Source organism: Phragmites australis, chromosome 13 (assembly GCF_958298935.1).
Source record: "Phragmites australis chromosome 13, lpPhrAust1.1, whole genome shotgun sequence".
NCBI lineage: Eukaryota > Viridiplantae > Streptophyta > Magnoliopsida > Poales > Poaceae > Phragmites > Phragmites australis.
Genome location: NC_084933.1, coordinates 11,572,993 through 11,717,171, shown reverse-complemented (window position 1 = coordinate 11,717,171; position 144,179 = coordinate 11,572,993). Strand labels below are relative to the sequence as shown.

The window sequence follows — 144,179 nt, the reverse complement described above, 5'->3', positions numbered from 1 at the left end:
ATTAAATCATGATATCAAGCTGAGATAAATGAGAAAAAAATGACGTTATAGAATATGCTAAATAATTAAGGTCGGAGCAACCTTCACCAATTGTCTTGTTGTAGGAACGGCATTTCATACAGGCATACAATGCCCACAAATGATGCTAGCGTGCCAATATTATGAGTTTGAATTGCCTGCAGTCGATCCTTTTGAGCAACATGTACAATGGAATATCTCGCATCCTAATCTATGACTCTCAAAACTAAATTCAAATACAGTTAAATCAACGATGAGTCCAGAAAAAAGATAACACTAAGCTATCAACAGAGAAATTAAACTTCAACATGAAATTTGACCTACAAAGACATTCTAAATAGTTAAATAGCTATTTTCTTCAAGGTTTCTAGCCAGCACCATAGTGTTTTAACTGTTTGTGTTCAGTTATGGCCTTTACACATAACGATTAGATATTCGTGAGTGTGTAAATGCCTGTCTCAGTGGATTTTCCCATAGATCGAAAGAACATAGTTTGGACTCGCAGTATTTGTAAACTTGTGAGCTAATAGGTTTAGACATGATCAAAACAACTGATAAGCCAAAATCACAAAATGTATAGCTAAGATGAGGCATCAACAATAAAACTCAAAAGAGGCATCAAGAATAAAATTCAAAAGCTTGAATATGGTTTCATGTTTCAGTGAGGTATGCTGTATGAGCATATCATCAGCTTATTATGCTTTCATCAGTCATCACATACAAAAGGAATCAGGTATTCGTGGAAGTAGATGATGGTCCACTGCCATCCACACCAGTTTGCTCATATACGTTAGTGTAAAAATTTGATCCTGATTGGGATGTAGGGACCAAAACTTCAAAGCAACAGTCTTTGGTTTTTGTGTCCCGTAATTTAACAATTTGGCCATTTATTCCTTTGCCAACAGTGTACTTGAGTATTAAAAAAATAAGACGGCACAGCCAATAAAGTGAAGCAAAAGCAAATGCAGCTCATAGATGGTAAACTGTTTTTGCTTCACGTAAACACAATAAACCATTGATGAAAAAAAAGCATCACAAGCTAGCTATCATACCAGAACAAACTAAACACTTTGCTAACTGTTTAGTCTTTTAAATAAATAAGATCTTATACACATAATGCATAAGTGGGAACTGGTATTCTCATTTTTGTTTGAAAGATAACAAAGATGGGCTGAAATATCTAATTGTGTTTCAACGGTTCGATGTTAAAGATCTACTGTAGCCATGTTTCTTGATTCTTTGAGCGCTTTACTTAAGTGGACTAAGACATTTGAATAGCCATCGCAAAATTGAGCCATAAAAAATTCTTTTAGAAACCACTTAAATATTAGCTAACATAATTCTTTTGATATAAAATACATGAGTTATGCCTACTACAATTTGCATCCTAAAGCTGAATGATGAACACCATGAAGAAAGTAAATATGCACTATCCTTATCCGTGACCACAATTGCATTTATCTTTTTGTGACAGCACAACTGCACTATACTTTTTTATACAACATTTCTTAAGGATAAACACAATAGTAATAGAGCAAAGCATCTGTAACATAGGAAAAATAAATGATACTAAAACATACTATCTATTTCAAACCGGGTTCATTGCATTTACCATGAAATAAATGATACTACATTTCACTGATTGTAACATTTAGCATTGTACTGTACCTTCATAATATATGGCACGTAGAAAAGCTCACGCAATAGCAAAACTACCCGTTAGCAGACTCACACGCCGAGATACCAGAGTCTCCCCAGCTATGACTGAATTGGCAAGCCTGAGCGTGCATCTGGTCACAAGCATCACAAGCCCGGGTGTCATGTTCCTCCACATGTCCGCATCATTCAGCAACTTTTGCAAATCAGTAGCCAGGGTAGCTTGATCACTCCACAGCTTCACCGCGTTATTGGCCACCCTCAGATCAACCATCCTCTCGATGAGCCAATACAAGTGCTTCACATTCAAGACCGCAGACTCCAAGTTCAGCCTTTGTATCGCCTCGCGTTCGTCACTGTCCACCGCGACCCTGAAGTTCGGGCTAGCGTACTTCCCCATGAGCTCCTTAACAGTCTCTAGGCACGACAAAAACACCTCATCGAGCACCTTGTGGACGCAATCCCGGGACGGGTAGTCCTTGAGGAGCATCGCGATGAACGCCTTGGGGGCAGCATGGACGGGGTGGCCATGGATGGTGGAGTGGATCAGGTCGTGCAACATCGACTCGGAGGGTGACCTGGCGGCCTCCCCCAAGGTGGAAGAGGGACCAGCAGTGGCGGGGAGAGGGGAGACCCACACGAGCAGGTTGGCAGCCTCATCGGTGGGGAGGAGTGGTGCAAGGTCAACGGCGCGGGCCTCCTCCTTCTCGGACCAAGGCACGGCCTCGAGGAAGCAGACGCAAGCATCAAAGAGGAGCTGGAGAGCGACGGGGATGAGGTTGAGCGTGTCGGGAGGGGAGCGGATGACACCCGGGAAGTCGAGAGTCTAGAGGAGGCGGAGCACCTCGACATGGGCATGGAACGAGTGGGCGCAGTAAGAGGAGGAGGCGGCGAGCATGGTGAGGGAAAGGCGACCAGGAGTGGCTGAGAAGGAGGACCAGCGGTCGGAGAGGAGGGCGACGAAGTAGCGGGAGTGGAGGAAGGAGGTGAAGGAGACGTGTAGGTCGAGAAAGGGGGTCACGGCGGCGCGAAAGTCAGTGTCGAGTTTTGACCTCGGCGTCGTCTGGGGAGGAGGGGTCGAGGTGGAGGCGGAGGAGGAGGTCGGTGTTGGGGAAGGAGAGTGAGGCAGGGGATGAGGCTAAGGAGGCAGGCGGAGGGGAGGACGGCGAGGCGGGATCTGCTTGTCGAGCACTGGCGCTTGCGGAGGGACATCGTCGTCGGTGTCTGGTGTTGGGATTTGGGGATTTTTCCTTTCGGGGAGGGTGGTGAAGCGCTCGAAGAATCAGGAAACATGGCTACAATACATCTTTTATCATCTGACCGTTGAAATGCAATCGAACAGCTCGGTTTCACCAGCCAATCAGAGTGCTCCATCCCTACCAGGATTTAGATATGTAAAGATTATATAAGAACTCAACTCATCAAGCATATCATCTAACCTAGGGATAGGGTGACGATATCTTATAGTAATATTATTGATGGCTCTACAATCAACACACATACGCCAACTAACATCTTTCTTAGGAACCAAAAGAATAGGAACAACATAAGGACTAAGACTTTCTCATACATACCCTCGGTCCAAAAGGTTTTAGAATTATTGCTGAATTTCCTTAGTCTCTTCTAGGTTGGTCCTATATGCAGCACGATTTGGCAAAGTTGCTCTCAAAATTAAATCAATTTGATGTTCAATCCCTCAAATAGGTGGTAATCCTAGGGGTACCTCAGCTGGAAAAACATCCACAAACTCATGCAAAAGGTTAGCAACAGCAGGAGGCAAACTAGATATATTCTCGAGCTAAACTAAAGCATATTTGCATATCAAAGCATAGCATGGTAGCTCATTATCACAAATTTCAGTAAGGTCAGTTTTAGTAGCAAGCATAACACACCCTTTTAGTCTAATTCCATCGGACTTAGAAGTTGTTGTTACTTTCTACTTTTTGAGTGGAAAAACTTTTTCCGCTACTTGTTGATTTTCAAATTCATTCTCAAACTCTTTTCTCTTATTTTCAGCTATCTCTTGTTCACACTTCACAATTTCAGCAGGGGTTAAAGGTTGAAAAGTTATTTTCTTTCCTTTATGCATAAGGGTGTACTCATTACTTCTACCATGATGTGTTGCATCAGTATCAAACTCTCACGGCCGTCCTAACAAATAGAGCATGCTTGCACGAGAACTACATCGAAATCAGCACAATCATGGTATCAACCAATAGAAAAATGTACCATAGCTATTTGCATTACCTTCAACTTACCACTGTTGTTGAACTATTGAATATGATACGGGTAAGGATGGTTTCTTGTCGGTAAGGCAACCGTCTTGATCATATCTGAACTTACCAAGTTGTTGCAGCTTCCTCCATCAATAATGACTCGAACACAATAATCCTTGACTATAAGGAACATCTGAAACAAATTATGGTGTTGTAACTGTTCTGCTTGCTCCATTTGAGTACTTAACACTCGCTGCACAATGAGTGTCCTATAATTCTCCGTAGCAGCTGCACTCAATTCTTCCTAATTGTTGATATCCGTCGCACATTCGTCCTCATCACCTGCATGGTTAGCTGCAAGTGCATATTCATCCTCAACATCACTAGCACTTACATACCCACCATCTTCTGTTGCAATGTACGCTTGCTGACTTGTGCAATCTTTCATGACATGTCCCATTCCCTTGCTTCGGTAGCATACAATCCCGGTCGATCGGCCTGTAGAAGCAACTGAAGAAGAGCTCTTGGTTGGAGCCTGCACACTTGCGAATTTGCTTATCTCGGGAGCGTGTGACGGTGTCGAAGGTACTTGTCAGAGGGTTAACTCCTGTCGCAGGGATCATGAGGGACCCATTTTTAGAGATTCGGCCGGGGGGATGATCCTGAATATGTTCGCCGGAGGAATAAATGGGTATAAATGCGATGGCCGGTGGGGTGGAATGATCTAGTGCGGAGCGAAGTAAATGCACTGGGGTTTAGACAGGTTCGGGCCGCACGGAGGCGTAACACCCTACTCCTGTATGGATACTATAAATGCCTTGAGAATGTCCCTCAAGGATGTTGCTGGTTACAAGAATGTTTGGCTATCCTAGAGCCTGGGGCTCCTTGTTCTTCGGTCTGCGTGTGTCTGTTGGCTTTGGGTGCTCTTGGGCTTCTCTTCTCTTCTCTACCCACTTCCTTTGGGATTTTCCTACTTCTGAGAGATTGTCTAACTTGTCGAGCTTGTTCAGAGATTGTGCCGAGATTCACCTTGTTCTGATATTCTTAGCCTGTGCAAGCTTGTCTTTGTCCGTGCTGCCGGCTGCTTTAAATACCCGCCGGCAGTAGCGTGCCCCGAACGGGAGGGCACGAGTCCCAAGGCACCATAAATGGAAAGGGCATCATCATAGCCTCTGTGCGAAGTGACCAGGGGTGAAAAGGGCACCCCGCGCCCGGTCATCCGTCACCATAAATGCACTGGCAACGGGCGCCGTGGAGAGGGCCCACCGGGCAGCCGCAGAGCGGCCCGGCGTGCCCACCCTGTCTTGTTCTCCTGCCACAGCAGCGCGGCAGACGGAACGCCTTGGCCCTCACGATGTTATCCCGAGACGGGCCGGATGGCACGGGATGGGACCCGTGCATTTAATGACCCCACGCCCTTCTGCCAGAATGTGGCAGGAACTGACACCGAGCGTGGCGGGAGCAGTTGGAGGTGACAGGCCACGCGCGCTCTTAAATGAGGCCTCAGGCCTTTGACTGGCTGACACCTCATCAGTGGGCCCCTGTGGGGGCTACTTGTCAGAGGGGCTTCCTGGGTCGTCGGGGAACCGAGTGCTCGGGGGTCACTGTTCACCTCCCCGAGCACTCTGTCCCGAGAATGCCCTTCCTTGGTCCTCGGGGAACCGAGTGCTCGGGGGCTACTGTTCACCTCCCCGAGCACTCTCTCCCGGGCACGCTTGTACAGACCCTCGGGGGACCGAGTGCTCGAGGGCCGCTGCACGCGGCCCCGAGCACTCTCTCCCGGAACTTCCTTCAGTGGGTCCCCGGGATACTTGGGTGCCCAGAGGGCCACCGCTCGCTGCTCCGGACACACTTCTCCCTGTACTTAGCTTTCTAGGTCGTCGGGGGACTCGGGTGCTCGGGGGTCACCGTATACCTCCCCGAGCACTTTCTTCCCAGCACTTAGACTTCGCAGATCATCGGGGAACTTGGGTACTCGGGGACCACTGACTGTGGCCTCGAGCGCCCTCTCCCAGGACTTAATCTTTTTTGCTTTGCGGAGGTGACTCCGCGGAATGGCGCCACGTGGCGAATTGCTGGCCTGGCCTCGGGATTCGGGGACCCCCGGTTCCTGATTCACCGACAGCAGCCCCTGGGCCCATTGGCAGGCGATGACCCAGAGACTGCGGATGGGCCCTTCGTCGTCAACAAGGCCAAAACCAGCATCGACGCCACGCGGCGCGCTCTTAGACATTGGCCCTTCCAGTCCGGGCTTCTAGACGGCCCAACGGGGAGCCGAATGGACGCATGTCCAGCCGACTCCCGAGACACGCGATAATTGGACGGGCGGCGCGTGATAACGAGGAAGCTGGCACGCGTGGCAACTGCGCAAATCGAGGAAAATACGATTGGCAACTGCTGACAACCGCACGGCCCGAGGGAGATTCGTCTGACGGTTGCGCTGGCCGAGGAAACCGTCCCGCCGAGCACGCCGCGGCAGGCGACGTTTGAATTTCCCCTGAGTATAAAAGGAGGAGGGGAGCGAACCGCCCCCCTCTTTATGCCATCTTTACGAACAAGCCTTCGTCTTCCTTGCGCTCCTGAGCCCTCAACCTCCCTTAGGCGATCAGAGCACCCCTCTTCCTCCACCGTCCAGATCATCCCCCACCCTGACAAGATGTCGAGAGCGGGAGGAAGCCGCCGCGACAAGACACACGACAGCGTGCTGCCGGAGTCCCGGCTCGTGAACGAGGAGGCGACGAACAAGGTGCGGAAGCTGATGGTGCCCGAGCGCCAGCGGGGGGCCTCGGTGGTGACGCCGGTGAGCTTCCCGCCGATGACGAACCGGTCGGAGCGCATCGTCCTCTTCACTTCCTTCGTGGCGACCGGGCTGGTGCCGCCGTTTTCGATATTCTTCCTTCAGATCCTCGACACGTTCGGGATCCAACTGGTGCACCTCAGCCCCAACTCCGTCGTCATCCTGGCGGTCTTCGCCCACCTCTGTGAGATGTTCGTGGGGGTGCCACCGTCGGTGATGCTCTTCCGGCACTTCTTCATGCTGCGGTCGGCCGGGAAGAAGAGGGGCCTCTCCACCGCCGACGTCGTCGGCTGCTGCAACTTCCGGCTGCGGGACAGCCTGGGGGAGCAGTATATTCCCCAGGTGCTGTGGAGCAAGTGGGAGGACTGGCGGCGCGACTGGTTCTACATCGACGTCAGCCCCCACGACCGTCTGACCCTGCCGGAGAGGGCGGCGGAGCCCCAGAAGGTGACCTGGGAGGTGCCGCCACAGGTGAACGCGCGGATGGAGCCGGTCCTGGAGCCCATCAACTTCCTGCGCCAGGCCGGGCTCACTTCGGTGATGGTGGTGGCGGACTACCTGCGCCACCACCTGGCGTCTCTGCGGGAGCGGGCCTGGCCCTGCTGGGTGTACACCGGCCCCCAGGACATCACCAGGACCCAGATTGGCGCGGAGTGGGACCTGGACAGAGCGGCGCTGAGGGGCCTGCTCCGGTGGTGATCGGGATGGACGACCTGAGCCGGGCGGAGCTCCCCTGGAAGGAGCTAGCGCTCTGCGCCAAAACCTAACCGGGTGGCGCTGCAAGCGAAGCTGCCGGAGTTCGACGCCCAGGGGCTGGTCGACCGGCCAAGGCGCCGGAACCCCGGGACTATCCAGATTCCCGGGGTGGACGAGGCGGCCAGCGAGGAGGCCGCAGGCGGTCTGGCACAAACCGGTGGCCCGGGCGCCGCGGGCGGTGGGCCGCGGGCTAGCGGTGGGGCTGCTGCAAGTAGCAGCCGCCAGGGCAGAGGAGGAGGCACCGCCGGCAGCGGGGCGGCGACAGCACCGGGGGACAGAGGGAAGCGCCTCCGGAATTTAATTCCTACGCCGACGTCCCCGCCATCGTCATCGCCTGGCGAGAAGGAGGGAGGCCGGGATGGCCAATCGTCCAGCGTGGGGCCGTCGGCGGGGGCGGCATCTGCGGTTCTGGAACCAGACCTTGATCTGCTTGGGCCTGGTCTGGAGCCCGGAGATCGCGCGGCGGCCCAGCAGAGCCTCCCGCAGAAGAGGAGGGAGGATTCCGGGCCGACGCCGTCGGGCCTGGGGTACAGGATCCCGAAATCAAGATGGCAATAACGGAGACCCAAATCTACGTAAGTTTCCCCCTTTTTTTCCTGAGCATGCCTTGCTCGGAGATTGTTCGGAGACTAACCTCGTTTTTCTTTTGCAGGCCGCCTACAGGCGCCGCTGGAGACCAAGTGATGAGTAATGTTGGCCTGATCTTCCGATAGGTAGCGATAAGTCGGTGGGTGGAGAACTCAACGTTGATGATCCAAAGGCTTCGACCCGAACAGATCGTCTCCCTTGCAATCACTACACCACAGCTTCGATGGTTATCAACCGTGTCGCGCGGTTGACCTCGCCAAGAAGGCTCAATCTCGGCAAGCGTACCGAGAACACAAGCAAGAACGTATAAGATGCAATCTGAAATATTGCGAATTGAATTCAAGCACTCGAAGTCGGGGTTCCACAAACACTTGCGGCGGCCTAGTCGGTCCAGAACAAGAGCGAAAATCTCACAACTGTGTGTAGATCAATATCTAAGCAAAACCCAACCCTAATTAGGGCGGTGGCTACTATATATAAAAGATTAGGGTTGGCCAAGGACCCCTGGACGCGTCCCTAATGGACTCCAACACGTTACACGGCCCAACGGCCCAAAAGATGGTGGCGCAGCACCCTGACAGATTCTGGACATCTACTTGTTTCGATGATTCCTGTTGACTCAGAAAGAATTTGGACATGGGACCAGTACCGTTGGAAAGCTTATCTCCTTAGCTTTCCAACCATGTGTAGAACGTCAAAAACGGAGTCCGTATGCGTCCTGGGCAACGATTTTAGTACAGACTGGTCCTGGACTCCGAAACGGACTCGAACTGGATTGGGCCTCCACCTTGGCTTGGGCGCCCATACTGTTCTTCTCCCGTGTTCCTAAGTAGCAATACATCACAATTATTCAGTAGCATCCCATCCTCATCAAAGTATAAAGGAACACTAAGGAACGAGCTCACCTCATGATTTAGTTGACGTGCACGAGCTCGTGTCAATGGACCTAGTGTTGGGGGAATATTCGGTGTGTGTGTATCCGAAAGAGTGATGTCCTCATCATCCTCCCCCTCTTGAATTGGAGTCGTCCTCGACACATTGTCATCTTCTTCTCCCAAGTAAGGCTTTAAATCTGAAATGTTAAATGTGAGACTAACCCCATAATCTGCAGGCAACTCAAGCTTATATGCATTATCATTGATCTTTGCCACAATTGTAAAAGGACCATCAGCTCGAGGCAGCAATTTAGACTTTCTCAAATCAGGAAACCTATCTTTGCGCAAATGTAACCACACAAGATCACCAATTTCAAAAGTAATATGTTTCCGACCTCAGCTACCATAAGTTCTATACTTCTCATTCATCTTTTCAATATTTTCCTTAGTCAACTCATGCATTTTCAGAATCAAATCAACACGTGTCTTAGCATCAAAATTCAATTTCTCGGATGTTGGTAAAGGAAGTAAATCAATAGGGGCACGGGGCTTAAAACCATACACTACCTGAAACAGACTTACCTTGGTGGTGGAGTGAACTGATCTGTTGTAAGCGAACTCAATATGGGGTAGACACTCTTCCCACATCCTCAAATTTTTCTTCAAAACAGCCCGCAACATGGTGGATAATGTGCGGTTCACAACCTCCGTTTGTCCGTCAGTTTGAGGGTGACATGTCATCGAAAACAGCAGCTTTGTCCCAAGTTTATTCCAAAGTGTCCTCCAAAAGTGGCTCAAAAATTTTGCATCACGATCCGAAACAATGGTGTTAGGCACTCCATGCAAGTGAATGATTTTCTTGAAAAACAAATCAGCTATGTTTGTAGCATCATCGCTCTTGTGACAAGGTATAAAATGTGCCATTTTTGTCAACTCATTGAGTGGGGCAGCAATGGTGCTGAAATCTCTCACAAAACGCCGATAGAACCCTGCAAGGCATGAAAGCTTCTCACCTGTGTGATAGTCCCATGGGTCGGCCAGCTCTTGATGGCTTCAATTTTAGCTTCATCCACTTCAATTCCCTGTGGAGTAACAACATAGCCAAGAAAAGCAACTCTATTCGTGCAAAAGGTGCACTTGTCAAGGTTAGCAAACAAACGTGCCTCTCTCAAAGCAGTAAAAACAGCACGTAGATGATCAATGTGTTCTTCATGTGACTTCCTATAGATCAAAATATCATCAAAGTACACCACCACAAATCTTCCTATGAAAGCACGTAAAACCTCATTAATCAATGTCATGAAAGTGCTAGGTGCATTAGTTAAACCAAAAGGCATCACTAACCACTCATATAGACCGAACTTAGTTTTGAAAGCAGTTTCCCATTCATCTCCCAATTTCATTCTTATTTGGTGGTAACCACTACGCAAGTCAATCTTCGTGAAAATAATAGAACCACTCAACTCATCAAGCATGTCATCTAGCCTAGGAATAGGGTGACGATACCTTATTGTGATATTATTAATGGCTCTACAATCAACACACATGCGCCATGTGCCATCTTTCTTAGGAATCAAAAGAACAGGAATAGCACAAGGACTAAGGCTCTCTCGTACGTACCCACGGTCCAAAAGGTCTTGGACTTGTCGCTGAATTTCCTTAGTCTCCTCCGGATTGGTCCTATAAGCAGCGCGGTTTGGCAAAGTCGCTCCCGGGATCAAATCTATTTGGTGCTCTATCCCTCTCAATGGTGGTAGCCCCGGGGGTATCTCAGCTGGAAAGACATCTTTATACTCCTGCAAAAGGTTAGTGACAGCAGCAGGCAAAGAGCTAGGTATATCATCAATTGAAAATAAAACCTCTTTGCATACCAAAGCATAGCACAAAGTATCATTATCTTGAATTTCAGCAATGTCAGATTTAGTAGCAAGCATAACACCACCCTTTAACTTAATGCCTTCGGACCTAGGTGTGTTCTTCTCTTTCTTAGGTGGAAAAACAAATTGAGCTACTTGCTGATTTTCAGATTCCAAAACACATTCTTTCTTTTCTTTTTCAGCTAAAGCTTTATCACATTGCACAATTTCAGCAGGTGTCAAAGGAAGCAAAGAGATTTTCTTTCCTTTGTGCATGAGAGAGTATTTATTACTTCTACCATGGTGTGTAGCATCGGTATCAAATTCCCAAGGACGGCCTAACAAAAGTGAACATGCTTGCATAGGCACTACATCAAAATTAGCATAATCATGGTAGGAACCAATAGAAAAATGTACTCTCGCAGATTGTGTTACCTTAACCTTACCGCTATTATTGAACCACTGAATATAGTATGGATGAGGATGTGCACGTGTTGGCAAGAAAAGATTCTTCACAAGATCGGAGCTCAAGAGGTTGTTGCAACTCCCGCCATCAATTATGGTACGAACACGTGCATCTTTGACAATGAGGAATATCTGGAACAGATTATGGCGTTGTAGCTGCTCCGCTTGCCCCATTTGAGAACTCAAAACTCGCTTCACAATGAAGGTGCGTGCTGCATAACTCTCCGTGGCAGCGGTACCACTAATCTCCTCCCCCTCACTATCCATGTCATGATCGGCTGCAAGATTAGCTTCAAATGCATATTCTTCCTCGACATCACTATGACTAACATATCCACCATCTGCTGTTGCGGAGTATGCTTGCTGGCTTGGGCAATCCTTCATGACGTGGCCAATACCTTGGCAGCGACGGCACACAATGCCCGTTGTACGACCCGTGGTAGCTGCACCTGAAGAAGAGCGTGGCATTGGATCCTGCGAAACAGTAGATTTACTCACCTCACGTGATGGTTGTGGTGCTCCTGCTGAACGCGCCCGAGTGTTGGAGGAGGGGGCAGCAGATCGTGTAGATGTTGAAGGGAATGTTGTTGCTTGTCCCGGTGGTACTCGTGAAGTAAATGTACTCCCAAAATTGTTCCGCAATTTCTGCACCTGTTGTCGACCCTGCAGTTCTTTTTCTGCCAAGATAGCAAAATGGAACAACCTATTGGTAGTATTGTAATCTTTATAATCAACAAGGTCCTGAATTTCACGTCTCAACCCGGAGTAAAAACGAATCATGGTATCCTCATCATCCTCTTGTATACTACAACGAAGCATAGCAATTTGAAGCTCTTGATAGTAATCATGGACAGATTTAGAACCTTGATTTAAGCGCTGCAATTTCTTTTTCAATTCACGTGTATAATCAGGAGGAATAAATCTATTGCGCATGGCACGCTTTAGTCTAGGCCATGATTCAGGTTCTAAGCCACTAGAAACTAGACCATTCCACCAAATAATAGCATAATTCGTGAACTCACAAGTGGCTAGTCTAACTCTATGTATTTCAGGAACCATATGAGAACTATACTTTTGATCAACCGTCATTTCCCAATTCAAATAAGCATCAGCATCATATGCACCATCAAAAGGAGGCATTGAAAACTTAATCTTAGAATAAGGATCATCGCGACCGTTGCGATTAACATTATTACCTCCATTACCTTGACGACGTTGTTGTTGGCCACGACGTAATTGTTCAGCATGAGGACGTTGCTCAGCACGCACATCTTGCCCAACAAAAACCTCACCATCTTCTTGGTCACCATCATTAGTATCATCATCATCATCATGTGAATGGTCATCATCCTGTGGTGGCTGTCGCAACTCAAGGTCATTGACTCGCGTGACGAGGTTAGCAATGCTTGTTCTAATGTCTGTCAATAGCCTAGTATGATCCTGCAAGGCTTTGTTGAGTTCTTCCTTGGACACACAATCCTTAAAATCCGACGGAGAGCCATCACCTGACATGGTTAGTAGAAAACAAAGGATAACAAATATTATCCCTATCAACTACTAGGTTGTGGAAGGTGGAATCACACACACTCAAGCGTCTTACCACGCTCTTATAAATGTTCTTACCAACGCAGCAAGGAGGAACAACCGGTGACGAGTCTGGAAGCGTGGGATGATTGCAAGAGTGAACCTGTTCGGATCAAAGGAGGTGGAGCTTGGAAGGCACAATATGGTAGCAAGGATTAGCAATAATTGTAATCAGAAGAGCAAAGCTAAATAAGTGTCCAAAGTATGAATCACAGTTGCTGGTCTATCACGTGTCCCTAGTCCTAGCACAACAGCTGAAACAAAGCTAAAAAGGATGATCAGAGAAAGACACAGTAAACAGCACAATTATCTGGGTGTTCTCTATGTGCTCCTCTTTTTTGTATTTTAGCACTAGTAGGAATCACGAAAAAAAAAATTTCGTATTTTTCTGATATTGTTTTATGAACTAGGAGCACACAAGCAACAACCACAGAAATTTTCAGCTCAAACGAATGCAAGATGTGGCCTACAGAAAATCAAGCACGTTCTTTGAAAAGCGTGCGGAAACTTCGCGGCTCGAATACTCAATCTTCCGAGCCCAATTTGGGAAAAAAATTTCGGCGGAACCTGGCAAAACAAGGGAGCAACGGATGTAACTTTTTTTGTAGATGTCCGTGAAAATTTTTTTTGCCTGATTCCGAGTCCGTATGAGAAAGTTATGGCTGTTTTACTGAACCCCTGTCGAGTTAGGGTTTTTTTTCAAGAAACTCTTGCAGAAATTGACCTCTTTAAGGTATTGCAAGCAATAAGATCGCGAGATGAACAAGGATGGCAGCGGTGGCAGGGCAATTGATACAAGGCGGCTTGCGACCTATCTAGGGTTGACGTGGCGGAAAGTAACACAAGGCGGCTCGCGGTGGCAAATCGAGTAATGTGGTGACTCGACTTGTTGGTGGGGATGGTGGCGATGGGATAGCGGCGTGATCAAAATAGCACGGAGCGTTGACTAAAGACCAAGAACACGACTCTAAAACCAGCAACAAGACTCGACCACGGACACAAACTCAACAACGCGCAACTGAAAAAAAAATTGCAAAGGCACAAAGGGTTCTAGGACAGCGGAAATTGACGGAATTTTTGTTTGGCTTTTTCTGGACTCTAGGTAATGAAAAACAGACTAATCTAAAGGGGAAGACGAAATTACCTAACGGGCAACCTGAAAATCTGATACCAGTTGATGAGTAATGTTGGCCTGATCTTCCGATAGGTAGCGATAAGTCGGTGGGTGGAGAACTTGACGTTGATGATCCAAAGGCTTCGACCCGAACAGATCGTCTCCCTTGCAATCACTATACCACAGCTCTGATGGTAATCAACCGTGTCGCGCGGTTGACCTCGCTAAGAAGGCTCAATCCCTGCAAGCGTACCGAGAACACAAGCAAGAACATAGAAGATGCAATCTGAAATATTGCGAATTGAATTCAAGCACTCGAAGTCGGGGTTCCACAAACACCTGCGGCGGCCTAGTCAGTCCGGAACAAGAGCGAAAATCTCACAACTGTGTGCAGATCAATATCTAAGCAAAACCCAACCCTAATTAGGGCAGCGGCTACTGTATATAAAAGACTAGGGTCGGCCAAGGACCCCTGGACGCGTCCCTAATGGACTCCAACACGTTACACGGCCCAACGGCCCAAAAGATGGTGGCGCAGCACCCTGACAGATTCTGGATATCCACTTGTTTCAACGATTCCCGTTGACTCAGAAAGAATTTGGACATGGGACCAGTACCGTTGGAAATCTTATCTCCTTAGCTTTCCAACCATGTGTAGAACGTCAAAAACGGAGTCCGTATACATCCTGGGCAATGATTTTAGTGCGGACTGGTCCTGGACTCCGAAACGAACTCGAACTGGATTGGGCCTCCACCTTGGCTTGGACGCCCATGCTGTTCTTCTCCCGTGTTCCTAAGTAGCAATACATAACAATTATTTAGTAGCATCCCATCCTCATCAAAGTATAAAGGAACACTAAGGAACAAGCTCACCTCATGATTTAGTTGACGTGCACGAGCTCGTGTCAATGGACCTAGTGTTGGGGGAATATTCGGTGTGTGTGTATCCGAAAGAGTGATGTCCTCATCACCAAGGACGGCCGGAGACGCCGAGGCCGGCTCCAGCCCCCGAGCCGAGCGCACCGGTGGAGCCAGAGCGGCCGAGTGCGTCGGCCGAGACAGAGCCACAGGCGTCGCCCTACCCTTAGCCGATGGCGGCGGCCGCTCCCGAGCAACCGGCACCGGCTGAGCCCGCCCCGAGCGCGTCGAGTGTGGGGCGGATGACCTCGTCGTGGGCGGTGCCTGCATGGCAGTTTTCGGGGACCCCGAGCCCCTCGGAGGGGGCTCGCAGGGGACCCAGCGCCCAGCCGTCGCCCAGCTGGCCTGCTGAACCCCTCCCAAACGTGCTAGGGAGCGCCCGGGAGGTGATCGGGCGGCTGAAGGCGGCCGTGGCGGAGGAGAGGACGCAGCTTGAGGTGAGCCGCGTCGCCCTTGCCGTGGAGAGGGAGCGGCTTGCCGAGGGCAGGCGCCTTTTTGAGGCCCGTGTCGCCGCGGCGCGCGCCGCCAACGAGAGCGAGCGGCGCGCGCTAGAGGCGGAGCGAGAGGCCTTAGAAGAGATTCGCACGGAGGCCATGCAGGAGCAGGAGGAAGCCGTCGGCCTGGCCAAGGCATCGCGGCAGCAGGCTGCCGAGGCACTTGCCACGGAGTGGCAGGTGCAGGCACGAGAGGAGGCGGTCCTGGCCCTTGAGAGGACTGTGGAGGCCTCCTAGGCGGACTTGGCCCGCCAGAAAGGCGAGGTTGAGCAGAGCCGCGACGAACTCCAATGGCAGGAGGAGTAGCTCCGGCGCTGGGAGGAGGACGTCGCGATCCGCGAGACCAACGTCAGCATTACGGCGATGAACCTGGACGCCCGGGAGGAGCTGCTGATCCGCCGGGAGACAGAGGCTGCCGAGGCGTTGGTGGCCTCAGCTGCTCGGGAGGAGCGGGCCGCCAAGTGGGAGTCAGAGCTGACCACCCGCGATCAGGCCCTCTCTGCCCTTGCAAAGCGGGTGAAGCAAGTCGAAGCCCAAGCGCCCGGCGCCGCCTTGGCCGGCGCAGCCGGTGGACTGAGCCTCGAGGAGCGGCTGCGGAGCATGACGGAGGAGCTCGAGGCCGCTAAGACCGAACAGGCCAACGTGTAGCTGATGATGGAAGACATCCTTCGGCAAGCACGGAGGTCCGTGAGGGTGGCCGGGCTCGAGCGAGTCCATGTGGAGGCGAAGGGGACGGGCATCGGCCGCATCGCTCTTGGCTTCAAGGATATCAGCCAGCGCCTCAAGGCGCTCCCCCAGGCCGTCCAGGAGCTAGCCGCCCGGGAAGGGCGATGCTTGGCCCAAGCGGTGGCCGAGCATGTCCTGGCCTGCTACCGAAGCCGGGACCCGAACTTCCCGCTGGAACCAGCTCTGGAAGGGGTGGTCGAGGCTGAGGAGGAGGCCGCCCGGGAGGCAGTTCGGGGTGCCGCCACCGAGGTGGCGGCCTGCTTCACGCGAGAGGCACCGCCGATCCCGGACCCGGGGAGCAGCGACGAGGAGGCCCCGCTATCTTCTGAGGGCTCCGACTTAGATTAGGCTTTGTAATTTTCTTTTTCTTTGACTTGATGTAAATATGGGAGTGATCCCTCAGAATTGCTGTCCTTTCTTGTGAATATAATGGAAGCCTTTCTTTGGGGTCGCAACTCCAATGTTCTTCTGAGTGCTTGATGAAGTTTCTGTTCTTTTCACTCGATGTCCTGAGGAGTACTTAGTCAGACTGAGCCTGACCTTTCCCTCCCCGAGAACGAATTCGCCCCGACCACTCGTCGCCCGAGCAGTGAGGCCTTCTCTGGGCGTTCATCCCCCGAGCCCTTGCGAGTCTGCAGCGGCTAAGTCAAAAGCCAAAGGCACGAACTTCCTTGGTCGGGAGATAGATCAATCCAGCATGGAGCATGCCATGACTAGTGAACACTTTCCCACTCTGCGACCACTCAAACAGGCAGACTGGAGACACTTGCGGGCGGAAATGCGACCAAGAGTCCCCACGGTTTGATGGTGCCCGGGCTAGGATGGACCGGACCGAGCACCAACAGCCCGCTCCTAGGGTCTAGGCTCCTGACAGCTCGAGCAGCTCGAGCGGTGAGATGACCCAAGAATCCTAGAGGCTCGGTAGTGCCCGGGGCCTTTTAAGCGGACCAAACACCACGACCACCATGAAATACTTCGGTCAGATATTGCCGTACGTACGGTACACCTTTCTACTGTCCGTTCTGTCATTCCGGGAAAAGCGGACACATGGCAGGGTTTTGTGCGCGAGGAGACCATCTCGCCGAACAGATTAGAGTACGAGGGCCCCGAGGATGACTCGGGAACAATATATTAATGACTGTAAAATTAGTATGAATTTAATCACTCACCAGATAGCTGTCAGCTTTTCGGCCGACCGATCCAGGAGAGGCATGCGCTCCGAGCTCGGGGTGCCCGGGAATTTGGTTCCCACGGCTGGGGCGCCCGAGCACTGGGAGGCGCATGGGGAGCTCGGGATCAGGCGATCCCGATCACTCATGCCCGAGCGGTAGGACCACCCGAGGACCCCTAGGGCCGAACAGCGACCTGGGCACTGAGGCCCTCGCGGTCGAGCTGCTTTTGCTTTTGGTTGTCGATCTGTGACTTGAGAAAAATAGAAAGATTCTTTGCTTGGTGCACTCTGTTAGTGCGGTACTCATTATAGACTGCTCTCATTTTTGACCCGAGACCTCTCGAATACCCAGACCGGCAGACTAAACAGACAAAGGCATAACCCAGAGGTCCTATGGTTTGGTGGTGCCCGGGTATGACAGACCAGACCGAGCACCGACAGCCCGCCCCTGGGGCCTAGGCTCCGAACTACACTTTGCTTGAGCGATAGCATTACCTGAGAACCCCAGGGACTCGGTGATGCCCGGGAGACTGCCACGACACCGAACATCATAGCCTACCATAATAGACGTAAGTCAGTGGCAAGTGCCCGCACGCATACCGATCGGGATTCTTTTATCAACGGGGAAAATGAGAGAGCAAACTTTTTCTCGCACAATCGAGCATCTCACCAGACAGATTAAATATATGGAATCCAGAAAAAATAAAATTTGGCATAAGGACTGCACATTGATATACATATTGTATTAACAATTTTTACAAGACTGGGTGACTTACTCGGTTAGTGGTAGCTCCCGGTCAACTTGGGCGGGGGGGAAGCCCCCAGCCTGGTTGACCTGAGCCTGCATACATGGCCATCTACGGGAAGAACTTGCGCAGGTACTCGATATTCCACGCGTTGGGGAGCGGCTGCCCATCCTCTGCAGCCAACCGGTAGGAGCCTTCTCACGGGACACTGATCACGGTAAAGGGGCCTTCCCACATAGGGGACAGTTTATTCCTTCCTTCGTATGATTGGACGCGTCGGAGAACTAGATCCCCCACCTCGAGAGACCGGGCCCAGATGTGACGCTGATGGTAGCGCCGCAGGCTTTGCTGGTAGCGGGCTGCTCGGATGACGGCATGCCACCGGCACTCTTCCAAATAGTCGACGTCGTCGCGCCTTTGCTGTTCCTGTTCACCTTCAGAGTAGGCATGCACCCGAGGGGAGCCTAGAGTGAGCTCAGAGGGGAGGACCGCCTCAACGCCGTACACAAGGAAGAAAGGAGTCTCCCAGGTAGCGCGACTCGGCGTGGTTCGGTTGGCCCATAGCATGGCAGGCAGCTCGTCGATCCACCCTTTCCCGTGCTTTGCGAGCATATTGTAGGTCCGGATTTTGAGCCCCTTCAGTATCTCCACGTTGGCGCGCTCGACCTGCCCATTGGTCTGAGGATGAGCAACGGAGGCGAAGCAGAGCTTGATGCCGAGGTCCTCGCAGTAGTCCTCGAACAGGGCACTTGTGAACTGAGTGCCATTGTCGGTGATGATCCGGTTCGGGACACCGAAGCGACTGGTGATACCGTGGATAAACTGGAGTGCCATGTTCTTGGTCACCTTGACGACTGGAACCGCCTCCGGCCATTTGGAGAATTTGTCGATGGCGACGTAGAGGTACTCATAGCCCCCGATTGCTTAGGGGAACGGACCCAGAATGTCCAGCCCCCAGACCGCCAAAGGCCATGACAGGGGGATGGTTTGAAGAGCCTAAGCTGGCTGGTGAATCTACTTTGCATGAAACTGGCACGCCCTGCAGCGCCGAACCAGCTCGGAAGCATCCTGGAGGGCTGTAGGCCAACAGAAACCTTGCCAGAAAGCCTTCCCGACCAACGTGCAGAACGATGCATGGCCACCGTACTCGCCCTCATGGACCTTAGCGAGAAGCTCGCCGCCTTCTGCCCAGGTGATGCATTTCAAGAGGACGCCGCCTGCGCCACGCCGGTAGAGATCCCCATCTACTATGGCGTAGCGTTTGGACTGCCGAGCAACTCTTTCAGCAGAGGCATCGTCCCCGGGGAGGAACTTTTCCTTCAAGTACCCTCGGATCTCGTCCATCCACGAGGCATCTTGAGAACTGTTAGTAAGCGCAGCGCACTCACCGGACGGCAGCACCCTGTCAGGGCTTCCCACTGAGGGCGCCGCCGGGGTCCCCTGAATTGAGCTCGAGGTTTCCCCTTCGTCATGTTCAGCAGGCAGGACGGAAGGCCGTGTGAGTCTTTCTTCAAAGACTCCGGCAGGGACGCACGTACGGGAAGAGGCCAGGAGAGAAAGGTCATCGGCCCGAGCATTGTACCGCAGCTCCAGGCCGTCAAAGTGCCTCTCCAGCTTCCTGACTGTCGCCACGTACACCGCCATTTGAGGATCCGTCCACTGGTATTCTTTCGATACCTGGTTGACCACCAGCTGGGAGTCTCCCTTGACCAGGAGGTGACGAATCTCGAGGCCCACCGCGGCTCGGAGGCCGGCGATGAGGCCCTCATATTCCGCCATGTTGATAGATGTGCGGAACTGCAGCTGCACGACGTACCAGAGTTCTTCACCCGTTGGGGAGGTGAGAACCACTCCGACCCCCGCGCCTTTTAGCGTGAGGGAACTGTCGAAATGCATAATCCAGTACCCGGATGCATCGTGCCCAGGATATGTGGAGATTTCTTCTTAGACGACCTCAGGGACGGGTGTCCACTCTGCCACGAAGTTAGAGAGTGCCTGGCTTTTGATCGCCTGGCGGCTAACAAAGTGCAGGTCGAACTCCGCCAGCTCCACCGCCCACTTGACGATGCGCCCGGTGCCTTCTCAGTTCCGGAGGATGGGCCCCAGTGGGTACGTGGTAACCACCGAGACCTTGTGCGCCTAGAAATAGTGGCGCAGCTTTCGGGAAGCAATGAGCACGGCGTAGAGCAGCTTCTGGGCTTGGGGGTATCTTGTCTTGGCCTCCCGGAGGACTTCACTGATGAAGTACACCGGTCGCTATACCTAGCGGGCCCGGACTGCGGCTTCACCCGAGGGCCTGCTGCAGCCCCCGAGCTCGGCGACGTGGTCAGGGCTGGTCGGGTGCTCGGGCTCGACTCCCTGGTCGGGAGGAGCCAAGTGCTCGGGCTCGACCCCCTGCTCGGGGGGAGCCAAGTGCTCGGCCTGGACCCCCTGCTCGGGGGGAGCCGCGAGGACAGGGGAGTGCTCGGGGGCGGGCGGGAGCTGGGACCCAGCACCTAACCCCGTGCACTCATCGCGCTCTACCACCAGTACCATGCTCACGACCTGAGGAGTGGCCGAGACGTAGAGCAGTAGTGGCTCACCCTCGGAGGGGGCCACCAGTACGGGTGGCGAGGTGAGGTACTTCTTCAGATCGCGGAAGGCCTACTCGGCCTCCGGCGTCCAGTCGAAACGACCGGTCTTCTTCAGAAGCTTGAAGAGGGGGAGTCCTCGCTCCCCAAGTTTGGAGATGAAGCGCCCGAGGGCCACCATACAGCCGGCGAGACGCTGCACCTCCTTGAGTCGAGCCGGAGGTCGCATCTGCTCGATGGCCCGAATCTTCTCTGGATTGGCCTCGATCCCTCAGCTGGAGACCAAGAAACCGAGGAGCTTGCCCGCAGGCACCCCGAAGAAGCACTTCTCGGGGTTGAGCTTTAGGCAGGTGGTGCGGAGACTATTGAAAGTCTCGGTAAGATCTTCAAGTAGGGTGGCGCGGTCTCGGGACTTAACCACGACATCGTCGATGTAGGTCTCGACGTTGCGACCAACCTGCGAATCAAGGGTGATGCGGATAGCGCGCTGGAAAGAAGACCCAGCGTTGCGTAAACCAAAAGGCATCGATACATAGCAATAAGTCCCCACCGGAGTGGTAAAAGCAGTTTTTTCTTCATCCTCTATGGCCATGCGAATCTGGTGATAACCAGAGTTTGCATCTAAAAAACACAAAAGATCACATCCCGCAGTTGCATCTACAATCTGATCTATGCAGGGCAAAGGGAAAGAATCTTTGGGGCAAGCCTTGTTTAGATCGGTGTACTCCACGCACATGCGGAGCTTGCCGTTGGCCTTCGGGATGATAACTGGGTTCGCCAGCCACTCGGGGTGGAGGACTTCTCAGATGAATCCGGCGTCAAGGAGCTTGCTGACTTGCTCCCGAATGAACTCCTGGCGCTCGAGCGCCTGCCGCCGGACCTTCTGCTTCACCGGGCGTGCGTCTGGGCGCACAGCCAGGTGGTGCTCGATCACCTCCCTAGGGATCCCGGGCATATCGGATGGTTGCCATGCAAACATATCGATGTTAGCCTGGAGGAAGGTGACGAGCGCGCTTTCCTATTTGCCGCCCAGGTCACCGCCGATTCGGACGACCTGGGAGGCGTCTTCACCCACCACGACCTCCTTCGTAGGAACAGAGGCGTCGGCAGCGAGTCGGGGTTTGGATGAAGAGGGTCCCGAGCCCCCTGGACGACCTTTGACCTCGGCTCGAGCTAAGACCAAGGCCAAGTATAACTGCTCGGCGCAGGAGACGGCGCTGCTGGTCTCGGCGGACACGGAGATGGGGCCTGCTGGGCCCGGCATCTTAGCCGTGAGGTACGCATAGTGCGTGACCACCATGAACCGAGCGAGCGTCAGGCGCCCGAGGATGGCGTTGTAGGGGAGGTGGAGCTCCACGACGTCGAAGATGACGTTCTCCGTCCGGAAGTTGTCCCGGCTCCCGAATGTTACGGGCAACTCGACCTGCCTGAGGGGCAGGGAGTGCCCGGGTGTCACCCCGTAAAAGGGGAGCGACGGCTTTAGGCGCCTGAAGGGCACCTGCAACTTCTCGAAAGCCTCCTTGGAGAGGAGGTTAAGGCCTGCGCCCCCATCGATCAGCACTCTGCTGACCTTCACATTGCAGATGGTGGGGGACACTACCAGGGGTAGTCGCCCCATGCCTGCAGTACTGGCGGGGTGGTCGGCCAAGCTGAAAGTGATCGGGGCGTCCGACCACTTTAGGGGCCTTACGGCCTCTTCGCTCAGGGTCGCCGAGCACACCTCGCACCGCATGGTCTTGACACTGCGGCGGGAGGAGGGCGTGTACGCGCCTCCATCGATGAAGGCGACAGTGTGCTCAGGCTCCTGGAAGCTGAGCTCTGGGTTGTTGGAGGCGGCTCCATTGTCCCCACCCCTGTGGGGCTCCTCGCGGTCCCTTTGGCGCTGCTCGATGAGGCCCTTGACCGTGCGGCACTCCGTGAGGTCATGCCACCTGGTCTGGTGAATCGGGCACCACTTCCCCGGCTCGGGCCCCGCAGGAGCGAGGGCCCTTGCTGGAGCGGGAGCGGGAGCTGGAGCCCTAGGAGGGGCTCGGGTCGAAGCCCTCACGGGTGCAGGCCATCTGTCGGTGGCCGCCCGGCGTGCTTGCCGGCGGTCAGGTTCCTGGGTCGGCCCACGGGCGGGGCCCTGGGCCGGCTCGACGGGGACAGCCCTGCGCCTCCTTCTCTTTTTCTTTTCCCGCCTGTCGGAGCGGGAAGGACCTGGTTGATCTGCGGTGGGGTGCTCAGGGCGCGGAAAAGTTCCGCGGTGGTTTCGACCTCGTGCGTGCCTAGCTTCTCGAGCATCCGCTCGTCGCGAACGCCCTGCCGAAATGCGACAATGATAGTGTGGGGGGTTATCCGCAGGATGGTGTTGCGGACCTGGCTGAAGCGCTGAATAAAGCGCCACAGCGTCTCCCCCTCCTGCTGCTTGACGGCGTGGAGGTCGCACTCCAGACCGGGGCGCGTGAATGTGCCCTGAAAATTAGCCACAAACTGGTGGCAAAGATCATCCCAGGAGCTGATAGACCCTGGTGGTAAGTTCATAAGCCAAGAGCAGGCAGAGCCCCTCAAGGCAACATGAAAGTAGTTAGCCATCACCTTTTCGCTGGCGCCAGCCGCTTGGATAGCGGTGGTATATATCTGGAGGAACTCGACGGGGTCGATGGACCCGTCGTACTTCTTCGGCAGCTCGGGGCGGAACTTGGTGGGCCATTTGACCTGGCGGAGCTCACTGATGAAGGCACGGCAACCGGTGCCGTACCCTGCGGCGTGGGCAGCGCCCTTGGGCGGTGAACGCCAGCGAGCCGGGGAGCCCCGGCGATCATGGGCCGGCAAAGAGGAGGCCTGGTCGTCGGCTTCAGCCTCCTGTTGGGTCTCCCGCTGGCGCTTGAGGATGACGCGTGCATCTTCGATGCCCCTCCGCTCGTTGAGGTGCAAGCGGAGGTCTTGGGCTCCGGTAGTGGCCAAGGGGGCAGCACTCCGCTTGGAAGCCCCCCGGCCAGTGCGACCGCCACCTGACGATGGGCCGGTCTTAGCGGCGCCGCGCTGCGAGGTGGCGCGGGAACTTTCGGCCAGCACCTGGCGGTGGGCCATGCCGACTAGGGTGGCTACTTTCTGGAGCCAGCGGCCCTCCGGGGTTTCCCCCGCCGCCTGGACTGGCGGGTGCGTGAGGAGAGCGTGCGCCGCAAGCAGCGCGCTCCCGGGACTGGCCTCGACAAAGGCGAGCCTACGGCGGAGCGGCGCCCGGCGCTGTCCAGATGCGGACCTGGCGGCAGGAGTTTCGGCCACCTGCTGGGGATTGGATGGTGCACCGGCGACGGTGGCGGCGGCCCTGCTGGGCCCAGTGCCCTGGTTCCCTTGAGAGGGGAACGTCGTGTGTGCAGATCGTGGTTGTTGCTGGGATGCAACAGTGACTGGAGCCTCCTGAGCGAGAGGCCCCATTTCCTCACTCGAGCTGGAGCCGGAGCGCTGGAGACAATGACCACCGGCCATTTTTTCTGCAGAAGAAAACAAACAAACAAATTCAGGGATGCTTCCCCCCTACCTGGCGCGCCAGCTGTCGGAGGGTTAACTCCTATAGCAGGGATCCTGAGGGACCCCTTTTTAGAGATTCGGCCGGGGGGATGATCCTGAATATGTTCACCGGAGAAATAAAGGGGTATAAATGCGATGGCTGGCGGGGTGGAATGATCTAGTGCGGAGCGAAGTAAATGCACTGGGTTTTAGATAGGTTCGGGCCGCACGGAGGCGTAACACCCTACTCCTGTATGGATACTATAAATGCCCTGAGAATATCCCTCAAGAATGTTGCTGGTTACAAGAATGTTTGGCTATCCTAGAGCCTGGGGCTCTTTGTTCTTGGGTCTGCGTGTGTCTGTTGGCTTTGGGTGCTCTTGGGCTTCTCTTCTCTTCTCTACCCACTTCCTTTGGGATTTTCCTACTTCTGAGAGATTGTCTAACTTGTTGAGCTTGTTGAGAGATTGTGCCGAGATTCAGCCTGTTCTGATATTCTTAGCCTGTCCAAGCTTGTCTTTGTCCGTGCTGCCGGCTGCTTTAAATACCCGCCGGCAGTAGCGTGCCCCGAACGGGAGGGCACGAGTCCCAAGGCACCATAAATGGAAAGGGCGTCATCATAGCCTCTGTGCGAAGTGACCAGGGGTGGAAAAGGCGCCCCGCGCCCGCTCATCCGTCACCATAAATGCACTGGTAACGGCCGCCGTGGAGAGGACCCACCGGGCAACCGCAGAGCGTCTCGGCGTGCCCACCCTGTCTTCTTCTCCTGCCACAGCAGCGCGGCAAACAGAACGCCTCGACCCTCACGACGTTATCCCGAGACAAACCGGATGGCACGGGATGGGACCCGTGCATTTAATGACCCCACGCCCTTCTGCCATAATGTGGTAGGAACTGACACCGAGTGTGGCATGAGCAGTTGGAGGTGACAGGCAACGCGCGCTCTTAAATGCGGCCTCAGGCCTTTGACTGCCTGACACCTCATCAGTGGGCACCTGTGGGGGCTACTTGTCAGGGGGCTTCCTGGGTCGTTGGGGAACCGAGTGCTCGGGGGTCACTGTTCACCTCCCCGAGCACTCTCTCCCGAGAATGCCCTTCCTTGGTCCTCGGGTCACCAAGTGCTCGGGAGCTACTGTTCACCTCCCCAAGCACTCTCTCCCGGGCACGCTTGTACGGACCCTCGGGGGACCGTGTGCTCGGGGGCCGCTGCACGCGGCCCCGAGCACTCTCTGCCGGAACTTCCTTTAGTGGGTCCCCGGGATACTTGGGTGCCCAGGAGGCCACCGCTCGCAGCCCCGGGCACACTTCTCCCGGTACTTAGCTTTCCTGGTCGTCGGGGGACTCGGGTGCTCGGGGGTCACCGTATACCTCCCCGAGCACTTTCTTCCCAGCACTTAGACTTCGCAGATCATCAGGGAACTTGGGTACTCGGGGACCACTGACTGTGGCCCCGAGCGCCCTCTCCCAGGACTTAATCTTTTTTGCTTTGCGGAGGCGACCCCGCGGAATGGCGCCACGTGGCGGATTGCTGGCCTGGCCTCGGGATTCGGGGACCCCCGGTTCCTGATTCACCGACAGTACTACTGAATGCACCCTACTCGAGAAGGGGTAGCAGACTGTGTAGCTGAACGTGGGGTTATTTTGACTTGTCCCGGTGTTGATTTTGAAGTGATCGTGCTCCCAAAATTGCTCTTTGGCCTCTGTTGTCGTCCCTACAATTCTTTTTCTGCCAGGCATGCAAATTGGAACAATCTAGGAACACTATTGTATTCTTTGTAATCAACTACATCTTGAATTTCACATCTTAACCCTCCATAAAAGCGTGCCATTGCCGCATCTTCATCCTCAATAATATCACAATGCAACATACTAATTTGTAGCTCATGATAATATTCTTCTACGGATCTATCACCATAGTTTAAGCGCTGCAATTTCTTATGCAAATCACGTTTAAAAGAGGGTGGAACAAATCTGTTACACATAGCAACCTTTAAAGCATTCCATGTGGTAGGCGTTAATCCATCGATACATACCCTATTCCACCAGATGATTGCAAATTTTTTAAATTCACTAGTGGCTTGCCTAACTCTATACACTTCAGGAACTAAATGAGCATTAAATTTCTATTCTACCATCATCTCCTAATCTAAATACCATTCAGCATCATAAGCACCCTCAAAAGATGGTAGGGTAAACTTAACCTTAGCAAATAGATCATTATTAACACGTAGGTTATGTTGCTAAAAATTATTACCTCCCATACCTTGATGGTTGAAATTTAATCAGTCCCGTTGTTGTGCATCAAATGTGTCTTGTCTATGCCTCAAAATTTCATCATCTGCGATGGACTCCTCTTGTTCATGGAATGCGCCACGTGGATCCACAGCCCATGGTTTGGTGGTTGATTAACCAGTCGATCAAATTGTGTATTGAGCATGACAATACTATCATTAAGTCATTGCAATGTAGTGTTTGTCTCCGCAAGCTTCTTATCAATGTCTTCATTGATAGCATGTCGATGATCATTCAACACCATTGTGAGTTCTTCCTTCAAAACACACTCCTGTGCATCCGATGCTTCTCCTGCCATGGTTAGTCGAAGATAGAAAATAACGAAAGATAAATTATTCCTATCGACTACTAGGTGGTAGAGATGGAGTCACACACTCTCAAATGTCTTACCACGCTCTTGTAAGTGTTCTTACTAATCACTGCAGTTGGCACAACCGGTGGCTGGTTCGTGATACCTTATCGGGTTCGAGTGAGGTAGTTGCAAGGGGAGAAACCGTTCTGATCGAGAGAAGGTGTAGCTTTGATAGGCAATATTTAGTAGAAAGGAATGGCAATAATTGAAATCAGATTAGCAAAGCTGGATAAAAGTCCACAGTACTCGTTACAGTTGTTGGCCCGAACACGTTCCTAGAACTAGCTCAAGCAAAACGAAAACTATAACAGACACAAGCACAATGGAACAAAATTCGCAATGCAAATTGATTCTCCTTTTTTTTGCACTCTTTGCTTCTTCTTTTTCGCACTCTTTGCTTCTTGCTTGCTTTTTTCTCTTTTTTTTGGTGAATGTGACACAAACTCAAAAACTCTTCTACTGCCTTTTCTAAGACTAGTGAGGTACATGGGTCACAAATTTTTTTCGGGAGAGCAGGGGTATAAAGGTAATAAAAAGATATTCTCTCTCTCTGAACTTTGGCTACCTCTGTTTGAACTATCGAGTGATACTCAAACTTTGACGGACAATGCTTGATATGAAAGGTGTATGGAGGTATCCGAGAGCAACTAGAAATATATATACTCTGACTAGGTGGTCGAACCCGAAAGGATGGTCGGATCCGAGAATGTCACCGATTTTGACTAGGTGGTCGGAGTGCCTGGTCGAACCCCGAGTGGGTGAACAGAGTGGGTGGTCGGAGTAGCTGGTCGGGACCCTGAGTGGGTGGTCAGAGCAATTAGTGGTCGAACACGAGTTGATGGTCGACTCGACCAGTGGTCGAACCCGAGTAGATGGTCAACTCGACTAGTGGTCGAACTCAACTAGATGGTTGAAGCGACTAGTGGTTGAACACGACTTGTTGGTCAACTCGACTAGTGATCGAACTCGAGTAGATGGTTAAAGCGGCTAGTGGTCGAACACGACTTGATAGTCGACTCAATTGATTAGTGGTCGAACTCGAGTAGATGGTTAAAGCGACTAATCAGCAAGACTCCACTCTAGAAACTAGGTCATGATGACTCGACCAGCAAAAAAACACCGACGATGGATTCAAACTCAACAACGCGAATACTGAAAACAAAATTGCGAAGGCACAAAGTGGTTTGGACAGCGGAAAAACTAAGATCTAAATATTTTTATGGGGCAATTTTCTGGACTCTAGGTAATGGAAAACGACGAAACAAAGGGGATAACTGAGATTACCTAACGGGCAACCGAGGTTCTGATACCGAAAGGTAATATAATAAGTCGATTGGTAGAGCTTCAACGTTGATGATCTAATAAGTCGATTGGTAGAGCTTCAACGTTGATGATCTAAAGGCTCTGAACAGAACAGATCAAGAACTCTCGCAACCACTACACCACTACTCCATGGTTATCAACCGTACCAAGACGCAGTTGACCTCGCCAAGAAGGCTTTTTCTGCAAGTGAATCGAGAACACAAGCAAGAACAGGTAGATGCAATCTGAATATTGTTAATTACCAATGAAGTACTTGAGTTGGGGTTCAACAAACCGATAAACAGCGAAACTGTCTAAAACAGAATAATCTAAGCTAAACCCGAGCCTAAACTATGATGGCTACTGTGTATATATAGGAGGGACATGAGGAGGTCGACCTAGGGTTATGTAGCCATGGAAAGAGGCGTACAAAACCTGGACTCCAACCCCGACACGATTATAAGACCCAATAGGGGCCGATACGGTGGTGTAGCACCTTATTTCTTTGACTCTGACTAAACTATAAGCAATATTTCGTCGAGCTCATATCCATTGGAAAGGATTAGTCGTAAGCTTTCCAGAATGTTCAAGATTGCCAAAAATGGACTTCGTATGAGAGTTATGCCCGTTTTACTAACGTGATGTCCTGAGACTCAACCACAACCACGACTTCGACCACGACTAGAGCTCAGCCTCGAATCCGAGTAGACTTGGCCTTCGAGGGGTGACATCTGGGTAAGGTTGTGGTGCTTCTCCCACATTCCTAAGCAATAAAATATCACAAGAATTTAGTAGTAATCCATCCAAGAAAGCATGAACAGCAAGGAACGAGTTCACCTGGTGGTCTAATTATTTGTATGATTTGAGGATTATTGGCAGTATTGATCGTATTCGAAGGAGCCATGGGCACATCACTAACTATATACCCATTGAACTAACCCCTCATACTAATCGTCCGACCCATCATAGAGCAATTCATCATAATCATCATCATCCGGTATTAGCATAGGCAAATTAGCAACAAGAGCCTTCACTGTCTCCATTTGTACCGCCTTAGCCACTGCCTCTGGACCCTCTATGGCTCTCCTCTTGTGCTGGGGATACATAGCACGGTAAAAATCACGAGTTGCCTTTTTACAGTGCTCCAAATAGCTTGATAGCACCGTCATATGACGCTTACTCCACTATGCAATCTCATGATCCACCTTATCTTTATCAAGGTACTCCTCCCATGAACATCTCCACGTACTTTATTCCAAAAAAAAATCATATGAACTCCCATTAACAAGGTATAAGATATCAAAATAGAAAATATAGATAATATGCATAAAACTAACCATGTTCTTACCAACCATATGCCCGCACACCAAGTCCAAAGGGCACTATCCCGTATCGAGCTTTCACACCACAAGTTCAGCTCCTTGGACGATATGGTTCTATCATCCTATTGCCCTTCACTTGATGCTCTTCCTCCTCTATCCATTCACCATCGCCCACTATCCTCTAGCTTGACTTAGAACATACCTAACCTAATTAAGACATTTACAGAGGACTGTACAATAAATCCTGAAAGTTACAAGTAGCATCATAGCGCCATATTCAAATTCATGATACAAGGTATATGACATCTAATTCTACCTCATTCAAATTGTAAACAAGTAACAATGATCAGTTTTTACCTTTACCATCCATTCACAATGGAAATAAGGTGATCCCCCAGAAGGTTCACAAAGAACGCTTCGCTTCCCACACTTGCACAACGGAGGATCCACTAGACATCTTTTGCTCACTTCTCACTTCTCTTTATCCATCAGTTTTGGTGAGTTTGGTGGAAGAGGAACCCAACAAACAAACTTGTTATATAGCTTCGGATGCTAACTAAATCCGTTTCACCTTCATAATCATATGGGCATACATCTCATGTCCATCAATCCATTGGAAGAAGTAGAACACCTCCCACTCCTGCAAATTATTAAAATATCATATCTGCAAAAGTAATGCCATATGCTTCTACCCTAACCCATAACAAATATGCACTCACACGATAATCCTTGCACAGGTAGTAAGCGCGGCCAGCAATATCTTCATATAGCGACTAAAGGACCATAGTAGGCTTACCATATTCACAAGTCAGGATGGAGAGAGCGGGAGGAACAGGAGCATCCTTGCAACTAATATCGGGATACTTCTTGCCGATGTGTACCTACTTTTGCTTACGTCACAAATTAACCATCATACCATACAACTGCATAAATATCAATCCATTACGAATTTAACATGCACCAAACACTTTTACATTGAACACTACAAATCCTATGCACTAAACTTGGTTAACATCTTGAATGACCAATTTGACAACACAAACTACAATATTAAAATAGTCTACGTACAAGCATAATAAATATGTTACATTAAGCATTGAACAATAAAAAACAATTATTAGCTAATCTAACTGAATTTTAATATTTTCATCACCTAATCTCTAAACCCAAGCTAGCTTAAAACCATCTAAATTTAAGAAAAAAAAATGGAAATTGAATGGTTGTAATGGAGTATTTACCTTCAATGGGCAATTCCATGTGAAATCTTTTTTTATTTAGATCTAAAATCGATGGATTTGATGAAGAATTTAGATTAGTGGGAAGAGAGGTGCAAGCAAGGTCCTACTGTCTAGAAGGAGGAGGAGGAGAGAGAGGAGGGTAGCCGGCATGACGCTCTGGTCACACCAAAAGTATTCACGTGACACTGGTCACCCTAACACCTTTGGAGTAACTCAGGGATGTCATGTTGGCCTCGCGTGTAAAGGCGCCAAGGCTGATACTAGCGTGACCACCTTGATCGTGCCAATTCATATAACGTGACCATATTAATGTGTCATGACATGTACTTTGACGTGACAAAATAAGCTAATTCTTGAAATTTAGTTTCCCACCGGCTAGTTTCTAGAAATTTGGTTTACCACCTACTATTTTTAAAATATTAGTTAAAAAACTAAAATAAAAAATATTCCACCAACTTCCTCCGTCAGGGCCGTCACCGCCCTGCCGCCCGCGCGCGACGCAATGTCGGGCCGATTCCGCTAGTCCCCACGTCGTTTTGCCACGCCGCCGCCGCCCGCAGCCTTTCTTTCCCAGCCCACCCGCGTCCTCGCACGTCTCCTCCTCCGCAAACCTTTCCCCTTTCGCCCGCTCTCTCCCAGCGACCTGAATAAAATCATTCGGCACGGACCGAGTGACTTCCATGCGATGATGGCGCGCTGTCCGGGCGCGGCGGCCGTGCGCGCGCGCTGGACGGTCCGCTCCCTCGCCGGCGCGTTCGTCGACCTCGCGTTCGCCTGGGCCTGCCTCTGCCTCGCCGCCTTCGCCACCGCCGCCGCGCGCCTCCTCGCCCTAGTCGGCCTCCCGCTGCCTTGCACCTGCGCGCGCCCGCACCTCCCCTGCCTCCTCGCGTTCCTCGCGCGCTACCCCGCCCGCGCCATCGACTCCCTCCTCGCCTCCCTCCGCTCCCGCTTCCCCTTCGTCGCCGTCGGCGATGAGGGCCGGCAGGAGGAGGATGTGGAGGAGGAAGACGAAGGTGAGGAGGAGGCCGTCGATGGGAATCTGTGGCGGGGGAGGGAGGAGCGGGAGCGGGAGGCGCAGTGCGCGGAGCTGCAGCGGGAGCTCGAGAAGGAGCGCAGCGCGTCGGCGTCCGCGACCGAGGAGGCCATGGCCATGATCCTGCGCCTGCAGAAGGAGAAGTCCGCGCTCGAGATCGAGGCGCGCCAGCAGCGCCGCACCGCCGACGAGCGCTGCGCCTTCTACGAGGACGAGGTGGAGGAGCTCAGGGACATCGTGCTCCTAAGGGAGCGGGAGGCCCGCGCGCTGCGGAAGGAGGTGGACGCGTACCGCCGGCTGCTTGGTCTCGGCACAGAGGACGACGAGGATGAGGAGGAGATGGTGACGCCGCACAGTATCATCATGTCTGAGGGAGAGCCGAGCTCGTCAAAATCCGTTAATAGGAACGGTGGTAATGACAAGATCGTGCAATTGGGGAATGATTCTGTGTTTAGCTTCAAGATGCCGTTCTTGCGTGAGGAACTGGTGCCACCTGTTCCTGTAGATCATGCCCGAGGGACAGGGGGAAACGACGATATGATAGCTGTTCAGACACCCGGTGAAGTTCCTGTGGTTGGATCAAAACTGAAGCTGGATAGCAGCGAAGATGATGGAACAGAGACGGTGGAAATCCTCCCCCTATATGCCCGGAGTCTAAATCAAGGTGGTGATTTTCATGTTGATGCTGCAGCTGGTACAGAAGTTACAGAGCAACAGACTGCTGATGAATTTCAGGAGGTAGAGTGTGGAGGTGTAGACAAGATTAGTCATGATCATTCAGAAAGTGAGAATGATGCAAATATCTACGACGTGCATGTGGTTGATGACATATTCTTCTCCACAGAAGGTACGATTTTGTGGAAAAATGATGCTCAATTGATGATTTCTATATAGTATAATGTGCCAAAGTATTTTTATAGTGTAATAAATGTAGGCCTACAGTTCCATTCTTGGGAGGTCTTGATATCCCGTGCGTGTGGTGTGATCTTAATTTTGAGCTATAGTTGATTCATTAAAACCATTCCTAGTGTGCATGTTTGATGCTTGTTTTGCTTAATGTTGCGTTCATTGATCGGAACCTCGTTGGAGCATATGGTCCTTGTATTGCTTAGGAAGACCACACTATCTTCTATCATTTCAATTTTTAAGTGAGTTCCTTTTTTTGTACGTGCCATCTTTTTTTCATGGGTTCACATCTCAAACGTTAGAGCTGATTGTGTTGGTCTTACTGATTCTTGTTTGATAAAACTACTTCTATAGCTTTTCAAGTTGAGATTTATGGTATGCCTACATCCTTCCAGCCTTTATTTACTCATAGTTCTGAACACTTCTGCTTGTGTCCACACTCCACAGTACTCCACACCATAGGAGCATTTTCCGTATGCCTATCCATTGGCTGTATTTGCTGCTTCACCAGTATGATATGCTCAATCTCTACTGTGATTGGCACATTCTCTAAACTATTTTTGCAACAGAATCAATTGAAACTGATACTAAAATTCAGCTGTTCATATGCAGTTAAGGGCGTGATTGGTCGAAGCTTCTCAGATGCAACAATACAAGCAGAAAAGTTGCAGACTCGTGCTGCTGCAGATCTCCTGGGGGGAAATCTGCATGCCATTAAAGATGCACAAGACAAGATAAGGCTTGCGGCAAATGAAAGGAGGCAGTCATTACAGTTGCAACTTTTAGAGGACATAGCTAATCAACTTCAAGAAATCAAGGAGGCTGCGGAAGCAGGGCGGCACTTGTACTGTCCTTCTAAAATTTCGAAGAAAAACTAGGTCAGTACGGAATGGAATTTTGTTACTTTCTTGCACATTTTTTTTTTTGTGCTGTGTATAGCATAATATCTTCAATGATTCATTGATCAATATATAAAATGACACCTGTTAGAAGCACAAATCTATATTACAAACTGAGTACATGTGCTTGCGGCCCATCTTGTAGCGTGTTTTGTTAAGCAGCCTTTCAATCCAATAAGTAAGTTTTAGGCATGCTTGAGAATCTATTTGAAGTTGATCGGCTTGTAAGCTCTATTATTGACTCACCCCACAAATGCTTTGATCTGTTCATTCAAACTCTTAAGTTTATCTTGGTCATAATAATACAAGCAAGCCTGATCAAACTAGCATTTTATTTTGTTTTGAATGATTGGATTGGTTTAATAGAGTACAAGTTTTGGTAGTGTAATGTTCAAAAGCATCAATGCGGTTGCTGGTTTGTGTTGTAAGATAAGTATTGAAATGTCAGATTTACAGTAGAACACCTGCCTGATTCTTTATGCTGTGCAACTCTTAGCAGGCAGGTCTGCCTCAGAACTACCTAGTATTCCTAAATCCTAACTGAAGTATCAAACTTTTTTGCAGTCCTTATTTTAACTCTCTGGTCCCACTGGCCATAAATTGCACAGCACCCACTTTCGACCTTATTAGGATACTCTCATAATGCTTATATCATGCAGTATGGACGAATTTAACATATATATTTCCATGAACTTATTAGGTTGCGGACAATGTTATTTCTGAATGGATAAGACACTACCTGTTACATGATAGATTGCATTGTTATTTTTCCCTGCCATCCAAGCTAACCTATTTGACTATCTCGTAGTTCTTGAAACAATATAGCATATCTGACTGAAACTGTAACTTGAGCAGCCATGTGCTTAGTGTACTATTACTATTGTTTCACTAACTTTTCAGCACCCTAGTGAATTTGAGATGCCCTAAACTATCTATGGAACATCATTTCCTACTTTTCGACAAACAGACAATGTTTCTTGAATTCTTCAGCATGACACAATCTGCTATTATGTTCTATGTACACATTCATTTACCTGGAACATGTGATCTCGTTGAAGCCTTTGAACTAAAGCACCAACTGTTTGAACGCCCAATTGAATTACTTTTGGGTTTCTTTTCTTTTTTCTGAAGCATATGAGCACTTCCATCTCATGAAACCTAAAGAAACTGAATAGAACCTATTATAAAGTATGACAATATATATGGACAAATGTATAGCTTCCGGATTCTATAAGAAGCTGTGGTGAAACCGTGAAATATGTTTGAGTGACCAACTATTTCCGGACAACAACAGTAACAAATTAGTGTCTCGTATTGGGTGGAACTTCTGGAACGGCGTTTGCTTCCTTTTTCTTACCTTTGAAAACTAATCTCATGAAGATGGAGTGTTTGACATATCCTTTACTTTCTGCAGGAAAACACGTCACGAAAACACGGTTGTCGCTGTAAATATTTGTTTTGGTCTGTAGTCTAGTTTGTTGATTTTGTTCATCATTAATTTTATTTGTTCTTTTTTTAATAAATATGCATTGTTATTGTGTACATGTACATAAACAACAATCCATTTCATTTTATTTTATTTTTTGGAATCCTGTGATCTTGTCTGCTTCAAAATGATGTTTCGTGTGCTTGTTTGTGTTGGGATATATGGGCCTAGAACATTTATTTTTAAGAATATTTTCCAATAAATCTCAAAGGCCCATCAAGAAAGTGGAGGTGGTGGGTTTAGTCCCACTTTACTAGTGGGGACAGAGGGAGATCAACTTATAAGGAGTTGTTATCCTTCACTTCCTTAGCAAATATGGAAGAGAGGGCTAGAAGGCCACACACATTTAATCTTCTCGCCAGTTAAGGTCGGAGTGTGGGCACATGTAGGTGGGTTGGTATCTCTATTTTGCAGTTTTATTCTTTTGTTGTGCAGAAAAACGATCTACAATTATTTATAGAAAATTGTGTCAATTAAGAGTCCGATCGTGACATATCTCAACCACACGGTTTCTCTATATATATCTATTGTTCGCTATCACAAAGAATATATGCAATTAAGGTTTTGCTTCTTCCTCTTTGGTGCGCCATCATAAGTAATCTACTCTATCCTGCTACGCCAATGTGAACCAGCGGTCGGAAGAGTATATCTCTAGAATTCGTTATCCTTGTGATCCTACACTAGGAGAAGGCGAATAAGGTTTTTGAAATACGTTCTGCACGACTACTCGCGATCTACTTCCACTTCACCATCAACTGCACATGATCTGTTTCCTGTTCACCGACATCTTCTGTATCGACATCACGGGGGCTTCTACATCTCTCGCTGTCAATTGGTACATTTGTTATGATCAATTTTTATTTAATTATGTTTGCCATGTTGAGTAGGACTTTGATGTTCGTGCTAGCGAGTACTTTTGAGAGTTACATATGCAGTTTTTTACAGACATGTCTACTTTGTATTGTTGGTATATCATGATGTTTGTCTACTAGTTTCTACTCATGATTTATTTAGGAATTAAATTAAATTAAATATAAAAGTGCGTATTTTTCCAACCGTTTGTATGTGTATATGTGTACATAAACAATAGGAGATCCATTTGATTGTTTGAATATCGAGAATGAACTCAAAAGTTTTACCGCACTGTTTAGAGGAAACTTGTTGCTTCAGTTGTCGCATATGCATATCATGGTAATTCTCATGGGTAAGCTCACATGTATGAATTGCCCTGTTCACCCTTTTCAAGCGCATCTGAACTTTTAACAAACTTGTGTCGGAGTGCCTGCCCAGCAGCCTGAAAAATGCTTTGCGCGAGGAAGGAAAAGAAGCAAACTGGAAGCTACACGCTCACTGAAGTGTGAACCTGAACCAGATTTGGGAGACTTTCTCATTCTATTACCGTGATTTTTTATATTGCTAGGCATTTTTTTCCTTAAGTCGAAAGATGCAATCTTATTTTTTTTAAGTACAAGACAGATGCAGACGTTGATGCACACTACACTCATATCACTACCAAACACGTACATGTCCACTAAGGAATTTATTGAAGGCACAAAGGTAACGAAGCGTTTGCACATGATTTTTTTTTTTCACTAACGACACGTTTATACTTGTGAAACTGGTGAACACCAGTGCCGAGTCTCGTACTCGAGCTCTCTGGTAAGCTAGTTGCACACCTACACTCTCAGCATAAGAAAGGATGATAATCGGGTATGATAGTTACGAGTAGTGCTTATTTATATATGTATTTGTCAGTTTTTGTTCCACCCACATGTATAATCGTGCACGTCCGTAGCGAAGAGCGGGAACCAAACCCATCTGTCAGAGGGTGAACTCCTGTTGCAGGGATCCTGGGGGACCCTTTTTTAGATATTCGGCCGGGGGATGATCCTGAATATGTTCGCCGGAGAAATAAATGGGTATAAATGCGATGGTCGGTGGGGGTGGAATGATCTAATGTGAAACGGAGTAAATGCACCAGCGGTTAGATAGGTTCGGGCCGCATGGGAGCGTAACACCCTACTTCTGTATGGATACTATAAATACCCTGAGAAAGTCCCTCAAGGATGTTGCTGGTTACAAAAATGTTTATCTATCTTAGAGCCTTGGGCTCTTTTTTTTTAACCTGTGATCTTCTCTTCTCTGTTTATGAGCAATTGTTTCCTTTTCCGAAGTTTGTCTTTTTTTCTTTTCACTACTCTCCTTTCTTCTATGCCGCCGGCCACTTTAAATATCCGCCGGCAGCAGCGTGCCCCGAACGGGAGGGGGTGCACGAGTTCCGAGACACCATAAATGGAAAAGGCGTCATCATTACCTCTGGGTGAAGTGACCGGGGGTGGAAAAAGCATCCCACGCTCGGTCGTCTGTCACCATAAATGCACTGGCAACGGGCGCCGTAGAGAGGGCCCACCGGGCAGCCGCAGAGCTGCTCAGTGTGCCCGCCCTATCTTGTTCTCCTGCCACAGCAGCGCGGCAGACGGAACGCCTTGACCCTTTCGACGTTATCCCGAGACGGGCCGGATGGCACGAGATGGAACCCGTGCATTCAATGACCCCACGCCCCTCTGCCAAAAATGTGGTAGGAACTGACACCGGACGTGGCGGGAGCAGGTGGAGGTGACAGGCCACACACGCTCTTAAATGCGGCCTCAGACCTCTGACTGGCCGACACCTCATCAGCGGACCCCTGTCTGGGCCACTGTCAAGGGGCTTTTTGAGTCATCGGGGAACCGAGTGCTCGGGGGGTACTGTTCACCTCCCCGAGCACTCTCTCCCGAGAATGCCCTTCTTGGTCCTCGGGGAACCGAGTACTCGGGGGTCACTGTTCACCTCCCCGAGCACTCTCTCCCGGCACTTACTTTAGTGGGTCCTCGGGATACTTGGGCGCCCGGGGGGCCACCACTCGCGGCCCCGGGTACACTTCTCCCGGTACTTAGCCTTCCTGACCGTCGGGGGACTCGGGTGCTCGAGGGTCACCGTACACCTTCCCGAGCACTTTCTTTCTGGCACTTAGACTTCGCAGATCATCGGGGAACTGGGGTGCTCGGGGACCACCGACTGTGGCCCTGAGCGCCCTCTCCCGGGACTTAATCTTTTTTTACCTCGCGGAGGAAACTCCGCGGGATGGCGCCACGTGGCGGATTGCTGGCCTGGCCTCGGGATTCGGGGACCCCGGGTTCCTGATACACCGACAGCAGCCCCCGGGCCCATTGGCAGGCAATAGCCCAAAGACTGCGGATGGGCCCTTCGTTGTCAACGAGGCCGAAGCCGGGACTGACGCCACGTGATGAACTTTCAGATGGTGATCCTTCTGGTCCGGGCTTCTGGTACGGCCCAAGGGGAGTCGAACGGACGCGAGTCCAGACGACTCCTGAGGCGTGTGATAACGGGACGGGCAGCGCGTGATAACGAGGCAAGCGGCGTGCGTGGCAAACGCGCAAATCGAGGGAAGTACGCCTGGCAACTGCTGACAACCGCACGGTTTGAGGGAGATTCACCTGTCGGGTGCGTTGGCCGAGGAAACCGCCCCGCAGAGCGCACCGCGACAGGCGACGTTTGAATTTCCCTGGGGTATAAAAGGAGGAGGGGAGCGAACCGCCCCCCTCTTTACGCCATCTTGCGATCAAGCTTTCATCTTCCTTGCGCTCCTGAGCCCTAGACTTTCCTTAGGCGATCAGAGCGCTCGTCTTCCCCCACCGTCCAGATCATCCCCCACCCTGACGAGATGTCGAGAGCAGGAGGAAGCCGCTGCGACCAGGCAACCGACAGCATTCTGCCGGAGTCCCGGCTGGTGAACGAGGAGGCGGCGGACAGGGTTCGGAAGCTGATGGTTCCCGAGGGCCAGCGAGGGGCCTCGGTGGTGGCACCGGTGAGCTTCCCGCCGGTGACGAACCGGCGGGGGCGCATCGTTCTCTTTACTTCCTTCGTGGCGGCCAGGCTGGTGCCGCCATTCTCGACATTCTTTCTCCATATCCTCGACACGTTCGAGATCCAGTTGGTGCACCTCAGCCCCAACTCTGTCGTCATCCTGGCGATCTTCGCTCACTTCTGCGAGATGTTCGTGGGGGTGCCACCGTCGGTGACGCTCTTCTGGCACTTCTTTGTGCTGCGGTCGGTCGGGAAGAAGAGGGGCCTCTCCACCGTGGACGTCACCGGTTGCTACAACTTCCGGCTGCGGGACGGCCTGGGGGAGCAATACATTCCCCAGGTGCTGCGGAGCAAGTGGGAGGACTGGCGGCGTGACTGGTTATACGTCGACGTCAGCCCCCACGACCGTCTGACCCTGCCAGAGATGGCGGCGGAACCCCGGAAGGTGACCTGGGAGGTTCCGCTGCAAGCGGACGAGCGGATTGCGCCGGTCCTGGAGCGCATCGACTTCCTGCGCCAGGCCGGGCTTACTTCGGTGATGGTGGTGGTGAACTTCCTGCGCCGCCACCTGGCGCCACTGCGGGAACAGGCCCAGCCCTGCTGGTTTTACACCGGCCCCCAGGACATCACCCGGACCCAGATCGGCGTGGAGTGGGACCTGGGCAGGCCAGCGCTGAGGGGCCTGCTCCAGGTGGTGATTGGGGTGGACGACCTGAGCCGGGCGGAGCTCCCCCGGGAGGACCTAGCGCTCTGTGCCGATCCAAACCGGGTGGCGCTGCAAGCGACGCTGCCGGAGTTTGACGCCCAGGGGCTGGTCGACCGGACGGGGCGCCGGAACCCCGGGACTATCCAGATTCCCTTGGTGGACGAGGCGGCCAGTGAGGAGGCCGTAGGCAATCTGGCGCAGACCGGTGGCTCGGGCACCGCAGGTGGCGGGCCGCAGGCCAGCGGTGGGGCTGCTGCGGGCAGCAGCCACCAGGCTGGAGAAGGAGGTGCCGCTAGCAGCGGGGCGGGGACAACGCCGGGGGACAGGGGAAGCGCCCCCAGACTTTCGTTCCTATGCCGGCGTCCCCGCCGTCGCTGTCGCCAGGCGAGGAGGGAGGTCGGGGCAATCAGTCGCCCAGCGTGGGGCCGTCGGCGGGGGCGGCATCTGCGGTTCTGGAACCAGACCTTGATCTGCTTGGGCCTGGTCTGGAGCCCGGAGACCGCGCGGCGGCCCCGCAGAGCCCCCCGCGGAAGAGGAGGAGGGAGGACTCCGGGCCAACGCCATCAGGCCCGGGGTACAGGATCCCGACATCGAGGTGGCAATACCGAAGACCCACACCTGTGTAAGCTTCCCTTCCCTTTTTCCTGAGCATGTCTTGCCCAGACTGAGTTCGAAGACTAACCACGTTCTTCTTTTGCAGACCGCCTACGGGCGCCGCCGAGGACCAGGGACGGCCGAAGGCGCCGAGGTCGGCTCCAGCCCCCGAGCCGAGCACGTCAGTGGAGCTGGGGCCGCCGAGCGCGCCGGGAGAGACAGAGCCGCAGGCGCCGCCCTGCCCTGAGCCGACAGCAGCGGCCACGCCCGAGCGACCGGCGCCGGCTGAGTCCACCCCGAGCGCGTCGAGCGTGAGGCGGACGACCTCGTCATGGGCGGTGCCTGCATGGCAATTTTCGGGGACCCCGAGCCCCTCGGAGGAGGCTCGCAGGGGACCCAGCACCCAGCCGTCGCCCAGCCAGCCCGCCGACCACCTTCCAGTCGTACTAGGGAGCGCCCGGGAGGTGATCGGGCGGCTGGAGGCGGCCGTGGTGGGGGAGATGACGCAGCTTGAGGCGAAGCGCGCCGCCCTTGCTGCGGAGAGGTAGCGGCTTGTCATGGGCTGGCGCATTTTTGAGGCCCGCCTTGCCGCGGCGCGCGCCACCAACGAGAGCGAGCGGCGCGCTCTGGAGGAGGAGCGGAAGGCCCTAGAGGGCACTCACACGGAGGCCATGCGGGAGCGGGAAGACGCCGCCGCCTGGCCGAGGCATCGCGACAACAGGCTGCCGAGGCACTCGCCTGGGAGAGGCAGGCGCAGGCGTGGGAGGAGGCAGTCCTGGCCCGCGAGAGGGCAGCGGAGGCCTCCCAGGCTGAATTGGCCCGCCAGAAAGGCGAGGCTGACCGGATCCACGCCGAACTCCACCACCGGGAGGAGGAGCTCCAGCACTAGGAGGAGGAGCTCCAGCGCCGGGAGGAGGACGTCGTGATCCGAGAGATCGACGTCAACATCACGGTGGCTGATTTGGAAGCCTGGGAGGATCAGCTGACCCGTCGGGAGACAGAGGCTGCCGTGGCAGCGGTGGCCGCCGTCGCTCGGGAGGAGCGGGCCGCCAAGTGGGAGTCAGAGTTGACCGCCCGCGAGCAAGCTCTCTCCGTCCTTGCAGAGCGGGTGAAGCTGGCTGAAGCCTAGGCGCCCGGCGCTGCCTCTGCTGGGGCGGCCGGGGGACAGGGCCTCGAGGAGCGGCTGCAGAGCGCGACGGAGGAGCTCGAGGCCGCCACGGCCGAACGGGCCAGCGTGAAGCGGATGATGGAAGACATCCTCCGGCAAGCGCAGAGGTCCGTGGGGGTGGCTGGGCTCGGGCGAGTCCACGTGGAAGCGAAGGGGACGGGCCTCGGCCAGGTTGCCCTTGGCTTTCAGAGAATCAGCCAGCGTCTCGAGGCGCTCCCCCAGGCCGTCCAGGAGCTCGCCGCCCGGGAAGGGCGTGGCTTGGCCCAGGCAGTGGCCGAGCATGTCCTGGCCTGCTACCGAAGCCGGGACCCGAACTTTCCGCTGGAACCAGCTCGGGAAGAGGTGATCGAAGCCGAGGAAGAGGCCGCCCGGGAGGCAGTCCGGGGCGTCGCCGCAGCGGTGGCGGCCTGCTTCAGACGAGAGGCACCACCGACTCCAGACTCGGGGAGCAGCGGCGAGGGCTCCGACTCCGACTAGGCTTTTGTAGTTTTTTTTCTTTTTCTTTGACTTGATGTAAATATGGGAGTGATCCCTCAGAATAGCTGTCCTTTTGTGAATATAATGGAAGCCTTTCTTTGGGGTCACAACTCCAGTGTTCTTCTGAGTGCTTGATGAAGTTTCTGCTATTTTCACTTGATGCCCCGAGGAGTACTCAGTCGGACCGAGCCTGACCTTTCCTTCCCCGAGAATGAAGTCGCCCCGACCACTCATCACCCGAGCAGTGAGGCCTTCTCGGCGTGTTCAGCCCCCGAGCCCTCGCGAGTCCGCAACGGCTAAGTCAAAAGACAAAGACACAAACTTCCTTGCTCGGGAGATGGATCGATCCAGCACGGAGCACGCCATGACCAGTGAACACTTTCCCACTACGCGACCACTCGGCAAGTAGACTGGAGACACGTGCGGGCGGGAATGTGACCAAGAGTCTCCATGGTTTGGTGGTGCCCGGGCTTAGGACGGACCAGACCGAGCACCGACAGCCCGCCCCTAGGCCCTAGGCTCCGGACTACTAAAGCGGCTCGAGCGATAGGATTACCCGAGAACCCCAGGGACTCGGTAGTGCTCAGGCCCCTTTAAGCGGACCAAACACCACGACCACCATGAAAGACTTCGGTCAGACATTACCGTACGTACGGTACACCTTTCTACTGACCGTTCTGTCATTCCAGGAAAAAGTGGACACGTGGCAGGGTTTTGCGCGTGAGGAGACCATCTCACCGAACAGATTAGAGTACGAGAGCCCCCGAGGACAACTCGGGAACAATATATTGCTGAATGTAAAATCGTATGAATTTAACCACTCACCGGACAGCTGTCAGCTTTTCGGCCAACCGATCCAGGAGAGGCATGCGCTCCGAGCTCAGGGTGCCCGGGAGCTTGGTTCCCGTGGCTGGGGCGCCCGAGCTACAGGGGGCGCATGGGGAGCCCGGGATCAGGCGATCCCGACCACTCATGCCCGAGCAGTAGGACCGCCCGAGGACTCCCAAGGCCGAGCAGCGACCTGGGCAATGAGGCCCTCGCGGTCGAGCTGTTCTTACTTTCGATTGTTGATCTGTGACTCGAGAAAAATAGAGAAAATCTTTGCTTGGTGCGCTCTGTTAGTGCGGTACTCATTATAGACTGCTCTCATTTTCGACCCGAGACCTCTCGAATGCCCAGACCGGCGGACAAGAGCAGGCAGGGGTATAACCCAGAGGTTCTATAGTTCGGTGGCGCCTGGGTATGACAGACCAGACCGAGTACCGACAGCCCGCCCCTGGGGCCTAGGCTCCAAACTACTCGAGCGGCTCAAGCGATAGGATTACCCGAGGACCCCAGGGGCTCGGTAGTGCTCGGGAGACTGTCACGACACCGAACACCACAGCCTACCACAACAGACGTAAGTTAGCGGCAACTGCCCGCGCGCATACCGATCGGGATTCTTTTATCAACGGGGAAAAAGAGAGAGCGCATTTTCTCGCACAATCGAGCATCTCACCAAACAACTTAACATATGGAATCTAGAAAAATAAAATTTGACATAAGTATTGCACATTGATATACATATTGTATTGACAATTTTTTTTTACAAGGTTGGGTGACTTACCCAGATAGTGGTAGCCCCCGGTCAACTTGGGCGGGGGGAAGCCCCCGGCCTGGTTGACCAGAGCCTGCAGACATGGCCATCTACGGGAAGAACTTGCACAGGTGCTCGATGTTCCACGGGTTGGGAAGCGGTTGCCCATCTTCTGCGGCCAACCGGAAGGATCCTTCTCGCGGGACACCGATCATGGTAAAGGGGTCTTCCCACATAGGGGACAGCTTATTCCTTCCTTCGCGCGATTGGTCGCGTCGGAGAACTAGATCCCCCACCTCGAGAGACCGGGCCCGGACGTGACGCTGATGGTAGCGCCGCAGGCTTTTGCTGGTAGCGCGCTGCTCTGACGGTGGCACGCTGCCGGCGCTCTTCCAAATAGTCGACGTCGTCGCGCCTTTGCTGCTCCTGCTCGCCTTCAGAGTAGGCATGCACCCGAGGGGAGCCTAAAGTGAGTTTGGAGGGAAGGACCGTCTCAGCGCCGTACACAAGGAAGAAAGGAGTCTCCCCTGTAGCGCGACTTGGCGTAGTCCGATTGGCCCATAGCACGGCAGGTAGCTCGTCGATCCACCCTTTCCCGTGCTTTGCGAGCACGTTGTAGGTCCGGGTTTTGAGCCTCTTCAGTATCTCCGTGTTGGCACGCTCGACCTGCCCATTGCTCCGAGGATGAGTGACGGAGGCGAAGCAGAGCTTGATGCCGAGGTCTTCGTAGTAGTCCCCGAACAGGGCACTTGTGAACTGAGTGCCGTTGTCGGTGATGATCCGGTTCGGGACACCAAAGCGACTGGTGATACCGTGGATAAACTGGAGCGCCGTGTTCTTGGTCACCTTGACGACTAGAACCGCCTCCGGCTACTTGGTGAATTTGTCGATGGCGACGTAGAGGTACTCATAGCCCCCGATCGCTCGGGGGAATGGACCCAGAATGTCCAGCCCCCAGACCGCGAAAGGCCATGACAGGGGGATGGTTTGAAGAGCCTGAGCTGGATGGTGAATCTGCTTTGCGTGGAATTGGCATGCCCTGCAGTGCCGAACCAGCTCGGAAGCATCCTAGAGGGTTGTAGGCCAGTAGAAACCTTACCGGAAGGCCTTCCCGACCAATGTGCGAAATGATGCATGGCCACCACACTCGCCCTCGTGGACCTCAGCGAGAAGCTCGCCGCCTTCTGCCCAGGTGATGCATTTCAGAAGGATGCCGCCTGTGCTACGCCGGTAGAGATCCCCGTCTACTATGGCATAGTGTTTGTACTGCCGAGCAACTCTTTCGACAGAAGCTTCATCCCCGGGGAGGAACTTTTCCTTCAAGTACCATCGGATCTCGTCCATCCACGAGGAATCTTGAGAACAATCAGCAAGCGCAGCGCACTCGCCGGACGGTGGCACCCTGTCGGGGCTTCCCACTGAGGGCGCCGCCGGGGTCCCCTGAATTTAGCTTGAGGTTCCCCTTCGTCCTGTTCGGCAGGCAGGATGGAAGGCCGTGTGAGTCTTTCTTCAAAGACTCCGGCAGGGACGCGCACACGGGAGGAGGCCAGGTGGGAAAGGTCGTCGGCCAGAGCGTTGTCATGGTGAGGGATGTACCGTAGCTCCAGGCCGTCGAAGCGCTTTTCCAGCTTCCTTACTGCCGCCACGTACCCTGCCATTTGAGGATTCGTGCACTGGTACTCTTTCGATACCTGGTTGACCACCAGCTGAGATTCTCCTTTGACCAGGAGGCGACGAATCCCGAGGCCCACTGTGGCTCGGAGGCAGGCAATGAGGCCCTCATATTCCGCCATGTTGTTGGATGTGCGGAACTGTAGCTGCATGACATACCGGAGTTCTTCACCCTTTGGGGAGGTGAGAACCACTCCGCCCCCTACGCCTTTCAGCGCGAGGGAACCGTCGAAATGCATAATCCAGTACCTAGGCGCATCGTGCCCGGGATATGTGGAGATTTCTTCTGGAACGACCTCAAGGACAGGCGTCCATTCTGCCACGAAGTCAGAGAGCGCCTGGCTTTTGATCGCCTGGCGGCTGACAAAGTGCAGGTCGAACTCCGCCAGCTCCACCGCCCACTTGACGACGCGCCCGGTGCCTTCTCGGTTCCGGAGGATGGGTCCTAGTGGGTACGTGGTAACCACCGAGACCTTGTGTGCTTGGAAGTAGTGGCGCAGCTTTCAGGAAGCGATGAGCACGGCGTAGAGCATTTTCTGAGCCTGGGGGTACCTTGTCTTGGCCTCCCGGAGGACTTCACTGACGAAGTACACCGGTCACTGTACCAGGCAGGCCCGGGCTACGGCTTCACCCGAGGGCCTGCTACAGCCCCCGGGCACGGAGACGTGGTCGGGGCTGACCGGGTGCTCAGGCTCTACTCCCTAGTCGGGAGGAGCCAAGTGCTCGGGGGGAGCCACGAGGACGGGGGAGTGCTCCGGGGCGGCCGGGAGCTGGGACCCAGCACCTGACCCCGTGCACTCATCGCGCTCCACCACCAGCACCATGCTCACGACCTGAGGAGTGGACGACACGTAAAGCAGTAGTGGCTCACCTTCGGACGGGGTCACCAGCACAGGTGGTGAGGTGAGATACTTCTTCAGATCGTGGAAGGCCTGCTCGGCCTCCGGCGTCCAGTCGAAATGACCGGTCTTCTTCAGAAGCTTGAAGAGCGGGAGTCCTCGCTCCCCAAGTTTGGAGATGAAGCGCCCGAGGGCCGCCATGCAGCCGGCGAGACGCTGAACCTCCTTGAGTCGAGCTGGGGGTCGCATCTGCTCGATGGCCCGGATCTTCTAAGGATTGGCCTCGATCCCTCGGCTGGAAACCAAGAAACCAAGGAGCTTGCCCGCAGGTACCCCAAAGACGCATTTCTCGGGGTTGAGCTTCAGGCGGGTAGTGCGGAGACTATTGAAAGTCTCGGCAAGATCTTCGAGCAGGGTGGCGCGGTCTCGGGATTTGACCACGAGATCGTCGATGTAGGCCTCGACGTTGCGGCCAACCTGCGAATCAAGGGTGATGCGGATAGCACGCTGGAAAGAAGACCTAGCATTGCGCAAACCAAACGGCATCGACACATAGCAATAAGTCCCCACCGGAGTGGTAAAACCAGTTTTTTCTTCATCCTCTATGGCCATGCGAATCTGGTGATAACTAGAGTTTGCATCTAAAAAACACAGAAGATCACATCCCGCGGTCGCATCCACAATTTGATCTATGCGGGGCAAAGGAAAAGGATCTTTGGGGCAAGCCTTGTTTAGATCGGTGTAGTCCACGCACATGCGGAGCTTGCCATTGGCCTTCGGAACGATAACTGGGTTTGCCAGCCACTCGGGGTGGAGGACCTCTTGGATAAATCCGGCGTCAAGGAGCTTGCTGACTTGCTCCCGGATGAACTCCTGGAGCTCGGACGCCTGCCACCGGACCTTCTGCTTCACCAGGCGTGCGTCCGGGCGCACAGCTAGGTGGTGCTCGATCACCTCCCTAGGGATCCCGGGCATATCGGATGGCTGTCATGCAAACACGTCGACGTTAGCCCGGAGGAAGGCGACGAGCGCGCTTTCCTATTTGCCGCCCAATGCACCGCCGATTCGGACGACCTGGGAGGCGTCTTCGCCCACCACGACCTCTTTCATAGGAACGGAGGCGTCGGGAGCGAGTCGGGGTTTGGATGAAGAGGGTCCCGGGCCCCCTGGATAACTTTCGACCACGACTCAGGCTGAGACCAAGGCTGAGTATAACTGCTCAGCGCAGGAGACGGCGCTGCTGGTCTCGGCGGACACGGAGATGGGGCCCGCTGGGCCAGGCATCTTGACCATGAGGTACGCGTAATGCGTAACCACCATGAACCGAGCGAGCGCCGGGCGCCCGAGGATGGCGTTGTAGGGGAGGGGGAGCTCCACGACGTCGAAGATGACGTTCTCCGTCCGGAAGTTGTCCCAGCTCCCGAATGTCACGGGCAACTCGACCTGCCCGAGGGACAGGGAGTGCACGGGCGTCACCCCGTAAAACGGGAGAGACGGCTTTAGGCGCCTGGAGGGCACCTGCAGCTTCTCGAAAGCCTCCTTGGAGAGGAGGTTAAGGCCTGCACCCCTGTCGATCAGCACCCTGCTGACCTTCACGTTGCAGATGGTAGGGGACACTACCAGGGGTAGTCGCCCCACGCCTGCAGTACTGGCGGGGTGGTCGGCCAAGCTGAACGTGATCAGTGCGTTTGACCACTTCATAGGCCTTGCGGCCTCTTCACTCGGGGTCACCGAGCACACCTCACGTCGCATGGTTTTGACACTGCGGTGGGAGGAGGGCGTGTACGCGCCTCCATCGATGAAGGCGACGGTGTGCTCAGGCTCCTGGAAGTCTAGTTCTGTGTTGTAGGGGGCGGCTTCATCGTCGCCACCCCCACGGAGCTCGTCGCGGTCCCTTTGGCGCTGCTCGACGAGGCCCTTGACCGTGCGGCACTCCGTGAGGTCATGCCATCTGGTCTGGTGGATCGGGCACCACTTCCCCGGCTCCTGCGGGGCCCTTGCCGAAGCGGAAGCCCTGGCGGGAGCTGGAGCACTTGCAGGAGCCAGAGCACTAGGAGGGGCTTGGACCGGGGCTCTCGCGGGCGCAGGCCGTCTGTCGGTGGCCGCCCGGCGTGCTTGCCGATGGTCGGGCTCCAGGGCCGGCCCACGGGCGGGGCCCTGGGCTGGCTCGACGGGGATAGCCTCGCGCCTCCTTCTCTTTTTCTTTTCCCGCCTTTCAGAGCGGGAAGGACCTGGTTGATCGGTGGCGGGGTGCTCAGGGCGCGGAACGTACCAAGCCCGAGCTTCCGCCGTCTTAGCGCACTTGTCGGCCAGCGCAAAAAGTTCCGCGGTGGTCTCAACCTCGTGTGTGCCTAGCTTCTCGAGCATCCGCTCATCGCGGACGCCCTGCCGGAAAGCTACAATGACAGCGTGGGGGTTATCCGCGGGATGGTGTTGCAGACCTGGCTGAAGCACTGAATAAAGCGCCGCAGCGTCTCCCCCTCTTGCTGCTTGACGGCATGGAGATCGCACTCCAGGCCGGGGCGTGTGAATGTGCCCTGAAAATTAGCCACGAACTGGTGGCAAAGATCATCCCAATAGCTGATAGATCCTGGGGGTAAGTTCATAAGCCAAGAGCGGGCAGAGCCCCTCAAGGCAACATGAAAGTAGTTAGCCATCACCTTTTCGCTACCACCAGCCAGCCTGGACACCGATGGTGTATATCTAGAGGAACTCGACAGGGTCGATAGACCTGTCGTACTTCTCTGGCAGCTCGGGGTGGAACTTGGTGGGCCATTTGACCCGGCGGAGCTCACTGGCGAAGGCACGGCACCCGGTGCCATACCCTGCGGCGTGGGCAGCGCCCTTGGGCGGTGAACGCCGGCGAGTCGAGGAGCCCCAACGATCGTGGGCTGGCAAAGAGGAGGCCTGGTCCTCAGCTTCAGCCTCCTGCCGGGTCTCCCGCTGGCGCTCGAGAGTGACGCGCGCGTCTTCAATGCCCCTCTGCTCGTTGAGGTGTAAGCGGAGGTCCTGGGTTTCGGAAGTGACCAAGGGGGCGGCGCTCCGCCTGGAGGCCCCCCGGCTAGCATGACCACCACCCGACGATGGGCCGGTCCTAGCGGCGACACGCTGGGTGGTGGCGCGGGAACTCTCGGCCAGCACCTGGCGGCGGGCAGTGCCGACCAGGGCGGCGACTTCCTGGAGCCAGCGGCCCTCCGGGGTTTCTCCTGCCACCTGGACTGGCGGATGCCTGAGGAGAGCGTGCGCCGCAAGCAGCGCGCTCCCGGGACTGGCCTCGCCGAAGGCGAGTCTACGCTGGAGAGGCGCCCGGCGCTGTCCAGATGCGGTCCTGGCAGCAGGAGTTTCAGCCGCCTGCTAGGGGTCGGATGGTGCACCAGCGACGGCGGCGGCGGCCCTGCTGGGCCCAGCGCCCTGGTCCCCTTGAGAGGGACGCAGCAGCGACTGGGGCCTCCTGTGCGAGGGGCTCCATTTCCCCGCTGGAGCTAGAGCCGGAGCGCTGGAGACGATGACCACCGGTCATTTTTTCTGCAAAAGAAAACAAACAAACAAATTCAGGGATGCTTCCCCCTACCTGGCGCGCCAGCTGTCGGAGGGTGAACTCCTGTCGCAGGGATCCTGGGGGACCCCTTTTTAGAGATTCGGCCGGGGGGATGATCCTGAATATGTTCGCCGGAGAAATAAATGGGTATGAATGCGATGGCCGGTGGGGTGGAATGTTCTAATGTGGAACGGAGTAAATGCACCAACGGTTAGACAGGTTCGGGCTGCACTGGGGCGTAACACCCTACCCCTGTATGGATACTATAAATGCCCTGAGAAAGTCCCTCAAGGATGTTACTAGTTACAAGAATGTTTATCTATCTTAGAGCCTGGGGCTCTTTTTTTTTGGCATGTGATCTTCTCTTCTCTATTTATGAGCAATTGTTTCCTCTTCCGAAGCTTGTCTTTTTTTTCTATTAACTACTCTCCTTTCTTCCGTGCCGCCGACCGCTTTAAATATCCGCCGGCAGCAGCGTGCCCCGAACGGGAGGGGGGCACGAGTTCCGAAAAACCATAAATGGAAAAGACATCATCATTACCTCTAGGCGAAGTGACCGGGAGTGGAAAAAGCATCCCACGCCCGGTCGTCCGTCACCATAAATGCACTGGCAACGGGCGCCGTGGAGAGGGCCCACCGGCAGCCGCAGGGCGGCTCGGCGTGCCCGTCCTGTCTTGTTCTCCTGCCACAGCAGCGCGGCAGACGGAACGCCTTGGCCCTTACGACGTTATCCCGAGACGAGCCGGATGGCACGGGATGGGACCCGTGCATTCAATGACCCCACGCCCCTCTGCCAAAAATGTGGCAGGAACTGACACCGGGCGTGGCAGGAGCAGGTGGAGGTGACAGGCCACACGCGCTCTTAAATACGGCCTCATACCTCTGATTGGCCGACACCTCATCAGCGGACTCCTGTCGGGGCCACTGTCAAGGGGCTTTTTGAGTCATCGGGGAACCGAGTGCTCGGGGGTACTATTTACCTCCCCGATCACTCTCTCCCAGGAATGCCCTTCTTGGTCCTCAGGGAACCGAGTACTCGGGGGTCACTATTCACCTCCCCGAGCACTCTCTCCCGGCACACTTGTACGGATCTTCGGGGGACCGAGTGCTCAGGGGCCGCCGCACGCAGCCCCGAGCACTCTCTCCCGGAACTTTCTTTAGTGGGTCCTCGGGATACTTGGGCGCCCAGGGGGCCACCGCTCGCGGCCCCGGGTACACTTCTCCCGGTACTTAGCCTTCCTGGCAGTCGGGGGACTCGGGTGCTCGGGGGTCACCGTACACCTTCCCGAGCACTTTCTTCCCAGCACTTAGACTTTGCAGATCATCGGGGAACTGGGGTGCTCGAGGACCACCGACTGTGGCCCCGAGCGCCCTCTCCCGGGACTTAATCTTTTTTTTACCTCGCCAAGGAAACACCGCGGGATGGCGTCACGTGATGGATTGCTGGCCTAGCCTCGGGATTCGGGGACCCCTGGTTCCTGATACACCGACACCGTCCTTCGTGGGTATACCCATTTATTCGTCGGCTGGGTGGTGGTGGCTCAACTCGGGGTGGGGAGGGGTAGGACTGGCGACGGCGGTGTAGGGTAGGGTTGGGCAGCGGCGCGGCTCGGGATGGGGAGGGGCTAGGCGACGGTGATGCTCGGGGTGGCAGGGGGCGATGGCGAGGCTCAGGGTGGGTGTAAGGAAAAGGTGACGTTCTAAGATGATGATGAATTATGACACTTAAAACTAATCTGCTCTAAAAATCTCACAAGATAAATTTATATCACTTTTTTTTAAATGTGTTATAGGTTCATTTAGTTTGTCTACTCTACCGTTCAAAAGTTTACAATCTATAACTAATTTAAGCAAACTACTCTAGAGAGATAAATTAGCAAACTTGACATAAGGGATTTTTATCCCGTGGTATCTATGGTATAAACGTCGTCCCTAATCCACATTAAAACTCCACTAAGGATATGTTTCTGGTCGCTAAAACTTTTTCGGTCATGGCTCTTGAGCCACCAAGCCACAAAGATAAGGCTCACACCAAACCTCTCTTTTGGTCACTTGCCGTCGTCTTTACTTCGAAGCTTGAGCCACCAAGACACAGGTCTCTGCGTCCCCGTACAATAGTCTTATCATCCCTCCACATCAACTCGAAGGGTCAACAAGCATGAGCCACCAAGGGTCACGGTGTCGAGAGTCACCAAGACTTTAAGATGCTGGCATATCTTTGTATAATGCAGGATCACTCCTTAATTCACTCTCTAGGCAACAAAACCTAGCAACAACTCTCTCTGGGACTATTAGCACTAATCACTCTATAATCTTGTGCATATTGTCTTAGATGATCACTTTAAGAATATTGGTGGCTTGGATGTTTTCTTAAGTGTGAGCTTCTCTGGACTCCAGCATCCTTAAATGACCGAGTAGATGGGTATTTATAGCTTCAACCCCACGGACTAGCCGTTGCTTCAATGACTCAACTTTTCTGTATACACCGGATGATCCGGTGTAAACCAGATTATACTCATCAGACCATCCATTATATACATCCTCCACGAACTAGCCGTTAGAACCCTACTCAAATTCATTCTGAACACTGAATATTTTGGTGTGATCACCAGCTTCATCGTTGGACCATCCTGCGTGTATGATCGAGCCAAACTACGTAACTTCTCTTTGTGCAAAATACTCTGGCATAGCCAATCTTCATCGTCAGACAATCCAGCGTCTTGTGCATTTTCTCCTTCCACAGAAAATGCTCTGACATGCACCATTTTCATAGCACTAGACCATCTAGCATGTGTAACTCAGAACACCGGACCTTTCAGCGTGTAGCATCTTCAACCCTTTTCCTCTGGAAATGCTCTGGTGTGTATAAATCTATGTGCACTGGACCACTACAATTTTTCTGGGACTTCTCAAATTCAATTAATATTTATTCCAGTTATGGTGACTTCTTAATATATTGCATCTATGAGATCTACTAAAGCATATACTTGCTAAACATGTTAGTCTTGTCGACTATATTGTCATTAATCACCAAAATTATATACATGCACTAAAGATGGTCGTTACAATCTCATCAAGGGCATGTTTGCTACAGTGGGGTGGGGCTAGTAGTGGCGACGCAACTCGGGGACTGGGCTGGGCTGCAGCGGACGGGCGGTGGGGAGCAGCTAGGGACGTGGGCTAGTGTGAGTGGAGGCGGTGGGGACGTTGGAGTTGGACTATTGGAGTGGTTGGAATATTAGGGGTTAGGGTAAACCAAGCCCGTATGTCATATATATTGACAGGTAAACAGGTCTCACAAGTATAAGTATGTCTTACTTATATCTGTACCCGTATAATTATCGGGTAGCGATTTGTGCTCACTAACATTCTCATAGGTAATAAATAAAGAACAAATCTGATCCTATTAAGATATTTACCTGTAGATAAATAGGCAAAACTGTCATCCTTAGCCTTGAGCCATCTAGCCACGTGCCAACATCCAAGGCAACCTCATTTTGACCAGCATATTCAGTTGCCAATTCAAATGATTTGACAAGGCATACATGGAACCGCACGCACGTTACATGATCTGGGCAATACCACATTCTTAAATTCAAAGCAAAACCATATTGAAACGTTGCTTCTGAATTACTGAAATCGTTTTGCGTGAGTTCCTCTTCATAAGCAGGACGTAAATAAATCACTACGTTCAAGTGCACTTCTGTGTGGGATTAACTAGTGCTATTAATTGCACTAGAGCAGTAACCCCTTCCGAGCTTTCTCCCACCCGACGCCATGAGCTCCTCACCGCGTGGTCGTGGCTTGCTGTTCTCGCCTTCGCCTTGGCCAACCACCACGAGCGCGCGGCGGCCGCCACGCTATCGACGTCGTCGCGGTGGGTCGTCGCTGAGCGCGGGCGCTGGGTGAAGCTCGCGTGCGTGAACTGGCCGTCCCTCCTGGAGCCGATGCTCGCGGAGGGGCTGGGCAAGCGGCCCCTGGGCGCCATCGCCGCCGACGTCGCCGCCATGGGGTTCAACTGCGTCCGGCTCACCTGGCCGACGTTCCTTGTGACCGACGCCTCCTACGCGTCCATCACCGTCGCCCAGTCCTTCCGGAGGCTCAACCTCACGGAGTCACTCGCCAGCGTCGGGGCGAACAACCCCGGCATCGTGGGCCTCAAGCTCATCGACGCGTTCAGGGCCGTGGTGTCCGGCCTGGGCGAGAGCGACGTGATGGTGATTCTTGACAACCACGTGGAGCAGGCCCGAGTGGTGCTGCCGCAGGGACGACGGTAACGGCTTCTTCGGGGACGCGGACTTCGACCCGGACGTCTGGGTGGACGGCCTCACCAAGATGGCCGCCATGTTCGCCGGCGTGCCCAATTCCGTCGGCATGAGCCTCAGGAACGAGCTCAGGTGGACTCGGGGAACGACTGGTACAAGAAAGCCAATCAGCTTGTTGGTTTTCTTCTTTTGGTTTTTTTTACCAGGATTTAGGCAGGATTAACACTAGTAGAAAACTGATTAGCGTGATGGCTGATGCATCTGCATCGGGAAAGGGGGACATCAAGTGAATTTAGTTTGCTGTTGGTATATGTCGATCAGTGATCGGCGACAGCCGACAGCGCTGCGCTATGTACCACATGGATCTGTCAGCTATCGCCTGCTCTGTGCCCATGTCCATGAGCCAAGTGGTCGTTGGGAGTGGTTGGGAGCAGGTTCACAAATGTAACGGGTCGAAATGTAACCCTCGTATATTATTAAAATACGCAAGATTTGAAAAAAAATTTAAAAAATTCAAACGAATTCATGCGGTCAAACCCTATTAACCAAGGCAAAAAATGCTCGAATCGGACTCTCGAAATGCGACCGGTTTTCTCAATAATTTGACCGGTTTTGTCAATATTCGATCTCATTCGTCGCATTTTGATCGATGTCGAAAACCACTCGAATTCTTCAAAAACCATTCGGTTTTTCCGATTTATCAAGAGCATTTCTCAAATTTTATTGAAGTTCAACCAAACAAAAAAAAAAATAGCTCAACCTTGTATTCGATCTGAGCTTCAAATCAAGTGAAATAAATTTTATTTGTTGATATTTGATCGCATTCATCGCATTTCAATCAATGTCGAAAACCGCTCAAATTCTTTGAAAATCGTTCAGTTTTCCTGATTTACCGAGAGCATTTCACGAATTACAGTGAAGTTCAACCAAAGAAACCAAAATATAGTTCAACCTTGTAAAATCAATAACTAATTCATCTGAGTTTCAAATCAAGTGAAACAAATTTTGTTTGTCGATATTCGATCGCATTCGTCGCATTTCGATCAATATCGAAAACTGCTTGAATTTTCAAAAACCGTTCAATTTTCACGATTTACCAAGAGCATTTCTCGAATTTCAATAAAGTTCAACAAAAAAACTAAAAAATAGTTTAATCTTGTAAACTCAATAACTAATTCATCTGGGCTTCAAATCAAGTGAAACAAATTTTGTTGGTTTCTTTGTAACATGGTCTACATGATAAAAGTATTTATACTCATAAAAAAGTTGAATATTTTTTGTGAGAAAATGTATTTGCTAAAACTAGTTAAATTCATAATTAATTCTTTGCCAATCCAAAAATCATAAAAATAATTTTTTAGTCTCCTTACACGATCCTATATCTTTTAAAAATATATGAACTCATGAAATAGTTATTGTAACATGCAGGATTGTGTAAATGTATTACAACTAGATTAATTCATAACTAACCCATCACACCTCCAAAATTAATGAAATCACTTTTATCTGTTTACTTATACTATGCTTTATGTAGGAAAAATAATGGTAGACATGAAAAAGTTAATTACAGTGTTGTTTCTTAACATGTTCACTTTATGCTTGTGAACTTTGTAAAAATCATGGAGAAATTAATAAAATGCTTTATGTAGGAAAAATAATGGTAGACATGAAAAAGTTAATTACAGTGTTATTTCTTAATATGTTCACTTTATGCTTGTGAACTTTGTAAAAATCATGGAGAAATTAATAAAACTCTAAATGAATTGAAACAAAATTTAAAGATCCCCTTAATATACGCCCTACAAAAGAAAAATATGTGTTTGCATGTTAAGCTTTTTCTTAATGTGATGGGCCAAATCATCATGTTCATACTGCCTATTTCAGTATTTTCCTTTTTTTTTCAAACTTTCTCCATATAAAATATGATGCAAACGACATTATTTTGATTTTTTTTCAGTGAAGGTCTTAGAATTTTCTCTAGTATTTTTAATTTTTTTGTGATTTTTTATATTTTTTTGAAATTTTTTAATTCAAATTTTGAAATTCGCTCGGTTTAGGAATTCGATGCGGCTTGAATTGGTCAAATTTCGACCAATATTTGTCGCATTTGTGAACCCTGGGAGCTGCGAGCTGCCACCATTTTCTAGATATGCCGAAAATACATGCAGTACTTCTCTCTGTTTTTAATAATTGACACTTTTAACTACAGTTTTATTTCCAAATGCTTGATAATTCACGCTTCCCAATACATATTTTTTTATACTTTTCCGAAATGGCCCTACCATCTTCCTCTACTTTTTACCTCGTTATGTGTGACTAAGGTACTATTGAGGGATATTTCGGTCAAGTTTCATTCAACCTAATTGTCTAGCTATCCGTGTTTAGTTAAAATTGTCAAATATTTAAAAACAGAAGGACTATACAACACGACAACAAAAATAATGATGATTTTTTTTCTGTTACAAGTAACATGCGCATATGCCAACTTATCACTACAAACACCAGCAGGCACACCATGCTCATAATGACGCTTAGGATCATGCTAAGCGTGCTTACCATGATAGTGGCATGCATTGCATTTTTCCCGAGGAAGAAGAAAGAAGACGTCCAATGTAGATCCAATAATCCACCTTATCCACTGTCAAACAAAAGAAAATTTGAGTCACCTAAGAATGAGCACCTCCCAAGAAAAATAGAGCACCGGTACTCATTTCTGAGTTCAGCAAAAGTTAAAAGATTTTTGTTGCTTTCCCTCTCAAAAGTAGATTGCATCATTCGTTCAGTGTAGTACCACTAGTATTTCATCGTAGCTAGCTTAAAGACGACCTTTCATCGCCTTCTGCATGCAGAAGCTGGGAAAAGTGTACGCACACCAACCATGCATGCATGCTTGCATGCCACCCGCGGCTGCACGGCATTCCGATGAGTTTGATAGCAACCATCGCCTGCGTCCTCTCGTGCGCGTGCGTGCAGGTACATGCAGCGCGGCGCGGAGGCGGTGCACGCGGCGGACCCGCGCGTGCTCGTCATCCTCTCCGGCCTGAGCTTCGACAACGACCTGGCCTTCCTCAGCTGGGCAGCTAGCGGCAGGTGAGCCTCAGCTTCGCGGGGAAGGCGGCGTTCGAGGTGCACTGGTACAGCTTCTCCAACCCGCTCAAGTGGACCGGTGGGAATGCCAACCGGGTGTGTGCGCGCATAGCGGCGGCAACGTCGGCGCCAACCGGTAATGGGGGTGCGTCGCCGCCGTGGCCGCCGGCTTGGACCTGGAGTGGGCGCTCTGGACGCTGCACGGGAGCTACTACATCCGGGAGGGCGTCCTGGGCCACGACGAGACGTACGGGGTGCTCGACCGGGACTCGCGTAAGGCGCGTAACGACACCGCGCTCCGCAGGATCCACGCCCTGCAGCGCCCCTTCAGAGGTTATTTTCCATGTGCCGCGCTCCTGCGCCTCACTTTAATTGCTCTCGTCGTCGCCGGTAGGTAACCTTAAACCTATGGTATGATTGGGTGCAGGGCCTGGTCTCGCGGAGGCGGCACCGTACAAGGTGCTGTTCCACCCGGCGACGGGGCTGTGCGTGGTGCGGCGGTCGCTGATGCAGCCGCTGGAGCTGGGCCCGTGCAACGAGACAGCGGCGTGGGAGTACACGCCGGAGCATAGGCAGGTCCTGCGGACAGCTTGCTGACGCTGTGCCTCCGGGCCGAGGGGGCCGGCAGGCCAGCGTGCCTCGGCCTGGGTCGTGTGGGGTGCGCCGGCGCGCTGGCCCGGTGGCTCCTCGTGTCGGACTCGAAGCTGCACGTCGCCGTCCTCGTACTCCAGGAGCGACATGCTCTGCCTGGACGTCGGCGCGGACGGCCGGAGCGTGGTCACCAACCGGTGCCGGTGCCTGAGCGGCGGCAACAGCTGCGACCCGGAGAGTCAGTGGTTCAAACTCGTGAGCAGCAGGAGGGTGGCCGCGAAAAGCATACTCGCGCAGCTAGCTGCTGCCTACCCTGTTTGTTTTTTTAGCACCGGATCCCTTAACCAACCCGGAACTTATTTTGGAGCCCTCACCGGTTCGGCACCTCCTTTGTACCTTACCACCGGGCACCTCGGCACCTCACTGTTTAAGAACATGAAGATTTGGTTGTTTAACTTATTTTGATCGGCATCGATCGTTTCTAGGTGAGATCGATCAGGCTCAATAACAAGTTTTTTAGCTGCCCTAGAAAGAATAGAGAGCAGTGTTCTTGAGGTAACTGAGCACTTGAACGTAATCCGTTTGTCCGTATGTATGTCGCATAATCCGTTTGAATTTGCACAACCATTTTGTCCATGCCTTTCTTAGTTTCTTGTATCTTTTGATTACCGTGACGAATAAGTCTCCTTTCTTTTTTCCTTAACTCGCCAGTTCATGTTGCGACCGAATCAGAATTGCGACCTTGTTAAATTGCTCCTGATTTTAAAACAATATATGTTTAGACTCCAAGCCAGCAGATTACAACAGCCCAAATTACACAACAAAGTGCACGAGCCACATTATCGATAGAACGCAACAAAACACATAAGATGCATTTTTGTCGTGCTTGTGGACAACCGCGACACATGCCACAGTACTCAGTCGCTAGTGGAGCTGTGACGGCAGGAACAATTGGTGGAAGAGTTTGGTGCCCGAGTAATCCAGTTGGGCCTTGGGCCGTAGTACGCGTATGAGTGTGAAGTCCGGCCTGCGAGCTGTGGTCCTTTTTGTTCAAATACCATAGACGCAGAGGAGAGGGCAGCGAAGTTGTAATCGGACTCCTCCCCTTTCTTCCTCTCCAATCCATCTCTCTACTGTTCATCCTTCCAAACTACATGTGAACAATTCATTCTATAGTAATACAAATCCTAAAACCCAAATTACTTTATTGTTCTACTGAGATTTGCCTTCGAGCAAGCTCGGACATTACAAATTGGTACCAGAGACGGGTATGTCACTGTTGAAACTCTCGATCCTCTTGATTTCGATCCGTAAAATACCACGGGGAAGGTTGTGTATGCTCTTGGGTGGCTGCTATAAATCCGTTATCAAGGTTGGATCAATTTGGAGCAAAGTTCAATACATCGCCGTATGAGTCCATTCAACAAGCCTAACACATCATCGTGGCGATGGCGGAGATGGAGCAGAAGTTGATGGACGAGGTGATGAAGTTGACGGAGAAGCTTGAGGAGCTAGATAAGAAGGTTGATACTCACGGAGCAGCGCTGCAGAAAGTGCAAGCCAAGGTGGATCTATCAATGAGTTCAATCAGCTTGGTCCAACAAGAGCAAATCCAAGTGGCTAGACACCTGAAGCTTGGATCCACATCAGCCCTGACGAACGTGGCGTACATGGATGCTGGAGTGGTGGGGGTTCGTCCGGATGGATTACCACTGGTACCACCACCACCAAATAAGGTGAATCATATAGCTCATCAATCTTCCAATTCTCGTGAAGTAGTGATACAAACTCGAGAAGGACTTGGATGCTGATGATGGATTTTCCAAAAATTGGTGGCACTGATGTGAAGATTTGGTTAGATAAATGCTATGCTTATTTTCTGATGTGCCAATTTCCTACTGCATTTCGTGCTACTGTTGCATCATTGCACATCTTATTATACTAAAGCGTGTGCCTTACACGCTCAGCCGTTGAGCCACGTCGGCAAGAATTTGATGCCCGTCAGATTGCTCTCTAGATTAACTACCACTGTCCAATTTGAAGGTGATGAGCAACCGTTGACGTACCCTCCGGGGTTCTCTCGACTCTTCCCCTCTCTCCCCCGTTCTCGATCCCTGTTCGCCACACTCCTTCCATGCGCATGATAGCCATCTCCGCCTCCTTCATCCCGCCTCTTCCTTGCTCCCTCTCACCCGACGCCCCACCTCTCACCTCTGTTGCTGTCTCCATCCCCTGCGTTGCTGCCTTATACTCCGCGTGCAACTACCACCTCCCCCACATGCTGCCCCACCTCTTTGCTGTTCCCGAACAACGATGGAGCGGCAGCTGATGATGGTGTAGCAAAAATGACCCTATTAGGACATGATTGTGATTTTGATGATTAATGATAACATAGTCAATGAGACTAACATGTTTGTCAAGAATATATATTAGTAGGTCTCATGGATGCAATACATGAAGAAGCCACCGAAGCCGGGATAAAGTTCGAGTGAATTGGAGAAGTCTCAGGAAGATTTACCTCACCGGATGGTTCGGTGTTCACTGTGTTGAACTCATTGGAGCATTTCTGATAAAGGGGGACAAAGGGCTAAAGACCTCACCGGATGGTCCGGTGATAAGCAAATATGTCCACCGGACTAATTCATGCAAAGAAGAATTCAAGTGCTGGAAAATGAAGATGAACTCACCGGATAGTCCGGTGTTTGGCACTGTTCATTGTCCTATGAGCTTTGCAGCAGAGTAGAAGAAGTTGAACCCACCGGATGGTCCGGTGACCAGAGGAGATACACACCAGAGTAATTTCAGCAGAGAAGGTTCGAAGTGCTGAAGAAGGAAGATTAACCCACCGGATAGTCCGGTGATGAAGTGATGAGCATTGGATGCTTACACTGGAGCAATTTACATAGAGAAGAAGGAAAGGCTCGGATGGCTCAGGATAACTCACCGGATAGTCTGGTGATGAAGAAGATGTATACACCAGAGTATCCGGTGTTAACAGAGACTTGAGTGGGGATTCCAACGGCTAGTTTGTGAGAGTGTACTCACTGGATGATCCGGTGTTAGTACTAGTGTTCTCACCGGATCATCCAATATTAACAGCTTTTCAGAGCCATTGGGTTAACGGCTAGTGTGCGAGTTTGAGGCTATAAATACCCCTCCATTCAGTCATTTGAGAGGGTTGGAGTCTAGAGAAGTTCATATACACCTGAGAAGACATCCAAACCATAAAACTGCCTAAAGTGATCATCCAAGGTGATTAACCACAAGATTAGTGAGTGATTAGTGCTTACAGGCCTAGAGAGTGTGTTGCTAGGTGATTGCTGCCTAGAGAGTGGATCGAGTAATTCAACAGTGTACCTCTTGGTACGCCAGCACTTTGGAGTCTTGGTGATTCGCCGGCAAGCTTGTTGACCCTCCGACTTGGTGTGGAGCGGCGGCAAGGTGATTGTGTGGGGACGCGAAGACCCATGCCTTGGTGGCTCAAGCTCCGAAGTGATCACGGCGGCAAGGAACTAGAAGAGAGGCTAGTGGTGAGACCTTACCTTGGTGGCTCATTCGAGTGGAGGCATTGTCTTTGTGACTTGGTGGCTCAAGAGCCGTGACCGGGTGTCGACCGGGAGCATATCCTTTGTGGAGCTCCAACATGGACTAGGGGTGACATTCATGCCATCGATACCACGGGAAAAAAAATCCTTGTGCCGAGTTTGCTCTCTCTACCTTATTTACGTTTCCGCATTTACTTACTTACAATTTACCTTTTTAGATAGGTTGCAAGTGCTTTGATCGGTAGAGTAGACACACTAGATAAATCTAGAGCACATTTAGATAAAATTGATGTAAGTTTATCTTTTGTTGTTTTTAGAGCCAAAATAGTTCTAAGTGTCCTAATTCACCCTCCCCTCTTAGGACGTCACTGACCCCTTCAGACAGGACAACGTATTTGCTTTTATCATTCTATTTCTCTCCTGAATACTGTATTTGCTTTGTGCAGGATTTGTAACAACCATCGCCGCCATCTCCAACTGCTGATGTCCTCCGCCCGCATGGTGGGGCAGCCTCCGGCATCTCCAAGGTGAGTGGGCTCGCAACGCCCGATCTGTGGGTCAGGTTGTTGTTCATAGCGTGGATGATTGATTCGAGGTTGTATGGGATGGGGAGATCTAGGGGAGATGACCGGATCTCGGTATTAGGGGCTCCGTTAATGGTAAAGGAGAGTGTTTTTTGCAGTGTGTTGTTTCCTTCTTTTTTTCGCCAGACGGTCTTTGCCAGTAGTGCCATCCTCCCCGCAGGCTGTCTGTATGGGTGGGTTGTCCCTTGCTGCTACGTTCTGTTAGGCGCTATGAATTACAGGAAATTAAGTGGTTGACTTGGACTTGCTGTGTTATCTTTTGGTTATGATCGAAATACTTTTTCTTAATGCAAAACTTGCAACCACAATATGAACACTTCTCAGGCTCACTCGTCGTTGGGTAGTTTCCATTTTCAAAATTACAGTAGTACTAAAGAAGCCCGCGCTAGCAAATTTGCGATGTTTATGCTTCCACTGCTTACTCTATTTTTGGTGGTAGTGCCACTGATAAGGTTGACGATCCCTGGCTACAATCCCAGGAACATCATAAATAGTTTCTTTTCTCTTTCTAGACCAGCCGAGGAGGGCACACAAGATTCTGGAAACTTAGAAACTAGCTTGCAAGAAAAGCGAGATTGGACTCGAGGGATGGTAAGACCGGAACGAGGAACGAGTGGAGGCAACCCATCCCCTTGCCAAGGGGATGCCCCCCTGCGACTCTGCATGGGAGAAGAGGGCTGAACTGCCGAAGCAGCATCTTCTTCCTTTTTCCATACAGAGAAAGGTGCCTTCGCTTGATGGATATGCAAGCATGATAACTTATATGCTGTTCTATATCTCCATGAATCTAAATGATATCAATTAAATGGTGTATCAATTCAGCTTACTGATCATGGTTGCCTTATTTCTTTGGATGCCTCTTCTTGCACTGTGCAGGATCCGTCTGATTGGTCTTGGCCATCGCCAGAGTACTACCGGGAGGGTACTTAGCCGGAGTCCGAAAGGACTCTAAACAGACTAGCAACTGTGGCAACTGGGGCAGCTATGCCGTCCGTAACCCCAAGGTTATGAGCCTTGTGAGCTACCAAACAGCCGTTTTGGATTTGGATCTTTTTCGTATTTCAAAATAGTGAAAAAGCCTTTTCTGCTACCAGGCTTGGCTTGTTGGATCGTAGGGCATTGAACGAGAAAGAAATCGTCCACAGATAATCAAACTATCGTATGCCTCCCCAGATGGTAATCTTAAAGTGGCCGATTTACCCTTTATTGAGATTCCACGTCCAACATCTGAACGATCTAGCCATGAGCAGGTTGAAGAGAGCTCTCAGATGCGGGTGCTCATGAATTTCAGCTTTTAGGGCTTTACTTGAGCTTGTATGTGGTTTGCAGCTAAGTAGTTAACTGAACCTGTATTAACCCAAATTTTGCGGCAAAGTAGTTAACTGAACCTGTATTAACCCAAATTCTAGCAATTCCTCATGATGATTTTATTTTGGTGCTCTGTCAATCTACCAGTGCTTGAGGAAGACACTAATCTAGATTATGAATCCATTTGGTGTGGCTCAGTTGAAAGTATTAGCTTCTAGATATTCGTCCAAGTAGCAAATTCTATTCTCATGTCAACATAGCCTTGGTGTAGGAAACGGGTGCGCATTTTTTGTGATTTAGTTAGGTTGCTTTATGTGGAATTCTATTGTAGTGTTTAGTGCTTGAAAAAGATAGATGATGTTTTTTTAACAAATCCCAACTCAAGATCTAACATGTAAATTTTATTTCCAACTTGGTGTGGAGGTATTTAAATGGGAAAGCTGTATTATGATGGCTTATTGTGAGTCTAAACAGACTGCTTATTTCCTTGTGATGTAATGTTTGTGAATCAAGCTTAGTTTATTTTTGTCAGATGCTGCTGAAATGCTTCGTTGGCTGGTGTTGTGTCATTATGATTAATAGGTAGAGTGGCAGTTTAGCTCTATACTTTCTTCTGGGTTTTGTTTTATTGGATAGAATAGCAAGCATTCTATTTATCACTGGAATTTATGAAATTCTGTATAATTCAGATTGTCTACTATGTTTTGATGTAAATTAACTGTCAATATCTGTGGTCTTGTAAGTTCTGTAAGTATTACTGTGGCCTGTCACTGATGACTAATTTGACCAATCACTAATGACTAGCCTAGGATGATCCGTCACAATTTGACCCTTCACTAATGACTAGCCTAAGACGATCTATCACTGATGATCTTATCATTAGTGACGGGTCACAACTTAACCCATCACTAATGACTGACCTAGGACGACTTGTCACTGATGACCTAGTCATTAGTGACACGGGTCACAACTTGACTCGTCACTATTATCATCAGCGACAGGTCATGTTATTACCCGTCACTAATGACCACTCATTAGTGATAGATCCTGATCAGAAGGTATATTAGTGACGTGTCCTTATTGGGCCCGCCACTAATAGGACATTAGTGACGCGTGTTGAGTAGCCGTCACTAATGTGGTGTCTCCTTTATTGGTTTCTTACGTAGTGAACTAAACTGGAGGCCTAGACACTACACTAGCGCAAAATAAAAGTTATACCGCATTCATCCAGGAAACACAAGTAGGAGATCATGGATTGTTACCACTATATGTATATTGTAGCGGAAGAAGAGTTGGACAAGGCTGGTCCAACATTGTACGCGTTAGTGTAGAGGAAGTACTCAATCTCATAACGAACCGAACATCTCCCCCTCGTGTCCTTATCGCCGATCAGCACCGCAGCAACAGCAACAATGCCTCTACGGTATCCACATGTCCAGGGGTGAAATGTCATGCGCCGGTGTGCTAGCATCGCATGCCCAACTAGGGATTCATGGGGAGGTCGGTTGGAGGAGGAGGCTAGGGTTTCAGGGTGGTGGAATTAGTGTCACTTGCAGCCCTCACGCCTCCACTTATATAGACCCTATTAATGAGCTCCCACGTTGGAAGCCTATTAAAGTTCTAATTCCTCACAGATCATTATCCGTAAAGCGCACGTATGGATCCAATCCGAATTATCATTGCCTCTAGGGTATATCACCAGCATCCATACCAACCATCACATCACCAACACAACACTAACACATGACATGATCCAGGACATTAGTTTTAGATCTCTGAACACCCATGGGATTTCTAACCACTTAATTTATACTACTATAGAACTAGTCGTAAGTGACATCTCATCAGTATCGGTTGAACAGAACCGCGACTGAAAATATATCAGTGCTGGTTCTTAACCTCCCACGCCTGAACCATGGTGGAATCGCTACGATACCTGACTATCAGTGCTGGTTCATGTTATAAACCGGCACTAATGTCAGTGCCAGTTTGTAACATGAGTCGGCACTGATAGTCGGGTATCAGTGCCAATTCGAGCCACGAACCGCCACTAATGCGGACAGACCCGAAATTTCTCTTGAATGGCATTTTGGCTCAGCTTGTGTCCGTTCGACTCTGACCGCTCCACTCCTTTATCTCTTCGTCTCCTCCCTCCCTCTCTCTCCACCTTATCTCTTTCTCTCTCTCCCTCGCTCCTGCTTCCAAGCTGTTGCTCCTCTGCCTCCAAAGAGCAGTAGCCCACTCGCCGCCCCACGCCTCACCGTCCTCCTCTGTCGCTGTCGACGGCGGTGGCGGGAGTGGGGTCGACGAGCTCCACCTCCTCGAGAAGCCGTCCCTGATCGTCGCGGAGGATGCTGAGGCTGAGGAGGAGCCCGAGCCCGCTCCGGTGCTATCCACAGAGGAAGCACTCGCTCCCTTCCTCAAGTGGCGGCAGCGGCTGTGAGGAGAGATAGAGTGTCCGCCGGCGGGCGTGGGGTCAGGTTCTATGATAGCAGCAGCAGCTCCGGTCACCGCAATAGGTTTCGATTAGTTCAACAGGTGTTCACCACAACAGGTGTTCGACAGCAGCGGCGCTCCTCAAATCTCGTCCTCTTCACCTCATGTATTCGATTTGTTCGATCTGTGCTACCGGTGTTCTTTAGCCTTGTGTTCGATTTGTTCTATCTGATATGTGAGATGAGTCAATTGTGAGGAGATGAGATGAGTTGAGTTGATCTGTTCTTGTGTTGAGATGATTTGATTGTGAGGTGTCTGTACTGTGGCTTCGTGCCGTCATGTTTTCTTATGCAGGGTGGAGCAAGTGAGCGCGTACGGGCGAGCGCGACGGCGGACGTGCGGCCGAGCGGCTATCCGGAGCTGGCTTGTTTCTTTTTTTGTTTTTTGGGAGGAGGCATCACTGCCAGTTGGAGCTACGAACCAGCAGTGATGCCTACTTTCAATGCCGGTTCCAGACTCGACACTGACTATCAGTATCGAGTAATCAGTGGTGGTTCAAAACCTGTCACTGATGGTGATTTTGAACCGCCACGGTGAGGTGTTCTGCTGTAGTGTTATTTTTCTGTGCATTCATGGCACATGGAAAACGCCTAGAGATTGGAGAACGGATCATTTCTCGCAGGAGGATGAGATACGGAAACCGGAGGGAATCAGAGAGTCAACCCATAACGCGAGTTACAAGATTCTTTGAAATTGTTAAACGCATGCGTTGCTTGCTCATGACATAATTTAAGTTAGACAAAAGCTAGCAATTAGCAAAGGCTAGCCAAACTACACTTGAGGTTTGTGCAGGACGGCCGGCGTCGTAGAGCTCCGCGAGATGGCCGAGACTGAGGAGAGACCACCGCTCAACCTTGTCGGTGAAGACGGCGACGGAGGGCGAGAGTTGGTCGACAGCCTCATCAAGCACGTCGAGAAGGGCTACCTCCGGCTGCTGCAGAAGATTGAGAGACAGGATGGACAGGCACATTGCCTTCACCTATATATCTCAGTGCTGATCAGTTTCACCTATATATTATAGAACATGCAATTATTCAGTGGCATTTTGTTCGTTTTGTCGGGAAAGAATATATATGCATGTACTTACTGGCATCTGACAAGGAAACCCATAACGCGAGCTACGCGATTCCATTATAGATTAGTCGATCATACGCGTGGACGCACTAACGTAATGCGATGATATGATGTTAGTGCGTACTGCGTAGTGAGACATTTTTCTCTCTCTTCTTTTTTTTAATTCTTTTGGGACGACACCTTATAATTAAGTAAACAGAGCTAGCAAAGCTAGGCAGCGCCACTTGAGGTTTGCGCAGGATGGGCAACACCGAGCTCGACGAGCAGCCGGAGAAGAGGTCACCCGATGCCAACGGTGCCGTCGCCCCGATTCCGGGGGGAGCCGCCGGACGGCGAGAGCTCATCGGCAGGCTCATCACGCACGTGGAGAAGGACAACCGCCGGCTGCTGCAGAAGATGAGAGACAGGATGGACAGGTACATCGCCTTCACCTATATATCTCTGTGCTGATCAGTTTCACTGGCACACATGCTACACACTATATAGCATTACCTGCCATAACCTGGCCGGGTGCATGCATGGATTCAGGGTAGACGTGCAGGAGCCGACGATAGAGGTGAGATTCAGGGACCTCAGCGTGGAAGCGGAGTGCCGGGTTGTCCAAGGAAAGCCCCTTCCTACGCTGTGGAACTCTGCTCTCGCAGTCACTTCCGTGAGTTTTTTTTTCTATTACACTGACAACACACACTAACACACATCACTATATATACACACACCACACTTGCACACGTGCGAGTGCGTCTCATATTATATGGCTATAAATTTTGTCACTTAAAGCGAAAGTTGTAGCACCAGTGATAAATCGATCTAGTTATCTCAGACGGGTTAGAAACCGTCCGGGATAATTAATTATTTTGGACTGTTTCACAATAGAACTATAAGAGATAATAGATTCCGAACCGTATGTGATATATACATGGTTCTAGTACCGAAGAAAAGACAAAAAAAATAGTAAAGTTGCTAAACAAATTTTAAAAATTGTACGATCACCTATTTACCTGGGACAACCATAGTCACCCGGGATCACCCCAAGTCTCACAAATTTCTCACTTTATTTGCCAGGACGTCACTAATATAACAATCAAACTCAGAACCTCATGTCAGCGCCTAACACATCTACCAACTGAGCTAGCTTATGTTTCATGCCAATGATTGCGGATATATTCCTTTTAACCTAGATAATATATTCACTTGGCGACAAATTTTAAACACAACAATGAAATTAAACATAAGAAAATTTTATCACAAGAACGAGTTTAAATCATGCATTCACTTAGCAATTTGAATCCTACACTATCCTAGCCTTCTTCGCCGTCGCTGTCGGTACCATTATTGCAGCTGCCCTCGCGCCGTAGTTGTTCTAGTTGCCGCCGCCGCCGCCACCCTCCTCATCCTCAATGGCTCTACCATTGTCCTCATCTCCTCCTTGTACAAGTCCAACTCCTCCTCTAAGTCCGGCGGTGGCGGATTGCCGTCCCACCAAAGGTAGTTGTCATCGCTGCCCTCCTCCTCCTCGTTGAAGGAGAGCACGCTCAATCTCTCCTCCCTAGACAGCTCCATAGCCTCCTCCTCCTCGGACGTGGGCTAACTAAGTCTGGACCATGCCAGATAGTGCTTCGATGGCAGAGAGGGCAATGGAGAGGGTAGCGGCGGCAAAGCTTCCATGGTGTGATAGGAGCATCAGCAGTGGAGGAGGAATGGAGCCGGATTTGAACAGTATGTGAGGAGAGAGGGCGGAATGGGGTTTTTTAGTGAGGAGAGGGGAGGAGATGAGTCGCACGCTAGATGAAGTGTGTATATTATAGATGGCTTTTGTGTACACTTGTTTGTGATATTATCCCAGGTGACTCCGTATTGGAATTGTGTGGGATACTTGTCTCATATGGTTCGGCGTATCTTACACATCCAAATAGACATAAGATAATTTATCTCACATTGTTCTAAAGAAACTGTCTAATAAGACAAGCCTTATGTAGTAGTGAAGATTCATAAATACAGGAGTTACCTTATTATGACAAGAGTTTATTGGGGAGAGAAGTAATAGTGGATACTTTAAGCCTAGATGACTCTGTCTATATATCTAGATAATTTCTTTCAATTTCTATCGAATTCGCAGACGCTTACGGGTATGCTAGGTTTGAACTACAGTCAGAAAGCAAGGATCCAGCTGATTAAAGGTGTCAATGGGATCGTCAGGCCAGGGAGGAAAGTGCTCTCTTTGTCACTACCCAATTGCTCGACTGGATATATGTGTGTGTGTGTGTGTGAATTCTTCAATTCTTCACTAAACTACTAACAATATATGCAAATGTCTTGCACATGTACATCCAGGCTGACCCTTCTGCTTGGCCCCCTGGGGTGTGGCAAGACCACCCTCCTGCGTGCGCTTGCAGGAAGGCTCGACAAACGCCTCAAGGTATGTATCCACATTTTACTGTGGGACCAATTAATGGTATTGCTATAGGGATGGTCTGAAAAAAGGTATTGTTATAGGATGCATTCCTTTCCCGTTAAAATTTGAATCAACGGAATCACCTAAGGTATACTTTTATTTTTGCCATTAAGAGCACAGCAAATTTTGCTTCTGCCATCCATTTATATGATGTTTTGTTTTTGTCACTCATTTCTCCGGTGCTTGTTTTCGTGAAACAGGTGGCAAAAACAAAAGATCATAAAAATATCGTAGAAGCAAAATGGGTGGTGGAAACAAAAAAATAAAATTATCCCCTGATCCAAATTAGCATGAAAACGATAGATTTATTAGATTATGCTACCTGTTTGATAATAGTTTTTCCATGCATTTTGCATGATTACACATGGTCAGCTTGGTAAGTAAAAGCTCTAACATGCTCAACAAATTGGATATAAACAAGCTCAGCAATTCCTACTTGGTAGCAATCAATGCGGCTATAGATGATATATATACACTTCAACAGCAAGCTCCATCCATGCAAGCTGCCATCTGAAAGAACCGGTGATGCCAAAGTGGATGATAAAGTGAGGAATATAAGTAGATGACAAAGTCTGCGAGTGGTGACATTTAGGCTCTGGAGGTCTGATACGGAGAGCAGCTCTAGCAACTTGAGGCTAAATGGGAAGCAGACAACGAAGAATGAATTGAGTGAGAGAAAGCATGAGTTGAAAACAGCAGTTCACCCTCTCATTTGAATCCGTGGATCTGAGGTGAATGGAACTGCTCGTCACGTGAGCACGGTCAAAGGCCCCATCCTTAGACACGGTGCAAACTGAAATATTAGCTTAAAATATATGGTTCAAAGTGACACATATTGCTAAATATGGTTCAAAGTGCACCAAGTGTACTAATATATGGTCCAAAGTGAAATTTGCTCTTGTATTTAACATGGGATGCCATTCCATTCCATTTCTTACATCAAACACTCACTAGAATACATGATTATTAGATTACTTGCTTGGTGAGCCTGGTATTCTCTACTATTTAAAGAGGGACCCATGTTTTCTTCATACATCTGTTTTGTGCATGCATTGCAGGTGACAGGAGAGATTGAGTACAACGGCGTGAAGTTGAACGAGTTTGTTCCGGAGAAGACATCAGCCTACGTGAGCCAGCATGACCTGCATGTTCCTGAGATGACTGTTAGAGAGGCACTCGACTTCTCTGCAAGGTTTCAGGGTGTTGGCTGGAGAGCAGGTAGCGCCATCCATTTCTTTTATGGAGATCAAATAGATTTGGGCGACATTCCATAATCCAGCTACTGAGGCATGCCACCCCCGTTTGCACCGAATCGATCCTTCCTGCCGAATGCAACTAACTGTTTACTGAAGTACTGAACACTCTGACATTCCTCTCGTTCCACAATTGCCAACAGACCTCCAGGAAATCCATGTGCACTACTCTTCGCTCTGTGGTCCCCCAATCCGCCATGGTAGAGTCTCCTCCAGGAAGGAGAGCACCATGTTTGTTATGAAAAAAGGATTTGAGAACATACTTGCCTTGCAACCAACACAATTGGTAAACATGCATATGAATTAAGAAAGCATATGTTACAATAGAGACCTTCATTCACAAGATATTAATAAAGGCAGGCTTAGATAGAGGGGTTAGGATCAAAGTTCTTAATATTTAGTTCAAATTTGTAGACATTTTAAAAGTTCCGAAGACAACCCTGTCTTTGCACATAGGCCCTAAGGAGTGGCCCTATTGGTGATGAAACTACAACTTTTAGAGCAGAAGTTGAAATCCATTTTGGACCACACTGCCCTCCACGGGATGATTCACATAGCAGTAGTGATCGATACTACCACATGTTCATCACACAACACCATTTGAAATGTCTGAAGTATCATGGATTTTATCTTATACGATATTTAGTTACCTGGTTCTTCGCTTAACATTTTGTACAATTTTCATGTTTGTTTTGCAAGTATAGAAATCCTGAAAGAGGTTATTAGAAGGGAGGAGGAGGCTGGGATTACCGCTGATCCTGACGTTGATATGTTTATGAAGGTACAAACACAATTTCAGTCAATGTTTAGAACACGGGATTTTTCTTTTTTGTGTGTAAATTGAACTGTTTGCTGTTAAATTCGTAACATCGCCCCGCCACAAAACTTGAAGCGGCACTTCTATTGCAGGCAATATATATGGAAGGTTCAGAAAAGAGTTTTCACACGGATTACATCATGAAGGTAACCAAGGCCCAAACAAAATGCTTCATTTCAGTTTCATCGAACATTAACTAGTATTTGTTTTTCCTTTTTGCTTAATAAGATTATGGGACTGGACAAATGTGCGGACTCAATGGTAGGAGATGCCATGAGAAGAGGTATCTCGGGTGGTGAGAAGAAGAGGCTAACGACAGGTAACTTTTCGAATTAACCTTTCGAAAAAGGTTGCGTTCGTTAGCACAAGGTGAACATTGTGTGTGTGTGTTTTTTTAAGATGAGGTGAACATTGCGTTGATTATTTTAACCTTTATGTGCTCACACATGCATGCACCAAGAAGGTTATAGGCCAAGCGTTGACACTTGATTTTCTCATAGATGTGGGGAATCATATGTAGGCCTGCGTATGTCTCATATAGTAGAGTACCCCTTCTTCTAACAGAAGAGGTAAATTTCACATTTTGTGGTTTAAATAGTAGAAAACCCTCTCCACAAGGGAAAAGTTGCTAAAAGAAATGTCTAAGGAAGTCATAGTTGTTACGGCGATGCGGCGAATCGCGGCAACCCACCACCATTACATATTTATAGTGCTTATGGTGGCGACGCCATACACACATCAGCATGGCGAATAAACACATCATAGTCTAGGATAATAGGAAATTATATTGGTAAATGGCAATGTAAATGTAGCTCAAAAATGATAATCTAGGATTTTAGAAATCAAAATAGAAATGTAATTATAGCACAAAATCGGATTTGAGATTGGTCAGCCTCCACAGCCGGCCACATACTATCATTTAGTAGTTTCCATTTTTTTACCTTTGCATCTCAAATGGGCAGTTCAGATCAACCTTGGATTCATGTAAAGGAAGCCCTAACCTTAATCCACTACATTCATCCTATCTCCGCCACCGCCATCTCCGACAGCGACCTCGACCATGCCTTCCAACTCCAGCTCGCCGCGGCCATCCAAGCCTCCCTCCGCGTGGAATGATGGCATGGGACGATAGCAATAAATTTGATATGCAATAATATATTATGAGTAAAACAAAAGAAAAAAAAGGAAACAAAGACAAGAAGAATTAATAAGTGGGCTGCTAGACTGTCTAGCCCACAAAACTAACCCCTCAACTCATTCTGTAACCCTAGCCCATCCAGCCCATGTTAGCTACCCCCTCCTTCACTCACGCACGTAGCATAGCAGCAGCTGCTGTCGGGACCGGTCTAAGGATAGACCAATACCCATACTATATATTGAGCCAGAAATCAATCTTAATATATAGGGACTTCATAGATGATAAACAAAACACAATGTCAAAACTTAACGTAATTACTTATGATTACAAAAGGGACCTTCGAGGGTCAAGAAGCAAATAAACACCGCAACTAGCGTAGCATTCTTAATCTCCCGTTCCCGCAGGCAGTTGATGTAGAGTACCACCTTAGCAATCCTCATAATCTTCCCCAACTGAGTAGTGTGGTTATAGCAAGTGTAAGTATATTTCGTACTCCGCAAGTTGTGGTAAAATATGATATGAAGGCATTCACAATAATAAGGTTTATATGGCTAATTTGCATAAAGGCAAAATTTAATAAAAGCAATAATAAATAACAACCTCAAGAATTGACATTCTTGACATAAACAACCTCAACCGAAGTTGACCACCTCAAACATGGTTCCCGCAACCATGAATGAACCACCAACCCAACGTTACACAAAAAATAGTGTATTCTAATCATGTGTGACATTCCTCACCGCTCATAATCGTGAGCACGGCTGATATATCAGTTTTACACTCTGCAGAGGTTGTACACTTTACCCACAAAACGTGATCAAACTCTTTTGCCGGTACCTGTCGGTACCTTACATACTTTCAAGGTGTGCGTCGAGTTGACCACTGCAAGGTCTTTACAAAATTTCTCCCAACAAGTGTCTACCTACTGAGGTTTCACTACCGTGTGACGCAAATATCCTCAACAACGGAAGCCCCCTCTTGCGCCTTACGGTTCCACGTAAATTCTATTTGTTCCACATTCCATCACCTAGTCTACACTATGTTGGGAGAGCCTAATTAGTCAGTTAGGCCCGTCTCATACCAGATTTGTGGTTGTACTGTAAAGCTTGATCAGAACGCACTATGAACCGATCCTTAATCGAATTGAGCAAGATTACAATCCACCTGCCCTTGGCAACCAACCCAACCTCTTGCTCAATTCCCTAGTCCATGTTGCTGAAACACAATTTTATCTCATTGCATAGAATCATTATCAAAATTATTATACCAAGTGTGATCCAACTCCCAAGCATGGCTAAGCAATACTACCCTTGATCCCACCAAAGCCGAGGCGACCAGGTAGATGTGAGAAAACTAAGGCACAACCTAACTTGGGTTTTCCACCAACAGTTAAAAGCGTGCAACTTTGCAAAACAAATCATTTAGAAAACATAGGAACAAAATGTATCAAGGACAACTTGTCTTCACCCTAGTGCTTAGCAGAATCCACAAACTTCTGGACCTGAAAACCTGCAAAGCTCCTTCACCTAGACGTCGGCGTCTAATTGCAAAATAAAACAATGCAATAAACAACAAAAGCCAAAAAAGAGCCAAAAGCAATCAAAACAACTCAATTTATTATTTATATGATTTTTGGTGAATTATTGGAGAAGGAAACAATTAGATCAGAGTTGCGACGGTGGAGATATGGCCTTGGAAGGGTGAGAGAAGAGTGTAGGAATTTTCCTTGAAGGCTCCTGATATTTTCTGGATTTTCTAACAAATTTTAGAAATTAAAAAGGATTTTTCTTAATTAAAGAAACACTAAAAAGAATTAAAATAGATTATTCAAAATTATTTTACTAAAGAAAAACTTATTTTATGATTTATCATAATTATTTATCAAATTTCTAGAATTAAAAACATTAATGAAAACCTATTTAAACATTAAAACTATTATTTTAGAATTAATAAATATTTTTCCTAATTTTTATTATTAGGAAAACCCTATTTTCGTATTTATGAATTATTTTTATAAGGAAAAAGATATTTATGACGTTAGCCTGATGTCAGCATCAGAAATAAAAGAGAAAGGAGAAAAAGGGTGCGCTGACGTGGCGGCGTCCACGTGGGACAGAGGGTTGATGTGGCCAATGTAGCGAAAATGACCCTATAAGGTTATAATTGTGATTTTGGTGGTTAATGATAATATAGTCAATGAGACTAATGTGTTTGTCAAGAATATATATTAGTAGGTCTCATGGATGTAATACATGAAGAAGCCATCGCAGTCGGGACAAATTTTGGTTGAATTGGAGAAATTTCAGGAAGATTTGGCTCACTGGATAGTCCGGTGATCAGCAAGGTGTAGCACCGGAGCTTTATCTGCAGAGAAGATAAGAACTGAAGAAGCCACCGGATAGTCCAGTGTTGATGAAGAAGGTACTCACTAGAGTATTTTGGCTTGGGACAGAAGAAGTTGAACTCACCGGAAAGTCCGGTGATCAACGGAATAAATACACCGAAGCAATTCTTGCAGAGAGTGTTGCAAGTGTTGAAGATCGGAGAACAACGGACCGGAAGGTCCGGTGATGGGAAGTGAGTGCACCGGAGGCTTCACCGAGCATTTCTTGCAAAGGCGATTCCATGTGTTAAAGAACGAAGATGAACTGACCGGATGGTCCGGTGTCAATAGGAAGTGCACCAGAGGCTTACACCGGAGTGTTTTGCACAAAGAAGAAGTGGCGCGGTCTGGCTCAGGATAACTTACCAGATAGTCCGGTGATGTGGATGAAGTATACACCGGAGTGTCCGGTGTTCAGGATGACTGAGTGGAAGTCCAATAGCTAATTTCTGAAGATATATTCACTGAATGATCCGGTGTTAGTACCACTGTTCTCACCGAATCATCCGATTTTAACAACTTTTTTGAGTCATTGGGTTAACGGCTAGTACGCGAGTTTGAGGTTATAAATACCCCTTCACTCAGTCATTTGAAGGTGTGGCATGCTGCTGGAATCCAGAGAAGTCCATATACATCTGAGAAGATATTCAAGCCACCAAAGTGCTTAAAGTGATCATCCAAGGCGATTAAGCACAAGATTAGTGAGTGATTAGTGCTTATAGGCCTAGAGAGTGTTGCTAGGTGATTGCTGCCTAGAGAGTGGATCAAGGAGTGATCCAACCGTATACTAAGAGGTACACTAGCAACTTGGAGTCTTGGTGACTCGCCGGCAAGTTGTTGACCCTCCCACTTGGTGTGGAGCGGTGGCAAGATACGTGTACGGGGACGCGGAGACCCTTGTCTTGGTGGCTCAAGCTCCAAAGTGATTACGATGGTAAGGGACCGAAAGAGAGGCTTGTGGTGAGGCCTTGCCTTGGTGGCTTGGCGGCTCATCCAAGTTGAGACGTTGTCTTTGTGACTTGGTGGCTCAATAGCCGTGATCGGGTGCCGACCGAAGCATATCCTCGGTGGAGCTCCAACGTGGACTAGGGGTGGCATTCATGCCATCGATACCATGGGAAAAATCCTTTTGTCAAGTTTGCTTTCTCTACCTTATTTATGTTTCTGTATTTACTTATTTGCAATTTACCTTCTTAGATAGATTGCAAGCTCTTTGACCAATAGAGTAGACACACTAGATAAACCTAGAGTACATTTAGATAGAAATTGAGATAGGCTTATCTTGTGAAGTTTTTGGAGCCAAATAGTTTCTAAGTGTCCTAATTTACCCCCTCTTAGGACGTCACCGATCCTCACAGCCGACCACGTAGGATTAAGATGATGACATGGCTATGCCACGTGGCTAGCTGACTGGGCAAAACAAACTGGTATGAGGGATCTAATCTTGGCCGTTGATAGACGATCGAACGGTGGGGATTAAACCAACCTGGAGTCCGGCGAGAACGGCGACGACAACGTGGTCCTTACGGCGGTGCGGGCTTGGGTGGTCGCTGGAGTTGAGCTCTGGTGGCCGGTCTTCGACGACGAGTGGAAGAAGATGACCCTCAGGCGGCGGGGAGTTTTTTGACGCGCACGTTAGTGTCGGAGGGTGGTGGAGCGTCCTGGCAACGGCGAGGAGTGACGACGGAAGCTTGGTGGCGGCTCTTGGGCTCTTGGGGCAGTGTTTGTGCATGGGAGAGGGAGGGGAAACAATGCAGGTGGCTTGGCGATGCTAGGAGGGGAGTGTCGACGAATTTTGAACCGCTGATCTAACAAATTTGTTGAAGAATTGGGGGATACTTTGAGTAGACGAATTACAAAGGGAACACACGGGGGTTTTAGACAGGTTCAGGCCTCCCTGGGATAATAACCCTACATCCTATTTATCTTGTATTGATCTGAGTTTGTTACAAGGGGGTGTAGCTAGTCTAGATGGATCTAAACCTAGTCGACGACTTCATCCTTAGCTTCTGTTGCTTGTCTTGACTTGTTTGGGCTTGTCCTCTGCAGAGTCCCTTGGCTCCGTATAAATATGGGGGTGTTGTACATCCTCTTGACTCCTCGTTCTTATTCTTGGAGATAAACCTTTCCGGTTACAGGATGCCTTCAATATCTACGGGTGGTTTCCTTTCTTTCATGGATCTCCTTCCCAGAGATAAAGATATGCTTTGAGAATTACAGGAAACCCTAGGGTACCCGGATATGGTAACTATCCATTATTCATCGTCAAGCCCCCCATCAGTATGTGAAATGAGGCTTCGACGAAACAAATACATAGCCAGCAAAGATAAGCTTTTATCTGATTGTGTCATCGAGTAGACTCGGATTTCCGATTAGGATGAAGCATCTAACTGGATTTCCTGGGTTCTCAGATCACCTACTCGAGATTCCGAATGCCTCCAACTTCTCAAAAGAGTATTGGATTCTTTGTCCCATCCGGGTATGTTTTCTACTCGGCCCGAAAAAATTATCCCATCCTTGCCAAGTACAAGTGAGATAGGACTCGTCGCTGGCTAGGCTCAAAAGTTGAACTATGGCAGCGGAAAGTTTGCATGGTGGTGAAAAAGATTATCTGTCATGAATGCAGAGGGATCATTGTTCCATCCTTTCGACTGCTCCCATGCACTGAAAAATCTAGCGGGTCTGCGTCTTTGTCCATGTCGGTTAGCTGAAAAGACGTTGCCTTGATGACCGAGCGTCACTTGGGCGTCTGTGGCTCAAAATGCCGCCGCAACTAGAATTAATGCTCGGGAGGTAAGGCATCTCGCCTCTTGACCTGTTGGTCTATATAAACCTTTGGATGCCAGATCTTAGCCGCACCAAACTTGAGTTCAATTATGGATTCTCCTCATCCTGAGTACACGCCTTCTTCTCCCGACTACTCACCTTCTTCCCCCGAGTACACACCCCTCAACTCATCATCGTCTCCCACCGAATCTGTTTTGGTGGTAGAGGTCATTGATGTCTCCTCCGACGAGGAGGGTGGGGAGAAAGTGGTGACTCGCGGCGTCCCTGTTAAAGATGGCAAGCCCCCGGCATCTCCAGTTCAAGACGAGGTGGGCTGTGACCTCCTGGAGGCGAAAATAGAGGAGGAAGAAGCAGCGGCCAAGGTAGAGAAAATGGGGATGTCCGGCAATGTCTCTATTAAAGACGGCAAGACACCCACCACTTCATTCTCTCCGTCATCGTGTTATTCTGGCGAGGGCGGTCGAAGGGAGTAGCCAAGGCGGCAACCCCGACGATGGCAGTTGGGAGCCAATACCTCACCCAAACCGTCATCGTAGAGCAGCAACCCCGGCGATGGCGGTGGGGAGTCAATGCCTCTCCCAAATCGTCGTCATCGAAGATGTCGATAATTTCGAGCTGTAACACCGGCGAGTTCAGCCAGGAGTTGGGGCACCGCTGACCTTAACCTCTCATTGGGTAGGAAAGTTAGGGAAGTCTCTCCTTTCTCTTTGTTGGGTAGCTCTTTTAGGACTTTTTGTAATAATCTATCCCTTAGCTTATCTGTAAAAGAGCTCAAAAAATCTTGTTAAAGGAAAGATTCCTATTTCTATTAGAATACATGTGTATGACTGTGAACCTTCTTTTGAATACAAGGAAGTTTTAACAAGTGTTTGGCACTTCTTTCGGATAGTTTTTTGGTTTGCGGAATTTCTTATTGGGATGTTGGTCATGACGACCTTAGGTTCGACTTCAAGCGGGAAACGTCTGAGTTTTCAAGCACTCGGGGACTTGATAAGGTTCTCTGCAGTCCCTAAAAGAAAATTTCTTCCCTTCTCATTAGGAAAAAGATATGCGCGATAAGTTTTGTACTCCTAGTATACATGAAGCCCCTGACTGGCTATTAGGGAAGGATTCTCGGATGGGCAGTCCAAAAAGCCAAGTGTGCACGTGGGTATAAGTTCCCGAATTGCAGCTTATCTCAGTTTTTTGAAGGTATTTGTTCAAGGATAGGTGAAAAGATGTATACTAATAATATGATAACAAATATTACAAAATATATTCTAAGTACTTACACATAGAACTTGTGAAGCTGGTCGATATTCCAATAATTTTTAAGGACATGTCCATCATCCATAGCTAACCTATACGACCCTGGTCGGTTACATTCGACCACCCTATAAGGACCTTTCTACTTCAGAGATAGCTTGTTGTTGTTCTTCTGGCTCTGTACGAGTTGCAGAATCAGATCTCCGGGTTCAAAGGATCTTTTGCAGATGTTCTAGTCGTGGTAGTGTCGGAGAGCTTGCTGGTACCACGTTGATCTTATCAACACTTGTGTCTTTTTTTCCTTGAGAACATAAGGTTATCCTATCTTCTCAGGATTTCATCCTTGTCAACTTACAGTTCGACTCGAGGAGATTTGATTTTTAATTCACAATGCAACATTGCTTCGGCCCCGTAGACTAGGAAGAAAGGCGTTTCACCCGTCGCTCTGCTGGATGTCGTTCGAAGTGCCAGAGTACGTTAGGCCAGAAGCCCAAGCTTTAGCGTAAGCGGATAAGCGGTTGAAGACGCGGGTTTTGATTCCTTGAAGTATTAGGCCGTTCACCCACTCGACATGTCCATTGCTTTGTGGATGTGCCACAAACGCAAAGCAGATTGTAGTGCTGAGTTCTTTGCAATAATCGATGAACGCCACGCTGGAAAACTGAATGTTGTTGTCGGTGATGATTCTACTCGAGACGTCGAATCTTGTCATGACGCTTTTCATGATAAACTTCTTGGTGACCGCTGACGTAATTTTTACAACTGGTTCAGCTTTAATCCACTTGGTGAAAGTATCAATTGTGACAAATAGGAACTTGAAGCCCCCGGGCGCTACCGAGAAGAGCCCTAGAATATCCAGTCCCTAAGTCGTAAATGGCCACAACAAGGGGATCGTCTGTAGGGCTTGAGCGGGTTGATGTACTCTTCTGCTGTGAAATTGATAGCTCGTGCACTTTCTTACTAACTCGCTCGCATCGTGGAGAGCCGTAATCCAATAGAAACCTTGTCTAAATGCCTTTCCGACCAGGGTTCAGAAGGAAGCGTGAGCTCCGCACACCCCTCGATGGATTTCTTCGAGTAGTTCTCTACCCTGCTTCTGAGAGATGCATTTCATGAGTACTCCGTGAGCGCCTTTTTGATAAAGAACGTCATCCACCAAGCTATGCATCTTGGATCGACGGAAAATTTGCTCGGTTAGTGCAATCATCCTCAGGCACAACTCGATCTTGAAGGTACTTGCGAATTGCGATCATCCAGGAAACTTCGCTTTCGAGTTGAGCCATGAGTTCCCCCGTGATTCCTTTTGGGGCGTCAATTCCTAGCGAGCCCCCGAGCTGGTTATAGGTCTCGTAGACCACCACTCCTTCGGCTATGTCATCTGGTGATTTCATTTACGGCTTTGAGATTCTCTATGAAAATCCCGGATTGTCTTGAAGACCGTGAAGATGTTGTGCGGGCAAGACTATCGATGAGGCAGTTGTCCTTCCTTAGGATATACTTGACCTCAAATCCGACGAATTTCTTTTCCAGCTTCCTCACCTCTGTGAGGTAGTCCATTCGGTCACGACCTTCCTTGGGATATACTTGACCTTGATCTGGTTTTGTCCATTCGGCCATGAAGTCTACGAGTGCTTGCGACTTGATTGCTGTTCGAGGCACGAAACGGACATCGAATTTTCTGAGTTCAACTGATCACTTTGCGATTCTTCCGATCGCATCTCTGTTGTGTAGGATCCCGTCCAGTGGGAATATTGATGGTATGGTGATCTTGTGAGCCTGGAAGTAATGTCGTAACTTACAAGAGGCTATCAATACCACATATAACAGCTTCTGCACTTGCGGATAGCATTCTTTAGGACTGTGGAGCACTTCACTGATGTAGTACACTGGTCGTTAGCTTTTCTCTCGTTTATCTTATGCTTCTCTTTCCACTACCAATACCCCACTTACAATACGTGGTCTGGCCACGATGTATACGAGCAAATATTTTGAATTCTTTTTAGCCAGGACAGTTCAAAGGCACAACTTTCCTAGCTATCAAACCGCGAACGAAAGAAATCTTCCTTAGGATTGGGAGCGACTAGCACAGGGGGGGATAAAGATACCTCTTCAAATTGTTTAATGCCTCATCTGCTTCTTTTGACCATTCAAACTTGTCATGATGTCTTAACAATTTGAAGAAGGGAAGTCCTCGATCTCCGAGTTAGGAAATAAACTAACTAAGGGCTGCCATGCATCCGGTTATTCTCTGAACTTCTCATACTGACTTAAGGGGTTACATCTCTTCAATAGCTTTGATCTTCTCGGGATTGACTTCTACTCCCCGATAAGACACTAGATATCCAAGTAATTTCCCCACATTCGCACTTCTCCGGGTTTACCATGACTCAATTCTTGCGCAGGTTGTTGAACGTTTCTTGTATGTCAGAGATGAGATCTTCCTTCTTTTTTATTTTGACAACGAGATCAATGACGTAGGCCTCTAGGTTCCAGCTGATCTGATCATGGAGTGTTATTTGCATTCCTTATTGGTATGTGGCACCAGCATTCTTCAGTCTGAATGGCATTTTAACATAACAATAGACCCCAAACAGAGTAATAAAGGAGGTGTTCTCTTCATCCTCTAGATGCATGCTAATATGGTGATAACTGGATCAAGAAGGCTTAGATAGTCGCAGCCAGAGGTGAAGTCAACTATCTAATCTATTCGTGGTAGAGGAAAAGAGTCCTTAGGGCTGGCTTTGTTGAGATCCATGAAGTCGACACACATTCGTCATTTGCCGTTTAACTTTTTGACCATAACAGGGTTTGCAAGCCACTCGGGGTGATCCACCTCTCGAATAAAACCTGCTTTGGTGAGCCTTTCGATTTCCTCTTTAATGGCTTCTTTATGATCGGTTGTGAACCGTCAGAGTTTCTGTTTGATTGGCTTTGCGTCGAGCCAGATAGCTAGTTTATGCTCAATCACCTGCTTGGGGATCCCGGGCATATCTGACGGTTGCCAGGCGAACATGTCAGTGTTTGCCCGAAGGAAGGTGATGAACGCGATTTCCTATTTGGGATCTAGGTTGGAGCCGATCCGAAAGGTCTTGGATGGCTCTGTTTGGTCCAAAGGAACTGCTTTGACTTTGCTGTGAGACTTCACAACAGCCTTAGGCCTCAAGTTTTCCATCTCCTTGTTGGGTTGATACTGTGTGGCCATGTTTAGACTCCATTTGTCACAGCGTAAACCTGCTTTCATGCAGCCCTGGATGGTGATGACTCCCTCAGGTCCCAAGATCTTCACGCACTGATAAGCATAATGTGTGGCGGCCATGAATTTGGCGAGAGTAGGTCTTCCTAAGATGGCATTGTATGCCGTCTCGAAATCGACCACGTCGAACATAATTTTCTCTGTTCGGTAGTTGTCATGCTTCCTGAAGGTAACATGTAGCGATATTTGGCCGATGGGAGTGACCAAAGATCCAGGTACTATACCGTGGAAGGCTTGAGTGACCGGCATGATAGCAGATCAAGAGATCTGCATTCCTTTGAGTGTGTTAGCGAAAAGGATGTTCAAGGAACTCTCTCCATCAATATGGACTTGGGTAACTTTGCAATTGTTTATCGTGGGCTCGACCACTATTGGGAAGCGGCATAGTTGTATAAAGTTGTCGGGGTAGTCTTCTTGACCGAAAGAGATTTCAGTGTCTGACCACTTAAAAACCTGACGACCCTTAGGGATGGCAGCTAAGACTTCTCGGGCCACCGTCTTGTACTGTTGTTTGGACTCGTAGGATGCAGAACCACTGAACATGTGGTTGATTGTCCTCTCGCCTAGCTGAAAAGACATTGGATCCGTGTTGTCCTCACTGCTGTCGGAGCTGGAATCCCTACTTTTGGCTGTGACCTGGGTCTTCTTTCCTTTGGCCACCTTTTTGACCTTCGTCTTGACCAACTTTTTCCAGAAGCAGCACTCATAGATGCTGTGGTTGTTGGTTTGGTGGAAGTCACACCAAGGCTTTTCGTCTCGTTCGTCGGAGCTTGGTGTAAAGCTTCTGTCCAAGGAGGGACCGGAGCGCTGGTCGGGACAGACGTTAGGCAGATCTGCAAAAACTTTGTCAGATTTAGCTTTCTTGCCCTTACCTCCCCGAGTGTTCTTCTTGCACTTGCTCTGGACCTTATCGCCATTGAGCCTGAGTTAAGGATGCTTAATGCCCTAAGTCTTCTCCTTGACGTAGAGGAACGCATCCTTTGCCCTAGCAGACTTATCGATGATCTGCATGAGCTCTTTAACAGTTTTAGGCTCCTTTCTAATTATGTCTTCAACACAACGCCGGCTCTTAACCCTTTGAGTGAACTCCTAAATGACATCGTAGTCACTAATCTTGTGGATGGTATTATGGGTATTGTTGAAGCGACGCACGAACTCGCGCAAGGTTTCGTTCCCCATATGCTCGCAATGGTGGAGATCGTTTTTCGTGCCAGGGTGAACGTACGTACCCTGGAAGTTAGCTCGGAACATGTCCTGGCTACCCCTTCAAGGGATGTAGGGAGCTAATTTGCCATTACTATCTCGTCCCCACCAGCCGCTTGGATGGTCGTGGTATATATCTGGAGAAACTTAATGGGATTTGTACTTTTATTGCATTTCTCGATCATCCCGGGGCGGAACCTTGCCAGCCAGCTTACGTTTCGTAGATTTGGAGAGAAGGCTAGGCATCCGTTGATGGCACCTTGCTTGGTTCCAGCATCCCCGAGAGTCATTCCCATGGCGATCAGGCATCAATACTGATTTGATCGATGTCGGAACGTTCCCTGATTAGATCGATGAGGGGTAGATGAAGCCTCTTCAGAGGCCCCTGGGTGTCTTCGCCGGTCGTTGATGAACTCATGCAATTCATTGATCGGATGGCCTCTGACTGGTGAGGTTCAGCGGTGGTTGTTTGCCCAATTGTCATCCTGGGAAGCTTTGTTCCGAGGGTTACACCTCTACGGGTCTGATGCACCTTGCGACAGGGGATTGCCTGGTATACCCCGATTAGTACTATTTTCGGCTAGGGCCAGATGAGAGTTATCGGCTTGGAGGATGATCTTCTTTGTTAAGTTGATCACCAAGTTCATCCAATCCTTATCGGCTGAGGTAGCCAGATCTATGGTCGACCCCCCCCCCCCCCGCAGTTGTGGATTTAAAGCGGTTAGCCCCCTATTGATGTTTGGGAGGCGGTAAGACCCGGGCTCCGTTAAGGACTGAGGGGGGTGTGCCTGCCTGGGGCTGACCATTGCTAGCACCTGGAGCTGCGGGATCTTGTTTATTCGCAGGATCATCATCATGATGACCCAGATCATCACCATTGTCTCCGATAGCGAAAACTTCTCGAAGGTAACCTATGTTGGAGGAGGTATCTAGATCCATCATGAACGCTTCATCAGATTGCTCCGGGTTGGTATCTTGACAATCCATGCTTTTAGAAACTACTGGGATTGATCTCGACTTGCTGTGAATAGGACATTCACAGTTGTCTTGGCAATTGAGTGGTTCAAACTCTATACAGTAATCTTTGGCACATTGATCCATAAATCGACTTACCTCATCCCTTGAATCGTCATCGGAAAGTTCATTGCTAAAATCCACCTGATCGATCACCGGTTCATCGGGAAGAGAGGTAAAGTTGTCGTAGAATCTCTGATCCGGAAAAATCGATTTTTGGCGAAGCTTTGGGTGATGTTGATGGCATCTCGTGTGTAGATTCTTCAATGCCTTTTTTCATGATCCCCACGGACGGCACCAGTTGTCGACGATTTGTGAACCGTTGATCTAACGAACTTGTTGAGAAATTAGGGGTTGCTTTGAGTAGATGAATCACAAGGGGAATACACAAGAGTTTTTAGACAGGTTCGAGCCTTCCTGAGGATAACAACCCTACGTCATGTTTATCTTGTATTGATCTGAGTCTGTTACAAAGGGGAGGGGCATGTAGCTAGCCTAGATGGATCTAAACATAGTCGTCGACTTCCTCCTTGACTTATGTTGGCTTATATTGCTTGTCTTGACATGTTTGGGCTTGTCCTCCGCAAGGCCCCTTGACTCCGTATATATATGGGGGTGTCGTATATCATCTGGACTCCTCGTTCTTATTCTTGGAGATAAACCTTCCTGGTTATAGGACGCCTTAGGAATCTACGAGTGGTTTCCTTTGTTCCAAGGATCCCTTCCCAGAGGTAAAGATATGCCCTGAGAATTATGAGAAACTCTAGAGTACTTGGATATAGTAACTATCCATTATTCATCTTCAGGGGTTTCAGGGGTATTTATACGCAGAGGCGTGGAATCGATTTCGGGATGGAATCTGCGGTCGGCGAGAAATCCGCAACGTCCTTCCATCCTTCTGCACTTCAATCCCTCGAGGGGATTCCTCTTCCTTCCCTTTTGTTTTTCGCAGTTTTCGAATATACCGAGGCCAGGTGGTCTCCCTCCTTTCCTTGGTGCGTGATTGTTGCGGCGGTCGGCTCGGTCACAAAGAAGAAAGGATGGGGGGAGGAAGAAGAAGGCTGACAAGTGGGGCAGTTCGGCAGAGAGAGAGAGAGAGAGAGAGAGAGAGGGGGGGGGACGAGTTGCGCGGCACGAGCGTGGGCCGGGGAGCGGTGTGGCCCAGCGGACGGGTCGGAGAGGGAGGGAAAGGCTGGGTCGGCAGCGAAGCGCGGGGAGGGAAGGAAAGAGCGGGCCAGGGGGGGGGGAAGGGAGGTGGGCCGAGAGAGAGAGATGGGGAGGGAGCCTGGGAAGTTTTTTTTATATCTTTTATCTTTTTATTTTCCATTTATGCAACAATTGCTTTTATTCCATTTCTTTTAGAAATTTTTAGGGATACTATTTTGGGGTGTTACAACTGCCAATGTTAGCTATCCCCTCCTCCACTCACACATGCACGTAGCACGGGCTGGAGAGGTGGGCGAAGAGGTTGGCCGGAGTGGCCGGCCAGGCAACGGGCGGGTGGATCAGTAGCGGGTGCAGATGGCATCACAGTGAGATCTAAGCAAGGCGGAGGAGATCCAAGCGAGACAGAGTAGATCCTGATGGCGACGGCGGTGGAGGCGGCGGCTGCCTGTTGCGCTCGGGCTAGAGTTGCAGAGTGCAAACCTCAACTACACAGGTTAGTCTCAATCAGTGGCGGATCCAGCCCATGTTAGAGTGGGGTGCTGGGCCTTTTGCTTTTAAGTTTTTTAGGCTGAGCCCGTGCTATGTGAGGGGTTTCTTAGAATTTTTTCTGGATTTTCTCCTTTATTCCTCTGAGCTTTGTGGGCTGGGCCCGTGCTGCAGCCCCCAACACGGGCCCTGGATCCGCCCCTGGTCTCAATAGTCAATACTTCTATTTACCTCTTTGGCCGCTGATTGTTACGCACGCCACAGCGCGAGATGTCGCCACAGCCACGCCACGGCGACGCCTCAGTAGTATGGTGGACGCTATACTTGCCGATGCCGTAGTCTCGACTGACGACCACGGATTTTTCGCCACGGCGCGAAGCCCATACAACTCTGAAGGAAGGAGAGACATTTCAAACTACGTCGTACACGCAGCTGGAGTTTGCTAAAAGAAATGTATAAAAGAGAAAAAAAACTCAAAATTTTGAGCGATTTTAATTGGTGTTTTGTTTTTGGTATTTTCCCCTTAAAAGAAAGAAAGCTAGAGTAAGGTGACCGTTGTCCTCTTCGTCTCTCCATACCCACAACGTCTTCACCGGCGCAGCGCGGCGCGTCACTGGCGGGCCTTGTCGCCGCCGACGCCATGAGCGACCAAGCCAGACGTGCGCGCCGGCCGCATTCCGTCCGCGTCGCGCTCCGTCAGCGTGGCTCGGGCGATGGCCGGGACCCCGCGTCCCAGGTAAGGTCCGGGCCTAGCCTACTGCGCCTGTGTATGTTGCTCCGTCCCAATGTGCACAGTTTCCGTCGTAATTCCCGGTGGCGCATCTGCAGCGTGTTCCCGCTTCTCCTTCGTCGCTAGGATTTTCATGTAAGCGCGGCAGATGTCTCTTGATAGGATCGCCTGTTAGGTGTTCGACGAAATGCTCGACAAGGATGACACGCCGTTGCTACCCCTTTGGCCCATTTCTGCTCTCAGCGCCCGCATTATCTTGAAAAAAAGTTATTATTGCAATGTCTCTTGTCCTTGTTTCTTTTTTCGTGCAACATAAGTTTCTTTCATTTTGGATCCCCAGGCTTGTAACTAATTTGATAGTTGGTTCCTTATTATTCATGTTCCAGTAAAGTGCAGCTCATTGCAATATTTCATCTGAAAGCTTGATTTCGAGCACTAGAGTGTAATACAAGCATTAGGACGGTTCTTTGGGTAGTTCTTGCTGGAGATAAAACAAAAGGTCGGCTAAGCATAGTCCAAAGTGCATGCATATGCATCATAGCTGCCGACACTGATGACTGGATTTTGCTGTTTCGTTATGCTTGTTCCTACTTTGTGCATATCAGTGCTCTTGTAAAAACATATATGATATTATATTTTCCAGTTTTCATTAACCAAAGGCTTATCAAGTTTTCAGTTTTCTTATTAATTGAATTATCAGGTGAGATGATTATAGGACCATCAAAGGCACTCTTCATGGATGAGATATCCACTGGGTTGGACAGCTCTACCACTTTCCAGGTTCTTTCCTGCCTCCAACAACTGGCTGAAATCTTACATCACACTGTATTGGTTTCACTTCTTCAACCAGCACCGGAGACGTATGAACTTTTTGATGATGTTATACTAATGGCTGAAGGAAAGATAGTATACCATGGTCCTAAAAGCTGTATTCTCAGCTTTTTTGAATCATGTGGGTTCAAGTGCCCAAGGAGAAAAGGAGCAGCAGATTTCCTCCAAGAGGTACTTGACAGTACACTAAGTTGGAATCTTTTTTTACTCAAGCAATCCTCAGTAAAAAGAATCATTTCTGTTTGACAAATAATAGAGGACTAAATTATATTTTTAAAAGTAGAATACTTCAAAAGACTTTTTTTCGTTTCTGTATAGTGGATTTCAATATATTGGCCAATGGTGTGCTGCAACTGTAATTTGAACAGTTACTAATTTAAATTTCAATGATTGCTACTCTGAAATTTTGTTCATAGTCCTGCAAAAATAAAGTTAGAAGGTTTGAATTTGGTCTAAGAATTAAGTAGCCTTTCTGGTTACTAACTTGATTCCTAATCACTGTTAGAAGTTACAATCATTTTACTCTTTGGGCTTATGTATAGGTCTTATCGAAAAAGGACCAAGAACAGTTTTGGAGTCCTGGAGATGAAAGGTACAATTTTGTTACAGTGGACCAATTTTGTGAGAGGTTCAGAGCTTGCCATGTGGGTCAAAGTCTTGCTATCGAGCTCTCCAATCCTTTTGCCAGAGCAAATGCAAGAGTACACAATAGTGCACTATCTTTCAACATCAATTCATTATCCAAGTGGGACCTTCTCAGGTTTTGTTTTGCACGAGAGCTTCTTCTCTTGAAGAGAAATGCATTCATCTACATATCAAAAACTATTCAGGTAAACAAATGGAAAAACCGTTTCACGTGAGCAAAATGCACTGATGAATTCATATTTTGAGCTTTGACCAATCAATTATGTTAACTTTGTATAGATTGACAAATGATTAGATGATTACATTGAGGCCTATGAGCACTATATATAGAGGTGGATGATGGAAACCCTAGACTAGGAGACGACTCTAATACCCTTGACTCTTATACCCTTTAACACCCCCTCAAATACAATGTGAATGCAATGATGCTGCATTTGAAGAGTTGACACTAAGCACTAGAAAATATCGTCGAAGCGTGCAACTCTTGAACAATGTCGATGTACGAAACGATCTCTTCCACAAGAGGGTACTGCCTTCACGACCCGTACTTCAGCAAATACCTCAAATATGAATCTTGCTTTGGAGACTTTGAACATGACGAGAATAGTGAGATGTGTCAAATCAAGCCAAAGGGAGAATAGAGAAATCACTACTTCAAGACGACAAGTAGTGAGACAAGATCTTGACGACGACGAAGGGGGCCATTGATCATGATGTGTAGCAAGACAGCTATGAAAGCACCAAGAAGGCAAGATCGCATCAATGACGACGACGACGGGATTAGCCAAATCGACGGGACTCAGCTAACCGCAAATCAAAAGAGGCAATTGGCTGACTGACAGAATTTGTGGACACGCATGGCTAAGACGAATTGGAAGAGTGCAACAGACTTGGATGGACTTAACAAAAACAAAGATTGACTAAGATGCTAGTATGCAGCTAGGATATGAATAGCAATATTGAAGACAACATCTAAGTAACAAGCAACAACCACTAGCAGCATATTTGGACGCAATGGAAAAACAACATGAGCATCAAATCACACAGGACAGCATAACCCACAGGCCGGCGATCCGCAACGGCGGACAAGAGTGCGGTTGACGACAACGTGAAGAGGAAGGGAACAGTGCTAACCTCTTGATGGTGGCGAAGGCTAGATCTCGACAATTGTGAATTTTGACGGTTGCGGTGACGAACTGGATGGCCGCTACAGCGGATGACAGACGGGCGTGCAGAAGGGGCGCGACGGGCGATAGTGGTAAGGGAGGGGGCGGATCTCACCAGATCTGCCCTGGAGCAAAGTTGCGTGACGTGTCGGCGCGGTCGTTGACGATGATCCGCGACAACGGACAATCGGAGCAGAGGGCCGTGATGTTCAGACGGCGGCACCACGACGGATGAATGGTAGCGGACAGGCGGTGCAAAGGTCCACGACGGCTCTGCTTCGTCCCGGCGGCGGCTGGATCCCATCGCGGAGGCGACAAGTAGGACCATGTTGACGGGCGATGAGAGCCCCATCTGGACTGAAACTCCGTGATGGGTGGCAGGAGGACATGCGACAAGCCCGATGTGGGCGGCGACAAATGATGATGAGCGGGCCACTCATACAACGATGGGCAGGCGGGCGTGCGGATCCAACGCAAAGGCACTGGATGGGCAGAGCAAATGGCGGGCGACGATGTGGGTGACGACGGGAGACCGCACGATGAAGGACGAGCCGACGACAGGCCGCGACTGCGGGATTCGCGACGACCGCGGCGGGACAGTTGCGACGAGACTGCTACGACGACGGAGACCCGCGAGCAGGAAGCCGCGGACGGCCGGGCGGTTGGATCGAAGACGGTGGACGACAGCAGACCCACGAGCTACCTCAAGACGTGGGCAGCGACGTGAAGATGAAGATGGATTTGGATCGTGGGTGGATTAGATGGAGACCTAACCCTAACCAGGCTTTGATGCCGTGTTAACTTTGTATAGATTGACAAATGATAGATGATTCATTGAGGCCCAATGGACACTATATATAGAGGTGGATGAGGGAAACTCTACACTAGGAGATGACTCTAATACCCTTGACTCTTATACCCTTAACAAATTACATCATGAAAACTTGCATTTCTATAATTTGGATCATCGTGGGAGCAAGTTTGTTTTATGGTTCCAATTTACTGTACTGATTCATATATACAAAACTCAGATTACCAGATCTAATGTACCACCTGGGTCCTTGAACTTGAGAACTGAACATTTATATCCCTGATCTTATATATAGGGGTCAAGGTAGGTCCACGCCTAACTTAATTGTGAATGAGAGGTGGCATGACATTTTGGCTTACTTTAAATCACTATTTGGTCATGCCTACGCAGTCATCATGCGAGTTTATTGGAGAATTGATGCCTTTGCATATGAATGGTGTTTCAAATGTCTTAGACAAATTTCACTTGCTATCCTTTGATCTTAGTTAGTAAGAACATACTCCAAATTTACCTTTAATGAGGGATAATTGCCATATCATCAACAATGGCTAACTTAAGATGGATTTGGATTGCACTACAAAAGTCTAGGAACCTAAATGTTCAGCTCTCAAGTTCAAGGATCCAAGCGATATGCACATGCACATTTGGGGACGTAAGTTGCACTATACACTTTTTCTTTGTATAATCAATTGAGTCATTGACAATGAATTAGCGCATGATGCCCATGGTTATATTTATATCCACATTCAAGTCCTATCCTTTGTATCGTAAATTTTCAATAACATGCATAATTATAATGTACAAGTGGCTGGATTTGCTGTGGTTTTAGTAGAATTATGATTTCAATGTTTTCTAACTGAGGTACACCGACCAGGAGCTGATTGGGCTTTTTCTAAATATCCCTTGTTGAAAACTAATTTATGTCTGTGCTGCAGGTTGACTAGTTGCTCTCCTTACTGGGACAGTATTCCTGCGCACACATCTGTTTAAAGATAGAGATCATGCTAACTATTACATGAGTTCACTGTTTTTTGCACTTATTTTTCTAATTGTTAATGGATTACCTGAGATGGCCATGACAATTAATAGACTTCCAGTCTTTTATAAACAAAGAGACTGCTGCTTCTATACTGCATGGGCTTATGCAATACCAGCTTTTGTCATGAAGATTCCAGTCTCATTAGTTGAATCCATAGCTTGGACATCCATAACTTACTACCTCATCGGTTATACTCCAGAAGCATCCAGGTAACTACAATTATTTTTAGGTCTTGACTTGTGGTGCTGAAAATTCAGAAATTAGATGTTGAGTACCAATTTTCTTCAGAAATAAGATGTTAGAGTAACTAATTTTCTTCTTAATGATTTCCTTTTAATCAATTTTCTTGTTAACAGTTTCCTTTTGGTTATTTACCTTTTTTTATACATTCCTTTTTAGTTTTGTCCCCCTTTTGGGCTTATGCTTTTTGCCCAATGCCCATAAGAGCAGTACACGTTGACATCTTTTAATATGTAGCTGACTAATACTACCTCCGTTCTCAAATAGATGCCGTTTAGGGATGCGTGCAGTCAAATGTTATCAATTTTGGCCACTAATGTATGCAAATGTATTAAGATTTGTCACATGAAAATGATATTAGTAGATTTGTTGTGGAAAACAATTTCAAATGATTATATTTTCAACAACTTTCGATAACAAATGCGTAAAAAAGCAACGGTCAAATGCATGCATTGGAGGCCGTGTCATTGTCCTAAATGACAAGTAAAAAAGAACGGAGGTAGCATTTAATGAGTATGAACAATACAACCCTCTACTCTAGATTCAAATATTAGGTATCACTGTAAAAATATAATGCTATGCTTATTTTTATTTCCATTTATTTCTTTCTAGAATCTTGAGCTATTGAGTGATGAGTGTTTCTTTTGACAAGCATATATTTATTTTAGATTCTTCCGCCAGCTGCTTGTGCTCTTCCTCATCCATTCAACAGCATTGTCATTGTTTCGATGTGTAGTCTCATATTGCCAAACAGCGCCAGTTTCGTCAATTGGTGGCACATTGTCACTTCTAGTCATTCTTCTGTGTGGAGGTTTTGTCATTCCTCGGAGTAAGATCCCCTACTCTGATAAAATCCACATTTTTAGTCCATTTGTGGATCAAATATTTCTTGTAGTAATTTTGGAGTTTTGGCTTACTTTGGAAAATTTTGGTTTTGAGCTGTGTGGAACAAAGGAACACACATTATTCAATTCCTCAACATAGGATCCACTTCCTGTACTTTTTGAAGGAAATAAAACATGTCGTGTGACCAAACAAGATAATCATGTGGCTCCGATCTCTTTCTCCCTGTCATTGCTCTCTCCTGTGCATATGTGCTGAAATGGTTATGGAATAAGATGATAGGATGTACTAGAAAAGGCTAGCATAATTAGCATTCTCTATTACATGGTTATGATACTTGGCAATGTCTTTTGAAGAGTTAGTACAGTGTTTTTATTTAATGTCAAATACTTTTGGAGTATTGGTTCTCTTGATTTCATTATGCATGGATAATTGAGAAGAATTTGTGAAGATTCAATATTTTCCTGTGATCCAAGCAAGCCATTTTTTCCATTGTTTTTTTAAATCCCGTGGGTTTTTGCTTTACACTCCATCATATTCCTGCATGTTTCCCCATTCCTTTGTTCTCCATTCCTGCTTTCTAAACAGGTCCTTGGTAGGAAATGAGTCATATGTCCATTTGTGCTCTGTGTTGTAGGCAAATATTTGTGCATCTAATGCCATACATTTAGCAACTGCTAGCCGTTAAAGAGCATTACTAACTTTGGTGTTACATTGTTTCAGCATCAATGCCGAACTGGCTAAAATGGGTCTTCTGGCTCTCACCGATGTCGTATGGTGAGATAAGCTTAACTGGAAATGAATTTTTGACACCACGATGGCAAAAGGTAAACTTTGAGTGATAACTAACTGTGTTAAGTGAGAAAATTCAAAATATGACCACAACTCACATACTAATATCTGTGTTGATAGATTATGGTATCAGGTGTGACACTTGGGGAGAGAATATTAATGGATCGAGGGCTAGACTTCTCCATCATTTTCTATTGGATCTCGGTTGGAGCACTGATTGTCTTCATTTTATTGTTAAACATAGGGTTCACCGTTGGATTAACTACCAGAAGACGTAAGGATTTTGCATATCCAAGCACTATCAGATATTTCACTGAAGAGTATATTGCCCTAGAATTTCTTGAACGACTTTGCTGCTTAGGTCCTTATCCATTTTTTCTTGGATTTTTCGGTGAATGCGGCAAAAGTGCAGCCCTGGCCTCTGTTTTGAGGGAAAACATAATTTAGCACATAATTTAGCCTATTATTATCTCTAATCTTCCGTAAGTGTATCACTTAGATCCATCTGTTAGATAAATTACAACAAATGGTGTGGCATGTGCTAGCCAATTCAAGAATGAACCATTTGTCAAACTGAAACTGGTTAACTTGAGATGATCGAACTGCTTCAACAATCCACTTTGCTATTTACTCAACTAAACACTAAAAATGCTTTAGGCTTTGCATTTCTTTGCACCATGTGAATTGCACACTGAAATAAAAAACAATAATTAATGAATGTAGATATGACAAAGAGGGGAGAGAAGAAGATATTCCTTTCTTACATGTTGGCATGTTTTGGTTAAATCCAGAATCTTTGCATTACAGTCAAGCAAACTATTTACCTTTTGGTCTGTCCAGTCTAAGCTCTTTTGCACAACTTGGCTCCAGGGACTTCGCAAGCTCTTGTATCTCGTGATAAGCTTACTATAATACAAGGAAAGAACCAAGCTAATTTTAAAGACATGGTGAACAAAAGCCCAAGATTACCCATAGCTACTCTGAACACACCTACTATTACTGGTCAGTCAAGTTTTACATGTGCAGCTAAATTAACTTGACTGCCCATTTATATAAAGTAGGACTAACCTATGAATGGACTCTTTTCTTACAGGGAAAGTATTACCTTTCAAATCTCTGACGATATCGTTTCGTGATGTTAATTACTACATCGACACCCCTATGGTACTTATCATGTATCTCATGATGATGAAATGCAAGAAATAGTGCTAGGCAACAAAACCAAATAAAAGTTGGGCACTTGATATGTTGATTTAGATAAGGACACAACTTCAAATACACAATCTACAGCCTAGCCTACTCTTTGCTTGGGTTACCAGAGAAGTGCTGTATACAAATAAGAGTTATTTTATTGCAGGCCACGAGGGGGAAAGGTTATACAGAGAGTAAACTACAGTTGCTCCACAACATCACAGGAGCTTTTCAACGAGGGGTTCTCTCAGTGGTCATGGGGGTCACTGGAGCTGGCAAAACAACCTTGCTTGATGTTATTGCTGGAAGGAAAACAGGAGGCTTTATTGAAGGTGACATTATAATAGGAGGCTATCCTAAAGTTCAGGAGACCTTTGCTAGGATATCAGGTTATTGCGAGCAGACTGATGTTCATTCTCCACAGATGACAGTATGGGAGTCTGTTGTGTACTCAGCTTGGTTCCGCTTGCCAAGGGAAATTGACCTGAAGACAAGACATGTGAGCTTTATATTCAAAGGAAACTACATACAGCCACCTGCCATTTGTCATTTTTGTGCTTGATTACCTGAATATATAGATTGGTCTTTTGACCGAGTGACTGATCAGTTTTAACTTCTGTTTATGTTTCACATCAATGGCCATTAATTTCTGGCAAGTTTGGTGTAGAATTCTTTCTTAGTTGGATTATATGTCACATGGCATCAAGTTGAACTGTTCAAAGTATAAATTGCTGCACATGGCTTTTGAAGTAAATGCAGTTTATATGCATTTATCTGATCTGATAATTTCTTCCTTCTCAGGAATTTGTTAAGGGAGTTCTGGAAACGATTGAACTGGATGAAGCCCGAGACACTTTGGTTGGGCTTCCTGGAGCAAATGGGCTATCTACTGAGCAGCGGAAACGGTTGACAATCGCAGTTGAGCTTGTTTCCAACCCTTGTATTATTTTCCTGGACGAGCCAACATCAGGTTTGGATGCAAGGTCTGCTGCTATCGTCATGCGTGCAGTGAAGAATGTTGCAGATACAGGAAGAACTGTTGCATGCACGATTCACCAACCAAGTATCGATGTATTTGAGGTATTTGATCAGGTAATTATTATTTATGTTATTTTTTTGAGAACCGAGTGATAGTTTAGTTGGTAGAGCCTTCAGTTGAGAGGCCACCAACCCGGGCTCGAACCCGGGTACTCACAACACTTACAGGAGCACAACCAACAACGTAAAGAGAGTACAACTGACTCCACACTGCCGACATCTGAGCGTATAACAAATCAAGAGTGGCATCACCCTGCTAAAGAGACTGCTCCTGGCGAATATAGACACGTAGAGAGCATCCTAGAAGACCTATAGTTCTGACGAAGATGAGTCCATATCTGAAAGATAGTAGAAAACTCAACAATCTTAAAGAAGAACCGGGGCTCGACACTTGCAACTAGTTTGGACACAGCCCGAGCATCATCATCCCTCCACTGAGCATAATTAGACAACTGATCCCGGTACCACTACAAAGCATCCTGGTAGGCAGAGACAGTCGTATCATAGTCAGTGGTGACGACTTCAATAGTTGCTTTGTTTGCTTTGTTGGCGGAAGGCTTCACAAGCTCCATCGGAAGAACAGGGGAAGGGAAACAAGGAATGTCGCAAGAGAGAACACCCCAAAGATGAAGCCCACACATCTGAATGTGCATATGCTGCGCAAAATCGCGGTAGTTGACACGATCAAAGATCACCGAGCAGCGAGCAACAAAAACGGCGCGTGATGACATCCTGAAGAAGTGGTGAAAGCAAGAGCGTAATGGAGTAGCGGCGGGCGACACCGATAGCGAAAGAAAAGGGGCAACAACTGCAAATATTTTTTTCTGGAACCGTTCGGTCAAAATAGAGAGCTGAGAGCTCTCGGTCTCGATTAGGACAGAGGGCGGGCGCCGGTCGGTTGGCGTCGGGTCCTGGGGTGGCATGGCTGTGGGAGGGCGGCGGTAGCTGTAGAGGACTAGCGACGCGGCCTCGGAAAGGCGGTGGCGGGCAGATTAGCAGCGGCAACGTACCGTATTGGGCGGATCCGGTCGACGGCGGTGGAGGCGGCGGCGGAAGGGAAGTCACGTTGAGGCGGGCGGATCCGGCGGCGCAGCAGCGGAACAGGCCAATGAAGAACGACTGGCGATGAAGATCCACCGATGGAAGAACGGATCCGCCCGTGTAGATCAGGGAGAAATCGGCGGGGAGAGAAGCTGGCCGGTGAAGAAAATATCGCTGGCGACAGGTGGACTAGATCGGGACAAGTTGTTGCGTCACTAAAAGAAAACCTAACTTTAATACTATGTTAGGAATAACAACTTGTATTCAAAGGAGACCATTGATCGGTATATATACATGTACATGTGAGCAATATGCAAAGAGCCCATTATAGCATGGGGATATTACATAGGTACAATATATAACAATATATATCTCTAACACCAACAATCCAACATTACTAAGGTGAAAAGACAGAAAAGCCCCTAAGACAATACATGTACTAGTAGACTCTAAAACTCCCCTCAAACTCTTGGTGGACCTGCAACACTAAGTTTGGATATATAGAAGCTATGTTGTGCATTAATCTTAGACTTTTTTAAGAAGTCAGGTAGCTAGAGCTCTGATGCACATAGTGATACTGTAGAGTAGCAATGAAAAGGGTCCACACCAATGTATTTGGTGAGCTCATGCTTGATGGGATCACGAGCATGCTGATCATACCAATGCGGAAAAAGAGGAGTCGGTGCAGGAAAAAAACCGAAATCCTCAAGGATCCATCCAAGACAGGTAAGCTCAGATCTTGGGACAAGTTATGTCAAGGTATACAAGACTAGACACAAGAGCAATAGCATATGTAGGACAAAGAATCAATTGAAGCTCCATAGGAGTGTCCACATACGATGATCAGTGAGACCAAAATGATCAAGGATATATTAAACCAGACATATGAAACTGTTCACTGAGACACTTCTTCACAAAGTCAACATAAGAAGGATCATCCGGAGTAAAGATCTTGTCTTAAGGGGAAGGCTGACCCTGATGACTCCGAGGACATGTCTCCAACATGAGCTGAAGAAGAGAGACTAACTATTGCACGATGTTTGATCCAAGCTCAACGACAAGGGGCTGAAGTAGGGAGAACACTTCCTGCTCAATGTCTTGCTGGCAAGGAGCACCAGCAATGGCTACCAGTGCAACTCTTGGTGTTGATCCAAGAAGACCCAAGGTATAGTAGTGCAGCGGCAGCCTGCAAACGCTGCAGAGGCTCAGAGCTGACATCCTTAGCTGTGGTCATCCGCACCTATCCGGATAGAAGCTTGATGTTGGCATTAACCTTAACAGTAGTGGCATGGGACAAAGAAGTTCCGAGGGATGGGGAGGGTGGGAGGGATAGAGAGGGAGGGAGGTAGTTGTGCTTGAGGGGCTGCTTGGATTTAGGAATAAGGGGTGGATAGGGATTTTGGGTTACAGGTGAGGAAAAATGGAGGGTTAAGATGAGGTAGAGAAAAGATGGAGGGTTAGGCTTAACCCACCCCTCTATCATGATCCCTATCACATCCTCCTAAGTTGACTGGTGATGTCCCCCACCCCCACCCCCCCAAGGAGTCCAACATGCCCTCCAAGATGGAGGTCAATGCTGATGCTAGGCTTGAAATGAATATGCTCATTACCAGGACATTTGCTAGAAAGAGGAAAACTTCGAAGCCACTGCCAGTTTCTCCAGAGAAGCCTAGCCTCAAGGTGACAAAGAGAAAGAAGGTGACCACCCCTCTTGTTGACAAGGAATTGAGAAGGAGTCAGAGAAGCAATAAAGGTTTGTCTGGCTTCAAGTCTTCCATGAGGACCACTCAGAGAACAACAACCAAAAGATCAACAAGAGTGGATAGGAGCCTCAGTGATCTTGCCAAGACTGTGGGTAATACTTCTCCCCTCAATGACTTTCCTGGTCTCTCTACATTCCCATGTCTTAATGATATCGATAAGTTTGTTGACCACATACCGGCCATATCTGTTTCTGCCATTCAGAAGGTGGCAGTGGAGGAGTGCTGTCCACCCCCTGAGGAGGTGACCAAGGAGCGGCTGCTGGAGTCTGGGATGATGGTGTCTGCCGACTGCCAGGTCTCCATAGTGAAAGATTAGTGTTTTGATATGGATAAACAATGTCTTATGTGGAGTGGTGTCCTGGGGATTGTGATGGTTCAAAACTCTTGAGTCGTGGATGTATTTTGGCTACTCTGGTTGTGATTCTCTGTCTAACCGTGTTGCATGTGTTAGCTACGTTCTGATGGGGAGGGATGGTTGTTTTATTCCTAAATTTATGTGGACTATAGTCTGGTCTCTCTGCTTGATGTTTCACTTGAGGCGCTTGCTTGCTCCTTCTATGCTTTTAGGGGAAGGCTTTCAGTCTCTTGCTTTGGGGGGTTTTGGCTGGTTGTTTTTGGCCTACGGCCAAAACAAAGATAGTATTCTCCGGTCTATGATAAATGAGTAGACAGAAGATAAATTGGAACATTCTGAACTGGAATATTAGAGGGTTAAACACTGAATCAAAGTGGCTTGCGTTGAAATCTAAGATTGAGGAAAGTGCTTGCTCGATCTCATGACAGTTTATGGACCCTGTCATGGCCCCAAGAGAATGGAATTCCTCAACTGTTTGAATGACCTTAGCATAGATGAAGATGAAAACTGGTTGATCATTGGCAATTTTAACTTCTACAGGTCCTTGGATGATAGGAACAAACCGGAGGGCAATCTTAATGACATTGAAGCTTTCAATGAGGTGATTGATAACCAAGGACTGTTGGAAATTCCTTTGAAGGGTAAAAAGTTCACTTACAGTAATATGCAGCAAGACCCATTCTTTGAACAACTTGACTGGTGCTTCACCTCCACCAATTGGATTATTGATTATCCTAACACCCTCCTCCTTCCTCTTGCAAAACCCACTTCTGACCACACTCCTTGTTTTGTACAAATTGGAATGGAAACCCCAAAAGCTCAGATTTTCAGGTTCGAAAATTATTGGGTTGGTCAACTTGGGTTCTTGGATATTGTGGAAGGATCTTGGAAGGTTCCCATCAAAGAAAGCAATAGTGCAAAATGAATTTCTGCAAAGTTCAAGCTGTTTAGAAGGGTCCTTAAGAGATGTTGTAAAGGTTTATCACAACTAAACAATCTGATCAGAAAATGTAATGAAGTCCTTCAAGTGCTGGACATAATTGAAGAGTTTAGGTCTTCTTTTCATTCAGGAGCAAAATTTCAGGCTTATCTTAAAGACGCACATCCTCAAGCTTCTCCATTGCAAAAAAGAATATTGGAGAAAAAGATGCACAATTAGATGGGTTATGTTTGGTGATGAAAGTACCAAATTCTTTCATGCAGCAGCTACTGAAAAGTTCAGAAAGAACACTATCACCTTCCTTGAATCCCAGGAGGGAAGATTGGTGAGTAATCATGATGAAAAGGCTGCTGTCCTCTTTAGTGCTTTTAAGGATAGAATGGGTATCTCAGGTAATCCTAGAATGCTGTTCAATCTGGAAGATTTGGTTCAATCTTTTGAACACCTGGGAGGCCTCTCTGAACGATTTACCAAGGAGGAAATTGACAGTGTTGTCAGCCAAATACCATCTGACAAATCTCTAGGCCCAGATGGTTTTAATGGTCTCTTCTTAAAAAAAATGTTGGCCAATTATCAAAGACGATTTCTATACTCTTTGTGAGGACTTCTTTCATGTCTCCATTGACTTACAGGCTATTAATAGCTCCTTCATAACCTTGGTTCCAAAAAACAATAATCCAGTGGCTGTAAAGGACTATAGACCCATCTCTCTTCTCAACATTGGTCTAAAGCTGATCACCAAGCTACTGGCCAACAGGTTACAAAGGGTCATCATTCTTTTTTTTTCTCGAACACGCAGGAGCACTGCTTATCTTTGTATTAGAGAGGAAGAGAAAAACAAGTACAAATGTACTTCCCCGAAAGGGGTAAGTCCACACACACCCACACCGCAACACAAAACATCAACACACACAAACACACACACACACACACACACACTTACACAACACACACAACAAACAGCACAGGCAAAGCCCAGCTAGGAACGGCCACAACCTAGATCAACCAGAGAGCTCGAAGCCCCTTCGCCCTTGCTATACACCAAAGATGAGCTTCATCGGATATGTGTCGCAGAACCTCATGAACCCTCGGAGCTGCATCCTCAAACACGCAAGCATTCCGATGTTTCCACAACCACCAAGCTCCCAAGATAACCATGGAATTGAAACCTTTCCTATGCTGTTGTGGCACCAGCCGAAGAGCACGCCGCCACCACTCAGCAAACCATGTGTCGTCCTGAACAGGGGAGACATGAGCAAGACCAGCTCTAGAAAAGAGACGCGACCAGGCCTCCCTTGCAAAGACACAATTAGTGAGGAGATGCTAAGCCGTTTTATCCTCCTGATCACATAAGGGACATTGGGCAGGATGAGGCAAACCTCGCCGGGCTAGGCGATTCGAAGTCCAACACCGGTTGCGGATGGCCAACCAAAGAAAAAATTTGCAACGCAGAGGGACCCAAGATCTCCAAAGCCTTTTCCATGGCTCAAAACCAACTGAACCAATGAAATAGGCTTTACTCATTGTTCATAGAAATCAATATGGTTTTATCAAGATCAGAATCTGTTGGAATATATACCCTACCAGGCCTTGCCGGTGGTAGGCGTGAGATCCGACACCGCGCTAATTGTCGATGCTGTAGGGAGGCCGGCGGCTGTGGACAGGTTGGCCGCCGTGCTGGCTGTTGATGCAGCATGGAGGACTGTCGCGCCATGGTAGGGCGCCACATCGACTGCTGAGCCAGCTGCTGCGCCGGCCGTTGCGCCGTGGTGTGCCGTCGGTCCGATGGTCACGTCACGCGGCCGCCGGGTGTAGACGTGAAGCTGAGGTGGAGTGGGGTGGGGAGACTTCGCTGCTGTCGCGCCCAGGACATCTCCGGTCGCCATCACGTCTGATAGGCCACCGGTGGGACCGGTTGTGTTACCTCCTGCTAAAAATCATTGGCTGCATCGAATATGCTATATGTGCCAGACATGGCCAGCGTTCGTGAAGCAAAGGGAAAAACAACTTCATCAAACACCACATGGCGAGATATAATGATTCGATTTGTGGCCAAATCGAGGCAGCGATAACCTTTATGATTCTTCGAGTAACCGAGGAAGACACAAGCGACAGAGCGAGGAGCTAGTTTGTGTGTCATGGTGGCGGAGATGTTAAGACAACAGAGGCAACCGAAAACACGAAGATGGCTATAGGTGGGAGGATGTAAGACCCCCGGTTACTGGATCTCTTGTGCCTCCAGTATCAATCCCTGGATTATGTAGCTGATACACAGTATAACAGTCGTAGTATCACTGTCAAACTTCGTACATCATAGAGAGGTTCAGAATTCAAAAGGTTACAACCCGTATTGCATATTACAAACTTGGCCTAGCGGCCATCAAAATACACAGCGGAACAAAAGCCCAAGCCACAAGCAGCGAGGGTGCGAACGCGACTTCAGATACTACTCTTCATTCCTGGCTTCACCTCCGGCGAAGTCGACAGTGGCTTCTTCATCTGGATGACAGCAAGAGTGAGTACGGAAGGTACTCAGCAAGCCCTATACTACTTTAAGGTGTTGATAGATGCATAAAGGGTTTATTCAAGGATAAGATTTTATGGTTTAGATTTAAGCGTAAAGCAGTTTATGCAGATACCCAATTGTATCAACTATGATTGAATTCAAAACATTTTAAGTAGTTCAAAAACATGTAACAAGCTATATTTGGGGGTCTTTCGGTCCTGGGAAGGGCTACACCACACCCCGCAATCCTTATTATCACATCTGGTGTACCTCTAGTACCACATAGCTTCTGACGGATCGATCCAGGAACTTATCACACGGATATCTAGTCCACACACTCACGCATCAAGACACGCACCTGGAGTCTAGTCAAAAAGGTTTTGCCTTCGCATGTTCATAACCGTGGACACGGCTATTCAAATAGATTTACACTCTGCAGAAACTGCCACGCACCGCTCGACCTATATGGCGCGGCATGATGCACTACCCTGGCAGGATCGAAGGGCTGCTTCTTCAGGCTTTCCTTCATAGCTACAACATATGGACACTGCTTTGTGTTATGGCCAGCACCTTCGCCATGTAACTCACAGTACAACGTGCTTGGGTCACGCGGAGCTCGTCCTCCTCGACCACTTTGACCTCCGCGGCGGCCTCTACCGCTTCGGCCTCCGCGGGTTCCACCTCTGTAGGCCTTGACGACCTCTATGAAGGCATCTTCTGAACTGGCTTCTATCTGGTTAACTTCTTTTTGTTTGGAGTTATACCCGAAGGCCTCGTTCTTCTTTGAGTGCTGCGGCCTATCCTTTGGCTGGCCAGCATGTGTTTCCTTGTTTGAGGGGTAAATCTTTGATGTTTTCGACGCTGTCATTTTGTTTTCCTTCGATGACGGTCGACCTCAGACTTTGCATACTCCTCCATTTTGTTGAAGAGTTCATGGACACTCTGCGGCCTCTTGCGCGTCAACTTTCCTGCCAGCAGCCCTCCTCTGATGCCTTGGATAGCTGCATCAATAATCGTGTCTTCGCTCAGGCCCTTCGCCTGACAACGCACATGTACGAAGTGGCGTATAAAGTCTTTCAGTGACTCTACCGGCTGCTATTTTACTGCGAAGAGGTCTTCGGCTGTGATCTTCTTGGCTCGATTGCCTTGGAAGTTACAAAAAAGGGCGTCGCCCAACTGCTCCCATGAGTATATGGACCCCGGAGGTAAGGTGGAATACCAAGATCTTGCTATCCCTTTTATCGTCAGCACAAAGGTCTTCGCCAGCGTTGAGTCGTCCCCACCGGTAGATTCAACTGCCGTCTCAAAACTCATGACGAATTCCTTTGGGGTCTGATTCTCCATCGAACATAACCACTCTTGATATCTTGAAACTCGAAGGCCATGGTTGGTTCTGCAAGCGAATGTAGAGTGGTGATTATGGATTGCCTGCGCGCGACCTATGCTGAAGATCAACAGGCCATACTGTAAGTACTGACGAAGGGGTGATGACATTCTGTGCTTCTTCGCCCTCTCATTATAGCATGTTAATTTGCTTCATAGTTCTTTTGGCTTCTTCTGCTCTCCGGTGATATTCAGTCGCCTTCCGACTCGCTTCCAAGCTCTCTAGCGTACGCTTCTTTTGTGCGATTTGTCTCTCTAGGTCCTTGGCTTCTAGGTGCGTAGCTCTTTCTGCTTCGGTTTCTTCTTCATCATCTTCGTACTCCTCGAGTTGTTTGAAGTCCTCGACACGAGGGGTCTTCCCCTTCGCAGCTATCGAAGCTTCAAAACGAGAGCGAAGGCCTTCCTCGCAGCTGTCGAAGCTTCGAAACAAGAGCGAAGGCCTTTCTCACCCCTTCGCATTGAGGCGTTTGCGTCTTCCTGATAAGTTGGGTCTTCGTGGTTTCGACCCTTGCCATCAGTCACCGCAACCGCCTCGCGTTCTTCTTCTTGGACCTCTTCGTCTGCCTCGGTTGCGGTGATGTTCAGCTCCATAGCTACCGAAGGGTTGGTCGTGGTGGGCCCCCCACCGGAAGCTGTTGCATCTAGTGCGACGATTCTTCGACACCCTTCTGCTTTTTCTTGGGTGGCATGGCTTGCCAATTGTTGGAAACTGTCGTAACCGAACAAGGAAGGGGCCTTCGACCCACTCATTTCTTCGACCCACTGAAATGAGTGGGCCGAAGGCAAGGTGAGAGACACTTAATGGGGAACTGCGTATTGTAATTAATGTCACCCACCTTTTCAGTTACAGTGTCGCTCTATTTATAGGCCGTACCCAACCACTCTCTGTTACAATGTACAATAATATCCCTCTAACTGCCACATTCCCGGCATATTCGAGGGCAATGCGGTATTATTCCTAAGTACATCTGCCATATTTACAATTATACCCTTCTGGGTCCTCGGTTGCCAGCATCAGTTTCGCCTCCGCCGTACTCCCGAAGGTCTACGACCGATGGCACCTTCGGGGCACCCTCGGTCGTCTTCTTCATGGCACCATGCGATGGTCTTTGCCTTGCCTTCGAAGGCTTCGCTTGCAATAGCGCCTCCGGCACCCCTTCTATCAACTCCCTTGCGAAGCCCAACGAAGATCTTTGGTCAACTTCCGAAGGCCCGTCAATGGCTTCGTCGATACCGGCATCCGGACACACTTCGGTGGCACCGAGCGTCCGCAAAGTACCATCGGCATGTCCGAAAGGTTCCTGCAACATGTCAAACCCACAACAACTGTAAGCTGTTAGTAAGCAGTGGTCGCAGAGGCCTTCGACCCTTTTCCGAAGGTGCATGTGAAATCATTCCCCAACAATGGGTTTAGTGTTGGTGGTGGCCACCAGAGCTGTAGAGGAGCCGGCAGGCGCAACAATCTTGAGGTCCGTTTCCTCAAGGAGGAGAGAGAGCCTCGAGGAATGTCGGGAACAACGTCTTTGTCTTGATGACAGCAGCGATGTTACGGAAGGGGTCGGACAGACCGCGCAACATGGTGAGGACAAGAGTGTCCTCGGACACCTCCTGGTCAAGGTCGACGAGGGCGTCGGCGAAGGATTTGAGGCGCTGGGAGTAGACCAAGATGATCTGATTGCCCTGAGCCAGGTTGCAGAATTCGGCCTCAAGGGAGAGAGCGCGCGCCGTCTTGTTGTCACGGAACAGTCCCTCCAGACTAGTCCAGACGGCATGCGCAGAAGTGCCGGGCACGATAACGATGGAGAGGATCTCCTCGGAGATGGACGCGTAGAGCAGAGAGAGGACAGCGTAGTCCGTCGACTCCCAAGTGGAGATTGCGTCGCTGGTCCCTGTCTTGGTGTCCGGCTTGGGGGATGAGCCATCGATGTGACCCTTGGCACCGAACTTGTCGACAAGAACTTGGAACAATTCACGCCAATGGGAGTAGTTTGGTGGGTGAAGCTCGACTGAGAAGGGGATGTGCGTATGCACGCTTATGGTGGAGAGAGCGGAAGCTTGGGTGTTGGCCATGGTGAGATGGTTCGGCGCCGGGGGGGGGGTGCTGCACTGGTGGGGGAGGTGCGGTGCTGGTGGGGGTTGCTTCGCAGGGGAGTTGCGCAGAGGTGGGGGGGGGGGTGTCGGCGCAGAATTGAATCAGGTGCAAGAGGAGAGGGGAGCTCCTAGTCTAATGCCATGAAAGAATATGGAGATGGGGGAATACTCGACTTAATTATTCCCATATGATAGAAGTACATAGTGCTAAACTAGGTAAGAGATTAGCTATACAAGGTAAGGTATCAATCTCTCTAAACTAGGAAGGAGATTAATCGTTGCAGCTGTACATTTCATACATACACAATCCTAAACTAGGAAGGTGAATGGCGGCTAGGGTTGGCAGGGTCGGCTGGACTGCTGGGCTTGGCCAGCAGGGCCTGGTAGGGTATATATTCGAACAGAACCATCCAAGACTATCTTGACTGGGCTTTTGAATATATCTAATGTCATCATTCAAAGAAGGAGTTGGTCATTTTGAAGCTGGATTTTGAGGAGCCTTTGATACAATGGAGCATAGTGCCATTCTGCTTATGCTTAGGCAACAAGGTTTTAGTCAGAAATGGATCAAGTGGATGGAATGTATCTTGAGCTCTGAGTCTTCCTCTGTCGTACTTAATGGCGTCCTAGGGAAGTCTTTCAGGTGTAGGAGGGGTGTGAGGCAAGGAGATCCTCTCTCCCCACTCCTCTTTGTGATTGCGGCAGATCTTCTTCAGTGTATTGTCAACAAGGCTCATATGAATGGCATTCTGTCTAAGCCTCGGCAAAATTCAGTGGATCAGGACTTTCGTATTGTCCAATATGTTGATGACACTTTATTGTTTATGAAAGGATCCCAAAAGGAACTATTCTGTTTGAAAGGGATTCTTAACTCTTTCTCTGCTTCTACTGGACTCAAGGTGAATTATGATAAGTCATGTCTAGTTCCTATCAATATTGATTAGGTGAAGGCTTCACAACTGGAGGTGTTTTTGGTTGCTCAATTGGAAAGTTTCCTTTCATCTATCTTAGCCTGCCTCTGGATACCACTAATCCGAGGATTGAGGATCATACTCCTTTCATGAACAGTGTGGAAAGAAGGCTCTCTGCTGTCTCAAATTTCTCACAATGGCAGGTAGATTGGAAAAGGTGAACTAAGTGCTCTCTGCTCTTCCTACCTATACTATGTGCACCCTTGGTCCAAAGCATTGACAGAGCAAGGAGGCAGTGTTTGTGACGTGGATCTAACATAAACGCCTCCAAGAAACCCATGGTAGCTTGGGAGAAAATTTGCAGGCCCAAAGTGGAAGGAGGTTTAGGGGTTATTAATCTGAAACTCCAGAATGGAGCTCTTTTGTTGAAACATGTTCACAAATTTTACAACCGACAAGATCTCCCCGGGATGCACTTAGTTTGGCATTCTTATTACCCTAATAATTTAGTTCCCATGTTGCCAATGACAAGTGCTCTTTATGGTGAAGGGATATCTTCAAGTTTGTGGATCACTTTAGGGGATTACCACTGCCAACTGGGAAAGGGCTATTCAGTTTTTCTCTGGAATGACTTGTTGAGTGATTCTTTGATCAGAGACTAGCTTCCTAAGATGTTTTCTTTTGCTAAGAATGAAAATGTTTTTGTGGCTGAGTTTAGAGAGGACATGTCCATTCAGAAGCATTTCCATTTTCCGCTCTCTGAACAAGCTTTCCAAGAGTTAATAGTGTTACACTCAAATTTAAGCTCTAGACAGAATCATTCAGAACAAGATGATGAATGGCATTATATATAGGGATGCAACATTTAGAAAGCAAAGAAGTTCTACAACATTCCTTTCAGGGAAATACAACCACCTTCCTCACTATGCTAGATCTGGAAGTCTAAATGCAGTAAGAAACTCACTCCTGATGGACAGGCTAAATACTAGGAACATCCTGGGAAGGAAGCGTCTAAAGATTGAAGGTAACAACTACAGTTGTGTGCTGTGCACGGGCTTCACGGAAGAAACTGCCTTCCAGCTCTTCTTTGGATGTCCCTTTGCCTCCAGTTGTTGGTCTTTCATCGAGGTCTAATGGGATCAGAATCTTCAGTTCTTCGTGATGATACAGAAGGTAGCAAGGGATTTTCAGAGGCCATTCTTCATGGAAATCTTCACCACTGCCACCTAGAGTATCTGGAAACAAAGAAATAGTTTTATCTTTAGAAACATTCCTCCCTCCTTTCAAGGTTGGAAAGATAGCTTTGTGGAAGAAATGTACCTCCAATCGCATAGGATGAATGAGCAGTTGAGATCTCTGGTCTCCTCCTGACTCTCTTCGCTTGTATAGCTCTCCTATCTCTTTTCTCCCCTCGCTCTTTCTTCCTAGTACAATTCTTTTCCTTTTCTTCATATATAATAAAATTTTACCATAGTAGGGCTTCCCCTACTATTTCCCTTTAAAAAAAACATATCAACATGTACAAAGCTTAAAAGGCAGAAAAGCCCCCCGGAAACATATATTTATGTAATCTAACAGATTTATCATTTGGCACTAACTGAGAGCCAATAAACTATTCATTTGTATTGAAATAAAGTAACATACTAATTAACTTTGTATACATTCATGCAGTTGATGCTGATGAAAAGAGGTGGAGAGTTGATTTATGCAGGGCCACTTGGACATAATTCATGTGAGGTCATCCGATATTTCCAGGTTGTTTTCAATTATTATGCACCTACGATATATTCATGCGCTAGTTAACTTGTTGTATTTGTTTCATTAAAATTGTCTACTGGTATGTTTCGAGTGCCTTCCTATCTATATCGATGGAATGGCAAGCAATGCTAACATACTCATCGTGCGATAATAGTTAATTATTTGCATTTGAGTTTGTAGTTACTTAACTCTGTACACCATTGGATTTCTTTACTTTTTTCAGGCAATTCCTGGAGTACCCAAGATCAAGGATGACTGTAACCCGTCTACATGGATGTTAGAAGTTACTTCCATATCCATGGAGACACAACTAGGAGTCGATTTTGCACAAATATACAGGGAGTCATCAATATACAAGTAAGTTTTAGAAGAAAATTCATTTACATGTCATTCTTGAGTGTTACTCCCTCCGTTCTCAGAAAGATGTTGTTTAACAACGCAAGTAGTAAAAATTTAGAAACTTTGGCCGCTACAATAAACACAAAGTATTAAGGTTTGTCACATAAAAATAATATTAGCATATCATGAAAATACTCACAAATCATTACATTTTCAATTATTTTAAGTTACTTATGTGTAGAAAAAGAATGCTCAAAGATTTATATTGAAGACCGTGTCGATGACCAAAAGGACAAGTAAAAAAGAATTCTTGGAAACATTCGAAATCGCTTGTGCATCACTTAGTTAGAACTTCCTCACATGTTCGTAACAAAATAAAACTATTCTAACTGTTAGGAATAACAACTTGTATTCTATAGAGGCCATAAGCCAGTATACATGTACAAGTGAGCAATATTTAGAAAGTCTCTTATAGCATGGAAATATTACAAAAACATAATATATAACAATACATATCTCTAACACGCCCCTCAAACTTATGGGGGATCAACCACACTGAGTTTGGAGAGATAGAACCTATGTTGAGCTGTATTCTGTGCCTTCGTGAAGAAATTAGCCAACTGAGCTCTGAAGGAACATACTGAAGAGCAATAACTTCATCATGTACGTGTGTCCGTGTGTATGAAGCATCAACACCAATATGCTTGGTGAACTCATGCTTCACCGGATCTCGAACAATGCTTATAGCACCTGTATAGTCGGAGTAAAGAGTAGGTGCAGGGGATGAAACACCAAATTCCTCAAGTAACCACCATGACCAACTAAGCTCCATTGTCAACAACGTCATGGCTCGCAACTCAGCCTTTGCACTGGAATGAGAAACCGCGGTCTTCTTTTTAGTCTTCCGAGCAATGAGAGAACCGCTAAGGAAAACACAATAGGCAGAAAAATACCAGCGATCAGAAGGATCACTAGCCCAAGTAGCATTAGAATGTGCACGGAGCTGTAAAGAGCCAGAACGTGGAAAGAATAGACGACGAGAGATAGTCTCACGAAGATAGCGCCAAACACGTAGAAAATGATTATAGTGGAGCTGAGTGGGAGCAGAAACGAACTGACTGAGGATGTGCACTGTATGAGAAATGTCAGGATGAGTGACACCAAGGTAAACAAGACTCTCAACAAGATGATAGTAGCGGATGGGATCTGCAAGAGGCTCACCATCAGTGGACCAAAGATGAAGGTTAAGCTCCATGAGAGTCTTAACAGTACGTTCATTAGTGAGAGAAGAACGATCAAGAAGATTCAGAATGTACTTCTCTTAGGACAAAAAGAATCCCGCAGATACAGAATAAATCTCAATCCTAAGAAAGTAACAAATAGGATCCAAATGGGACATAAGAAACTGCTTATTGAGACGAGCCTTTACAAAGGCAATATACTCAGAATCATCTCTTGTAATCATATCATCAACATACAAGAGAAGAAGAATTCGACCACGAGACGAAGTATGGACAAAGAGCACAGGATCATGAGCACTAGCAGAAAAACCAGCATCGATTATCACAGAAGAAAAGCGCTCAAACCAGACACGTGGGACTTGCTTAAGGCCATAAAGAGAGCGACAGAGACGACAAATCATGCCCTCAGAAACAGAATACCCTGACGGTGGGTGCATGTATACCTCCTCACGCCGCTCGCCATTAAGAAATGCATTCTTGGCATCAAACTGGGAAATAAACCACTCACGCATAGCGAACTGTGGTCATGTGAGCTACAGGTGCAAAAGTCTCATCATAGTCACGACCATACTCCTACTGAAAACCACGGGTGACCAGACAAGTCTTGTAGCACTCAAGAGAAACATCAGAGCGGGTCTTTACCTTATAGACCCACTTGCACGTGATGGGACGAACACATGGGGGAAGAGGAACAAGATTCCACGTGCCAGTGCGATCAAAAGCAGCTAGCTCCTCTGCCATCGCATGCTGGCATTCCTGATGAACAACAGCCTCACGGTAAGAAGACTCGAAAGGAACAACCCCAGCAAAACCAAATCGATCAGGAGGCCGAATTGACTGGAGATCACAAAGAGAGTAGCGAGGAGAAGATATAGAAGCTGAATCGCCAAAAGAAGACAATTCATCAAAAGGCAGCTTAGCAGAATGCGAAACAGTATGAGAACGATGAGTGTAGTAGAAAGGAAAAGGCCTAACAATGCAAGAAGGAGGATCTAGAGGGGTGGGAGTCAAGGGCGAGGTAGACACCGAAGAAAGCGCAACAGGAGGAAGCCATAGGTGACCGAGGAAAAGAAGACGAAACAGTGATGGGGGTGGCAGGAAAAGTGAGAAAAGACAGTGGTTCAACCAAGAAGCTGAAGAAGTGGAAGGGAGGTACGAGGATCGAAGCGACGAGACTCATCAAAAGTAACATCACGAGAAATATGTATCCGACGAGCAACAGGATCCCAACACCAATAATCCTTATGCTCAGCACTGTAGCCTAGAAAGACACTCAATACATTGAGCAGTCAGTTTGGTACACTCACGAGGGGCGAGAAGAACGTAGCAAACACAACAAAAAAGACGAAGACAAGAGTAGTTAGGAAGACGCCCACATAGATGCTCAAAAGGAATCTCACCATTGAAAGCAGAAGAGGGTTAGATGTTGACTAAGTAGGTGGCAGTGGAGACCGCCTCAGTCCAAAAATGTGGTGGGACATAGGAGGCAATCATAAGCGCGCGAGCTGTCTCAAGAAGATGATGCTTGCATTCAGCAACGCCATTCTGCGCATGAGCACCAGGACAGAAGAATTGGGACAACGTACACTGTTCAGCAAGACAAGAACGAAGATACCCAGAAATAAATTTGTCAGCAGAATCAGCTCGAAAAGCATGAATGGAAGTGTCAAATTGAGTGCGAATCATAGTGGTAAAATGCTTATATATAGATAACAACTTGGTACAAAAAGACAAAGTAAATCCAAGTGTGACGAGAAAAATCATATATAGAGATAATATAGTAAATGTAACCCCCTTTCGAAACAAAGGGAGCTGAACCCCAAACATTAGAGTGAATAAGATCAAAAAGACGTTGAGACACTAACTCATTATGAGGATAAGAAAGTTGAATTTGTTTATCAAGCTTACAACCCTAACAATCTAAAGACACGTCTCCTGAGACAAACCCTAGAAGACGACTACGAACTAAAGAAGATAGACACGACCCACAGACATGGCCAAGACGATGATGCCACTGCTGGAATGAGCCTGTAGTTGAGGAAGTAGAAAGACCGACGGTGGCAGGGGAAGGAAGACGAAGCCAGCTAAGCTCCCATAGACACTAGGAATCACAACACCTAGGACCAATACCAACAAGAGTTCCCGTGTGATGATCCTGAACATAGCAAGAGTCAGAATCGAGAATAATACGACAACCATGATCAATAAGCTGATCAGCGGACATAAGCTGCATGGTGAGTTAGGGAACATGAGCAACAGAAGGAATACTAAAAGAAGAAGTGCAAAGGGCGCCCCGATCAGTAATAGAAAGATAAGTACCATCAGCGGTAACGACATAAAGAGGAGAAACAAGAGGATGAAGCGAGGATAGATTGGAAGAATCAGAAGTCATATGAAAAGATGCCCCTGAGTCAAGAATCCAAGGCGAGGTATCTGACTGTGCAGAAGGTGGTCTTTCTGTGCAAGAAGAGGGAGTAGCAGAACCAGCAGAACCTATCAGTTAGGAGGCAGAGGTAGCAATCAAATGGCGCAGTAGCATCACAATCTCCTGCTGAGTGTCAGTCGAAAAGGTAATCGAGGTAGTCAGGGTAGAAGCATTAGAGAACTCAACAATCTCAGAAGAAAACTGGGGCTTGACAATAGCAACCAGAATGAACGTTGCACGAGCATCATCATCCATCCACTGAGCATAATCAGACAACTGATCTCGGTACAGCTCCAAGGCATCCTGATAGGGGGAAACAACCTTATCATAGGCAGTAGTGGTGGCCTCAGTATCTGCTTTGTCTACTTTGTCGGCGGAAGACTGCACAGGCTCTGTTGGAAAAACAGGGGAAGGCGGACATTCGGACTCATCTCCTGTGTAATTACTGCTCATGTTCGTATGCTTCTCCTTTGTCCAGCTCATAACACTGATAAAAAAACAATATACCATATATTATGTATTTTTTGTTAGAAACTTCTCGAAGATATCATACCTTACCATAGACTATGAAAATTTTCAGCTTGTCTGTACTTTGTATTCATAATTGATCTGTTCATCTAATGCTCCTGAAGGGACAATGATGCAATGGTAAAGCAGCTGAGCATACCATCACCAGAAACGAGTGATCTCCGTTTCCCCACGCAGTTCCCGCAGAAATTCTGGGAGCAGTTCAAAGCCTGCCTCTGGAAGCAATGTTTGTCGCATTGGAGAACCCCTTCCTACAACTTGGTGCGGATTGTATTTGTAGCCCTTTCCTGCCTCCTCTTCGGCGCTCTGTATTGGCAGCAAGGCAATATAGATCACATGTAAGTTAGGTTACTAATTTAAATATCACATATCTTAACCCTTTTGTCCACTGGTACATGTATAGTAGAGGCATTGGAGTAATGAAGCTTATGCATCAATAGCATATATACATGATAATAGCTAACCAGGAGTCTATTTTTTTTCCTATGTTGTTTTTGCTTGGTAGAAATGACCAAGGATTGTTCATCATATTGGGGTCCATGTATTGCACCACTTTGTACATCGGCATCATGAATTGCAGATCAGTCATGGCATTTGTCTTCATTGAACGCTCAGTCATGTACAGAGAAAGGTTTGCAGGAATGTACTCTCCTTGGGCCTACTCTTTTGCACAGGTCAGCCATAATACTGCAGACTGAGGAATATAGAAATAGTACAATCTAAGATGGAGTTAAACAAACCTCCATTTAAATATTCCATTTTTTGATTGGCCTTGATTCATGGAAAATGATTTTGTGCACCACTTTAGAGAAAACTATATAGTTCCTTGAAAAGAAAGAAAGAAAAGTTGATGAGTTCATAAGTAAATTTGATTTAGGTAGCAATACCTTTTATCGTTCAAAAATAGTGCATCAACAATTCAGGAACTATTGATGCTCTAGGGACATGCATTACTCTTTATAGTTAAAGCATTCCTCTCGATTCTTTTTGTGTGCTCAACTTGTAGCGTAGCATTGTTTTTTATGCTTTGTTTTGTCTTTTTGCTAGCTGGCCATGGAAATTCCATATGTGATAGTACAGGTACTACTGTTCATGTTTATAGCGTACCCAATGATAGGCTATGCGTGGACAGCGACCAAGCTTTTGTGGTTCTTCTATACAATGTTCTGCACATTGCTTTACTTTGTCTACCTTGGAATGATGGTTGCCTCACTCACTCCCAACATGCAAGTGGCCTCTATATTGGCTTCAATGTGCTTCATTGTTCAAAACCTCATGTCTGGCTTCATAGTGCATGGTCCGGTAAGTTAATATGTCAGTCCTTTGCTTGCTTTTATTATACCATTTCATTGTAAGCCATAAGATCAAAGCCGCCCTTGGAGATTGAAATCTAGGAGTTCTTATATAGTTATATTGTGTTAGGCACTCTAGATATAAAAATAGTCTGCCACCTAATGGTAAAACTGCCATCTGTAGCAAACATAACCGCATGTAGCAATAACTTTAACTCTCGCTGCAAGGTAGACAAAGTCATGTCTTAATTTAACTATGCTCACAGTTGTTTTCAGAGTTTTTGGCATAATTGTTTGTATCTTTGAGCTAGCGGCAGATATTTCCCTTATTATTTTTATATCATTCACATGATATTTTACTCTTAATCTGTGCAGCAAATACCAAAGTGGTGGATATGGCTTTACCGCATCACCCCAACATCGTGGACACTGAACCTCTTCTTCACGACGCAATTTGTGTACGAGGACAAGAACATTATGGTGTCTGGAGAGATCAAGTCTATCACATCATTTGTTAAAGACTACTTCGGCTTTTGTCGTGATCTCGTGCCACTAGCAGCTGTAATGCTGGCTGTATTCCCTGTCCTCTACGGCGTTTTATTTGCGTGCAACATTTCTAAGCTCAATTTCCAGAGGAGATAGAGAAAAGAAGAGTTGTTTTAATGGAAGCAAGATTCTTTTCAGAAGCAATTATTGTTGGAATGGGATGGTCTGAAGGTGTAATGTCAACTTTTCGTCTATTCAAAACAGCTCTTCAGTTCGAGATCGTTTTTCCAATATAGTATGGACACAAGCACACAACATCTAATCCAGCCGGAATCTTTCTGATCTATCATTTTCGTACATGAGAAGATTTTTTAAGCTTATGGTTCACGCTGCACCCCCTTAAGAAGCTGCTGGATTGGTTTTACATCCCATGAATTTCGTGTCTAGTTCAGGGTTCAACTTACCATTTGCCGGTCGGTTACCAAGGTCGAGCGGTAATAAAAAAATTCACGATAACCGCTCGAATTTTGAATAAAATTTGGACAAAATTTGTTTGATAAAATTTAAAATTTAGAGAAAAATTCGTGAAATTGATCTCTCGGTAACCGATCGAATTGGATCGGTTACCGAGCAATTTTCTCGATTTATCGAGTGGTTTTCTTGAATTTTCCGTATTATCGGTAACCGTTCGGTTTTCTCGATTTATCTTGTAAAATCAATAACTAATTTATGTGAGTTTCAAATCAAGTGAAACAAATTTTGTTGTTTTCCTATAATATGATCTATATGATAAAAGTATTTATACTCATAAAAAGTTCAAAATTTTCTGTGAGAAAATGTATTTGTTAAACCAAGTTAAATGCATAGTTTACTCTTTGCTAATCCAAAAATCATGAAACTAATTTTATTAGTCTTCTTACATGATCCCATGTCTTTTAAAAATACATGAACTCGTGAATTAATTATTGTAACATGCAAGATTGTATAAATGTGTTGCGACTAGATTAATTCATAACTGACCTATCATACCTCAAAAATTAGTGAAATCACTTTTATTAATTTATTTATACTATGATTTACGTAGAAAAAATAATAGTAGATATGAAAAAGTTAATTACAGTATTGTTTCTTAACATATTCACTTTATGCTTGTGAACTTTGTAAAAATTATAGAAAAATTAATAAAACTCTAAATAAAGTGAAATCAATTTTAAAGATCCTCTTAAGATATGTTCTACACAAGAAAAATATGTATTTGCATGTTAAGTTTTTCCTTAACATAAGTTAATAACTGAGTCACCGTCCGCTTCAACTTTTTTCATTTTTTTTCAAACTTTGTCTCTATAGAATATGATGCAAATGACATTATTTTTGAATTTTTTTTCATAGAAGGTCTTAGAATTGTGTCTAATTTGTTTTAGGATTTTTTTAAAAAAAATTGAATTTTTTTATTTTTTTGAATTTAAATTAGGTTACCGTTCGGTTTTTGAAACCGAGCTGGACCGAGATGCCCGATTATCACGTATTTTGGTCGGTTACTGATGAATTTTTGAACCCTGGTCCAGTTAAGTTCAGTACCTAGCTTAATTGCAGCGATGCGTGTTAACTGTTCATTTGGTTTCAGGCAAAACATAGATGCGTGTTAACTGTCTTTTAGTACTTCATATTAGATTCAATAATCCTCAAATTTTGTGTATGGACTTATTTTTTATTAAAAATCAGTTTAATATGTTCAAAGTTTTATTTATAAAGATGTTAATATTGCATTTATTGTAAATCCTGTAACTGCTCGATTTTGAAAAAATAAAATAAATTTTCTCAAGAAAATGTCCCTCATGCTCTTATTTATAAATAATATAAATTAATGTATTCAAAGGCATTGCTTAAGAAAGAATAAAGAAAATGCTTGGAAAACAAAATAGAAAAGAAAAAGAAAAAGGAAAAAAGCTTCGCTGGGCCCTCCCTCTCTCACAGCTCGGTCCAACCCGTCCCCCCCCCCCCTCTCCCTCGGCCTCGCCCGCGCTCCTGACCCAGCACCCCGGCCTGCTCCTTCCACCTCTTCCTGCGCAGGTCAAACTGCTGCCTCGGCCCATCTCCCTATCCATCCTGTAGGATCTAGGATACCAACTAGAGGGAGGGTGAATAGGCGGTTTCAAAACTAATTGCTAAGTGATTAAATAAAACTTGCGAAAATTAAACTAGAGATCACTAGAGCAATATAAAGCAACTAGAACTATATCAAAGTTTCCAATCCTAGAGTGACATGCAACAATTTATGTTCTAGAAAGATAAATTGTATAAGGTAAATTGCATGAATGTAAATAGCATAAGAGATGACGCATGAATTTTATCCCATAGTATCGGTGATTTGCCGATCACCTCTAATACACGTTGAGGTGAGTTCAATCTTCTAATCGCTCTTTTATCAAGTTTGCAATTATCACCACGAGAAGAGGCTCACACCGAGCAACTTGATCTTAAGCCAGAATAGAACAATGAACTATTTAGTATCTCGATTCCACTAGAGTAGCACTTAACCGCTCCGGTGAGGCGTGCTCATAACCTCTCACAATCATCACCGAGGCTCCTTCACAAACTTATTTGAAGGGCTCAACGATGCAACCACCTCCAAGTCGTCTAGGAGGGGTGTAACCTTCAAGAGTAACAAGTCAACGACGCTTGCTTGAAGGATCAATAGTGCCACAAAGCTCAAACGCTAGAAAGTAATGCACTAGATGCTCTCACATTCTCAAATATGCAACCACTAAGCCAAAAGAGGGAGATGATAAAGTGATGCTTCCCCTTGAACCAGCAAGGTATCTATTTATAGACCACAACTCGAAAAGTGGTCGTTACCCAAAAGCTGACAACTCTACACATCTAGCGATCAGACCGCAGTACAACTAACGGTCAGACTACCACTGGTCCAACAGCTAGAAAACTGTAATGATGACTCTAACACTGAAGAATAGTTGACCTAGCGGTCAGATTGTCACTGGTCTCAGTCAAACCGCGAGCCTAGAACAGATATCCAAAACTCTTTGTTCCCTAGTGATTAGACCGGTAAGCCCTGTGGTTAGACCGCCAGCCAGAGCAGAGAGTCCAAACTCTCTACTCCCTTGACGGTTAGACTGGGACACCCCTCGGTTAGACCGCGACTTAGGAACCTGAAAAAATTCTGCCTTGCTTATACAGCGGTCAGACTGCCATCTGCTTAGAACACCCTCAAATCCCTCACTCTAGATGAAATGCAAGTTTCAGCAATAATGAAACTTTTGATACATCAAGTAAACGCACATCAACCCTCTTAATAGTACGCCACTTACCAATTAATGTGATCATTTCTCTTCTCTAATCACCATTGACCGGCAGAAAGAAAATTTTGGGGGAATTTACCTTGTATTCTTGGATCCGAGAAAAAAGATATTATCAATGAGATCACTACTTCGAGTATGTCATGAAAAATAATTCCTCAAGGCATCCAATACAATATTAGAATATAGTAATAGAGATGAACAAAAATATAAGCAAGTCAACATAGTTCATCAAATTACAATACCATAGTTCTTAATAAAACATTCAAACAATAAGTTCACACACAGACTACCATATAATCCATAAGAAGCAAATGCAAGTAATAAGGTTTATGAGACATAAGAGAACGACATGATACAAGCCAAGTCTCATCCTTACATAACTAAGAGTGACAAATTAAAACTAAAGACAACTTCTTCTAGCACTCCTTCTTGCTCTTCACTTCTCTGCCACATCTTCTCCCCCTTTGGCATCAAATACCAAAAAGTCTAGTCATCCTGAGGAGGAGGTAGAGGAGGCCTAGGATAGACACTACAGAAGTGTGAAGTGAAGCTAGAAAACTACATCTGAAGACTCTGCTACCCAAAAGATAAGTTATGAAACATGCCATTCAACTCTTGATTTTGAGCATTCAGGGCTGCAATGTTTTCATGAGCAAGAGAGATAGCCTACTGAGTTAACTAGAACTTTATCATCATAGGCTAATAGTAGTTCTGATGGAAGCTAGCCTGGAAAGAGTCCAAACTCTTCTGAAGAAGTATGAGTTATCATGCATAGCTTTGTAGTTGAAAGACAAAGTAGGGCAAGGAGGGGTGAGACACTCCCTTGTGGTGTGACCAAGTTCTTAACAATGCTAGCAATAGGAGCCATTTTGCTTAACGAAGCATGAAGCAATCTCCAGAGACTTCATGATGTTTTTCACAGGTTTGGAAAAGCTCCCTAAGACCATTCTTTCCAAAGGAACTTGCATGCTTGTAAAGAATCTCCTTATGCTTGAGTTCACCTTTTTCCAACCGGTCAACACCACCCTTGAAACTTACAATTTCTAGCTCGAGTCCCTCATTTTTCCTTGCAAATTTAGTCTCAACATTTGCAACAATATGAGAAGAACAGGAACATGGTATATATGGTAAATCATCACATGATGTAGATACATTGACCTTAGCAATATCAAGAGACTTATCAATGGAGGGAGCAATCTTGCTAGGGTCAATAGCATTATAAGCAAGCTCAAGGTACTTATATCTATCACTAAGCTCAATATGCTCAAGCCTAAGTTTTTCATGTCTAATTTGAAGCTCAGTATGAGAAATATCAAGACTATCATGCTTCTCACTAAGACTTTTATGCTTGGCATTAAGCTCATCAAGACTAGAATTAAGTTTGGAATATAACTTCCCAAATGCATCAAACTTATCATTCTTTTTCTTGATGACGGATGTATACTTCTTGATGATCTTAATAAGCTCATCATAAGAGGGTTGATCATCATCACTATCATCATCATCATCATCAGAGCTCACCTTGTTGTTACCTTTTTCCATAAAGCACATAAGAGGTGGAGGTAGTGATGGTTGAGACTCCTTGATGGCGAGTTCGGAAATTTCTTCATAATCATCTTCACTTGATGAATAGTCACTTGAGCTCTCATCGGTGAGCCACTCACCAACAATGTAAGCCTCGCGATCTTCATTCTTCTTTCTCTTAAATAGCTTCTTCTTGTTGAAAGGCTTATTCTTCATCTTGTAATTTTTTTGGGATTTCCTCCATCATCACTATCATCATGATACTTGGCATTGCCCTTCTTCTTGGAAGCTTTCTTGCGTTAATGAGCCAAGTGTCCAAGCTCATCACAATTGTAACAATCCATCTCGAAGATAGGCTTCTTCTTTCTTGAGAAGAATTTCTTGTTCTTGAGATTAAAGTCATAGGCCCTCCTGTTCAATTTATTGAATATTCTTGTAGTTCTTCTCATGAGAAGTGCAAGCTCAGTGTCGGAGTCTTCATCATCATCTTCATCACTTCCACTTGATTCAATCTTGATCTTGCTCTTCTTCTTGTCAGTGCTTGCCTTGAATGTGATGTTCTTCTTAGATGAAGAAGATTCTTTCTACCCGCTCATCAAGTATAGCTCATTTGCAGTGATCTTCCCTAAGGCTTGACCAATGGGCAACTTGTCAAGATCAAGTTGATGTAAAAATGAGGTGATTGTTTCATACTTTGGTCTTGTAAGCACTTGTAGCATCTTCCACGCCACTTCTCCTTCACTCATTTGTGTAAATCCAAGCGTGTTCATTTCTTCAACTAAGACATTCAAGCGAGAATACGTGTTATTAGCATTTTCATGAGGAAGCATCTTAAAATCTTTGAGCTTAGTTTGAATAATATATAGTCTTTTCTCACAGACATTTATAGATCCCTCATGAATTTCTTCAAGAGTGACCCAAATCTTGTGAGCACATATAAGGCTACGAATTCTACTAAACACTTCCTTGCTAATGCCCTCATAGATGATGTTTCTATCCTTGGCATTGAACTTAGCTTGCTCTTGATTGAGCGGTGCGGGATAGCCTTCAACGGCGACATTCCATACTCCGAGGTCAATGGCCTCTAGATGACTAGCAATCCTAACCATCTAGTATGTAAAGTCATTGCCATCAAAGTATGGAATGGTGCTAACCCCATAAGGCATCTTGCTCTGGGCGATGAAGCCTAATATGTGAATACGAGGGTCTAATACCAATTGTAGGATCAAGATGCCCAATTGGGCGTGAATTGGGTTCTAAAATTTTTTCTAACGACTATTGCAAAGGAATGTAGAAACATTAACCTAGATGTGCACTAGTTTATAGGTGAATCACAAGAGAGCTCAATCAAGCACTATCCCTATTCTAGCAAAGCAACCCTATTAAAGGAAATTGCAAAAATGTAAATACGGAAATTAAATGCTAGAAGTAAATTGCTCAAAGTAAAGAAAAATGATAGGGAGACTCAATTTTTTTTTTCTGAGATATCGAGTAGTTGACACTCTCCCTAGTCCTCATTGGAGCACCCATGAAAGGGTATAGCTCCCTCTTGATCCCGTTCAAGGGATCAAATGCTCTCTAGTGGTAGTCCTTCTCCACTCTAGATCAGTGAACTCCAAACTGGTACATCTTCATCTTAGGACTTCAACAATCACTTCACCATGAAACTGCTCAAGATCAATCGGCACCAAGTCATCTAAATAATATCAATCACCAAGAGTAACAACCTAAAAACCTCACTTAACCTAATCTAAGACAGAGATAAGTGGGTGCACACTAGCTACTCTTCTAGCACTAATGATGTCCTTAATCTTGCAATTAAAGAACATAAAAATCACTCAACTGCTACTTCTTTCTCTTAACTTTCCAAGGATGTAAATGCATCACCAACCAGCTAAGAGAACCTTAAAGAGGTAGTGGGGATGGTGTGTGTATATATATAGCCACCAACCAAAAACTAACCGTTATCCCCATCTCAGCAGAAAATTAAGATCACCATATCATACGATGACTGTGACACCCACCGTGTCATATTGTGACCTGGCCATATCATATAGTGATGCCCACCATATCATATGGTGACTAGGGTCACAACCGGTCACAAAAACTAGCTTACAGTGAGTACCAAAAGATCCAAATAATTGAGTGACATGTACAAAGATTGACCGGATTACAAACATTACAAATGATAACAAGTAGCAACATCCATGTGGGAAAACTGTTCTGGCGTGATAAGCATACATAATAACCCAAACACACACTACAGCAATCAAGGGAAGTTTCACATAATACCACAGAATAACCCTCCCTGATAACAGTTCTATCACAAAATCACATATCAAGTAGTGGTATATACAGACAAGAGGACTAATAAGATCCTATTTCTTCTTAGAGGTGTGAATTGCAGTGACTGTGGATACCATCGAATCAACACCGCACTTGTTCTGCACATGCGGGCCCCTGCAGATCTTGTAGTACCCGTTCTCACCCCAGTTCTCGCCCCACGAGTTCTTTATGATCCAGTAGGGCTTTTCTTTGAAGCGGATTGGCGCGTAACCAGACGATCCATAGCCAACCAGGAGAACACCATGATCAAGATGCCTCCCACAAATGTATGGGCATGAGACACCGCCAATGTATGTCTGCATGAAGACTGCGTTGATACCAACTGCAGGAAAGAGAGCATGCATCAGTAACTAGTTTTTGCATGATATTCATAGGCTAATTGTGACAGCTGCAATGATCAAATGCTTTTGATCCTTACTTGCGAGTGGGCCATGTTTCACCAAGTTAGCAGCAATCTGTTGTTCATCGACAGAGACAACGCTGAAATTGTTGACTTGAGCAATGATTTTCGACTTGTCGAACTTGCAGGTGCTGTCCATCCCGGTGTAAGGGTAATCCTTCTCACTCTCTAGGCCACCAGCTTTCTGGAGATAACTGAAAGCTGTAGTCATCAAGCCACCATTGCATCCTGCGTCGCATGAGCGTGGTTCTGATGGATCACACTGCAAATTCATAACAAGAACACAGTATATATTAGGTGCACCCTATCAGGAAATCAGAAATGGGAAGCCAACAAGGATAAAACTATTACTGGCACTACAAGTGAAATGGTTTGCAAGACACAGGAAATTTGGGCCTTAGTAGTTGAGTAGTGTGCAGATTGATGACTAATCAAATTCCCTTTGCCGGTGCTTGAACGTTTTCAGCGATGAATCGCTAGAACCACTGGAACAAGAAATATCGGAAGATGTTTGATACAGCCAGTGCCTTGGACTTACAGCCAGGGAAAACTTTCTTGGGTCCAACAACATGCATATTGACTCTCAACTACCATGTGGATGAGATCCAATTTCATTCAGTAAATCAATATGGTGAAACAAATTAAGGAGAATGGAAATGAACTAAAATTTCTATCTTTCTTGCAAACCTACCATATAGTCAATTCTCTTTATCAATTATCTTTATATTTCCTACTTTTTGTGTTTTTCCTAGAGTCATAAAAATTCTGCTTTCTGGTCCCCACCAATGAGAGCAGAGGAAACCACGAAAAGGACACAGCAGAAACAGGCAGAACAAGTCGGGACAACCTAGAGGAATATCCTTGCATCATCCTTTCAGCTATTAGGCCAACAAAACAAAGAACGCAGAATTTTACCAACTAGTTTATCAAAGAAAGCAATTATATTAGAAGAAGCAAGTTTTCGTTGAGCGATGATGTGATTGATGGATACCTCGTGGTCGCAGTCGACCATCTGCTGCTCGCTGAGCACCTCGAGCTTGCCGGTGGCGAGGAAGTGCGCCCCCTCCAGCGCCCCGGACGTGCTGAACGACCAGCACGACCCGCACGACCCCTGCAGCGAAGGAATCAAAGCAAGCCCAATCCGATCGAATCAAGTCATCAATTCCACCGATATACCCATCAAAATCAAATCTTTGTGGATGAATAATGGAGAAGGAAGGAACCAAGGCGGGCATCCGACCTGGTCCTTGACAGGGCCGACGGCGCCGCGGTCACGCCAATCGAAGTCGGTGGGGAGTCCGTCCGTGGGGAGGATAGGAGCCTCGTGCGCCGACCCCTTCAGGGGGCTCCCGCGGCGGAGGCCGAGGAACTGGCGCCGGAACTCGGCGGGGGTGAGGTCGGAGAACTTGGTGACCCCGTGCAAGGCCGTGGGGTCGAGCCGCTGGTGCCGCCGCGCGCGGCGGAGGTTGGCCTTGAACACGGACATCCGGTGCGCGCGCTCGTCCTCGTCGCGGTAGGACTTGCCGAACCGGCGGACGAAGCTCGCGAAGTGCACCTCCGCGTTCAGCTCCAGCTCGTTGTCGTCGCCGACCACCTGCTCGATGAGCGGGTCCTCCGCGGCGTCGGACTCGGCCGAGCAGAGTGCGACGGCGGAGACGAGGAGGAGGAGGGCGAAACCGGCGAGTCGGAGGCGGCGAGCCATGACTGCTCTCGTCGGGTCGGGCTGGATATTTCTCCGCGGTCTCCTTGTGTGGAGCTGGAGTAGTGGTTGCTTGCTTGGACTGTTTATAGTGCTTCTCTGAGCTGCTTGCGTAGGATGGAGTTGCGTGGTGGCAACAATGGCGATCAAGGATGTGTAGGTAGAATTATTGTAGTATCAAACTATCAATGCTGTGATAAGGACGTTAATGGTAGGTAATGTTTAGAGGGACGTGTAGCAGGATGGATTCAGTCATCTAGGTGATATTTTTCTACTGCTCGCCGAGAGGATATGAATCAGCTATGGTTCTATTATGACTTTCAAATATCTTTAACATTTTTGCTAGTTTTCCAATGAATAATGATATGTGTTGTAAATTAATCTACTACTTTCGTCACAACCAGGATTCATATTGGTTATACTGCTATTTGCTTGTGAAGGTCAACCGTATATGCACCTGTATTTTCGAAGGCGTGAAAACTATCATAGGAATCTCTCACTGCTCCCAACCACACTTAATGACTGGCTTCCCCCAAGACCACCTCAATTGCTTCAAAGAACTATCAATAGGAATTCTATATTTCAACTCAGACAAAACAAAATGCATCTAACTCTTGAATTTTCAAACTTCATCCTATAAAAATCACTTTTCACTTAGGGATATTATGGTGTTTTCACTCAATTCAAAATAACAGCTGATAGCGCTGCAAAGTCAGATGGTGCAACGGTGGTGATCACCAAATGTCTCTCCAGAGGCTAATGGGAAGGGGTGATATATAGCTTCATAGCTCTCTTCTCGAGGTGATGGTGGCAGCCCTACCGTAGATTTTTTTAGAATAATATTATTTTATTAGAAAAATATAAAAATATTGTGCAATATAGAAAAGTTAAAAAATAGATGTCAGTCGACACTCCAATTGCCGATTTGGGTGTTATGGATAATTTGAGCACCGACAATATAGGAGGCTCATGGAATGGGTGATAGCTTCATAGCTCTCTTCTCACGGTGATGGTGGCTGCTCAAAGGTGTGCTATGGCATACTTGCACCAAAGACAATCCAGTTCCGCAGAGAGGATTGGTGAGAAGATGGTGTAGTGGATTTTAGAAATAAGAAGGGAAAATGTAGAATATGGCACCCACTCATAATGTAGCATCATTTTGTTGTATCCTCAAAGATGCTAAGTACTTAGATAAATTAAGAAACATTTTTACTTCCGCACTTCTCCCTCGCTTAAGTGTAACCTTTAGGATGCTAACTACAACTCACAAATTAGGATTTCTGACCCTTCATAGACCAAAAAACTTTATTTCCTTCCCTTGGCATTGTTATTATTATTCCTCACATTTTCTCCTTCCACCAAGTTTGTTTCTTCCTCAATTCTCACATATCTCGTATCACTACCAGCCTGTCCACTATAGCGACATCCATATTTATATGGTCACCACCGACATCACTTGTCAATAGCCACCGTTCGTCTTTACATCCATCGCCTCTACACTCTCATGTCCATGCTACCACACTATGACCTATTATTGCCTCCTAGCTTGGTGGATTTCATGTCGCAACAAGCAGGTTCGAAAAGATAGTGAGAAAGTGTTGACTCCACTATCATCATTGTGGGTTGGTCGCTAAAAAGAAGCAGCTTTGATGTCCATGACTCTAGCCTAGCTCATCGTTGCGGAAGCTTAACTATGGTGGCATTAGATGCAGAAGCTCATTGCCCTTGGGAACTAGTCGAAGTTTGGCATGAGAATAGTCCCTAGTTGGAGCACAGACAGATTTTTGACATGTCATAATTGTGAATATGATCTTGTTTTCGAGTCTGTAACAAAAATCTCCTTTCTGCTTAATGAAATGTGTGCCCAACATGTTTTAAAAAAGAGGACTTTTAGGGTTCCCTAGAATAAATGCACATTGTCTATTTCCTTCATCTAATGGTTCAAACTCACAACATGGTATTGTTTTTTCCACCAACATTATTAGTATCATTTGAGAGCATCATTAGTATCATATGGGTATACTTAGAAAATAAAAAAGACATATTAATAATTACTTGTATCTCTTATACCTAAGTTATACACTTTAACTTTTTTTCTTATTTTTTTATCCATTCCGCTGGGGTTCGTTTTCTTCTCCCTTCGTTTGCTCTCGTCACATTTACGCACGCCGCCGGCCTTTTGACCCGATGCGCGCCGCCGGCCTCCTCTCACCGCCCGATCCGGGTGGTGCGCGTCGGCAGCCTCCTCTCCAAGACGTGCGCCGCCGATCACCTCTCCTCGCCCGATCCTGGTCGTGCGCGCAGCCGACCTCTTCTCCCCATCGATCTGGGTGGTGTGTGCCACTAGCCTGCTCTCCCCGCTCGATCTGGATCGTACGAGCGGCCGGCCTCCTCCCGAGTCGGGGCCCCTGCGACGGCAGCCACCCTTCTGATGGTGGTGGTAGTGCATTGGGCGGGCGGCGACATCGGCGCACGGGAGGTCAATAGTGCCGTAGGGCTCGACGCAGGGGCCGTTGCGGTGGAGGGCCTAGGCGAGTCTGTCGCATTTGCCAACGCCCGCGAAGTGAATGTATCTGTTGCAACAAAAAACATAGCATAGTTTCATCTTCTTTCCATCTTTAGAGGTCATGTTCAGTGGAAGTATGTGCAATTGTTCCACCTCTACATGTCAGCGGTTAGCATAAAGTGAACTAGTGTCTTGCATTAAAATTTTGTTTACGATGATCACAGGACACAAATTCGCTTCTAATTGAACTCATCCTGTTTAAGGAGTGTAAAAAATATCTAGTTGAATTGTCTCCTAGAAATAGCAATAATTTTTCCCCTAATGTATTTTAGGAGTACCCAAGCTGCAGCGCTCCGAGCTGGAAGGTGCTTGTGAGGACTTCAGTAATATTGTTGCAAGCTATCCGCACTACACTGTACATATAAGGGAACCTTATCGAGTGGTGTCGAGATATGTATCAACTATGATTACGTCTAGCAAAGATTGGTCAAAGCATTCAGAAGGGCGATTCAGGAAAAAGGTAATTCAATTTTATTTTATCGTGGGGTAACTCTGCACAGTTAAATCAAATTGTAATGTACGCGGTTGGTGTGAAACAAACTGCTTCTCTAACTTCTCTTTTTTTTTCTGAACACATAGACTCGCTCTCACGAATTAATCATAAGAACTTCATACTGTGAGGAGGAAGAGCCTTTCATGAGGATGATGGTGTTGGAATATGCGCCCAATGGAACACTATACGAACATCTCCATGGTAAGAGCTGTTTGTGCTATTCGAATTTTGGATTGTTTACTCTCTGAGCTTTGTGGTCAAATCGAAATGCTTTGCTTCGCTTTTTGCAGTTGAGGAATTTGATCATATTGATTGGAATGGTAGGCTGAGGATAATTATGGGAGTAGCATACTGTATCCAGCACATGCATGAGCTCAACCCTCCTATAACACACCCTAACTTAAAGTCAAGTGCCATATTGCCGAGATTTTATACTTAAATCATTGTGAAATCACTTCAGGACATTATACCTTTTTGTTTGGGGATGATCTCCTATACCCCTTCAGATGACGAGTCGAAGTCTGTCGGTGGTTGAGCACTGATGAATATTACAGTTGTGTTTCAAGAAGTGCAGGCGAAGGCTCTGGCGAGCCTTCGGTCGGAGGCTGAAGGTCGATCCGCGACGCCAATTGTCAGCATAGGCGAAGGCTCTAACGGACCTTCGGTTAGAGCCCGAAGGTCAACCCGCGACACCGGGGATCAGAATAGGCGAAGACTATGGCGAACCTTCGGATGGAGACCGAAGGGTGAGTCAGGGTGCAGCACCGAGGCTGACCGAAGGTGCTTGGTGGGCGTCGAAGCCCATGTAGCCGCTTAGGGTATAGCTGTAAATGTGCAGATGTACTTGATGGTACCATAATACCCCCGAATATGCCGGGAATGTGGTAGTTGGGGGGAGCGGGGTGAAACTGTAAATCCTAGCGTGGAGTGGTTGAGTACGGGCGAAAATGCAAGAAGAGATTGACATGCTGCATCGCGCAGATGAAATGGCTCGCCACATGACTCCGTCAGAAGTCATAACACGACCGGCGCAGGACCTTCGACGACGGTCATGCGTGGGTGATCCAGAGTCACCGCTCTCCGTTGGCTTGCAGAACCAGCTGTAGCATTCGGGCTTCAAGATATCTAGAGTGGTAATGTTTGACGGAGAGTCAAATCTGAGAGAGTTTGTAATGAGTTTCGAGGCGGTAGTCTAATGCGCTGGAGGAGACGATGTGACACTGGCGAAGGCCTTTGTATTGGCGGTTAAAGGGATAGTGAGGTCATGGTATTCTACGTTGCCTCCAGTATCCATTTATTCATGGGAGCAATTGCGCAATGCCTTATATAGTAATTTCCAAGGTAATCGAGCGGACAAGGTTACCGCCAACGACCTCTTCGCACTGAAGCAACAGCCCACAAAGACACTGTAGAGCTATATGCATCGCTTTGTACACATTAGCTGCCAAGCGAAGGGCTTGAGCGAAGACACCATCATTGATGCCGCTATACAAGGCATCAGAGGAGGGCTTTTGGCAGGAAAGCTTACACGAAAGAGGCTAGAGAGTGTACATGAGCTCTTCAATAAGATGGAAAAGTACGTAAGGTCCAAGTTGGATCATCTTCAGAGGAAGAGTGAGATGGCAGCTTCAAAAACGCTAAAGACAAATGTATCAGCCAGAGAGGCAAGCACTGGACACTCCAGAGACAGATCGAAGCATGTCAAAAAAGCCGAAGCATTTGAGTACACATCGAAGCAAAAAGAAGTCAACCAGATAGACTTCGAACCAGTCGAAGTCTCTAGGAGATAAGCGAAGCACAAGGCGGGGCTACTTGAGGTGGCTAGAGTGTCAGAGGCCGAGGTTGAGGAGGCCGAGGTGGACGGGCTCCGCAGGACCCGGCCACATTGTACTGTGAGTTACATGGCAAAGGTACTGGTCATAGGACTAAACGTGCCCATAGGTCATGGCCATGAAAGAAAGCTTAGCGAAACAATCCTTCGATCATGCAAGAATCGTGCATCATGCCACACATTTCAGACAGGGCAAAGCATGGGAAAACAATCAGACCCGCAACCCAAGCACAACGTTCGCTAACTAGTGGCGACCAATGGTTGTGCCGACACACCAATATGTTCATGTACCTTTGGCCCCGCCAGACCAAACAGCCGGTCAATTGGCTTTCCAAGGAGAGCTACCTCTGCCTCCACCAAGACCTACGATCGAAGCCCCCCCGAAGACCAGCAGATCGGTGAGCACTGTAAACCATGGATACAACATTGTGTTGGCAATCTCTGGAGGATCCAATCAGGAAAAAGAATCGAAGAGGCAGCGGAAAGAATATGTGCGAAGGGTTAACCACGTTGGTGTATGGCCAACTTATGTCCATTCAAGGTGGTCCGATGTGCCCATTACCTTCTCACAGGAGGACATGAGGGTTCTATATTACCCACATACGGACGCCTTCGTGGTTACAGCAAACATTTCAGGAAATGAAGTGCACAGAATTCTGATAGATGGCAGAAGCTCGGCAGATATCATCTTCAACGATGCTTTCGACAGGTTGGGTTTGCAGCGAAGTGACCTTCACCAGGCTGGGTCCCCGCTACTAGGCTTAGGGGGAAAGCAATCAATGCTTTGGGGAAGATAGCAACCCTGGTGTCATTTGGCAAAGGGTCAAACTTTTGAACGAAGGATATCACCTTCAATGTGGTTGATATCAACTATCCCTATAATGCAATATTTGGACGAGGAGTCCTGAATACATTCGGAGCAATACCGCACCATGCATATCTGTGCATGAAGATGCATGGTCCTGGAGGTGTTATAACGGTGCTCAGAGATCAACAGGTGGCCCGTAGGATTGGTGGGAAATACTCCAGGCCGGCGAAATGTCCACGTAATGGCTGGACCTTTGATGGATCATGAAGAGCGCGAAGAGCAACCGAAGGTACACAAAATAGTGAAGGCTGGAGTATAAGGACAGACTAAGAAAGTGCCGTTGTGTCCAGACAAGCCAAACAAAAAAGTCGTCATCGGGGCAGAAATCACAGAAGAAGCTCAGCGAAGGTTGATAATGTTCCTTCGCAACAACGAAGATATCTTTGCCTGGTCTCCGAAGGATTTGCAAGGAGTCAGCAGAGAAATCATTCAACACACTTTAAATGTAGAGCCAAATGTGAATCCCAAGAAGCAAGAGCTTCGGAAGGCTTCAAAAGAGAGGGAAGAGGCAGCTAAAGCTGAAGTGCAAGTGTTGCTTGATGCTGGCGTGGTGCGCGAAGTATTGTATTCGGGGTGGCTGGCAAACCCGGTGCTAGTCAAGAAAAGTAATGGCAAGTGGAGAATGTGTGTAGATTTCACAGACCTAAACAGAGCTTGTCCGAAGGACGACTTTCCAGTACCACGAATTGATCAGCTAGTGGACTCTGCTGCTGGCTGTGAGATATTGAGTTTTCTGGATGCATACTCTGGGTACCACCAGGTTTGGATGGCGAAGGAGAACGAGAAAAAAACAAGTTTCAGAACCTCCTTCGGTATATATTGCTTTGTAAGGATGGCCTTTGGCCTTCGGAATGCTGGCGTCACCTTCGCCAGGTTGGTACAGACAATGCTGAATTCACAGCTAGGGCGAAATGTCTTGGCATACGTCGATGACATAGTGGTCAAAAGCATCAGAAAGGACCACCACCTAAAAGACCTTCGGGAAACTTTAGAAAACCTGCGAAGTGCAGGCCTAAAGTTGAACCCTGAAAAATGCGCATTTGGGGTGCAGTCTGAAAGGTTGCTGGGCTTCTTGGTCTTGAAAAGGGGCATGAGACCCCGCAGAGCAGGAAACAAGCACAGCGCCTGGCAGGCATGTTGGCAGCGCTAAACCAGTTCATCGCAAAATCAGCCCGAGCGAAGCCTACCTTTCTTCAAAACGCTAAGAGGCGTTGACCCCTTCAAATGGGGCGCGGAGCAGCAGGAAGCCTTCGACGAGTTGCAGAAATATCTAACGAAGCTCATGGCCCTGTCCAGCCCCGATCCCGAGGCTGAGTTGTTGCTATACATAGCAGCATCCCCTTTGGCAGTAAGTGTCGTACTCGTGCAAGAAAGCAAGAAAATAACAAGTTGCAACAATTTTCGGTATACTATGTATCGGAGGCTTTGGCGGGCCTGAAGAGGTTCTACTCCGAAATGGAAAAGGTGTCCTATGCACTAGTAATGGCATCGCAGAAGCTTCGCCATTACTTTACGGCTCACAAGATTACAATACCCACCTCCCTACCCCTTCGTGACATGTTTGAAAATCGTGAAGCTATAGGGAGGATTGCAAAATGGGCTGTAGAGATCGCACCATTCATGATAGTTTTCGTTGCAAGAACAGCGTTGAAGTCTCAGGCATTAGCGGAGTTTGTGGCAGATTGGACGCCGCAGGCCAAAGCTCCAGAAGAAGTACCATTAGACCCGGTTTGGATCGCATATTGTGATGGAGCCTGGGGGCCTCAGGCGCTGGTGTGGTGGCAGTGCTGTCTTCGCCTTTGGGAGTGAAGTTGAGATACGCCCCCAAGCTCGAGTTTCGATCAACAAACAACGTTGCGGAGTATGAAGTAGTTCTCCTTGCCCGAAGGGTATTGGTAAAGACGAACTCTAAAGTGATAGCAAGCCAAATTGACAAGATATTTCAGACGAAGAAGCCAGAACTAGTCAAATACATGGCAGCAGTTCGAAGCATTGAAAAACACTTTCTGGGATTCACAGTCAAGAGCATATCAAGAAATGACAACTTCGAGGCCGATGACCTCGCAAAAGCCACGGTGCAAAATCTGTCGATACCGCCAGATGTGTTTTATCAGAAATTGAAGGTGCCAGCTGTAGAGGCCTCTTCACAGAAGGCACGCTGAGTCGCTATAATTGAGAGCAAAGATTGGTGCTCTCCCATAATGGCTTATCTCCGTGGCTACTATGAGCCCGAAGATAATGTTGAGGCGAAGCGCATGGCCTAGAGAGCCAGAAACTACAAAATTGTGGGGGACGACTTGTACAAGATGGGAGTCTGTGCACCGATGGTGCGATGTATATCCCATGCAGAGGGGCAAAACTTGCTGAGAGAAATACATGGAGGACTGTGTGGCTCGCACGTAGGCACTCGAGCTCTCATCGGAAAAGCATTCAGGCAAGGATTTTTTGGCCAAAGGCGGTCTACGATGCGGAGTATATAGTCCGAAGTTGTACGCAGTGCCAGTACTTGGCAAAGGGTTCAAACAGGTCTTCAACAAAGACACAGCTCATACCACCGATCTGACCGTTAACGCGGTGGGGAATTGACATTATCGGACAGTTACCAGCTACCCTGGGAAACTTGCGTTACGCTGTCGTCGCAGTAGAGTACTTTTCCAAGTGGGTGGAGGCAGTGCCGCTAGTGAATATAACATCAAGAAATATCCAAAAATTCTTGTGGCAGAACATCGTCGGCCGCTTCGGAGTTCCACGTGAAGTGACCGTTGATAACAGCATGCAATTTGATAGCGAAGGGTTCAGGCAATTCTGCGAAGACCTGGGAATCAAAGTCCACTTCGCATCAGTGTATCACCCACAGTCAAATGGAGCCGTGGAAAGGGCAAACATCATTGTTTTTGCTGGTGTCACAAGATGTCTGCAAGGCCTGCCAAAAGGAAAGTGGGTGGAAGAGTTGCCAAAGGTCTTATGGTCTGTAAGAACAATGGTAACAAGACCGACTTGGTTCACACCATTTCGTCTGCTCTTCGGTGAAGAGGCAATGACTCCGAAGGAATGTAAAAATAGATCATTTCGAGTCACGAATGAATCAGTAGAAAGCGAAGAATTGACATCAAAAGATATCAGGAGGAGACTAGAAGATGAAGAGACAAGAAAGTGTCCCCAAAGGACTTCTCCCCTGGGGATTTGGTACTGTGAAGACTCAACAATGCTTCCGCCATGGGAAAATTGCAAAGCAAGTGGGACAGACCTTTCTTGGTGAAGAGGTCATTAAGGCCCGGATCTTATCACTTGGCTACTATCGAAGGTGATGAGCTCCTGCACACTTGGAATGCCGACAACCTTCGCAAGTTCTATGTGTAGTAACCGAGGAAGTCTTCGCATCAATGGGCGAAGCACATGAACCAATGCAACATTTATGTAATTTTGTTTTCCTTTCATTTTATCAAAACAGTGTATGGGCGTTGTACTCTTTTCCTCACAGGGGGAACCCTTCGTTAGGGTGTGAGGTTTTTAATGAGGCAGCGACCTTTGTAAACCCTCTAATATATATGAAAATACCCCCAAGAAAGCGTGTACTTTTGTTGAGTATGCATAATTCATCATCGAAGTGTTGCAAGCCTTCGCAGAAAGGAAGCACACCAATCAACAAGAAGCGCGCTGAGAACTCGCCATAAAAGTCGAGGTATGAAATATCAAAGAAAGACATCTTACCCTTCGACTTTGGACCAGCGCAAACCCGCGGCGAAACTTCGATCATGGGTTGCTTCGAAGTTGTCCATATTTTAAAGAATTTCTTGCTGCAGCATCCTCGCCTCTATGGCAAAGTAATTATGATCGAGTTACACATGAATGTCTGTAATGCTTAAAAAAAGCCAAAGGGCTGCTCGACCTCAAAGAAGGCGGCACACCTCTCAGTTAAGTAGGGGGCTAAGAGTGTCTGCCCTCACACCGAAGGAGAAACAAACCTTCAGAAGAAAAAAGCTGAAGTGCTGCTCGACCTCAGAAGGCGGCGCACCTCTCGGCTATGTCGTGGGCTAAGAGTGCCTGCCCCTGCACCGAAGGAGAAACAAACCTTCAGAAGAAAAAAGCTGAAGTGCTGCTCAACCTCAGAAGACGGCGCACCTCTCGGGTAAGTTGGGGGCTAAGAGTGCCTACCCCCGCACTGATGGAGAAACAAACCTTCGGAAGAAAAAAAGCCGAAGTGCTGCTCGACCTCAGAAGACGACGCACTTCTCAGCTAAGTCAGGGGCTAAGAGTGCCTGCCCCCACACCGAAGGAGAAACAAACCTTCAGAAGAAAAAAGCCGAAGTGCTGCTTGACCTCAAAGAAGGCGGCGCACCTCTCGGCTAAGTCGGGGGCTAAGAGTGTCTGCCCCCGCACTGAAGGAGAAACAAACCTTCGGAAGAAAAAAGCCGAAGTGCTGCTTAGCCTCAAAGAAGGTAGCGTACCTCTCGGCTAAGTCGGGGGCTAAGAGTGCATGTCCCCGCACCAAAAGAGAAACATACCTTCGGAAGAAAAAAAGCTGAAGTGCTGCTCGACCTCAAAAGGCGACGCACCTATCGGCTAAAAGTCAGGGGCTAAGAGTGCCTGCCCCCACACCAAAAAAAGGGGGCTGTGAGCGCCTACACCATGCCGAAGGCACAAGATACCTTCGAAAACAAAAAAGAAAAAGAAAAACAACAAAAAGGGACATCGAACGAAGAAGCACGACGTTAATCCCAAAATATGGGAAGTCTATAGGAAAAAAATGAAAATTTGATGAAATAAAAGTCGAAGCCTGGATGACCATCGCTACGTAATTTGTGATAGCGTTTATGATCAATAGCAATTACAACGCGAAACCGAGATATGCACTATCGAGCCATTAAGAGAAAAGTCAAAAATTGATGCCTCGCTTGCGCTACTGCCAAAGGTCCCTATGGCTTCAAGGTCGAGGGGGGACAACATTCTCTAAATGATGCTTCGCTTACGTTACTGCCGAAGGTCCCTACGGTTTCAAGGTCGGGGGGGATGGCGTTCTCCGAATGATGCTTCACGTACGTTGCTGCCCAAGGTCCATCCGGCTTCAAAGTCGGAGGGGGGGGGGGGACGGCGTTGTCAAGATTACACTTCGCGCGCGGTGCTGCCGAAGGTCCAAATCGATAAGGATCGACTCGATAAGCACAATATATAATAACAAAACATAATAATCATCTCAACATTCTTTATTCCGCAAAATCATCAACATCAGGATCAACAAAATCCTTATACCATCGGCTAATGCCAAATTGAAAGGCATAAAGAAGATGAAGAAGTGGTAGACGAAGATACAGGCGAAGTGCTCCCGCCTTCGATATGTCGCACTATTTGCGTAGAAGGCCCTCAATGGTAACAAAATTGAAACTGGCGGGGCGAGAACCCACGGTTATTGTCTTCCAGCTCGGACTTCGGGTCGATGAGAATATGCGGAGGCTCAACGTCTCCACGCGCAATCCGACAAGACTCACGCTCAGCCCTACAAGTCTCTAAAACCGAAGGGCTAAAAGACTTCCAAAACGCTTTGGATTTCACATTCATCATGTCATAAGCCCTACACTTCGCCCTCCAGTACCTCTCGAAATCGATAGCTAGGTGGAGGCGGTGGAAGGAGTCCCAGCAAGACCAAGACATGAAAAAATTGTCTCGCATCATAGTGATGGGAACAGCATCTTCGGCTACCTGTGCAATGTCTGAGTGGAGGACCTGCGTAGGGAGCGAAGATAGTCAAAACATTTAATAACAAATAAAATTATATATATTACAGAATGCTTCAGTCGATAACAAAATGTACAAAACCTAACATGACGATTCACGCTTTTTCTTCACACCTTCTTGGGTTCTTCGACCGCCGCGGTCATCGCCTTAGTCAAAGGGTTCTCCTTCGCTTTCGCCTGCAGCAAAAAGGTTCAATGAATGCGCAAACGGTGGAAATCCCGACCCTCAAAAAAAATAGCAAAAACACGTACTCACTGGTGATTGATTTCCGCCTCCCAGAGGGCGAGCTCGCGGCTGTGTTTACACCAATAATTGGTAGTGAATGACCGCGTAGTGGCCTTCGATGCCCTCGACACGGCCGAAGTTGACATATCCGATGAGTAGCAGAAGGTGGGTTTTTGAGGCGCAATGTGATGGTCATAGCGAGTCATCTCAATTGACTGGACTAAACTTCTAGTTGAGACCATGGCACAAAAGTCACCGTACAACTGGGCCGTAGGAAAAAGGCTGCCGCTGGTTTCACTGATCCATCCAATAAGTCCACCCAGCCCAACAAGGTCAAGCGTTAGAGGCAGGGCCGAAGCACCAATTCCATCAAAGGTATTGCTAATGGCTTCGTAGGCTGCAATGGCCTTCAGCTCCAGTTCTCCAAGCACAGTGAGGGAGTCCTCGGATAGCGCCTTCGCCTTGTCCAACTCTTTGCGTAGCCGCTGCGTTTTAGCTTTTTCAGTGGTGCAAAGGGCTTGCAGCTCTGAAACTTGAGCTTCAGACGCCATTAGATTATGCCGAAGGCATGTGACCTCTTCCTCTGCGCTCTGTTTGCCTGAGCGAAGGGAGCTCACTTCTTTTTCAAGCTACTGCAAGCGTAGATCAGCCTCCCTCGCTCATCGCTGAACTCCCATTTTTGGGCTTCTTCGGCCTTCTCCGCCTGGACCCGAAATATGTCCCTTTGTGTCTCTGCATTTCTTGTGCGGGCCTCGAAATTCTCCGCCTGCTTGCGCTGAGCGCGCGAGATAAGCATAGCCTGCGATAGCGCACTGGTATGAGAACGAATAACCGAGAAAACAATGCAGGACAGTAATAAATAAATAAACATAATAAAATATGTACAAATACCTTCGCAATGGCCACATCGGAAGCGTCGATGAGCTCCACAGTGGCCTTTCGCGTGAGAGAAATCTCAAGCTTGGGTAGAACGAAGGTGCTAAAAATCTTCTTCGCATCATTGACCTCCCCCGAGCTTGGCTCAAACGATGAAATCATGAAGGCTTCGGCGTTAATAGCCTTCGCATTGAGTAAGCCGCTGTGACTCATAAGCCCCTTTCCGCCACGTTGAGCGGCGAAGTCTCCTCTTTGGTCTCTGTGGCTCTGTGGCCACCGGATGACTTGTCGTCAGAGGAGGAACTCAAAGACGAAGAGGAAGATGACGAGTCAGCTACCGCCTCAACATTCTCGGCTCCTTCGGCCTCAGTTTCCCCTACTGCTGGCTTAGCGGTCACGTGCGGATCCGAAGGTTCCTCGTCGTCGTCACTAAGAATTAGTGTGGGAAGGTCCACGCATGCACAAAAAGACGACTTTGGTGAAGAGGAGCGAGGATCCTGTGTGCTCTTAGGGAGATCCTATCGAATGGGTACAGCTCGAAGGGCCAGTGAGCCCTTGGGAGTCAATTCCTCATGAAGGTCGTCGAAGGACACTTCGCGAGGTCTATTCCTTAGGGCAAGTGCTTTCTTCTTTTTGCCCCCTTACGGTGAAGGGTTTGTGTTTCTCTGCTTCCTCTGGCTACCAGCGGCAGGTTCTCCACCGACATCAGCGGTTGGGGAGCCGCTCCACTCTGACTCGATAAGGGCGCGGTCACTTTTAGTCTGTCCTTATAGGAAAGACCTCAAAACTCGAAAATTCAGTTGAGCCGCCGACCGAGACCTTGGTCAGCGCATAGTTGGGCTTCGCCTTGGGTGAACTTCCCGAGCAGCATCATGGCCTTAGCCTCCATTTCGGCTACAGTTAGGTTTGCCACAAAGCAAGAAGAGTAAGCAAATGATAGCCAAGGTGCATTTAGGAATGTGATAAAAGATAATACCTATGAAACCTCGGAGAACAGGATGAGGGTGGCAAAGCCCCTCTGGCCCTTTGTCACCAAATTTCGGGATGGTCCAGTCTTAGCTGAGGGGCCATACTCCAAATGCCACGAACTCTTCTACGAGATCGCATGTTGATAGATACTTCGCACACCTGGTGAAGGCCTCATGTGTTGGCCTTTGAGAGGCCTTCAGCTGCACATCGGGGGCGCGGTTCCCCTTCACTTCTTCGCACTTGGACACAAGAAACTCTTCTCGGTCCACCTTATGGTAGAACCACCACTGCATCCCATCCTTCGGCCATTTATTTTTGTGCACCATGATTGGCGTGGTCAGGCCAGCGCGGTAAGTAAAGTTCAAGCATCCATAGTGGGCTTCGCTTTGCACGCTCCAAGCGAAGACCGATTTCAGCTGATGGTGAAGCCTGTGGGCTATGGCGAAGGCCCTTGCTGACGCCTTTGCTCCTTCGGAATGGGCCGCCCAGGCGAAAAGGCAAAGTTGAACAATGGCATTTGGCGTTAGCTGATGCAGGTAGACTTCAAACAATTTCAAAACTTTCGAGACCATCTCATCACAAGGAAAGTGGAGCCCCGCTCGGAAATAGTCAACGAAGACGATGGCTTTGTCATCTTCGGGCTCCGGAGTCTCGTGGCTCCCCGAGAGCCTAACTTTCGAGACATAACTAATCAAACCCTCCCTTACCATCCCAACCAGGACCTCGTCGTCCACCTTAGATTGTCCAATCCAGTAGGTCCTCGGACGGTTTGCCTTGCCCTTCGGAGCCATTTACGCTGAGCTTCGGAAAGAAAAGTGACTGTGAGAGACTTCGTACGAGAGTTGCGGCTTCAACGAGTTCAAACGATAAAAATTGAGCCACTGCGTGGAGCATATTTATAGTGGTAAAAACAGGGGGTAACGGCGGTTAAAAGGAAATGCATCGAAAGTTGAACTGTAGCCGCAAAAGACGTTTTGGCATGAAGCGAAGACATTTAACGTCTGCGATCCGATGGTTGTGTAGGGGCAGAATAGTCCTACCAACACAAAAATACAAATAAAAAAAAAAATAATAGTCAAATTGAACAACATGAGGAGGCAATCTGCTAAAAAGTTAAACTAGTCCCTGGGGGCCTTCGACGGGCCGAAGGGGGTGGCACGTCGAGCGACTGTCGTTCCCGGGTCTGAACTATTAAGTATAAAGGGTAAGAGTTGAGCTATATCATCCGATTTACAGGCTCGGCCCTTCGAAGATGAACCTTACCTGTAGGGGCTACTGTTGGGGGATGATCTCCCGTACCCCTTCGGATGGCGAGTCGAAGTTCACCGATGGTGGAGCACTGATGAATATTGCAGTTGTATTTCAGGAAGTGCAGGCGAAGGCTGTGGCGGGTCTTCGGTCGGACGCCGAAGGTCGATCCGCGACGCCAACTGTCAGCATAGGCGAAGGATCTAGCAGGCCTTCAGTTGGAGCCCGAAGGTCGACCCACGGCGCCGGGGATTAGAATAGGCGAAGACTCTGGCGAACCTTCGGATGGAGACTGAAGGGCGACTCGGGGTGCAACGCCGAGGCTGGCCAAGGTGCCTGGTGGGCGTCGAAGCCCGTGTAGCCGGTCAGGGTATAGTTGTAAATGTGCAGATGTACTTGATGGTACCATAATACCCCCGAATATGCCGGGAATGTAGCAGTTGGGGGTGAAACTGTAAATTCTAGCGTGGAGTGGTTAAGTAAGGGCTATAAATAGGTTAGCACTGTAACTAAGATGACAGAGGAATTAAGATTATTTCATCCTTTGACACGTATCACACTTTCCTTTGGCCTCCTCTCTTGATCAAAGGCCTTCCTTATCTAGGGACTTAGTCCCAACACCTTTGATTTAGAGTATCGATATTTGGCTAAAATATGAATGGGATGTTACTTGTCTACTCCATAAAGTAGGGGCAATTTACTGAATACTATCGTAAAACTCGCAAAAGTTGAAAAATAGACTCATATGAGCCCATATGTCATCATCACAGCTGATGGTATTTTACAATATGTGCAATTTTGCGATAGTATCTGCCTAATTTTGTGTAAATTGTATTAATCATTTCCCAGTTCACTTGCACCAAAAAAAAAAGTGAGATAGATCACATAATGCTTTGCTCCTAAAACTGAGTCCTTTACACAGATAGCAGACATGAGTGTTTGGTAAGAAGTATACTCCAGAGGAAATATGCCCCAGAATGATGACTTTGTTGATCACCATGAGCCAGTAGCTGCTGATCCAGCTGGGAATGTATGCAGTTTTGGTCTGCTCATGCTGCAAATCATCCCAGGAAAGCCTCCATATTCCGAACACAAGGGCTCCCTTGCAAACTTGGTAATGACGATTGACGACAAGTACACTATGCATAGTTACTAGTTACTGAAATTGGAAAATACACAAAAATGTGTCTTAAAGTAACAAATGTTACTTTTTCTGTCACAGGCTTTGGAGTGCATTAGGGAAGACCGGATCATGTCTTGTTTACTTGATCCTACCTTGAATGCTCACAAAGAAAAGGAGCTAGAAATCATTTGCGAGTTGATCCAGGATTGCATGTCCAAGCATGAGAGAAGTCGCCACTAGATTGAGAGAAATAATAGCGATTACACCGGAGGCGGCAACGCCGAGGTTATCTCCACTTCGGTGGGCAGAGCTTGAGATCCTTTGAGTTGAAGCAAGCTAGGGAAAATGTTCATATGATATCGTTCTTACAAGCAACACTGAGGCTCTGTGCATACTGTCATGCAACCCTGTACATCTCTGTTGTGCATTAATTTCATCTTTTGTTGTAATTTCGGTGTCGGCGTGTGTTACATTCTTCCCCTTCCCCTTAAATTCAATCGCCGGGTTATTTTTCTCGTTTCTTCTCCACTTTCCTATGAATATACATGGTGTGAGAATAGAATGATTCATGCCATTAGAAAGCGTGATTTATTAATCCAGATCATTATCATTGCGTTAGCTATACACGAATGGTGCCCGATATGGCATAGAGACAAGTAAAGCTATGTGATTAATTATGCGGCCAATTATAGAACATTAGCTATACACTAATGGTGCCTAATATGGCATAGAGACGAGTACACGGTCTACAAAGACTGCATATGGATCACTCAAGGTCACGCTTTCGAAATAATAATCCAGATCATATACGTCTGTTACCTGTACAAAATAAGCATCTGTTAGAAAGCATATAGAATATAGTACGACCAATATCTTTTGCCTGGACATTATTAGTGCATTCAGCACCTGCGACAAGGTAAAAAAAAGGGTTACTACATATGGAGTACAAAAGGCAGTACAGAGTATCCAGTGATCAAGCTTTTGGATTCTCTAAATTCATCCTCAAGCAGCTGTTTTCCTCCATGCGAAGCTGTATCAATTTTTCATCCTACAGCGGTCGTGACCAAAATATTTGTTGGCACTCCGTCTACTTGCAGACTCTAAATACAAATTAGAAACAGGTTTTATCCGGAACGTCCGGCATTCGGATACTACTAATTTACACATGCAGTCCGATCCAATTACCGCCAGCAATTAACAATTGCCTTACAGACTTGATTACCCTCCTTCGCTACTTCACCCAGCCATTTTTTAACTGTCACGCATGAAATAAAAAATAATCAGAGCAAGGATTTAAATAACATGGTGCATTGGGGAGATGGCCAAATGCAGTTTTAAAACTAATTCTGAACAATTTTAGAATGTAGGCTAATGTGAAAAGGTAGCACATAAATCAATTAAGCTACTCTGAAAAGGCAGTTCATATAAGAAAACTCCTGTTTAACCGAAAGTGAAAGATCCTTCAACGAACTGGATAAGTTGTTTGCATTACTACTGAAATGTAGTGAAACTTGACACAGTAATATCAAGTGCACTTCTAATGGGAAGTATATGTTAGCAGCAAAAGTTGGACTGTGTGCTTGCTCAAATAGAGGGCTGGATTAACACTACAACAAAAACTATTTTTCAAGACACATATGTTTCATTTATACAGGCGGTTCGTAGGACCAACCGCATGAGAAAGTGGCTGCGGCCCCATGCGGCTGTGTACCGTCTGTGAAAATTAATTTTCACATACGGTTCCTTATGTGAACTGCCTATGAAAATAGCTCTATTTTCTCAGACGATTCCTTATGTGAATGGCCTAGAAAAATGGTGTCCATTTTAACTTCACATATAGGTGTTATTGCAAGATATAACCACAAACTGTAACAGGGCACACATAATACAAAACATTAAATAATAAACACCATGTTAGCTGTACACACCTCGTAACTTAAGTTACCTTATTAGCACGATACCGGAAGATTCAAAGTTATTTCCTGAGCATTTCAATGCATTTTACATATCCTTTCTTGTGGCCACAGGGAGATAAAAAAGGACTGATGAAAGAATGCTGAGTAGATATTCATACATAAAATCTGATGAATCAGATGTAAGGCAACGTTACCAATTATCCAGATACAGAGATATTGTGTTGCATATATGTATAAAGAGCATAGAGTGGTTCATCATAGCTTTACAAATATTTTTTTTTCAAATAGAAGGGAACAGAGGCCCCTTTCAGTGCCAGCGTCGGGGCTTGAACCCGGGACGCCGGCGTGGGAGGGGGCTCTAGGAACCAACTCGGCTCAACCCCCTCCTCAAATATTAGTGATATCCCTTTATTGAGCTTCCATTAAATATCCATAAATACAAGGAGTAAATACATTCTTGATACAGTCATTTTCAAGCTTAGTAGTTCTAGCTTCTCCTGATCGACTATGAAACGATATTGGCATGAGGTATGGTTCAGGTAGGCTTGCCAACTTATTCTCCATAAAAGAAATGCTCAGGAAATGAAATATTCGAAGACATGTTCATGCAAAGAAAAACAGCATGTTCCCTAAAATGCTACTACCTTTATTGGTGTGCCTATGAGGAGTAGATCGATGGAGGTGGGCGCTGACTCCTTCTATGTGGCCTGCTGCAGACCCGGAGTACTCGGTAGTCGGCAAGGAGGGGGCGGAGGCCGGAGGGCCGAGGGCCACGCCTCGGTGGCCACCGGGACAATGGGAGGAGCTAGCCGGTCCCAAATCGATTGGGTAGCAATGGCGGTGGATCTAGGGTAGTTGTGCGGTGGCAGCGCCCAAACCACGAGCGGAGGATGACACGAGAGCTGTGGACGCAGACATGGCACTAGCCGCCGAATCTGCTCGATTGTTCCTATTGCAAAGTGAGATGTCGTGGGAGGTCACGGGTACATGCGGCTTATTTGATGATTAATGAGATAATTACTAAATTACCTTAGCAAATAGATGATCAGATGAAATCTATTATACCTCTCACCAACCGATATTATAGTGCACTGTAAAGTCCTCTAAACAAAACACTACCGCCCATGAATGTCGAACAACCTCCTATATGCTCTTTTCGAACTCAATAGGTGGTGGGTACTTATGAGAATAAGAGTGGTGTCAGTTGAAAGGACAGTGAACATAGATAAGAGCTGAGGATGTGATGCACCGAGGCAAAAAGTCAACTTAAGCAGTTACGTTGACCTCCGTTGCCTTGCTCGAGAACCCACTATTCTTAGCCATTAGTGCTGTTGTTAAGTCAATTAATGCTGATGCTTATAATATATTATGAGTAAAACTAACGGAGCCTATCGATGCAGTACTATAATACAATCATTTTTGTGTTTTTCTATCTTACTTTGTGCGAGTCACATTGATCGGAGGGTGCAGACATCTCGCCACACATGGGCTACAGGGCGTGAAATGCAGAAAATCCTAATCTCTCGGGGTGCAAAGTGCACCAATGAATGGTATCTTTGACATGTGGGGCTACTTCCTACTGATCATTGTGTCAGCTAAACTATGGATGGCAACGCATTGGATCGAATACGGGTGAAGCAAAACCGTGTTTGATCTGAGATCTAATTTGGATTACCCGACCCATGCCTGTAAAGGGTGACAGGCACAATATTGTACCTGTGCTATGCTTGTGCCCGTCGGGTACCTGATACCCCACGGATCACCCATGGAATATTTGTCAGCAGTAGCATTGACAATTCACAACAACAACAGCAGCATTCATAATTCACAACAACGGACAGGAATGCACACTCAAATGAACATCCTTCAAAGTTTAAAGACAACACATAACATCACCATATGATGGTCTCTACACCCAGCAACCCAATCTTTGAACATGCAATGGCACCGAAGAATTTGGTCATTCCAAACGACATCGTGATTGGGCTTTGTGTAGGGAAAATGGCCATACTAGGTCATATTTATGATTTTGGTGATTAATGATAACATAGTCAATGAGACTAACATGTTTGCCAAGAATATATGTCAGTAGGTCTCATGCAATACATGAAGAAGCCATCGAAGCCAGGACAAAGTTTGGTTAAATTGTAGAAGTCCCAGGAGTTTTGTTCTCACCGAATAGTCCGGTGTTGAATGTGTTGCACACACCGGACAATGAACAATGCTTACAGACAGAGGCAATTTTGCCTCACCGGATGGTCCAGTGTCAAATGGGCAGAAGCATTGGAGCAATTCCAGCAAAGGCAGTTTCAAGAGTTGAAGTTGAAGATCAACTGACCAGATGATCCAGTGTTCAACAAGCAATACACACCAGAGCATTTGGTTCTAGGCAGAAGATGTTGAAGGCATCAGATAGTCCGGTGATGAAGCAAGAGTACAACGGATAATGAACAGTACAAAGAGGCAGGCGAAGCTCAAGCCATCGGATGGTCCGGTGATGAAGTCATGTGTACACTGGAGCATATTTTCCAGAGAGGGATGCATTTGGCTCGGATGGATGAGGATTGCTCACGGATAGTCCGGTGATGAGTTGATAAGCATCAGAGCAATTTACACAGAGAAGATGTTGGCTCGGATGGCTAAGGTAAACTCACCGGAATGTCCGGTGATGATGTTGCAGTATACACCAGAGTGTCCAGTGTTCATAGTGGTTTGAAGGGGTTCCAACGGCTAATTTGTGAGAGTGTACTCATTGGATGATCCAGTGTTAGTACTACTGTTCTCACCGGATCATCCGATGTTAACAGCTTTTCAGAGCTGTTGGGTTAACGGCTAGTGCGCGGGTTTGAGGCTATAAATACCCCTTCACTCAATCATTTGAAGGGGTGGCGTGCAGCTGGAGTTCAGAAAAGTTCCTATACACTTGAAAAGACATCCAAGCCACCAAAGTGCTTAAAGTGATCATCCAAGGCAAATTAAGCACAAAATTAGAGAGTGATTAGTGCTTATAGGCCTAGAGAGTATATTGCTAGGTGATTGCTGCCTAGAGATTGGATCAAGTAGTGATCTAAGCTTGTACTTCTTGGTACGTCAGCGCCTTGGAGTCTTGGTGACTCGCCAGCAACTGGAGACAGAGTTGCTCAAGCTTGTTGACCCTCCGACTTGGTGTGGAGCGGTGACGAGAAGCTTGTACAGGGACGCGAA

The 144,179-nt window shown here is 47.7% G+C and overlaps 4 protein-coding genes and 3 pseudogenes across 4 annotated transcripts; 5 read left to right on the top strand and 2 right to left on the bottom strand.

Moving 5' to 3' along the window:
• LOC133888946 (BTB/POZ domain-containing protein At3g05675-like) overlaps positions 1-2,938 on the bottom strand; it is a 3,430-nt pseudogene extending 492 nt beyond the window's left edge.
• A 28,100-nt stretch (positions 2,939-31,038) lies between these two features.
• LOC133889053 (uncharacterized) lies at positions 31,039-35,028 on the top strand. The gene is made up of 3 exons (XM_062329496.1): positions 31,039-32,428; positions 33,100-33,365; positions 34,801-35,028. Exons 1-2 carry the CDS (start codon positions 31,234-31,236, stop codon positions 33,363-33,365), a joined length of 1,461 nt encoding a protein of 486 aa, XP_062185480.1. The 5' UTR covers positions 31,039-31,233; the 3' UTR covers positions 34,801-35,028.
• A 17,963-nt stretch (positions 35,029-52,991) lies between these two features.
• LOC133889413 (glycosyl hydrolase 5 family protein-like) lies at positions 52,992-57,716 on the top strand (annotated as a pseudogene).
• Positions 57,717-66,483: 8,767 nt separating this feature from the next.
• LOC133888189 (ABC transporter G family member 41-like) lies at positions 66,484-66,968 on the top strand. Its single transcript, XM_062328341.1, has 2 exons — positions 66,484-66,674; positions 66,787-66,968. The coding sequence occupies exons 1-2, from the start codon at positions 66,499-66,501 to the stop codon at positions 66,947-66,949; spliced, it is 339 nt and encodes a 112-aa protein (XP_062184325.1). The 5' UTR covers positions 66,484-66,498; the 3' UTR covers positions 66,950-66,968.
• Positions 66,969-68,557: 1,589 nt separating this feature from the next.
• On the top strand, positions 68,558-114,118 carry LOC133888190 (ABC transporter G family member 41-like; annotated as a pseudogene).
• A 6,680-nt stretch (positions 114,119-120,798) lies between these two features.
• Positions 120,799-123,278, bottom strand: LOC133888341 (cysteine proteinase 1-like). The gene is made up of 4 exons (XM_062328545.1): positions 122,669-123,278; positions 122,420-122,539; positions 121,447-121,690; positions 120,799-121,350 (listed from the first exon to the last, which is right to left on the bottom strand). Exons 1-4 carry the CDS (start codon positions 123,128-123,130, stop codon positions 121,061-121,063), a joined length of 1,116 nt encoding a protein of 371 aa, XP_062184529.1. The 5' UTR covers positions 123,131-123,278; the 3' UTR covers positions 120,799-121,060.
• An 858-nt stretch (positions 123,279-124,136) lies between these two features.
• LOC133889411 (uncharacterized) lies at positions 124,137-139,595 on the top strand. Its single transcript, XM_062329942.1, has 6 exons — positions 124,137-124,206; positions 125,203-125,460; positions 125,966-126,153; positions 126,273-126,387; positions 138,859-139,050; positions 139,159-139,595. Exons 1-5 carry the CDS (start codon positions 124,137-124,139, stop codon positions 138,915-138,917), a joined length of 690 nt encoding a protein of 229 aa, XP_062185926.1. The 3' UTR covers positions 138,918-139,050; positions 139,159-139,595.
• The last annotated feature ends 4,584 nt before the right edge of the window (positions 139,596-144,179 follow it).

Excerpts from the sequence above, each read along its gene's own strand:
- LOC133888189 (XM_062328341.1), top strand. The coding sequence starts at position 66,499 with ATGGGCAACACCGAGCTCGACGAGCAGCCGGAGAAGAGGTCACCCGAT. Across the intron at positions 66,675-66,786 it reads ATGAGAGACAGGATGGACAG|GGTAGACGTGCAGGAGCCGA; the intron begins GTACATCGCCTT and ends GCATGGATTCAG.
- LOC133888341 (XM_062328545.1), bottom strand. The coding sequence starts at position 123,130 with ATGGCTCGCCGCCTCCGACTCGCCGGTTTCGCCCTCCTCCTCCTCGTC. Across the intron at positions 122,540-122,668 it reads TCGGCCCTGTCAAGGACCAG|GGGTCGTGCGGGTCGTGCTG; the intron begins GTCGGATGCCCG and ends CCTTCGCTGCAG. Across the intron at positions 121,351-121,446 it reads GAAACATGGCCCACTCGCAA|TTGGTATCAACGCAGTCTTC; the intron begins GTAAGGATCAAA and ends TCTTTCCTGCAG.
- LOC133889053 (XM_062329496.1), top strand. The coding sequence starts at position 31,234 with ATGATGGCGCGCTGTCCGGGCGCGGCGGCCGTGCGCGCGCGCTGGACG. Across the intron at positions 32,429-33,099 it reads CATATTCTTCTCCACAGAAG|TTAAGGGCGTGATTGGTCGA; the intron begins GTACGATTTTGT and ends GTTCATATGCAG.
- LOC133889411 (XM_062329942.1), top strand. The coding sequence starts at position 124,137 with ATGGTGGCTGCTCAAAGGTGTGCTATGGCATACTTGCACCAAAGACAA. Across the intron at positions 124,207-125,202 it reads CAGTTCCGCAGAGAGGATTG|TTATACACTTTAACTTTTTT; the intron begins GTGAGAAGATGG and ends CTTATACCTAAG. Across the intron at positions 126,154-126,272 it reads AAGGGCGATTCAGGAAAAAG|ACTCGCTCTCACGAATTAAT; the intron begins GTAATTCAATTT and ends CTGAACACATAG.